The following is a 121,873-nucleotide window of genomic DNA, read 5'->3' on the forward strand; positions in this document are numbered from 1 at the left end:
CGAAAGCAAAGAAATATTGCGTTTAATATGAGAAGTACTGTTCACAGCTTTTCTGTGCCCCTTAAGAAATATTACAGTGCTGATTTACTGGCCTTCTTCGTCTGAGTTGGCCTCAAGGCTGGAGGGTGGAGGGGTAGGGTTGGGGGGTGGGGGCGAGGACCGAGGAGGAGGCTGCAGAGGGAGTGCGGTAAATTGCCTGTTTCCAAAGTTCTCCCTTCGCAGCAGCAAATTTATCAATCTTTTCATCTGACAATACTTTGAAATATATCATTGTCATCCACAGTTGTTTGATAGATTATCTGCAGGCACACAGCCTTTTTCAAGGTCAAGTTGAAGATTCTTGTTTGCTGTTTAACTGGGTTGTTTAAAAACTCAGAACAATGCCTGCCTGTTAAATTTTCACTTGTTCTCATGGGGCATTCCAAAGCAAGTTTTCCTATTGACCGGATGTCGGGATATTTTATCCCTTTGAGCTTCTAAATTCAGCAACCAGGGCTTGGCAACGAAATCAACAGGAGAAGAAATAAAATTTAACCTTAGAATTTGCAGACACCAAGGAGATTGAACCATCTTTCACATCTCCTCAAAGTGTGTACTAATTTTGCTCTGCATGTTGCGGGCTGGTTATAGCCACACATCTATTCAACTTTCTGCCTTTATTCCAGTGGAAGCTGCACATACACTCCCCTAAAGTAGAAGCACAAAGAAATGGCGGCCACTCTGTCAGCACATAACCTGTTGCTCTAAGGACATTTTATAATAAAATCAGCCTCTAAATCATCATGTTTCATGGACATATTTATTTATGCTTTTAATGGAGACAGGCTTCACAGTTTCCACTATATCTGCGATGATTGATTTTTTTTTATTCAGCCAACTTTTATTTACCTTGCAAAAATGTTCTGGACCAATGTGATAAATTACAGATATGCAAATTTCTTTGAATGGTGTTGTAAGTGTGTCTAGCTGGAGCTGAATAACGCCTTGCAAGTCAGTCTGTGCGCGCTCAGGACCCCAGGGAGCTGATCAAAGCACCCATTCTCTTTCATCCCCGGTATTCTCCTCCAAACTATTTCGATACAATATGTTTCCATGATGCACTTAATGTGCTAGGGACATAGAACTCATTACAACCTAGCTAGTTCTGCCGACCTCTTTGTTCTGAGGCAGAAAGTCAAAGAAAAAAGGAAAAGCGCTGCCAGTTGCCAGCTTTCTGAAATGCTAAAGCATGCGTCATTTTTCACCAGGTCTCGTCTTAATATCCTCAGAAGACAAACTATGAAACCGGCCTCAGCCCTTTCTGGCATTAATTACGCTGCTGTCCAGCCGATCTGTTTTTCCTATTATATGCATTTCTCAGCAGGGATTTTTTTTTTTTTTTTTTTGCAAGAGTAATGCAGCTGCAAGTTAAACTATGAATGCATTTTTATCACTGTGGAAAAAATAAGTGAAAAGGCTGCAGAACACACAACTGAAGTTTGTAAAAAGTTTCTGGTAGATAAGATTTAGGGTGGAACTTGGGAGGTTTGCACAACTTCTGTAAAACCTGAAATTGACTAAGAGCCTCACAAGCATTTACAATGTGCCCTCAGTGTTCTGTAGAGTCACTCATTGTGCCATGTGAAATTCCTCTTTGGTACCCAGATAAATCTTGAAGGTGAAACCTTTCGAGGTTTCTCTGAAAATTCTAAAGTGAAATAGTCCATCCTACACCCAACCAGGAGGCTGCTTCCAAGGAATTTCCGTCCAGGATAACAGCCCAGAGAATATAAATTCTATTTCACTTCCTCCGCTTCTTGTAGGGTTGATTGGTTGGTGGAAATGGCTGGCAGCCAGTTCTGGGAAAGCTTCCAGACCTGACTCCGATTAACCCTCTCTGGTGAAACTCTGCTGGAAACCAACTCACCAGCAATTGCCATTAATCTACTTACTAATTAAGCCAATTCATTTCTAAAGGAGAAAAATTCCTTTCTTTAGCCAAACTGATGGGAGGAAATTTGAAAGAAGCGCCAAACTGTGTAACTGTAATTCAGCCAAGGACTGCTAAAACAAGGTGTTGATATATAGCAGCAGATTAAAACAAGTTTCTAGGGCAACACTCCTTTGGAGACGGTGGCATATAGTGCATAGTAGATGAAGCTCGAATAATGCTTCAGGGCGCTATGCCACCCTGTGTCCTCGCGTTGAAAATACCACGTCTCTCTCCAATTAAATCTGGTGCCTTTTACGCACAAACAAATCGCCTCTGTAGCTTTCTTTTGCACCAGAGTACATCAGCTTTATGTGATAGCCACCACAAATATATTTCTTGAGATTTAATAAACGTCTTTATAAATCTGTAAGCCAGAGCTTACGATCTTGAAACTGGGCTGCAGACCGGGCCTGACTTGTAGACAAGGGAACTGAAAGGGCTGGTTTGACCATTACGCACGGATGAAAAGCAAACCGGTCTTTCAGAAAATGGTGCCTGACATTCGGAAAGAAGAGATGCGTGAATTTTCGTCTTGATACTTACCAGGAAACACAACCCCAAAGAGTTTCCACAATTACTAAAGAATTGTTTACAGCGTTTAAGATATGTCTAGGAGCCCCGCGCCTATGTAAGAGTGGACCTCCTTGGAAGACGTTTAAAATCTCCTTCGAGGTTTTCTGGTACGCCTTTATGGATCAGTTGGTGGATGAGTAGACAGCAAATCAGTTTGACTTAGCGTTACAGGGATTTCAGGTAGATTAGAGAGGGAATGACACAGGGTTAGTGCCTCAAGCTTTTAAGTTTTAATCAAAGTTCGTTCCTTCCCACCCTAAGGCGCTGGGGCGACCCGCTGAGCCCAGGGAGTGCCCGGATGGATGCGGCGGCGGCTCAGAGTCTGTGCGCCCCGCTCACCACGCACCAGCCAGCGGTTTCTTGAAGGGTTTGGAAAGGTGCGCACAAAGCGCGCACAGAGAGCGCACTTCGCGTTCTCTTCAAGTGCGATGCGCCAATGAGTATGCGGCATCTGAAGACGGAACAGTTAGGTTAGAAACACCTTGAAGACAGTGTCCCTCGTCAGGGAGGCAGGCCTTACGCCAGGGTGGTAAGGGCCCTCTTTCTGCCCCCCCACCCCCAGACCCCGCTCTGAGCAGCGCAGTGTTCTTTGCCGCTACTCGGGAGCATCCGTGTCGCTCTCTGTGGTGTTCTGGGGCGTCGACTGCTTCTCCTCCTGAGATTCTTCCTCCAGATTTTCTGACCTCACTAAACAGAGGGAGAGATGAAGAGAAGTGTAATTTGCTTTACTTACTGTATGTAAACCACTCCCCACACACTTTCACTCTTTGCCTCACTTTTAGTGGGTTCTCCAAGGCCTGGCCCCGGCTGGGGGCCCTCCTCAGTAAATTGGAGGGGAGGGTGGGACAGGTCATTCTGGCCGTCAGCTCCTCCAAGGCTTTTAACGGAGCATGTGCCGGTGAAGTCTCCCCTGAGATAGTGTTCCTGCTGTCCCAGACTGAAGAAATGGTCTGAGGTGCCTGTGACCAGGGCCAGTAAATGATCTTCCCGGAGTTACCGCCCTAGAATTAGGAGCCGTTGTAAGAGAATAAAACAAGGCAAGGGGGGACTTGTGTTTGGGTTCAAGGCCTAGCTCAGGTTTACATTTCCATTTGTGTTTTCAATCTTTCCTTCTTATGAAATAGAAAATTTTGAGTAAGAAGGAAAGAAAATCAACTTGGGGGGCTGGTTCTAAAGTTGGGGATGGGGAGGTTTTGCCCTCCCCAGCCCTCACCCCAGGCTGGGCTCTCTGCTCCCTAGGGAGGGACATTTACCTGGTGTGTAAATTGTGAGGAAAGCGTTGGGGGTCTGAGACAGGAAAGCCACAACATGGGATGTGATGTTCCAGCTTTGAAGGGGAACAAAGGCCCTGAGCTAATCCCAGTGAAAGCCAGGAGCGTGGAGAAGGCAACAAAGACTTGCAGCCTGCGGTCACCGGTAGGTGTCAATGTGGACACTTACGGCCGGCGGGGCAGTGGGAGAGGGGAGCACAGAGCCGGGCTGTCACTCCAAGGCTTAACATGAACAAAGATAAAAACGTGACAAGCTCAGCTTTCAATGGTTGGGAGGTTCAAAGTGGAGTGCTAGCGAGTGTATCTGGGTCAAGTCTTTTCTGAAGCAGGGCTCCTCTTTCTCTCCTCCCATTATCAGCCAGGGAAGTTCTGAGGCCTTTTTCCTGATAACTTTTCTTACTGATAGAATTCTTCAAAATAATGTCCGATTCTACCCACTGCCTAAGGTGAAGAGATGGAGTTTTCAAGACTTCCAGACCTCAGAAACCCAAGTGGCTGTATAAAGACTTATGAACTTGAACATCCTACCTTAACTTTCAGGATAAAGTTCATGGACTCTTGTATGCATTTCATGAAAAGAAATAACATTTTCTTTTGTGAAACTGTTCATACATGTAGATGAATCGACAGGTAACATAATTTAGAAAGTATTCATCCAACGAAGAAGTTTCATTAGTAAACCATTGAAGGGATAATGGAGACCTGGGAGAATTAAATATGCCTGCGGTTTCAGATTCCCTATTAGAAATCCAGCAGATAAGACATCAACCAGCAAATGAATCTCCTCTAGAATCTGGGAAAGATAATTGGGAATCCTCCACTAATGCAACTGATTAGCAAAGATCATCTTACAGAATGAATAAGTGGAAATGACAACAAATTATGTTTATCCTAAGAACATGGACACATTGTGTTCCTTAAATTCTGGTACTAGAACCAAAACGCAAGCTTAAAAAAATGATCATATAATAAAATTCTGATTTTCCTTAGTTGAAGTAAGTCTCCTAAATAATAATTTTAAAAAAGGATGTAAATATCCTTAAAAGACTAATGACATTTCACAGGTAATGCAATTTAGAAAGAAACACTTCCATGTTTTCTTTTCCAACAATGTGCATTTTTGTAAACTGCTATAAATTGCAATTCAAAAGCACTGCTCTCACCATCCCCAATCATTTTTTATACTGATCAAATGAATGCAGATACTCCCATTTGGGAGGGGCGACATGACATTTCACTTGGCAGTTCTAAACAGGTCACAGACCTTTCACAGACCCTAAGGCAGTGGGAGGGAGTGCTTTACTAAACCGTGTAACCAAATCAAACCAATGGTTACCCCTTTTCAAAACCATTGGAATGGTCTGCACAATGCTATTCACATAGCAGCACAGAAACTGAAAGGATGGTCATCCAATGGAAATTTCTTTCCTTTTGTTTACACTTACAGAGCTCAAAAAGTATACTAGGAGGAAAACAATTACATTTGCTATGATAAAAGTCATAAACACTTAACATGCGTTCTGGCTGGTGTAACTGGCATAGATATGGCCATCCATTGGTATGTATATATATGCACATGTATGTATGTATATGCATGTATATTTATTGGAGATGTCCCTTTGTTTGAAACCTTAGGCACAAAGACACAACATGGCTGCCCTCAAGATGACCTATTGCTTTCAAGTTGCTTGAACACATCAGAATTTCCATTGTTAAGGTTGATTAATTGAAACTGATAAGTTACCATGAATAAAGATTGTTTTTCTGTTTAATGTGGTGGGCCTGATTTGGTAAATGCCTCATTCATGTAGCTTTGCAGTGCAGCATATGGGCAAGAGTCATTCAGTATCACAAACATATACAATTTATTATGCTTGTATGGGCACAACCAAAAGGCCTTCCTATTTTAACGACAAACTTTCAATGAAAAATTCCATTTAAAGAGTCACTAGGAACATGATGTGGGATTTTGTCATTTATTCTTAAGAGTTTACATCTCTGAGTTTCTCTGAGTAGTTTTAAAACTATTGTATTTAAATACAGTTTTTAAAAAGGATGCAAATGTCCAAATTATACCTTAGCACTGGTCATTGGGAATACAGCAGAATTTATGTTAAATGTTAACAGACATACGAAGAGAAAGCACCTTTTCATCTGACGCTGGCTTGTGTGCTATGTAATTGATAAAGTGATCTTAAATGTTTCATTGAGGTGCCATCAACAGAAGTTTCCAAGTTTACAAAGAAAATGTGAAGGGTGTTAGCTTCCTAAAGTCTTTTTTCCCTTTAATAAATCAGAAGACAACATTTAAAAATAATTAGGGACTATCACATGAAAATACAGTGGATTTATTAATTTGCCCACAATTTAATTACTGTTAGCGTCCTTTCCTTGAAAGTTGATGTCACTTTTCAGACTACATTAAAAACTGTCATGAGTATTTACCAATAAAGGTAAGTTTTAAAATTTTTTCTAGTGATGTTGTACAGAAACATTCATTTTTCATTTCAGCTGCTCACATAATCACCCGAAGGATAATAATGACAACAAAAATCTACGAGAGACTTGCTAATGAACTAAAGAAATGACTGTATCAAACCATCAAAGAGAGAGTTACCATATTCAGCCTTTAATGTCTTATCAAATAAATTCTCTGGTCATTCATGTCCATGAAACAGTTCAAGTTCACCCAACATTTCTCAATTAAATTAGATGGGTAATCTCAGTTCAGCTCTTCGGGAGAGTAATAAACCACATTGGTCACAGTTGACCACAGCTAGTATGCGATTCATAAAGGACTGGATGTCCATTGGAAAGCTAATCAGTGCACCGTCACTTGTAAAATTCCCTCCTGCATTTTGAAGCGATAATCTGTATCTAATTTTTAAAGAAAAATTTACTCTCCTTTCACTCTTCTGAGGCCAATTTCTTTTCTGGACCTGAATAGAGATTATTGGTGAACAGTACCAAATAGCTTTGGTATGTGTACAACAAAAACCCACCTCTTTGTAGAACATAACAAATTATGCAATGTTCACAGATGTGCTTTGCATTGTGCCTTTTGTGAGAAAATGAAGGCCCAAGTCAATTCCCACCCTCCTCTTTATGAAAGCCTGGGCTCCCCATGCAATCTGTCCTAATCCTGGGGAAAAAAATCATTATACCTAATATGGAAGCTTCAGATAGTTATCTGAAAAGGGATTTTTTTCGTTTGCACTTTTGGTCTCTGTAATTTGCAGAAATATGGGTTTGAAGTTGCAAGCAAATTTGTTCCTAGAAACAAGCAGGGAAGATTAAAATATTAACTGCTCCTCTAACCCACATCTGATGTTTAGAGGAAATGCTGTGTTCACATGATCTCATGCTTGAATTTATAGGCCACCAAAGAAATAGAGTCATTTTCCAATTACAGTTTGAAAAAATTTACACACTGAAAATATTTTAAATCTTGTTTCTGTATTTTGGCTTTTTATGATTTTTATGGAGGAAGAGGTTAATCCTATTATCATGAGGTAGCCATTGCTGCAGCAACGGTGACAAATGCGGAGGGGCATTCTCAGGTCTACCCTGCTTCATGGGACCTCTGTAAATACAGGTATTACTTTTACTGAATATGCTGGTCTTTGGGAGTCAGTCTTTCAAGCACTGAGGAGATTCTCTGCATCCTCAGTACCTAGCCCAAGGCTTTGTTTGTAGTACATGCTCACAGTTCCTCTATGATCCAGCAATTCCACTCCCTGGCATATATCTGGACAAAATAACAATTCAAAAAGATACATGCACCCAAATGTTCATAGTAGCACTATTCACAATTAGCCAAGACATGGAAGCAACCTCAGTGTCCATCAGCAGACGAGTGGATAAAGAAGACGTGGCACATATATACAATGGGATATTACTCAGCTATAAAAAAAAAGAATGAAATAATGCCATTTTCAGCAACATAGAAGGACCTAGAGACTATCATACTAAGTCAGTCAGACAAAGAAAGACAAATACCTTATGATATCACTTATATGTGGAATCCAAAGTATGAATTTATTTCTAAGACAGAAACAGACTCACAGACATAGAGTGGTTACCAGAGGGGAAAGGAGGTGGAGGAGGGATAAATAGGAGTTTGGGATTAGCAGATACAAACTACTATATATTGGGTTGGCCAAAAATTTTGAGTTTTTCCATAATATCTTATGGAAAAACTCGAACAAACCTTTTGGCCAACACAATATAAAACAGATAAGCAATAAGGTCCTACTGTATAGCGCAGGGAACTGTATTCAATTTCCTGTAATAAACCATAATGGAAAAGAATATACATATATATGTATACACACATATACCTATATATATCTGAATTACTTCGCTATACACAAGAAACTAACAACACTGTAAATCAACAATACTTCAATTAAAAAAATATAGTAGGTGCTCATAAAGTCTAGGGAAGGAATGAATAAATGAATGTATTAACAAAAAGAAGGTGAAACCTAGGAGGTTAAGTAGTGTGGGCCCTTGGCATCCACGGCCTTTCCCGTTGCCTCCCACGTTGACTGGTCTTGGTCACGAGACTTGCTCTTATGGAGCAAATGTGCCATCAGATTCAACAGACCTGTGTGTGCATTGGCACTTGCTCTTTTTTGCTGCTTCTGAGAACCCTGACACCACCATGAAAGCAAGACTAGGTTTGTCTAATCAATATGAGAAATATAAGGTATGATTGCCTCTGTCATCTCAGCAGACACCCAGCCTGATGGCCAGCTAACTGTGGGATATGAGCGAGCCCCAGCAAGAGCAGGCAGAAGACCTATGACCTAGGTGCAGGCATGTATAAAGTCACAGAAGGGTACAAGAGCATGGAATAGCAGGGAATAGCTATTCCAAACAAACAGTTGGTGGTTTGTTATGACTAGATTAGGCAGCTCATGTAGGAGAGAGGCAGGGATTATGCATGGTTTTATAAGCTAAACTGAAGAATTTAGTTCTATCCTAAAAACCACAGACATCTATTGACGGATTAAGCAGAGGAATAACAAAAGCGAATCAAAGAATGAAATCCTTAGTGACTCCAACACTCACTACTCAGAGCTGGTGGCAGAACTGAGTAATCAGGAGAGACTAGAAGGATGCTCTGATAAGTAGGGGAGAACAAGAACAGGTTGGTGTCTTGGAGTAAAGAGGAGAGCATTTCACAAGTTAAGTGAGGCTCGGGGACTTCCCCGGTGGTCCAAGTGGCTAAGACTCCATACTCCCAATGCAGGGGGCCTGGATTCAATCGAATAACAACAAATGGTGGATAAACTGACAACACACTTCAATGACCCTGAGCAGAGGCTCAAAGGCAAAGGCATAGTAACAACACGTGGAGGAAAAAATCACTGCTAACCCTGAACATCATAGCTTGCTAAACTACCCTAAGACAAACAGAATTTACCAAATTACTGAAGTAATGATACTTTTTAGTATGCACATACCCTAAAATGTACACATGCTGCTGCTAAGTCACTTCAGTCCTGTCCGACTCTGTGCGACCCCATAGACGGCAGCCCACCAGGCTCCCCCGTCCCTGGGATTCTCCAGGCAAGAACACTGGAGTGGGCTGCCATTTCCTTCTCCAATGCATGAAAGTGAAAAGTGAAAGTGAAGTCGCTCAGTCGTATCCAATTCTTAGCGACCCCATGGACTGCAGTGCACTAGGCTCCTCCATCCATGGGATTTTCCAGGCAAGACTACTGGAGTGGGGTGCCATTGCCTTCTCCGAAATGTACACGTACACAGGGGGTATTCAGCTTGCAATTTTCTGTTGTCTGAATATTTGAAATATTTCATAGAAAAAAAGTTTCTAAATTAAATAAGCCTATAAGCCTTCCCTCAATGCATTCTTACTAATATGAGAACACAAGTAATGATTACTTTATAATTTTTTGTCACTCTAGTTTACATTTGTGTAGAATGCAATAGTACACAACTTACTTCTTCCTATGACCTATTTTTTTTTTCATGTGATTTTTTCATTCAAGATGAGGAACGTGCATTAAAGATGCTGAACCAGCCAGGAATGGGACAGGCTGAGGACTAGAGTCCTGTGATGCTTCTTTACACTGACTTACAAATATCTGCTTTTAGTTCTCAGTTTATTCCCTCAAACTCCAAACCTGGAGTTCCTCCTGCTGAAAGGAATATTCATATGGTATCTTTTACATGGTATGGACCAACAGAAGCAGAAGATATTAAGAGGAGATGGCAAGAATACACAGAAGAACTGTACATAAAAGAGCTTCACGGCCCAGATAATCACGATGGTGTGATCACTCACCTAGAGCCAGACATCCTGGAATGTGAAGTCAAGTGGGCCTTAGAAAGCATCACTATGAACAAAGCTAGTGGAGGTGATGGAATTCCAGTTGAGCTATTCCAAATCCTGAAAGATGATGCTGTGAAAGTGCTGCACTCAATATGCCAGCACATTTGGAAAACTCAGCAGTGGCCACAGGACTGGAAAAGGTCAGTTTTCATTCCAATCCCAAAGAAAGGCAATGCCAAAGAATGCTCAAACTACCACACAATTGCACTCATCTCACACGCTAGTAAAGTAATGCTCAAAATTCTCCAAGCCAGGCTTCAGCAATATGTGAACCGTGAACTTCCTGATGTTCAAGCTGGTTTTAGAAAAGGCAGAGGAACCAGAAACCAAATTGCCAACATCCGCTGGATCATGGAAAAAGCAAGAGAGTTCCAGAAAAACATCTAGTTCTGCTTTATTGACTATGCCAAAGCCTTTGACTGTGTGGATCACAATAAACTGTGGAAAATTCTGAAAGAGATGGGAATACCAGACCACCTGATCTGCCTCGAGAAATTTGTATGCAGGTCAGAAAGCAACAGTTAGAACTGGAAATGGAACAACAGACTGGTTCCAAATAGGAAAAGGAGTACATCAAGGCTGTATATTGTCACCCTGCTTATTTAACTTATGTGCAGAGTACATCATGAGAAACGCTGGACTGGAAGAAGCACAAGCTGGAATCAAGATTGCCAGGAGAAATAACAATAACCTCAGATATGCAGATGACACCACCCTTATGGCAGAAAGTGAAGAGGAACTAAAAAGCCTCTTGATGAAAGTGAAAGTGGAGAGTGAAAAAGTTGGCTTAAAGCTCAACATTCAGAAAACGAAGATCATGGCATCCGGTCCCATCACTTCATGGGAAATAGATGGGGAAACAGTGGAAACAGTGTCAGACTTTATTTTTCTGGGCTCCAAAATCACTGTAGATGGTGACTGCAGCCATGAAATTAAAAGACACTCCTTGGAAGGAAAGTTATGACCAACCTAGATAGCATATTCAAAAGCAGAGACACTACTTTGCCAACAAAGGTTCGTCTAGTCAAGGCTATGGTTTTTTTCTGTGGTCATGTATGGACATGAGAGTTGGACTGTGAAGAAGGCTGAGCGCCGAAGAATTGATGCTTTTGAACTGTGGTGTTGGAGAAGACTCTTGAGAGTCCCTTGGACTGCAAGGAGATCCAGCCAGTCCATTCTGAAGGCGATCAGGCCTGGGATTTCTTTGGAAGGAATGATGCTAAAGCTGAAACTCCAGTACTTTGGCCACCTCATGTGAAGAGTTGACTCATTGGAAAAGACTCTGATGCTGGGAGGGATTGGGGGCAAGAGGAGAAGGGGATGACAGAGGATGAGATGGCTGGATGGCATCACCGACTTGATGGACATGAGTTTGAATGAACTCCAGGAGTTGGTGATGGACACAGAGGCCTGGCGTGCTGCGATTCACGGGGTTGCAGAGAGTCGGACACAACTGAGCAACTGATCTGATCTGATCTGATCTGATCTTTCACATACAAATGAGAGAGTCATTTCCTAGGCAGGTTGATAAAAAGTCTAGGGATCCCCAAGGACAGAGGGCTCTGGAATTCTCAAGGAGGAAGAAAGGACAAACTTTTTCCTCCACATTCCTTAGGATTATATAACAATAATGTATCCTTCCTGAGGACAGTCTCTGGACTAGACCTTCTGGCTAATCCTGTTATCTTCAGTTCAGTTCAGTTCAGTGGCTCAGTCATGTCTGACTCTTGCGATCCCATGAATCACAGCACGCCATGCCTCCCTGTCCATCACCAACTCCTGGAGTTCATTCAAACTCATGTCCATCGAGTCAGTGATGCCATCCAGACATCTCATCCTCTGTCATCCCCTTCTCTTCCTGCCCCCAATCCCTCCCAGCATCAGAGTCTTTTCCAGTGAGTCAACTCTTCGTATGAGATGGCCAAAGTACTGCAGTTTCAGCTTCAGCATCAGTCCTTCCAATGAACACCCAGGACTGATATCCTTTAGGATGGACTGGTTGGATCTCCTTGCAGTCCAAGGGACTCACAAGAGTCTTCTCCAACACCACAGTTCAAAAGCATCAATTCTTTGGTGCTCAGCTTTCTTCACAGTCCAACTCTCACATCCATACATGACCACAGGAAAAACTATAACCTTGACTAGATGCACCTTTGTTGGCAAAGTAATATCTCTGCTTTTGAACATGCTATCTAGGTTGGTCATAACTTTCCTTCCAAGGAGTAAGCGTCTTTTAATTTCATGGCTGCAATCACCATCTGCGCTGATTTTGGAGCCCCAGAAAATAAAGTCTGACACTGTTTCCACTGTTTCCCCATCTATTTCCCATGAAGTGATGGGACCAGATGCCATGATCTTTGTTTTCTGAATGTTGAGCTTTAAGCCAACTTTTTCACTCTCCTCTTTCACTTTCATCAAGAGGCTCTTTAGTTCCTGTTCACTTTCTGCCTATAAGGGTGGTGTCATCTGCATATCTGAGGTTATTGATATTTCTCCCGGCAATCTTGATTCCAGCTTGTGCTTCTTCCAGCCCAGCGTTTCTCATGATGCACTCTGCATATAAGTTAAATCTTAAAATGTAAATTATGGGAGTAGGTCTGCTGAGGTCTTTACAAACTCCAGACATTCTTTTGATTCATTGTAATGACTAACTGGAGTATATAACTCCATTGCTAACACTAGCAAGGGGGTACTCTTTCTGCCCCCTTCTGATGCCTCTGTCAGAAGCTTTCTATATCTCCTTTATACTTTAATAAAACTTTATTACACAAAAGCTCTGAGCAATCAAGCCTTGTCTGTGGCCTCAGATTGAATTCTTCTCCTCCGGAGGCCAAGAATCCTGGCGTCTTTTCATGGTTCAGCAACAACCTTTCACAAAGATGGCACTCCCAGTTCACTTAAGAGTGTACTTGATATGTCCATGAATTTGTGTGAATCCATACATAATATCTTGCAACATTTTGCCATTTCTCTAACAGAAACATTACTAAATTTAAAATTTAATACCCACTCTACACTACCTAAAACCTTTCTCAATATTTTGTTAACCACCATAAAAGGCTTATATGGTTTATAATGACTCTTAAGTAGCTGGGCAGCAATGAGTCTCTGGGGTTTGGGATGAAATCAGTGGCCACAGGATCCAGAGAGGCAGCTGGAATCCAATTCATGGCCCAATAAATGAATAACACACCAGAAAGTATTCTTGCCTTATGCTTCATGTTTTGGAGACCTCTGAGTACCAGTTTGGGGCATAATTAGGTATATGCTTTGTGGCATTTATTCAGTGAAATTCTGCCTGTGCTTAGTCACTCACTCGTGTCTGACTCTGTGACCCCTTGGACTGTAGCCCACCAGGCACCTCTGTCCATGGGGATTCTCCAGGCAAGAATACTGAAGTGGGTTGCCATGCTATCCTCCAGGGGATCTTCCCAACCCAGGGATCGAGCCCAGTCTCCTGCATTGCAGGCAGATTCTTTACTGTCTGAGGAAATTCTGTCTACATATACTTAAAAGCAGGCTTCCCAGGTGATGCAGTGGTAAAGAATTAGCCTGCCAATACAGGGACACACCAGAGACTTGGGTTTGATCCTTGGGTTGGGAAGATCCCCTGGAGGAGGAAATGGCGATCCACTCTAGTATTCTTGCCTGGACAGTTCCATGGACAGGGGAGCCTGGTGGGCTACAGTCCATACTGTTGCAGAGTTGCATACAACTGAGTGAGCACACATGTTCCCTTGATATCTCCAATTTTCTTGAAGAGATCTCTAGGCTTTCCCATTCTATTGTTTTCCTCTATTTCTTTGCATTGTTCACTTAAGAAGGTTTATCTCTCCTTGCTATTCTTTGAAACTCTGCATTCAGATGGATATATCTTTCCCTTTCTTCTTTGCCTTTTGCTTTCAAAGCATGGATTATCCATTTTAATTTTTCACATGTCCCAATCCCCTATTTGATCAGTCGACAAAGCTTCAGTTAGAAAGAAAACTTTGGATTTTTGTGATTAATTCTCAAATCCAATTAGTCATCTTGACTCTTCCCTATGCCATTGAAAATTCCCTGTATTTGGAAAGGTATGTTAAGAGACACACTGTTGGTCTTCCAGACTTCAATTTGTCATTCAATATCTTAAATCTCATGCCTCAAATAGAAAGTATCAAAAAGAACAAAGGCATAAAGAGCAAAGAAAATTCCCAGGAAAAACGTAGTGAAGAGTCAGCCCAAATCTAAAAGACAAGGATGACATATATAACCTAGAAATAGAACATCTGAATTATAAGTAATTGGTGACAATAAGGGAAGTAGTAGAAAAGTTGGTGGCAGTGACATCATAAACATTAATAGATAGGTTAAAACATTATATTTAGTAAATCAGGTTAGTCCCTTTTTAACATTTTTAATAGACATCAGTTACATGTGAAGTGATGTTACATACCATCAGCTATGTATATTGCTTGTGTAGGAATGTATATATGTAGCAATATTATAAAATATGCATTTGAATATGAATACCTTACTAAATTATATTAATTACAGCTGAAGTCTAGAAAGAATATGTAAAACAATGCTAACACTTATGCCTAAAATGCTTTCCTTTTTATCTTTTAAGTTACTTCTCTTGTGTGATTTTTAAAATTATTTTTGTGTTTAAAACAAAAACGGGGGAAGTGAACTCCACTTTTGGTGCATACCACAATTACTTAAGAATGAAACACTTTTCAGGTCTAAAGTTTCAAAGGATGAAAAGAAATATTTAAAAAACCTATCCAATGTACTACAATTATTCTACCATTCTTTAAAAACCTTTAAGATCATCTTTTCCATGTTTCTTCACTAAAAGTCTCAGAGAATTAACAATACAATGTAATCTAGGTTTAAATTTGGGTTTCTCCTGCGTTTCAGATATTTATGTTTGAGGTTTCTCTTACCGACAAGCCACTTAAAGGGTCACTGTTACTTTGAGGTTTTATCAATGAGATTCGTGTCTTTGGGGCCCATTAGGAACATTTTCGAAGATTACAATGTCAATAGCACCTAATTACTGGACTGTGAGAAAGGTCTTCTTAAGTACATAAAATCCGTGGCCGTGCACAGTACACAATGGACTGCTCAGATCCCAAATTTTATCACAGCTAAGTAGCAAACAAATTAATAATGTTACCTGGGATCTCCTGGGATAATCACTACTGTGTAAAAAAGACTGCTTTGAAATTCTGCCAATAGTATCGTACCTCATTTTTAAAAATTTCTTTATATTCATGAAGATTTCTTTATCTCTTAAATTTTCTTTCTTGCAAGAGCAACTCTCTGCTTCACACTAGAATTTTTTGGAGTAAAGCTTGCAACATAACAAAGAGTAAATTTCAATTTGCTTGGGAAGTATATATGCTCTGATGCGATTTTAAGTTATGTTTTATGTTTTATTTTGCCCTTTTCAAAATGTCTACAGTATGATTTGATACTAATGACAAACAAACATTATTCTTTCTTATGCATGGTGGACATAGAATTAAAAGAGACACCAGTTCTTTTAAATCACTAGCCTACTTCTGAGAACATTATAATTCTCATGTAATGGGTTAAAAAGCAGGTTTGCCAGACTTTATTTTCAGAACCCAAGGTCAGGAGGAAAAGTAGGGATGGGGTTAGCTAGGCAAGTCACCTCATTTAATCCTCATAACAAAGCTAGGAGTTAGAGTCACCACCTCCATTTTACACAGCAGAAGGAGCTGAGATGAAGTCACCCAGGCAGTAAGCGGCCGGAATGAGATGGGAACCAAAGCCTGTCCACCTGCAAAGCCTTTCTGCTACATCACGTTTTCCCTTTGTGTGTTGTTGAAAATGAGACCACACACTGTCATGCATGTGTCTTGGAGTAAGTCAGTATAATTGACTGGTGACAAACCTGGCCCCTGGGGCCACATAGTCTGAGTCTGAACCCAGCCTTTTTTGTAGAAATAATAATCTATTTATTTGCAGTCATAACCTTGGCAGCCTACTAGGCCCCTCTGTATCCAACTGTCTCCTTTATAGACTTGAGAAGGCAAGAGTGCTGACCTTACAGGGTTTTTGTGAGGGTTAGAGCTAAAACCTGAAAAGCATTTAGAATAGTTGGTTGTTGTTTAGTCGCGAAGTCATGTCCAACTCTTCGCTACCCCAGACTATAGCCCACCAGGCTCCTCTGTCCATGGGATTTCCCAGGCAAGAATGCTGGAGTGGGTTGCCATTTCCTTCTCCAGGGGATCTTTCTAATCCAGGAATCAAACCTGTGTCTCCTGCATTGGCAGGTGGATTCTTTACCACTGAGCCACCAGGGAAGCTCATTAGAATAGTACCTACACCCATTAAATGTTAGTTATCCATAATTTTCAGAAGTATCTTACTGTATAAATATACAATATAAAAACCTCTATCTTTAAAGCAACACTGAGGATTCTGGTAACAGGGAGGATAAGTATTCCATAGGGTATTTAAAATATTAATTTTCCATTTACGTAATTTAAAATACGGACCTCAATAACACAGTGACTTTGAAGGGCTCAGTTTGGCTTCTGTCACCAGATAGGTTACAGTCACCCTCATGTTATAGAAAGTAATGATTTGTCTATTGGTTCACATGAGTCATGTAGCTAAACACCTCCTAGACAATGAATTTGTGAATTAGTGCTTGAAAACACTGATAATGTACTGAACTATTTCCGAGGGGCCTGGAGGGGTTTCTCCACCTTCTAAAGCACCTGAGAAGCTTGGAGTGCCTTGTTTTGTGAAGACTGTTTGGCCTTTTGAACAACTAGTGTGCATATTGTTCCATCCCCATAACCATGAAAGACAGCTTTCCAATGAAAAAAAATTCATTTACTTTTCGAATTAGTAAATTCATAATTCAATTTCCTCCTGGCATTTATGTGTTCAGCTGAAGAAGCTGAAGTTGAACGGTTCTATGAAGACCTACAATACTTTTTAGAACCAACACCCAAAAAAGATGTCCTTTTCATTATAGGGGACTGGAATGCAAAAGTAGGAAGTCAAGAAACACCTGGAGTAACAGGCAAATTTGGCCTTGGAATATGGAATGAAGCAGGGCAAAGGCTAATAGAGTTTTGCCAAGTGAACACACTGGTCATAGCAAACACCCTCTTCCAACAACACAAGAGAAGATTCTACACAAGGACATCACCAGATGGTCAACATGGAAAAGAGATTGATTATATTCTTTGCAGCCAAAGATGGAGAAGCTCTATACAGTCAGCAAAAACAAGACAGGGAGCTGACTGTGGCTCAGATCATGAACTCCTTATTGCCAAATTCAGACTGAAATTGAAGAAAGTAGGGAAAACTACTAGACCATTCAGGTATGACCTAAATCAAATCCCTTATGATTATACAGTGGAAGTGAGAAATAGATTTAAGGGACTAGATCTGATAGAGTGCCTGATGAACTCTGGATGGAGGTTTGTGACATTGTACAGGAGACAGGGATCAAGACCACCCTCATGGAAAAGAAATGCAAAAAAGCAAAATGGCTGTCTGGGGAGGCCTTACAAATAGCTGTGAAAAGAGGAGAAGTGAAAAGCAAAGGAGAAAAGGAAAGATATAAGCATCTGAATGCAGAGTTCCAAAGAATAGCAAGAAGAGATAAGAAAGCCTTCCTCAGCGATCAATGCAAAGAAATAGAGGAAAAAAACAGAACGGGAAAGACTAGAGATCTCTTCAAGAAAATCAGAGATACCAAAGGAACATTTCATGCAAAGATGAGCTCGATAAAGGACAGAAATGGTATGGACCTAACAGAAGCAGAAGATATTAAGAAGAAGTGGCAAGAATACACAGAAGAACTGTACAAAAAAGATCTTCATGACCAAGATAATCATGATGGTATGATCACTGACCTAGAGCCAGACATCCTGGAATGTGAAGTCAAGTGGGCCTTAGGAAGCATCACTACAAACAAAGCTAGTGGAGGTGACGGAATTCCAGTTGAGCTATTCCAAATCCTGAAAGATGATGCTGTGAAAGTGCTGCGCTCAATATGCCAGCAAATTTGGAAAACTCAGCAGTGGCCACAGGACTGGAAAAGGTCAGTTTTCATTCCAATCCCAAAGAAAGGCAATGCCAAAGAATGCTCAAACTACCACACAATTGCACTCATCTCACACACTAGTAATGTAATGCTCAAAATTCTCCAAGCCAGGCTTCAGCAATATGTGAACCGTGAACTTCCAGATGTTCAAGCTGGTTTTAGAAAAGGCAGAGGAACCAGAAACCAAATTGCCAACATCTGCTAGATCATGGAAAAAGCAAGAGAGTTCCAGAAAAACATCTATTTCTGCTTTATTGACTATGCCAAAGCCTTTGACTGTGTGGATCACAATAAACTGTGGAAAATTCTGAAAGAGATGGGAATACCAGACCACCTGATCTGCCTCTTGAGAAACCTATATGCAGGTCAGGAAGCAACAGTTAGAACTGGAAATGGAACAACAGACTGGTTCCAAATATGAAAAGGAGTATGCCAAGGCTGTATATTGTCACCCTGCTTATTTAACTTATATGCAGAGTACATCATGAGAAATGCTGGGCTGGAAGAAGCACAAGCGGGAATCAAGATTGCCGGGAGAAATATCAATAACCTCAGATATGCAGATGACACCACCCTTATGGCAGAAAGTGAAGAGGAACTAAAAAGCCTCTTGATGAAAGTCAAAGAGGAGAGTGAAAAAGTTGGCTTAAAGCTCAACATTCAGAAAACGAAGATCATGGCATCTGGTCCCATCACTTCATGGGAAATAGATGGGGAAACAGTGGAAACAGTGTCAGACTTTACTTTCTGGGGCTCCAAAATCAGTGCAGATGGTGATTGCAGCCATGAAATCAAAAGACACTTACCTCTTGGAAGGAAAGTTATGACCAACTTAGATAGCATATTCAAAAGCAGAGACATTACTTTGCCAACAAAGGTTCGTCTAGTCAAGGCTATGGTTTTCCCAGTGGTCATGTATGGATGTGAGTGTTGGACTGTGAAGAAAGCTGAGTGCTGAAGAATTGATGCTTTTGAACTGTGGTGTTGGAGAAGACTCTTGAGAGTCCCTTGGACTGCAAGGAGATCCAACCAGTCCATCCTAAAGGGGATCAGCCCTGGGATTTCTTTGGAAGGAATGATACTAAAGCTGAAACTCCAATACTTTGGCCACCTCATGTGAAGAGCTGACTCATTAGAAAAGACCCTGATGCTGGGAGGGATTGGGGGCAGGAGGAGAAGGGGATGACAGAGGATGAGATGTCTGGATGGCATCACCGACTCGATGGACATGAGTTTGAGTGAACTCCTGGAGTTGGTGATGGACAGGGAGGCCTGGTGTGCTGCAATTCATGGGGTCACAAAGAGTCAGACACAACTGAGCGACTGAACTGAACTGAACTGAAGGCTCTAATTAAAATGTCAGGTAGAACAAAGATTGCAAATTTAACAATTTACATTTTAATGATAAATCATGAAAGTCTCTCTTCCCCAGGCTTCCCTGTCCTTCACCATCTCTTGGAGCTTGCTCAAACTCACGTCCATTGAGTCGGTGATGCCATCCAACCATCTCATCCTCTGTCTTCCCCTTCCCCTACTGCCTTCAATCTTTCCCAGTATCAGGGTCTTTTCCATTGAGTCAGCTCTTTGCATCAGTTGGCCAAAGTATGGTAGCTTCCACTTCAGATCAGTCTTTCCAGTGAATATTCAGGGTTGATTTCCTTTAAGATTGACTGGTTTGATCTCTTTGCAGTCCAAGGGACTCTCAAGAGTCTTCTCCAGCCCCACAGTTTCAAGGCATCAGTTCTTCCATGCTCAGCCTTTGGTGCTCAGTCCATATGATCACATGGACCTAAACCTTGCCTAACTCAATGAAACTATGAACCATGCCAAGTAGGGCCACCCAAGATGGAGGGGTCATGGTGGGGAGTTCTGACAAAACATGGTCCACTGGAGAAGGAAATGGCAAACCACTTCAGCATTCTTGCCTTGAGAACCCCATGAACAGTATGAAAAGGCAAAAAGATATGACACTGAAAGATGACCCCCCTCCCAGGTTGGTAGGTGCCCAATATGCTACTGGAGAAGAGTGGAAAAATAGCTCCAGAAGGAATGAAGAGGCTGAGCCAAAGCGGAAACAATGCCCTTTTGTGGATGTGACTGGTGGTGGAAGTAAAGTCTCATGCGGTAAAGAACAATAGTGCATAGGAACCTGGAAAGTTAGGTTCATGAATCAAAGTAAATCAGAAGTGGTCAAGCAGGAGATGGCAAGAGTGAACATCAACATTTTAGAAGTCAGTGAACTAAAATGGACAGGAATGGGTGAATTTAACTCAAATGACCATTATATCTACTACTGTGGGCAAGAATCCTTTACAAGAAATGGAGTAGTCCCATAGTCAACAAAAGAGCCTGAAATGCAGTACTTGGGTGTAGTTTCAAAAACAGTAGAATGATCTTCAGAGAAGGCAATGGCAACCCACTCCAGTACTCTTGCCTGGAAAATCCCATGGATGGAGGGGCCTGGTAGGCTGCAGTCCATGGGGTCGCTAAGAATTGGATACGACTGAGCGACTTCACTTTCACTTTTCACTTTCATGCATTGGAGAAGGAAATGGCAACCCACTCCAGTGATCTTGCCTGGAGAATCCCAGGGACGGGGAGCCTGGTGGGCTGCCGTCTATGGGGCCACACAGAGTTGGACACGACTGAAGCGACTTAGCAGCAGCAGAATGATCTTGGTTCATTTCCAAGGCAAACCATTCAATATCACAGTAATTCAAGCCTGCTCCAACCACTAATGCTGAAGAAGCTGAAGTTGAACAGTTCTATGAAGACCTACAAGACCTTCTAGAACTAACACACAAAAAAAGATGTCCTTTTCATCATAGGGGACTGGAATGCAAAAGCAGGAAATCAAGAAATACCTGGAGTAACAGGCAAGTTTGGCCTTGGAGTACAAAATGAAGCAGGGCAAAGGCTGACAGAGTTTTGCCAAGAGAATGCACTGGTCATAGAAAACACCCTCTTCCAACAACAGAAGAGATGACCTTACATATGGACATCACCAGATGGTCAATACCAAAATCAGATTGAGTATATTCTTTCTTCCCCATTATGATATTTTAGAAATAACTTACTGTAGGGATTGGAATTTCCAACAGTCTACAGATCTAGCCCTTTATTTAAATGCTGACATCTTTAGGGACTTCTCTGGTGGTCCAGTGGTTAGGACTCTGCGTTTCCACAGCAGGGACCTGGGTCTGATCCCTGGTGAGGGAACTAAGATTTCCAAGCCATATGGTGTGGCAAAAAAAAAAAAAAAGCCGATATCTTTAAAAGGTTGCCATGCTTTAAGCCAGCAGCCACTATAGAATCCAGTCTGGGTGTCGTCATTGTTCAGTCACTCAGTCATGTCCAACTCTGCAACCCCATGGACTGCAGCATGCCAGGCTTCCCTGTCCTTCACCTTTTTCTGGAGTTTGCTCAAACTCATGTCCATTGAGTCAATGATGCCATCCGACCATTTTAACCTCTGTCGCCCCCTACTCCTCCTTCCCTCAATCTTTTCCAGCATCTTTTCCAATGAGTTGGTTCTTTACATCTGGTGGCCAAAGTATTGGAGCTTCAGCTTTAACATCAGTCCTTCCAATGAATATTTAGGGTTGATTTCCTTTAGGATTGACTGATTTGATCTCCTTGCTGTCCAAGGGACTCTCCATAGTCTTCTCCAGCATCACAGTTCGAAAGCATCAATTCTTCAGCACTCAGCCTTCTTTATGGTCCAACTCTCACATCCATACATGACTACTGGAAAACCCATAGCTTTCACTATATGGACCTTTGTCAGCAAAGTGATGTCTCTGCTTTTGAATAAACTGTCTAGGTCTGTCATAGCTTTTCTTCTAAGGAGCAAGTGCCTTTTAATTTCATGGTTGCAGTTACTGTCTGTAGTGATTTTGGAGCTCAAGAAAATAGAAACTGTCACTGTTTTCATTTTTTTTCCCCCTATCTATTTGCCATGAAGTGATGGGACTGGATACCATGATCATAGTTTTTTTAATGTTGAGTTTTAAGCCAGCTTTTTCACTCTCCTCTTTTACCTGCATCAAGATGCTCTTTAGGTTCTCTTCACCTTCTGCTATTAGGGTGGTGTCATATGCATATCTGGGTGTTACTATGATCAAAAATGTCAGTCCAGGAAGCAGAGAGGACTGTGGCTGCCAAAAGATTCCCAGCACCCAGGCAGGCACCTCTGGAAAAGATACTACCTACATCTGTAAACACTACAGAAGTCTCTCCATTGCGTGGAGGCCCAGGAGAGAGGTTCCTTTCTCAATCTTGTTTTCAAAAAGTAGATGATTTTAAAATTAGGGTCTAGGATTTAAACTCATTTCACACACTTCCTCCCTGTATAAATATTCATGATAAAACTTTACTTTTAAAGATTCCAAGAAATGAAAATCAGAAATTACTGAACCTCTTGATTACTATCTATAATTCAAATGAAGAACATTGCATTTTGTTAATACATGTTCATTAGAGAAAAGCAAGCCTCCTAAAGACGTATAGAAACTTGTGAACAAAATGTACCTCCACCTCCCAAACAGTCCAATTTGAGGCCCTGCAAGGACTGATGGGAGATAAAAGAATGCTAGAAATGGTCAGATTTTTCTTCTATTATTAAACTGGAAACTAAGAATTTAACAGGAGCCTCAGGTTTGTTGGCAGTTAAAAAAAAAAAAGAAACAGGATTCCAACCGAGACAGTTTCTAGTTTTGATGTATGACTCTCATTTTCAATGAACAGAGATCAATATTCAGAAATACATATTAACATTCTTTTATTCATCGTATCAATGCATTAGTCTTATAAAGTGGCTGGGAAAAAAGCCATGCATTCACCCAGAAACCAAACATCTCAGTACGACAAAGGAAAGTGCTGCTAATCTGGATTCATTGCCCATCCTGTGTGTGTGCACTGTTTCTCCAACAATAAGGATTCTTACCTTGTGGTGAAAGTGGGAGGGAAATCTGATTGCTGCCTACATCTTCATACTTGATGTCTACCTGTAGGTAAAACGAGACGTTTAATTACTGACGCTGAATAATACTGACTGATTAAATGTTAAATAGGAAAAAAGTAATCTACCTACCGAAGGCGAATGATCAACACTTGTAGCAGATGTCGTCACTGTTGCCAAGTTCGTTTTGGATTGCACAAATAAAGGTTTAACTTTCTGAAAGACACAAAGGGTATGTACCATTGTTATCCGGGGGAAATCAAGATCAACTCAAATGGAGGTAGAATGCTCTTCAGTCCTTAGTTAACTGAGATATGAAAATTATGCTTCTAACTTAATTGCTCAAATATCACTGGGGAAATAATTTCCTTTAAACCCAAGGAATGTCAGACTCTTTGTGACCCTATGGACTGATACCTTCCAGGCTCCTCTGTCCATGGGATTTCCCAGGCAAGAATACTGGAGAGGGTTGCCATTTCCTCCTCCAGGAGATCTTCCTGATCCAGGGATTGAACCTGAGTCTCCTGCAACTCCTGCATTGCAGGTGGATTTTTTCCCCACTGAACCACAAGGAATGGATCCCTTCCTAATTCAGGCTACTTTGTGAGAAAATTCAAGCAAAAATGTTTTCCTCAATGTCTCTTGTGACTCTACTTTCTTTTGATTCTCCCTAAGCCATTTGGGATTCACTCCTCGTAACTAGCCAGGTATCACAAGGTCATCCCCAGCACCACTCAGTTCCTGGAAGCTACACAGTAGTGGTCCTGGTTCCCAGGAACTAAAGAATGAAAACACAAAAGCATCTCTTCTAGGAGTTCAGAAGCAGCAGCACAGAAGCAGAACGGCCACCAACATCATATACTGCACGGTAAATCATGACTTTAAAAATATGCTGGTGAAAATGACCAAAAGCACACCACGCATTATTATAAAAAAGAGGTCTGAGGTCTGTGGGTGCACCTGGGAATTTAAGTGACGTTTTCCCTATTCAAGGCTTCTCTCTTGTTGGTTTGTATGTATGCACACATATTTGCATGCATTTTTCTATCCCTCTACAGCCTGCTCCCACTCCCTTTTTGTTCCCCTCGACAAATAAACCATTTAAACGTTTATATGAGGACTCCCTTGGTGGCCCAGTGGTTAAGACCCTGAGCTCTCAATGCAAGAGGCCTGGGTTTGATCCCTGGTCAGGGAACTAGATCCCATATGTTGCAACTAAAGATCCTGCATGCTGCAACTAAGACCCAGCACAGCCAGATAAATAAATAAAAAGAAATATCTTTAAAATCATAATCTTTGGTTGAGAAGAGAAAAAAACAGAAGGAGAAGAGACTATTGTATATATAGACCAGTTTTGGAACACTTTGGGGGAGTCAATTATTAAAAATCCTTAGCAAGTTTCTCACATGTGTGCATGCTAAGTCGCTTCAGTCACGTATGACTCTTTGTGACCCCATGGACTATAGCCCATTAGGCTCCTCTGTCCATGGGATTCTTGAGGCAAGAATACTGGACTGGGTTGCCATGCCCTCCTCCGGGAGATTTTACCAACCCAGGAATCAAACCCATGTCTCTTATGTCTCCTGTATTGGCAGGCAGGCTTTTTTTTTTTTTTTTTTTTACTACTAGTGCTACTTGCGAAGCACAGCAAGGTTTATTTTGCTATGTAAATTTAGCTAAAAATTAGAAATAATATCATCTTGCCAATGTTCTTAAGTTCTTTGATGTCTTGCAGCAACTTGGATTTTAAAAATCATCCTAAAGTGAAAATTGTGGAAAAAAATTTAAAAAGAAAGTGATTTTGGATTGTAAGCCTTTTGAAGCATGAAACCAAAATTTATATTTCTTGTGAAATATCTTTAAATATCTTTCTCACAAACCTTATTTGTCCCCAAAACACTTAGCATCACAGCAGTTTCTAAATGACATTTATAGTATGTTGTTTATTTTGTCTATGATATCACTTATACATAGAATCTTAAAAAATGATACAAATGAACTTATTTACAAAACAAATATAGACTCAGACATAGAAAACAAACATGATTACTAAAGGCGAGAGGCGGGGAGAGATAAATTAGAAGTTTGGGATTAAACAGATACTCACTAGCACATGTAAAATAAACAATAAAGACCTACTTATATTACAGGGAACAACTATAGTCAATATCTTGTAATAACTTATAATGTAAAAGAACCTGAAAAAGAACAATATATATACACTGTGTATATGTTCAGTTATATATATGTGTGTGTATATACATATATATATACACACGTGTATATACATATACACGTGTGTGTGTGTGCTCAGTCGCAAGTCATGTCCATCTCTTTGCGACCCCATGGACTGTAGCCTGCCAGGCTCCTTTGTCCATGGGATTTGCCAGGCAAGAATACTGAAGTGGGTTGTCATGCCCTCCTCCAGGGCATCTTCCCCACCCAGGGATAGAACTTGAGTCTCCTATGTCTCCTGCATTGACAGGTGGATTCTTTACCACTGAGTCACCTGGGAAGCACCCCACCCCCCCCAACACCACATATGTATATAAATAATAACTGCATCACTTTGCTGTACACCAGAAATTAACACAACATTGTAAATCAACTATACTTCAATTTTTAAAAAGTCTATTTTAGAATTGGGCTTTGTCTATAGGTTACTTCTAGTATGAAAGTGAATGACCTGGTACTAGGAACAGATTCTTTAACCTCCTTTTTCCATTTGGAAGTGACTAGATATTTGGAGAAGGCAATGGCACCCCACTCCAGTACTCTTGCCTGGAAAATCCCATGGATGGAGGAGCCTGGTGCTGCAGTCCCTGGGGTGGCTGCGAGTTGGACATGACTGAGCGGCTTCGCTTTCACTTTTCACTTTCATCATTGGAGAAGGAAATGGCAACCCACTCCAGTGTTCTTGCCTGGAGAATCCCAGGGACGGGGGAGCCTGGTGGGCTGCTGTCTATGGGGTCGCACAGAGTCGGACATGACTAAAGTGACTTAGCAGTAGCAGCAGATATTTGGATCTTCAGCTGTGATTGTTCCTATGTTCCATCCATGCCCACAGTGGTCAGGTTAATAGATTCCTCCCAGGAGGAATAAGTCACCCTCCTCTAAAATTTTCACTTGCCTCCACTGTAGCTCAACCATATCGCATGGGAGCATCTGTTTACACATCTATTTCTCATACTACATTGAGCTCTTTGGGTTCAAACACTGTCTTATGTTATCAGCATCTAGCAGAGTGCCTCCTGTACTATCTCCAGGGCTAAGAGCAGAGATTCTAAAAAAGCTAAGTTCAAAAAGGCATGTTACGGCTGCATCAAAGAGACAAAGTGCATCTACCCCAACATGTACTTACAACATAATTGAAGGATGTGTCAGCCAGCACTGCAAACTGACGAAATAATGTGTGCCTAGTAAACATCTCATTCTTAAGGACATGAAAGCTGAAATAAAACATGCAATGGAATTAAAATGAGCAGAAATCATAGGAAAGAGCAAATTGGTATTATGTTCATGTGATGAGAAACTAGAATTTTCAATATAAGAGCAAAGAAATGCAAGTAAAAAAATTTAAATATTAATATAAACTTATCACTCTTTGGTTTCTAGAATTATATATTTTCAAGCCGTGAAAAGCAAATAAGGAGGAATAGCCTTATTAATACCAGATATTAACATACATCACAAAATAATAGCATAATAATATCCTGGAAAGGAAAAATAAATGGAATAGAATAGGAACACTGAAACAGATTCAGTAATATACTAGAACATAGTATGTGACCAAAGTGGCACCACAACCCACTCCAGAAAGAACTGGAATAAAGACCTAAATATGAGAGGTAAGTCAAGAAGGCTTGTTTATAAAAGTGGGAGAATATCTTAGTGAAGATGGAGAAAGATTTTCTAAGTACATCTAAGGAAAAAATATTGATGGATAAAGATTAAGAATTTCTGTACAATAAAGGGCAACATACACAAAGTTCATAGACTGGGAAAAGGTATTTGTAACATCTAAAATTGATAAGGAATTGAAAATAAGAATACACAAACAAATTTCACAAGCTGAGAAGAAAGCAAAAAGATGAAAAGAGTTCACAAAAGAGGGACATCCTTTAAAGGGAAAACATCAGATCAATACAAGCTTTTGAAAGTCAAATACCACCAGATATTAGAACTCAATCCTTGTATCTCTCCATTTTTCTCCAACACTTATTCTTAGCTAATCTCATTTAATCCCATGACTTTAAATACCATCTATACTAATGCACCCCAAATGCATGCCCCCAGCCTCAACTTTCTTCTGAGTTCCAGACTCATATATTCATCTGCCACTAGACATCTACCCTTAGGTTACTAAGAGGCATCTTGAATTTCAAATATCAAAACTGATTTCCTGACAAAATGCGCTTGCTTGTTGAAGTTGAAGGCAACTTTATTTTTCCTGTTGTAAAAAATCTTTGCAATCAAACGACTTCTTTCTTTCCCCCCTTACTGCCAATCTTTCAATATCTCCTACTTTTAAAACATGCTGCTGCTGCTGCTAAGTCACTTCAATCGTGTCTGACTGTGCGACCCCATAGAGGACTTTCAAAACATATCCCACATTTAATCATTTCTCAACACCTCCATGTCTCCCATCCCAGTCAAATCACCATCATGTTTTGCCTAAAAGAGGCTTATTCTTTCTGGAGCTCCTAACTTTTCTCCCTGCCTTTCCTTTGGTTTCCCTATGGCCTTGTATCAATACAGAAGTCAGAATTATTCTTTCAAGACATCAGACCATTTGGGTCTTTCCTTAGTTCAAGACTCTCCAATGAGGTTTCAGGGTACCAACTCATTATTCTGAATATTGATAAATAAAAAGGATCAAGCATTTATCTTGCCTTATCTCATCTGAAACTATATTTCAGGGTAACCAGTTAAGGGGAATGTTTTTCTTTGATAGCACTTAGCTAAGAAATGCAGAAGGAAAGATAATATTGAAGTATTAACAATTTGCCATCTTAATGAAATCTTGACTCATGGTTTGTGATTATTAATGGATGTTAAGATTATTTGGAGAAAGGTCAATTGGTAAACCTTGAAATTCATGAATCAGGCTGATAACATGATAAATAACAAAGTCAGACACTAAAGTGCCCTATGATGGGATGCGTAAGAATTACCTAGTAGTTCGTGTGAAGTAGTCTTGCCTAAAATGTTGAATCGGAATCTAATCAACTCTCTAGATTTAAGATCAGTTTGTAGGACGTACAGACTGAAGAACATGCTAAAAGGCACCACACACACATGTTTACATGCATGTAAACAATTAGCCAAATCCAGAATGGAGGACATTCTACATAAGAAATGAACACATTTCTCTAGCAAATCAATGGATTGGAAAGAAAGGGGCTTATGTGGGATCATTATAGAAAAAAAAAGATTTAAAGGATGTAACTCCCAAATGCAGTGATCTACTTATTCCGAATCCTGATTTAAACAAACAACTATAAAAGATGCCCTTGAGATAATCAAGAAATTTGAATATGACTTGGTTAATAAGAAATACTAAAGGATTTATATTTCTAGGTTTATTAAGTGTGGTAATGACCTAGTAGGCATGTAAAAGAGACTTTCTTATCAGTTAAAACCAAGAGCTCCTGGGTCGGTGAATGTGTGGAGGTGTGAGGAGAGCAGCATTGCCCAGGAGCAGGAGTTGTGAGAGCCCTCCCACAAACTTTGCCCTGTGTATCTCTTCCAGGTGGCTGTTTCTGAGTTATATCATTTTTAAATAAACTGGTAATATGAAGTCCCAGAGTGGACTTCCCTCAAGGCCGGAATGTTGGAGAAATTTATTCAGGGGACGTGGGTTCGATCCTTGGTCCGGGAAGATTCCACATGCCATGGGGCAACTAACCCTGTGTGCCACGACTACTGAGCCCATGTGCTGCAACTATGGAAGCCCAGGTATCTAGAACCCATGTTCTGCAACAAGAGCAGCTCAAGGCGCACCGCAACTAAGGAGTGGCCCATGCCTGCGTCAACTAGAGAAAGCCCGTGCACAGCAACGGAGACCCAGCGCAGGGGAAAAAACGCAAACGAAAAACGAAGCTTCTAGTGATTTCCCATTGAGCAAAACCTCAAATGTTCTTCTCTGAGCTCTTCTACCACTCGCCCCTGCTCACGTCATTCCAGCCATCTGGTGTCCTCCCTGTTCTTGAACACATGAACCAACGCTCATCCCAGCACTTCTGCACGTGAGGCTTCTTTGGGGGGAGTGGGGGGTCTCTTCTAAGCAACCAGACCTCACACCCCCTCACTCACTCAGATCTCTATATCTGAAGATAACTATTATCATGTGCAAATAAGCAGGAAAACGTTTTAATAGGCCTATGGGGGAAGATGACTGTGTGGGTCTGATTAAACCAGTTATCAAGAGAGTCTGTCCATCCTGTTGATTATTTACATTTAAACACTGAGATCAGGAATAAAACAGAGTTTGGAATTTAGTTTTTATTTGAAGTGACTTTGACTACTCTTCTACTTTAGGTCAGTTATTTTGCATTTCTTATTTGAAGCATGTGATGGCATTTTATATTACTTAATACACAAGAAAAATGCTAGGCTCCCAATTTCCTTAAAAGATGATTAGTCACCTTTTTTACAAATAGACTTTGTATATATCACCACACTATACCTGTTCCTGAGAATTAAGAATTTCTTTTCCCAGTTTTTGTTGATATGTTCTGATTCCTTTTTAATCCTGTAATAAATTTATAGATGGTTATATATATATAGTATGTATTAGCTGCAAATGAACAATTATGAATTATTATTACCAGTACCTTTCTGACTTCTTTTTCTCTTTCTCTAACTTAGACTTTAATACTTGTATTTGCTCTTCCAAAACACGTTTCTCTTCTTCAATCTTTCAATAGAAAATACATCACAAAGTTAATGATATGAATCCTGTTTGTACTGTTTTATCCATAAATCTGAAATGTTATTTCTATTGAATAGCATACCATCAAAAATAATTTGAGAGAACAATGAGTTACATTTACTTGCAAATTCCCATAAATTGGAAGAATGTAAGATCCCATGCCTCCATTTCCTGTAAATGATTCACTTCAAAGCAGCCACTGTGAGACAACATTACAAAGCAACCAAAATTCTTCCTCATCACCCCTCCCCTACTAGTTATCGCGTTTTCTAATCTCTTCATTATAGCGGCAGCTGCCCCAGTTACTGCATTTCCTCTATCAAAACTATCCTCAGGAAAGGATCTGACCAACTCAATCACATTAGAGCCATATGTTATTTCTCAGTATTGTCTATATTTTACAAGGGGATGAAGTTTTGGAAAGGAATGAATCACGGTGGAGTTATAGGCATGTCATGAAGATTTCTTTGGATGTGGCAGGGAGATACCCCAGAATCATACTATAGAGGCAATCAGGTGCTCTGTCTCTTCATTCGATTGATTCTTGGTGTAGCTTTCGAAGTCACTGCTACTTTCTCAGAATAGTCAGCATCCATATGAACAACATTTAGGTTAATAAGAATGGTCACATTAGTCATAACTATACCTTAGCCACTGATAGTTGCATCTTTTCCCCATGCATCACAGCAGGTCCTGCATGTGTAGCCTGGAGAGAAAATAAACTAAGGTAAATACAACATTTCAAATCAAGGCATAAAGATGTGGTTTTTCTGTAGTTTAGAGAAGGGCAAATGAGAAAAATTATGCCAACACTAGTCCCACAGGGGTCTTGACGGCCTCAATTAATTTACAGGACTCAGGGTTTACACACTGCATTTGCAACTGGACGGCTACAACTGATTAAAACCAATGTTCCCACTATTGCTTTTTAAAAATTTGTTTTTTTAATGCATTACTCTGAAATTGTATATGGGTCAAATTGTAACACTATGTATATATTTTTAAATAAGCAGGCAGTTAGACCAGTGAAGTCACAAGCTTTAAAAAAAATTATTTTCCTCAACTATCTTTTGGATTACATCAAACAAATCCCAGTTATAGATATAAAAATGCTGCATTTCAAAATACTTAAGTAAATCACTTGTACTTTTTTGTTTTTTTAGACTGTAATGCATTATTTGCTCATTTATTTACTAATAAACTTTATTTTTAAATTTATTTACTTATTTGGCTATGCCAGATCTTTTGATCTATTGCCTGTCTTGAGGGGGTCAGTTCAGCCAAACAGGGTCTGCAGCCAGGTCTGCTGAATAAAGTGAAAGGAATCCAGCACTGCCCTGAGCAATGAGAAGAGCTTTTAAAGGAGAGGATGGCCAGGCAGGACCCTGAGGCGAGAGGCGCTAGTGCATGGTGAAGGCACAAGGTGACATGTGCCCAGGGGTGATGCCCAACATTCAATGTGAAACGGTATCTGGGTGATACAAACTGTCCCCATCACTCACCTTCAGCAACCTTGTCCATCTAAAAGGTGTCCTGTGAGTGGGTGGTTTTAGTAGCAACTGAAGAATTGGGTTGAGTTCAGAATCTGATTCAACAAAATGTGAACTGGGATGAGACAGAGTGCCATGAAACTCAGGAACTGACTTGTTTCAGTAGGAGGAGGGGCCTAAACACAGCAGTGGCCATGAGAAGATGCCATGGGCATCAGTGGGAACCAGTGGACACCCTTCTGGCTCCCATAAAGCGAAGAATGTAGGCTTGAGCCAACTTTACTTACATTTGAAGGGACAGTGAGAATGTAGCTGACATTAGTTACTACATATAAAAAATGACAAAATTTGTAATTAACAGTCATAAAAGTTATAATTTTTTGAGTGCCTACTATATGCCAGTATGTCACACATATTGCCATTTATTCTACATACTAACATTAATTTCATCATCCCTGTTACTTTAGATATTTAACGTGGAGAAAGCATGCACATTTAAAAAATATGAACAGCAGATAGTATATATGAACATAAACTCTCACTTCCCAGAAGCCAAAGGTTTTGTTTTCAGTTTTTCTCATTGTTATAAATAAGTAGTGGCCTTTATTGCTTTGGGCTCTCCACAAATAAAGATTAAGATTTAGAGCATTTGTTTACTATATAGCACAGGGAACTATATTCACTATCTTGAAATAACCTGCAATGGAAGAATAATCTGAAAAAATACAGCTGAATCATTTTGCCATTCACCTGAAACTAACACAATACTGTAGTGTTATACTTTAATTTTATCAATTTTACTTCACAAATATTATTTTATTTTACAGTTTTACTTTACAAATTTACTTTTAATCAATTATACTTTAATTTTAAAAAGTAAATAAAAATAAAACCATGGAAAAAATTTTAATTAAAAAAAATAATTTAGAGCATTCGAATCACCTGCTGGCTCTCTCTTTCCTCACACGCTCTATTTTTTATTTGCAAATGTTTAGCTCTTACTGTGGTTGCCTTTATTATGATTTCAATATATGAACGTCTATATCATGATCAATGAACCCTCTGCTGATAATTTCTGATTATCCCCTGGCTGACAGGTGAATTCTCAGCAGGACTTAATCCTGAATTTGACCCTAACCCTCTGCTGTTATCTTAGTCACTAAACTCTAACTCCTATTCCATCAGTCCCCACATCCCGCAGAGCTTTCTCGTGGTCCTAGAACTACCGAAATTATTGTTCCCTTGGTTGTCTCCACACCTTCCTGGAGAAAACTACCACCTACCATCACCAGCATAGTGACTCAGTCTCCCCAAGGCCCATGTGGCAGGAAGGAACCAAAAACAAAACCGGAGGCACAGCAACACTAATTTAACAAAACAGTGAGAGTCTTCATTCTCATCAGCCTTCCTTGGCTTCCAATATGTGGGAATCACTCAAGTTATGGGAGGCATGCACTTTGGGGTCTCCCTCCACCTACCTGTTCTCAAAGAGCACAATCCACTTGAAAAGCCTCTCTGACCACGGCATAAGGAGTACACACTGCATACAGTGCCATCGGTTAACAGGGGACTGAAGAAACCATAGGAATAAGAGCCCCAAGCTTTGGAGGGGCTGTATGCAAACGGATCTGCCGCCCACTGCAGGAGACACAGGTTGAATCTCTGGTCCAGGAAGATTCCACATGCCGCAGGGCAATTAGCCCTTGTGCCACAACTACTGAACCCATGAGCTTTAGAACCTGCGCTCACCAAGAGAAGCCACCGCAATGAGAAGCTCAAAACTATCAGGTAGCCCCCACTTCCAGCAACTAGCGAAAGCCCACGCACGGTAGCAAAGACCCAGTGTGGCCAATAGTAAAAATAACTGAATAAATTAATTAATTAAGTGAAATAAAAAGAACCCACAGAAAGGAAAACAAACTGGCAAAGCAAAATAAGTTTCCACTGAGAAGGACATTTATATTTATTTCACTCTATCTGAAGTCATATCAGTAGTTGAAAGTTTATTTTAAAATTTGATTCTGTGTTTAAATTCGTGTACAGTAAAAATTAGTTCCAATTTTCAAGGCTCCCTTTTCCTGACTCTCATATAATGATCAACTCTGTAATAACTAGAGATAAAACCCTGCTAAAGCATATCTTATGTAAAGCAAATAATTATTCAATCTCTCCCAAAGACAATACTCTTAGCATCACAAAGATAGCTTCTCTTTTCATTAAAAAAAAAAAAAAAGTACCGTGTGTAGACTAGAGTGTTTGCTCTCCAGTTCGAGCTGAACTTTCAGCTCTGCTATAGCACGTTATATTGAATCCTGACTCTGTCCACATTAAACTGTCATTTTGTTTTGCCAGCTGCTGGCATTCCACTTTCACTGGAATACATGTGCTGGTCTTTATGTGGTTACTTCATTGACAGGTACAAACACCGGACTGCTAAACAATAGATAGAGGTGAAAGTGAGTGATAATAGAAAGTAGATAACTTAGTAAGTAGGAAAATGTACATTAAATTATTACAAGGAAAACCAAACATTGTGACTAGAAAGAACTCATTAAAAATATTTCTCATATTCTCTTGAATTTACTTCAGGGAGATTCTTTACCATCTGAGTCACCAGGGTTCTTTGTATGTGTGTGCATGTGTATATATATATATATATATATATAATTTATATACATATATATCTCCAGGGGATCTTCCTGACCCAGGAATCAAACCGGGTCTCCCACATTGGAGGCAGATGCTTTAACCTCTGAGCCACAGGGAAGCCCCTTATATATATATAAAACTAAAATCCATAAAATTAAGAAATAAGTTTTATTCATAACAGAAATCATGATTCTTAAATGTTTCCCATATTTAAGGATTTACAACAGGTTAAAAACCAACATTCAATAAATATAATCTAAATCTGGAATCAGTAGCCAAGGTTTCTATTAATAAGAACAGAAACACAATTATATTTATGAGCTGTCATAAGATCAACCATATTCCTTATCATACCCCCTTTCTCCTTTTGTTCTCAAAGAGTCATTACATTCTTTAATTTCTCCCAATTTCCACAAACATCCATCCTCCTAAACTTGGGCCCTTCATTCTGGATTTAATACCTCCTTGAATCTCTCCTTTAAACCATCAAATTATTATCATCAAAACGATGTTTCTAACTCAGGAAGAAAGATGATCTTCTGTCTCTAAAATTTCATTCATCTTGACTTTCATATTATCATTTCTTTCTAGTTATCTTCTAAGCAAGCTACTATTTTTGAACACTAGGAATGTGCCAGTGTGTGGTGGGCAGCGCAGTGGGGGCGGAGGGGCATGGAAGGGAGAATGACACAAGCATAGGAAGAGAAGAGGAAGAGCTTCTGAATAGAAACAGCACATCAAATGTTCAGGGGGTGAGACCCAAGTCTGGGCAGTGTCAGGACTCTGACCAAATGACCTGGTGTTCGAGACTGGCCCCGACCTCCAGGGAGAACTGAGGAGAAACCCACAGCTAAAACCCAGGAAAGTGGAATAAAGCAACAAGATGCAGTGAGGAGTCAGAAGACTGCCCTGGGAGCTCCTGAGTGACATTTCCTGTTACTACCAGGTGATATTATTAATTAATATTATTAATAGTTAATATTATTAATACATGTCAGGACCTAGTGTCTGCCCCATGGTTCAGAGTGTCTACAGAAGAATAAAAATTGATACAAATCTCTTTTTCCCCTGGTTTCCATAGCAATATCTTAGGGCTTTAAGTTAAATTACACTAAGATATCATAAATTTTACAAGTAAAATGTTATCATTGTTCCCCAATGAAAATAAACAAGAAGCAAAGCATAAAACATTTCAAGTGATTTTTTAACAAAAATTTTTTTCATTTGTGCAAGAGACGTTGGAGATTATTTTCACCAAAATATTTTCAGTTCCAAATATACTATAAGTACTTAATTATCATCAAGCTACTTAGAATAATATAACACAAAAGTCAAAGCCACCTTTCGGCTGAACTTTAAATATGATATTTCTCCAATTTTTCCATTTTGGTCTCTGACAGCGGAATCTAAAGATGCATTCACTTTAGTGGCAAATGACAAATGTGATTTTAAAATAAAAACAATTGTAGTGTATGATTTCAGTTATCTCTGCATTTGAAAGTTATTTCTATTTGGGACTTCCCTGGTGCTCCAGTGGTCAGGACTCGGCACTTTCACTGCCATGACCCCCAGGTTCGGTCCCTGGTGGGGGAATTGAGATCCTGCAAGCCTCTTGGCATGGCCAGAAAAAAAAAAAAGGAGTTATTTCTATTAGGAAACAAAGATTCAGTATGATTAGGAAACATAATCAATGGGCTTCCCAGGTGGCTCCAGTGGTAAAGAACCTGCCTGACAAGGCAGGAGACATAAGAGACACCGGTTCAATCCCTGGGTTGGGAAGATTCTCTGGAGGAGGGCATGGCAACCCACTGCATTCTTGCCTGGAGAATCCCATGGACAGAGGAGTCTTGTGGGCTACAGTCTATAGTTTGCAAAGAGTCAGACACGACTAAAGTGACTTAGCATGTAATCTATCAAAATACAGTAAATTCCCTCTGACAGCCTCTGAAGACTGTATGCGTGTTCAGGATGGTCCCAGCTCTGCATTACTCCACCACCTTGCGGAAGGGTGGGGGTACAAATCAACAAGGAGCAAAAATGCCAGCTTTTTCACATAGCTCTGCAGAACTATGAACTGCCTGCTTTATCAAGCCAAGCCCAGAGGAAAAAAATAACAAAATAATGAAACAATGAACAGATTGTATGATTTTCTTCTCTGATGGAGTTTATTTTCCACTTCACATTCAATTCAATCCAGAAAAAGGAATGTATAGGAGAAAAATAGGGAAAGATCTTCCTTTCATCCACCTTACCTAGAATACTCTATACCCATAATAATTCCATATCCCATAATCATAATAATTTTTAAAAATTACTAGCTTGCAAGATGACTATGGTCATACTTATAAAACTATTGCAAAGTACTTCACTGTGCAGTTCTTGAATTGTTTAAAGAATAGTGTTCCAGAGTTTTTATGAAAGTTTTTTTTATGCTGTCCAAATTGTTTTGTATCTAGTGAAGTTTACGGATGGGAACACGACTGACGGTCCCCTGTCCCACTTCCCACACGGAAAGGTCCTGATGCTTTCTGCAGATCCAAGCACACGCCATATGTTCCATCAGCACAGACAGGTGACCCCGTGGAAGCTCAGAAGTCTTCCAGAGAAGCATTTACTGGGCGCAGCCTTAACTCACTAATTACCCTGGAGCAGGGCTGAGGGGGGGAAGCGAGGAACCCAGTTTTAACCTTGTTCTGTGAAACCTCAGTATTTGAAATGTTTTACAGCTATCAAAAAATAAACTTTACACAAAAACACTGTCCAAACACAAATTTCACGTTGTGAAATCTTTCATAAACGGAAATCAGACAGCAATGTTCCTATCACACTTTTCAGACTGGCTAAATACTCCGTTTATCACCGTGTGCGCCACTGAGTGAAGCACGTGTGCTGTTCCCACAGAATGACACAGATTTCAAAAAATAAGTATGATTAATTAGATAAGGTAAATGACTGATGTAAAATGTTCCTGCAGCAAGCCCTCCGTTCGGTCATCTACACATGCTCAAGATGATAAAACCCTTTAGAGACAATTTTTAAGAAGTCCAACTACCTCGGTGTTGACAAAATATTCAAGAGTTCTGAGAAACAGGAAAATGATAGCCAGAGTACATATGTGGAGAATTCATCTACAATGAAGAATATATTGCATGGGGAGGTGATGGAAGGGAACACTCACTATAATAGGATTATCATTAACAAAAGTGTATATGAAAGTAATAACAGTGTGCTAGAAAAATATATTTCACATTAAAAATCAAGTCAATTCCTAGGAAAATGCTAAGTCCAGCTTACGTCATCTCTCCCCTCCCCCAGTCCAATTTTTACTTACTGTTACACATTAACTTCTGAGTCTCTGCAGCTGACAAAATGTACTGTTAAGCTTCAGAAACATCTAGATAACAATCATTACGGTCAGAAGGAAAGCCTGGGACACTTAAGAGAAAATCCTCATGACACTTTCTCAGATATCCTTTCTCCTCATTGTGGTATACTTTTTCTTTTTTTGTCTGCCCTTCATGATACATTTTCTTTGGGGGAGAATGGGCAGTATTTTTGCCCCTTGTAGCTGGGACTTTGGAAGTTCAGTTTTGATCTGTAACCTGGGGACACTGGAGTGTCTAGTCTGCAGTGCTAGGATTGAGTTAGAGCCCTGGGCTTGCTGCAGGAACCAGGCTGCTCTGTCTGGGTTTCTGACCCTGCTCTGCGATTCTCCCACCATCATCTCAGAGCCTCAGACCACAGAGCCCTGGCATGCATCCTGATTTCACGGCAGCTCAGAGGTTTCTGGAACAGGCTCCCTAAGTCTTAGGCTTGAACTAGAGCCCCTCACCCAGTAAGGCTGGGCCCCCACCCAGGTTAGCAGGCAGCACTGCAAACTCAAGCCCAGCACTTGCTTTTGGCCTTTCTGTTTTTTGTTTGTTTGTTTTTCTTGTGTGTGTGGGCTTCCCCCTGTCCTGCCTCCCTCAACCCCCACTGCCCAAAAATACTTCCCAGACCTGGATTCCAAAAAATCTTACTTCTGGAACCTAGTCGCTGGTCAGGCATGCACCATATTCTCTAAGTGTCATTCTCCTCATTGGGAAATTACATTGGTTTCCGGTTGTTGATACTTCCTAACTCTCTGCAGAGTGGAAGTGCTTGTAGAGGAGAGGGTTTTTTCTCAGCTCTCGGGCTTTCCTTCCAGGTGGAGCGACTCCCCACTAAGCGTCACACCTGCCTCCCTCCACCTCTGCTCCACTGCCCTCGTTCCCCTCCGCTGGGTTCAAGGGGTGAGCCTCCTGCTGCTGAGCGATGGAGACAGGTTGATGCCTTTTCCTGCCCCGCTGGAGCCAGAATGACACAGTGAGCAAGATTCTACTCTGTCCTCCTGCCCTGAGTGTTGGAGCAGTAGACTCTGCCCTCTGTGAGAGGAGGAGGAAGAATGTGGGGACACACAGCAACAAGAGTCTGGGAAACCAAAATGTGCTAGTGGACAGACTATCTCCAGGAAATGCTGTACCTTGCAAGTACGTGGCACCAATCAGCATCTAAGCTTCCAAATGGTGTGAAAAAGGAGTTATGCCCAGGTGCACGACTCACAGTGCCCACAGGATAGATCAGTTGCTCAGAGAAATGCAACTATTCCCATAACTAGGGGAGTACCCTGGCAGTCCAGTGGTTAGGATTCTGCACTTTTGCTGCTGAGGATGTGGGTTCAATCCCTGGTTGGGAAACTAAGATCCTGCAAGCCTCTGATAAGATACTGGGCAGTCATGAGTTCGAGATTTTACACCTTGAAAGTGCTTGTAAGGTGGCTTCTCTTACTAATTTAACAGAGATCCACGAAGGCTTGGTGACTAAGCCAAATAAACCACCAAGCTAAGCACAGAGGTGGCGTCCTCCTGGGTAAGGTAGGGGGCCTGGTGAGGACACGCTGGTGTGGAAAGAGCAGCCAGAGCCTCCTGTCCAGACGCCCACAGAGGGGACAAGGAGAATCGACTGTTTGAGACACTGGCCTTGCTGCTGGATCAGAGGAGCAACGCTGAGGTTGCAGCGGTGCTAACAGCGCCCTCTGCAGGTGAGGGTGTCACGGGTTGTGAACCAGTCTCACCGTGGGTGGCTCCTCCTTTAAAGTCTTCTTTGAACTCTTGACCCTCTTGATCTTAGAAGGCGATGAACTGAGGGAGGAAGAACGTGGCCTCAGAGTACTTACACCTGCACTCTTAGTCTGTGAGGGCCACTGGGATGAAGGGATCTCTTTCCCCTTGGTGCTTCTGGGGCTCTGGCACAGAAGAAGAACCATTCTGTTATTAACCATAATGTCATTCTCATTATTCCTGTTTCAGATTCACCTCCCTCTCTTTTGCTCCCTTGCCCTCCTCTCTTGAGCTAGAACCACAGGGTGGAAGTCTTCAGTCCCAAGGGGCCTAGATCTATTTTTGCTCCCAGTGCCACCATCCCTTATCCCCCAAGCCAAAACCCTGACTGATTTAGTCTGCGGGTGGGGCCTGTTTTTCCATCCCTCCCACTGATGCTCAAGTACTGAGACAAACATACCAACAGACCATTGATTTCTGAAAGTTCCTGGGGAGGTGGGATCTTTGTGGGGTGGGATGAGGCGGTAGCTTGAGGAGTGTTTCATATTCCTAAGAAGGCAGTGGGGGCAGGACTGGCAGGTGGAAGCCATGGGACAGGCATCGGAAGGGCCAGGGCACCAAGCCTGGGGGTCAGGACACCAGCGATGCCTCCCACTCTCACTCTGCCCTTACTGCTCTAACCCCCCAGGGCCTCGTCTCCTACTCACATGCCTTGCCTCACTTTTAAGCATTTTCTCCTTCAAACTCAGATGCAAGAAAGTGAAAAGCCTCTGGATGGTGTGTATAGGTTCTTCAACTCAGATGCCCAAATATGAGATGAACAGAATAAAAGGAAAGAAATAAACTTAAATGCCAACCTTGGCAACTATGGCGTCATACTTTCTTCTCATTTCAAGGTCCTCTTTCTGCTTATTAACCTGTGAAATTAAAGACCCGTGTCATTTGTTATCATTGGCAAAGATGAAAAAAGAGAATTTGCGGTAAACCTTCCTTAAGCAATGAAAGAGTAGCATTTTAAACCATTTTGCTGCCCAAACTATTATGGGAATATAAGTCACCATATTGAATATAAATAAATTAGGAGAGAAAATAAATTCGCTCCCAGAAGAAAAAGTACTTTGTAATAGAGCTTATAGGAAAACATGTAATTGTTTGCTTATGTGTTTTTATTAACATTACTGTGTGCCAGGCACTGCACTGTGTTGCTATTCAGCCACACTGTATTAGGTTCTTAGAACAAATAATACAGAGGAGGCTTGCTGGCTACAGTCCAGGGGATTCTCAAAGAGTCAGACACAAATGAAGCAACTTAGCATACACACAAACCCTGCCTTCAAGCATTTAGGTTCTAGCAGAAAATGAGTTTCTAAAATGCTTCAATTAAAAAAAAATTATATATACCAAAAATGTATGCAGTGCAAATATAAGTTAGAAGTAAAATTAATATGACCATCCGACTTGAGAAAGAGAACAACAGCCATAGTGTTAAAGCTCCCTGTGTAACTGTCACGATCCTATAACCAACTCCAAACCAGGAAACCACTATTCTGAATTTTGTGCTTAGAATTCCCTTTTATTTTCTTGACTAATGTTTTGTCAGGTTTATAGACATCACTTCATCCTATTGGTATCCTTAAACAATATACACATTTAGTTTTGCTTACTTTTAAACTTTTTCAAAAAATCATAATTTATGTGTTCTCCCTTAATGTGTTCACTTCATAGTTTCTGAGATTAACCCATGTTGATACTGGAAGCAGTTTATTCATATTTGCTGCTGTATACTATTCAAGAGTACGAGTACAGCATAATGTATTTATCCATTCCCTGTCAATGAACATTTGGGAAATCTCAGGTTTCTTCTTTTCTATATAATATGGCTTTAAATATTCTTGAACCTGTTCCCCTAGGCACGTGTGCTAGGATCTCCTTGGTGATGTTATATGCCTAGGAACAGAACTTTGGGGCATATGTTAAGAGAATGATCAGCTTCAGCAGATAACCCAAATTTGTTTTCCAAAGTTTCTGCAACAACATACATATTCCCCAGCAGTTTATGAGAATTCTTTACATACTTAACAACATTTGGTACTGTTATATTATTCATGAAACCAAGTACATTTTCAGTCAATGTTCATTGGTCACTGGGTTTCTTCTTTGGTGAAGGGCCTGTTAAAAACTTCAGCCCAGATTTCTATTGGGTGGTCTTTTCCTTATTGATTTGAAGGAGTTATTCACATATTCTTGAAAACAGCTTTGTGAATACATAAATGGTGTGAATATTTTTGCAAATTTGTGGCTAGATCTTTAAATTTTCTTTGAGACGTCTTCTGATGAAAAGGGGCCCTTAATTCTCATGGGGTCGATTTTTTTTTAAATTAATCAATTTATTTGGCTGCACCAGGTCTTAATAGGGGCACATGAGATCTTTAGTTGTGGCATGTAGGGTCTAGTTCCCTGATTAGGGGTTGAACTCGGGTCCCTGCATTGGAAGTGTGGAGTCCTAGCCACTGGACCACCAGGGAAGTCCCTGAAACTTTTAATTTTCCATTTACACCTTGTTTATTTTGTGTCTTGTTTAGGCAATAATTTCTACTTTGAGATTACACAATTTTCCTCTAAAATTAAAAGAAAATTTCCCTTTATATTTGAATCCTTAATTCATACAAAATGGATATGCATGGTATGAGGTAGGGAGCCAATTTTATTTTAGGCAACTGTTTAATCAATTGTCAAGCATCTTTAGTGAAAATTCAACCCTATTTGCATTGATCTGCGGTACTGACAGATACTATTTATGCACGTCTGGTTCTGCTACTGGGTTCTCAATTTCCTCCCAAAGCTCTGTCCATGTCCCAGGACCATGACGTCTTAATTACCTTAAATTTATATTAATAACTCACAGAAGTCTCTCCCTACTCCATCATGTCATTATTTCACCTTATTTCTTAGCTATTCTTGACCCTTGTTCTTCCATATTAATTTCATTGTTTAAAATTGTATTTATTATTTATTTTTGGCTATGCTAGGTCTTCATTGCTGCTTGAGGGCTTTCTCTAGTTGCGGCAAGTAGGAGCTAGCTGCAGTGCGTGGGTTTCTCTTGTGGTGGCTTCTCTTGTTGCAGAGTTCCGGCTCTAGGTGCGCAGGCTTCAGCAGTTGCAGCTCCTGGGCTCTCGAGTTGTGGTGCATGGGCCTAGTTGCTACATGGCATGTGGGACCTTCCTGGACCAGAGACTGAACCTATGTCCCCTGCATTGGCAGGTCGGGGAAGTCCCTTCCATACTAATTTTAAAATAGGCCTGTCAATTCCATGAAAAGCCTTATAGTAATTTTGGCTGGAATTTTATTGCATATAGAGATCAGTTTGGCGAAAACTATTGCTAAGATAATCCAACTCTGTAGCTCACCTTTTCTGTTTTCTTTCAATATTTGGAAGAACAAAAGTTTTTAATTTTGATAAAATGCAGCTTACAGTATTTAAAGAAATCTCTGCCAAATTTGATATCACTAAGAGAAGGCAATGGCACCCCACTCCAGTACTCTTGCCTGGAAAATCCCATGGACGGAGGAGCCTGGTAGGCTGCAGTCCATGGGGTCGCTAAGAATCAGACACGACTGAGCAACTTCACTTTCACTTTCCACTTTCATGCATTGGAGAAGGAAATGGCAACCCACTCCAGTGTTCTTGCCTGGAGAATCCCAGGGACGGGGGAGCCTGGTGGGCTGCCGTCTATGGGGTCGCACAGAGTCGGACACGACTGAAGCGACTTAGGAGGACTTAGGAGGAGGAGGAGGAAGATCCCTACTTGGCCTTGTTCTATTAATTTGTGGCTTTAACTATTACATTTATGCTCATGAATCATCTCAAGTAGATTTTTATATGAGATGTGAGGCAAGCATTAAGGTTCATTTTTTGCCTAGAAGTATCCAATTATACCGGCATCACTTGTTGAAAAGATTATCCTTTCCTGCTTGAATTGTCTTGGTACTTTTGTTAGATATCAGTTCATCATATAGGACCCAAAGAGTCTATTTCTTGGCTTTCTATTCTATTCCATCAATCTATATGTTTAGCTATATACTAGTAGTATGTTATCTTGACTAGTGTGTCTTTACAGTAAGTCTTAAAATCAGGTTATGGGAGTTCTTTCTCTAGCTGTGCTCTTTTTCAAAATCATTTTAGCTAACCAAGGTCTGTGAATTTCCATATACATTTTTCGGGAGATTGTTGATTTAAAAAAAAAAAAGGCCTACTGGGATTTTGATTAGGCTTGTATATACAAACCAATTCAGAGATAAGTTAAACAACATGGATCTTCTGAATCATGAACATGGTATGTTTCTCCATCTATTTAAGTCTTTAACTTCAGTATTTCATATGGTTTTGTACATAATTAATAAAATTTATCCATAACTATTTCATATTTTTATGTTATTGTAAATCGAGTTTTTTAAAGTTTCAGTTTTTGATTGTTCTTTGCTAGTATATAGAAACACATTATTTTGATCTTTGCATTCTTGCTAAATTCACTTTATAATTTTAGTAGGTTTTTGTAGATTCCTTAGGACTTCCTATATAAATTATTGTGGTTATCTGGGAATAAAAACAGTTGTACTTTTTCCTTTCCAATCTGTATGCCATTTATTTCTTTTTCTTGAATATTGTACTAGCTAGGACCTAAATAACAATGTCTAATGGAAGTTATAAGAACAGAGTCTTGTCTCATTTCTCACCTTAGACTTAAAACATTGCCTTTCATGAAATATACTAACAGTTATGTTTCATAGGTATTCATGATCAGCTTTAGAAGGTTTCCTTCTATTCCCAGTTTGCTGAGAGCTTTTATCATAAATGTATATTGGACTTTCTCAAATGCTTTATATATATATATTTGCCCTCTGGCTCCAACATTTTCCATTTTTACCATATGCAAAATACATTCATCCTCATTCAAGGCCTCAAAAAATCTCATCCTCTGAGAGCATCTGCTTGAGGTCAAGATCTCATTAAATAAATTAGGTTCAAGTGCAGATGAAGCTCCTTGAGTAACTTTATCTTGATCAGAAGACCCAGCAATTAAAGAGACAAGTTATCTGACCCCACAATCAACATACCATGGTGGGACATAAGATAACCACTAAAGATCCTCCCCTTGGGTCAAGGACTCATCTATTTCCATTGGAAATCTGTGATGGCTCCTAGGCACAGAAAATCAAACATGTATTTTATGAGTAAATGATTGGGTTACCAAAACATGACTTTTCCAGCTTAATGGCCAAACACTGGCATGTTACATATAACAGACAGATTTGAAGCATGTCTCAGAGGGAACTTGGGCAACAAGGAACCGAGTATGAGATCAAGGCCACTGCAGAGATAAGTCAGTGCTGTGCCCTGACATCATAATTCCTTTCTATCTGAAGTCTGGATGGTTTCCTAGAAATAAGGTGCACTGAGATGAAACAGATGGAAAACTAGTTAAGGGTAAGAGTTCAATTATGGTAGTTTTCTGATAGGGACCTTTTTTTGTTAGCTTCAGGATAAATGAAAATTCAATATACAAAATCTACATATAAAAATCAGTAGCATTTCTATTCATGAACAACGAATTATCTGTGAGAGTAAAAAGAAAGGCATCTCATTTATAATATCACCAAAGGCAGTACAATATTTAGGAATAAATGTAACCAAGGGAGTGAAAGCTTACAAGACATTGATGAAAGAAATCAAAGAGCATACAAGTAAAGGGAAAAAAACTTCATGTTCATGGACTATAAGAATTAATGTTGTTAAAATGTCCATACTACTCAAAGCCATCTACATATTCAATATAATCTCTATTAAGATTTCAACGGCACTTTTCACATAAGTATAAAAAACAATCATAAAATTTATATGGAGCCACAAAGTACCCCCCAAATCAAAGCAATCCTAAGAAAGAAGAGCAAATCTAGAGGAATTATACCTCCTGATTTCAAACTATATTATAAAGCTATAGAGTCAAAACAGTATGGTAGTAGGATTAAAAACAGAGACAGAATGGAACAGAATCAAGAATATGGTCAACTAATACTTGATGAGGCAGCCAAGAAATTCCATGGAGAAAAGGCAATCTCTTCAATAAATGGTGCTGGGAAAATTGAATAGTCACATATAAAAGGATAGAACTAGACTTCTATCTTATACCACTCACAAAATTAACCCAGAATGGATGAAGACTTAAATGTAAGACAGGAAAACATAAAACTAGAAGAAAATATAGGGGAAAAGCTTCTTGCCATAGCTCTTGGCAATGGTGTTTTTTAAAATATGACTTCTAAAGCACAAGTGAAAAAATAAGCAATTTGGGACTACATTGAACTAAAAAACTTCTGCGCAGCAAAAGAAACAACCAACAAAATGAAAAGGCAAACTACAGAATGGGAGAAAATATATCAAATCATATATGTGACAAGAAGTTAATATTCACCATATAAAATGATCTCATACAACTCAATAGCAAAAACCCAAATAATCTAATTAAAAAATGCGCAGAAGATCTGGGTAGATATTTTTCCAAAGAAGATATTCAAATAGTCAACAGATACATGAAAAGGTGCTCAGCATCAATCATCAAGAAAATATGAATTGAAACCACAATGAGAGATCATCTCCCTCTTATTAGAATGGTTGTCACCAAAATGACAAGAGATAACAAGTGTTGGCAAGGATGTGGAGAAAAGGGAACTCTTGTGCACTTGTTGGTGGAATGTAAATTACTGCAGCTGCTATGTGAAACAATACAGAGGTGTTTCTCAAAAAAATTAAAAATAGAACTACCATATGATCCAGCATTTCCACTTCTGTATATTTATCCAGAGGAATCAAAACACTATCTTAAAAAGATATATGCAGTCCACGTTCACTGTTATTTACAATAGCCAAGACACAGAAGCAACCTAAGAGTCTGTCAATGGATGAACTGATAAAGAAGATACGGTATATTTACATAACAGAATATTATGCTGCCATAAAAAGAAAGCAATCTTGCCATTTGAGACACTATGGCTGGACCTGGAGGGGATTTTTCTGAGTGAAATAAATCAGAGAGAGAAAGACAAATACTGCATGATCTCACTTATATGTGGAACCTTAAAAAACATAGATAATAACAACAAAAAAAGCCAAACTCATAGAGAGAACAGATTGGTGGTTGCCTGAGGTGGAGGGGAAAATGAGTGAAGGAGCTCAAAAGGTGCAAACTTCCAGTTATAAGATAAATAAGTCCTGGGGATGTAATGTACAGCATGGTGATTCTAGTTAACAATACTATGTTGTATATTTGAAAGTTGTTAAGAGAATAAATTAAGTTCTCATCACAAGAAAAAAAATGGTATAAGTTTATGTGATGATGGATATTAACTAAATAGACTTCTGGTGCTGATGATTTTACAATATATGCATATATCAAATCATTATGCTGTATTCCTGAAACCAATATTATGTTAAATGGCAATTATATCTCTATTGGAACAAAACAAGGATAAATAAAAACCACAGAGCACAGGAATCATAGAAAGATTCAAAACTATTTCATATTCTTCTTCTAAAGCTAATCCAAGGGTACATCATCCATACTTTATTGCTTACCTATACTTACCGATCCTGCCTTTTTACTACAAGCTCCTTGACTTTTAAACTAGGCTCTTAAAAGGTCAGAACATACACTGTATTGAAAACAGTAACAGACCAGGGAGGGTGAAAGTCTTTTAATTTTTGCATAGTGACTCTGGTCAACTCTACCTTCTCCCACTCCTCCATCTGGCCCCCGTTGCAAATCTCCATTTCTGGGGGAGGGGGGTGGGGGAAGCATGGTAGCAACAAAGTTCAGATAGCCACAAAGCCAGTCTCCCTCCAAGTGAATAACAGAATCCCTTGGTGCGGGGGAGGGAGCGTCAAATAGTGACCTTGCTGGGCCCAAAGGTACGCCATGGAAACCCAATCATGAGAAGTGCACTCACTCTACTGAAAAAAATGACCCTGCAGAGACCAGTTCTGAACATGCTGGAGGTTCGTGTGCTGTCCTGAGGTTTGCAGTGCAAGATCTTGCTGCTTGGCAACAAGCATGGTGCTCAACTTCTAAACTTGTAAACAACAAAATAAAACAGTTGGTTCCCCCGTGGGCAACATAATAGCACTGGTTAACCACTTACAGTTCAAATAAAGAGGCAAAATAATTCACAAACTGTTGGGTCTGTTCCTAGCATAGGCATGAACTCACTGATGAAGTAGTTCAGTTTCGTTTCTACTTCTGCTAACAGACTGACAGTTTAACATTTGCTTCTCATTTTCCATTTTAATGACAATGTACACATTTAGTTGGTTGTTTTCAGAAGCAACTCCGGAACTTGGGGTGGGGCGAATGACAGAAGAAGAAGAGGGTGAGACAGAAATTGACCAAGTATATTCAATTCATGAAGATGATTTTTATATACCAGGTATTTAAAAGCAAAGAGTTCACACTTCTATATTTTAAATGGATAAGCAACAAGGACCTACTGTAGAGCACATGGAACTCTGCTCAATGTTATATGGCAGCCTGGATGGAAGGAGGTTTCGGGGGAGAAAGGGTACAGGTATATGTAAGGCTGAGTCCCTTTGCTGTTCTCCTGAAACTATCACAGCATTATTTGTTAATCGGCTATACCCCAAAACAAAATAAAAATTTTAGAAAAACAGCAAAGAGTCCAAACCAACACACTTGTTAACACATGGTTTCTGTAGATTACTAGCCATAATTATTTTTTTCCTTGCCTGCATTCCCAAGTTGGTTTCATAGAAGGCTTTATTGTAATCCCAGAGCATTGTTTTGCATTAATTTCTATGACAAGGCACCCCAAACACATGGTGCTGAGAGCAACAAAACAGAGTTAGGGGAACAGTCATGACTTGGCACAAAGTGTGACAAGCTGTAGAAAAGGGAACGTTTCAATATCTGAAGTGGCGCTGATTTCCTATGAACAACCTTTTCTCTTCTAAACAGTATCATATTCTTTTCAAGCACATTTAGAACGCAAGTCAAGCTGTGTTTTATTTCTGATTATAATAAACACAGTCAGTTTACTGTAACAAAGGCAGAGTAGTGGTGATCAGTCTGAAAGCCAGAGTAAGACACCATAAGCTGGGGGGGGTGGTGAGGTGGGGGAGCCTGGGGGTGGGGGTGGGCAGTCAACTGATAAAATAAAAGACCAGCCGTCTGGAAAGTTCTCTTAAAAGAACATAAAAAGGCAGTGTTTTCTTATGAGACAAACACAGAATGCCAAAATATCTGGCTGGGCTGTTTTTTGTTGTCACTTATGGCAATTTGTAACTAAAAATAGCAAATCCTTCAAAATATTGGGCTCTCATATTTGTTTTTTTAATCCCTAAAATAAAATACAAAAATTCTGTACACTGCTTTAAATTGTAATACTGTTTCCTGTATAAGACTCTTCTACATAGTAAGCATATTTATTATAACACTATTGCAATTGTTTTCTACAAAACAATCATTAAAAATGTTTATAACTATGCATGCATTTAGACTGTTGATAAAAGTGAAATAAAATGTTCACAGCAAACAGTTAAAAATAAAGTTTATAAAACTTTCATGATCAAATTCCTGGATTCAAATTTATTAAGAAATAATGTAAATCCCCTTACCATATCTTGAACTAATGATTTTTCAAGCTCAAGCTCACTTATTAATCTGTCTCTGCCATCAATTAGCTGAAAGAGAAGAATATTACATTCTGATTAAAGATAACAAAACATCTGAGATTCCCCTTTCAAATTTAGTGAAAGATCTTGATTCCAAACGTGAGAAAAATGGATCCCAATATGATCAAAGCAAAAATTAAATGGCCACAGATTACCATGTAATAATAACATACTATTATATAATTATTTCTTAACTATATAAGCAGGCAAAACACAGACAGAGAATGCCAGTTCATTTATTTACAACCTTTCTCACCCTACTCCCCCCGCAAAATGTGACATCAATATATAATAAAGTAAGTCTGTCTATCAAAAAGAACAATTCTGCTTTACCCTTTATATGAACCATTTCTCTTATTTTAGGTTTTGGTGTTGTATTTATATACATATCAAGCCATATTCATATCAATTGAAAACAACCATCAAAGTATATACTGTAGGGCCTTTGGACCAACTTGACTTGCCTCAGTATTTTATATGACAGTGTGTGTGCGCTATATAACACTGACAAAATTCAACCCTTCATTCTGACATCCATTCAATTCAATTACTTCATATATTCACTAATCTAATAAACATGTATGGAACACCTTTGAGATGCCAGACATTTTGTTAGGCTGTGGAGGTACAGAAGTGAAGTAGAACAATTCCCTTCCCTAAAGTACCTACAGTATGCTAGGAGAACAATGTGAAAAAATGACTGTAATATGTAAGAAAAAAGTTAATACATAAACTCTTCAGAGTCAAAAAGCCTAAACATCCACATAACTTGGAAATCCTGTAATTATAAACAGATAAGTTCTCCCTGGTGTTAATGGCACAGAAGGGCTATTTGACAAAGGTCTTGAAGGATCTGTAGAAGTTCAACAAGTTGGAGAAAGAAAAAGGCCAAGAAAATGGTAATAAAGACAGCAAAGTAACCACAGCGAAGCCTGAAGTAATGTAGGAACCAGGGAAGGTTTGGTGTTTGTGGACCCAGGGTGCATACAGACAAGAATATCAGGAAATGAAGGGAGACAGAAATTCAGGGTGATATTACGAGGGGCCTAACCTTGATTAGGAAGGGAGGGCAGACTGGCGTAACGTACAGAATGAGAGTTGGTTCAAAAGAGAGCTCTGCTGCTTACGCTGTGTGGGTAAAGTAATTCTATGCTTCAGGTCTTTTTTCTTGCTTTTATGTAATTCTATGCTTCAAGTCTGTTTTCTCATCTAAAAATTAAGATAATAACACCTACTTAGAAGAGCTCTTCTGGGAAGAATTTGAGACAGCAAATGTGAAAGGGCCTAGTGGCTCCCAGCACATCAAAATCATGTAGAACACTTTGAGACAGTCTGATGTTATGTTGAAGACAACAGGAAAGCAAGCACTGAAGGTTGTAGCATGTAGGTGAGACAGGGTGTTAGATAACCATGGAGGCAGTGTGGAAGCTAGACTTGAAGGAGAAGAGAGTGGAGATAGGAAAATGAAGTAGGAGTCTATACAGATGAGCAAACAATGGGGTCGCAACCAACTCTGTGACAACGCTATTGTAGAGAAAAGGGACAAGAGGTAAATTTTGGGAAGAAAGTCTCTAGACCTAGTGACCAACAGTTTTAAGGTACAAAGCACAGAGTGGATGGAAATTACCTGGCAGTCCAGTGGTTAAGACTTGGCCCTCAGGTTCAAACCCTGGTCAGGAAAGTAGGATCCCTCCCACAAGTCACACAGAGCAGCCAAAAAAAAAAATGAAGAAGAAGAAAGCAGAGAAGGACCCTTGATCTGTCAGTGGGTCCTCTGGGACAGATGTCAATGTCATTCATTTAAGTGGGAAGCACAGCTGAGTCCAGATTTGAGGAGTAAGAAGATCAAGTTTTGACACTGACTTTGATGAACATGTAAGGATTATTTTTTTCCAGCAGACATTTTTGAGGGCTCATATAAAAGTAATAAAGGATAAGATGTAGTTCTTGACCTCAAGGATTGAGGGCAAGATGAATCTCACTGTGAACTTATCAACAGCAGCAGTGTGAAGAAGAGGCCAGTAGATACATAGACAAGTTTACTTTAGTTGACATTTGAAGAGTGAATGGTAATGGCTTCAGGGGTGACCAGAGTCAAGGAACACCACCCAGAATGATGGCTTGGCTGTGTATACAGGCTAGTGAGGGATGCTTAGAGGCATGAGAGAGGGAGAAAGAGAGAGAGTTTGATCGATGAAGAAAGGTCTCAGAAGAGAAGGAAGGAGAAGATGGAGTCAGGCAAGTAAGTGGAAGGATGGGTCAGGGCAAAGAGGAAGGTCCCCTCTTCGGATGAGAAGGAATAGAGGTTAGGCTAAGTGACAAGGTGAGCAAGAGAGTGCAAAGGTGAAAAAGTCCACATGTCTACTGTTTCTCTGTGAATTAGAGAATAGCATAGATGAATGGAACTAGGGAAAGTAGCAATGATGGGAAGAGAGGCACTGGGTGGTTAGAAAGGGTGCTGGTTACAGATATGAATGACTATATATAAAATGGATAGATAACTAGGTCCTACTGAATAGCACGGGAAACTATATTCCATATCCTGCAATAAACCACAATGGAAAAGAATATGAAAAAGAATATATATATGTATAGATGAATCACTTTGCTGTAGAGCAGAAACTAACATAACATTGCAATCCAACTGTACTTGAATAAATTAATAAAATGTGTTTTTGTCAAAGGGTGCTAATTAGATCCAAGTAAAAGGAAGAGTAGGAGGAGGGAGCAGTGAGTTAAAAATCTGAGTTAAAAATCCCATAACCATCGTGCAATGTCACCTAAAGGCAAGGATCTGTTTGTCTCCAATGGCAGGGTTGGGGAAAGTTGGGTCTGGGTACATGAGAGCCTCAGAAGGGGAGGTGGTGGTAGTGTTGAAGATGTGAAAGGCTGAACAGCAGGTTTAGAGAAAGTAAAGGAATGAGAAATGGAAGGAAAGGAAAAGATTTTTTGTTGAGTCATTATACCTTGGTCTGAAAAGAAGTGTCATTAAGTTTCCAACAGGCGTCAATAACTGGCAAACACCAAAGCCACTGGCCCCAAGCCTTCCTGCCTCCTTGGGTCTCTTATCAGTGATCTCTTCTCTCTATTGTATTTTTACCCACTCATTCTTCTTCCCACTGATGTCATTTAAAAATGCTCTAGCTTCATCTTTAAAAAAATTCCTTCCTTAACCCCACATCCCCCTCCAACCACTCTCTGACCTCTCTTTGGCCATCCACAATCAAACTTCTAGAAAGGTGCCCATGCACACTGTCTCCACGTCTGCATTCACTCCATTCCTCAGTTACTACCATGTTTCAGTAAAATGACCTCATTAATTACCAGGGTAACTGGAAAGGACCCTGATGCTGGGAAAGATTTAAGGCAGGAGAAGGGGACGACAGAGAACGAGATGGTTGGATGGCATCACTGACTCAATGGACATGAGTTTGAGCAAACTCTGGGAGTTGGTGATGGACAGGGAGGCCTGGCGTGCTGCAGTTCATGGGGTTGTAAAGAGTTGGACACAACTGAGTGACTGAACGGAACTGAATTACCAGGGTTTTAATTGCCAAAGCTAATTGTCCAATCCTTCGTTTCTAGTCTTTTGCACACCTGGCCTCTGGGAAGTGCTGGAATGGATCCTCTCTTCTTGAGCCTTTTGCTTTGTTGTTGTTGTTCAGTCGCTAAGTTGTGTCCAGCTCTTTGCAACCCCCATGGACTGCAGCAGGCCAGGCTTCCCTGTCCTTCACTATCTCCCAGAGTTTACTTAGTTTGCTCAAACTCATGTCCACCAACTCCAACCGTCTCATCCTCTGCCACCCTCTTCTCCTCCTGCCCTCAATCTTTCCCATCATCAGAGTCTTTTCCAATGAGTTGGCTCTTCACATCAGGTGGCCAAAGTATTGGCGCTTCAACTTCAGCATCAGTCCTTGCAATGAATATTCAGAGTTGATTTCCTTTAGGATTGACTGGTTGGATCTCCTTGCAGCCCAAGGGACTCTCAAGCCTCTTGCTTGGTTTCTGTGAAATCCACTCTCTGCTGCTCTACCACTGTACTCATTTTCGTCTGAGTGTCAGCCGTCCACTTCTCTTCCTTTATCTCTCCCACTTTCAATCTTATCAAAGACCATGGCTTTTATTGCCTAATCATCTCTTGAATTCATCTACCCCCTTCTTCATCCCCGTGTCACTGTTTTCTTCCTGTTTCAGGACTTTCTATTAAGTTATCCCGGTTTATACAAGAAATCTTTTAATTGGTGTCTCTCTGGCCCTGGGTTTTCCTTTCTTCCATTCGTCCTTTCTCTGAAACACGAATCCCATCCTGCCCGAGTGTCCAAGATGCCCCTTTCACTCAGGAGGCAACTCACACTCCCCCCTAAATGCATAACAATCCTCAGCCACGTGCCCTGCTTCTAGCCACCCCTGTTCCCACACATCCTCCCGCCGTAATCAGTCACGTACCCATCCCATACGCATGTTCTGGCTCTTCCCACTACTCTCCCTTTCATCCTTTCCTGGAAAACTCTAACCTTTCTTCTGAGGGCCAGTTTGGTGCCCTTCCTCTGAACTTCCCTGATCTCTTATGATCCAGGCTGGCTGTGCCCCCAACTATCCCTATAGCAACCAACACTGCCCTGTATCCTGACACTGCCACACCTGGGATATAATCTCTGACTGTTGGTCTGTCCCCTCTCAGAAGGAAATTCATCTTGTAGCCACAGCTGAAACAGATTCAGCTGTCATTCGACTACTAAAATTTAAACATAAAAGCTGCTGAATCTTAACAGTGTTTCAGTCCCATTTTCAACTCATTTTTAATTGTATCCAGGGATGAAAGGCTTCCCGGGTAGCTCAGTGGTAAAAGAATCTGCCTGCCAAGCAGGAGGCACAGGAGATGCCAGTTTGATCCTTGGGTTGGGAAGATTTCCTGGAGGAGGAAATGGCAATCCACTCTAGTATTATTGCCTGGAAAACCCCATGGACATAGGAGCTTGGTGGGCTACAGTCCATGGAGTCACAAAGAGTCAGACACGCCTGTAAGCAGAGAGAGAGCTGTACAGGCGAACATCTAGCTTATCCAAAGCCTTCTGAGCTGCTCCTTTACACTCTTCTGGTTTCTGTTTACTCCTTCCTCACACCCCAGACACCCCCCTCTTCCTGTACTCACACAAATCTCACCACGTGGTCTCACTAGATCCCACCTCCTGCTCCAGTCACACCAGAGTTCCGCGGGGGTAACTTACACTTTACGCATTCATAATCTGTATGCAGCCTTCCACCCTCCTGCATGTATGCATGCTAAGTTACTTCAGTCGTGTCCAACTCTTTGCAACCCCAAGGACTGTAGCCTATCAGGCTCCTCTGTCCATGGGATTCTCCAGGCAAGATTACTGGAGTGAGTAGCCATTCTCTTCTCCAGGGAATCTTCCTGACTCAGGGATCAAACCCAGGTCTCCTGCATTGCGGGCAGATTCTTTACCGTGTGAACCACCAGGGAAACCCTAAACACCTGGAATCAGTTCAAGAGAAGGAGTAGGAGATAGGTCTGGAAAAATTTGTGAAGTATTTCTAGAACCTTCCAGGTCAATTTTCAGTTCAGTCACTCAGGCATGTCCAACTCTTAGGGACCTCATGGACTGCAGCATGCCAGGCTTCCCTGTCCATCACCAACTCCCGGAGCACGCTCAAACTCATGTCCATCGAGTCAGTGATGCCATCCAACCATCTCATCCTCTCGTCCCCTTCTCCTCCCGCCTTCAATCTTTCCCAGCACCAGGGTCTTTTCCATTGAGTCAGTTCTTCGCATCATGTGGCCAAAGTATTGGAGTTTTAGCTTCAGCATCAGTCCTTCCAATGAATATTCAGGACTGATTTCCTTTAGGGTTGACTGGTTGGATCTCCTTGCAGTCCAAGGGACTCTCAAGAGTCTTCTCCAACACCACAGTTCAAAAGCATCAATTCTTTGATGCTCACCTATCTTTATTGTCCAACTCTCACATTCATACGAGACTCTTCCCTGGTGGCTCAGATGGTAAAGCATCTGCCTACAATGTGGGAAACCCGGGTTCGATCCCTGGGTTGGGAAGATCCTCTGGAGAAGGAAATGGCAACCCGCTCCAATACTCTTGCCTGGAAAATCCCATGGATGGAGCGTGGTAGGCTACAGTCCATGGGGTCACAAAGAGTCGGACATAACTGAGAGACCTCACTTTCTTTCTTTCTTTCACATTCATACATGACTACTGGAAAAACCACAGCTTTGACTAGATGGACCTTTGTCGGCAAAATAATGTCTCTGCTTTTTAATATGCTGTCTAGGTTGGTCATAGCTTTTCTTTCAAGGAGCAAGCTTCTTTTAATTTCATGGCTGCAGTCACCATCTGCAGTGATTTTGGAGCCCAAGAAAATAAAGCTTCTCAGTTTTCATTGTTTACCATGTACATATGTCTATTACAGCACCATCACACTCCCTATGGTTATCGTCTCTCTCTAGACTTGATCTCTTTCACAACAAGCCCGTGTGTGTGTGTTTGTGTGTATGTGTATGTGTGTATAAAATTTCTGCATCTCAGCAGTGCCTGGCACTAAAAGGCATCTAATGAACATTGCTGAATCAATTGATTTGATGAAGGATATTGGAAACAAACCAGTAAATATTAGCTCTCATTTTGGTCAGCAACTGCTGGTCTGCTTTCCAATTGACAAAGCCTTTTGATGTACATTATCTCATTCTATCCACACAGTAAGTCTGTGAGACTCAGGAAGAAGGAGAATGAGAAACTGGTCCAAGTAACTACAGTTGTCATAAATGGAACAGAGACCCAAGGGTCTAGATTTTTCCTGCTCAAAACCAAATCATATAATATCATATATGAAATGAATTGCCAGTCCAGGTTCAATGCATGATACAGGATGCTTGGGGCTGGTGCACTGGGATGACCCAGAGAGATGGTACGAGGAGGGAGGTGGGAGGGGGGTTCAAGATGGGGAACACGTGTATACCCGTGGCGGGTTCATGTTGATGTATGGCAAAACCAATACAATATTGTAAAGTAATTACCCAATTAAAATAAATAAATTTATAATTAAAAAAAACAAATCATGTCTACATTCAACATCTGTGTGGAGGCCTAGTGTATGTAAAGAAAAAAAAGAAGAGAGACAGGAAAAAAAATATGATCAAACAAACTACAGATTTGCTATATTTGTCTAGAACAAAATTGTCAAATAAAAATATGTGTCATATATATAACTGAATTTTAAACAGCTTTCTTAAAAAGGTAAAAATAGGTGATATTAACTTTAATAATATATTTTATTTATAACAATAGCTATGCAAAATAGCTTAAATATATAATAATCAATATTAAAAATCATTAGCAAAATATTTCACATTCCTTACAGCACCTAAGTCTTTGAAATCCAGTGTGTATTTTTCACTTAGAGCACATCTCAATTTGAAGGCTAAAATTTTCTGGCAGATACTTGATCTGCATTTAGATTTCATAAAATTTACAAATAGAAATGTACATTCACATGCTCAGATTATTCAAAATATACATAAAAGTTTTTCACTAACTGAAACAAATATCAGTATTTTATATTGAAATTTAAAAATTAAAAGTAAACATAATTTAAAATTCATTTTCTCAGTTGCACTATACATAGGCTTTCAATAGCCACACGTGGCTAACGCTGGGCAGTGCAGCTCTAGAGAATGAAGGCAGCATTTAATATAACCAGCCACTCCGTGAGGCTGTTTCTTTCTAATTGATGCCTCAATGGTGAGACTTTTTTAAAATTTCCTTGAACTTTTCCCAGAGAAGAGTAGGCTTGTCTGACTCATCTTTACCAGTGACAGCACAGACTGAGACCCTGGAGAAATATTTACATAAACTGAGATGATGCCCTTGGAGGTTATTAAGTAAAACTAGAAAGCTGAGATTTCATTTTCAGCCTTAAAAGTTGATGCCAAGAAGGTTAAACTGGTCTCTTCTTATACTCTCATTATCTCTGTAAGAATGACACTTCTACCCTCACCATTGAAAACAGGCTCAAGCACCAGAAAATGACTTTATGTTGTGAAAACCTGTGATGGATTCAGTGATCATAGGAAACATCTCCCAACTCTGACCCATCACAGTGTGCATTTCTTTAGAAAATAGTTCTTGGGACTTCCCTGGCAGCCCAGTGATTAAGACTCCACACTGCCAATCCGGGGAGCTCAAATTCGAACCCTGGTAGGGGAACTAAGATATCTCATGCCGTGTGGCCAAAAAATAAAAATCAGTTCTTGGAAGCAATTTTATCTAAAACCGAAGAATAGGACTTCCCTAGTGGTTGAGTGGTTAAGACTCCACCCTTCCCCTGCAGGGGTGTGAGTTTAATCCTTGGTCTGAGGACTAAGATCCTGTATGTGCACAGCACCACCAAAAGTAAATAAGTACATAAATAAAATTTAAAAAAGTTTTTTTAATGAAAAATAAAACTTAAGAATACCAGAAGTGCAAAATCTAGGTTGAAATCTGAATCTTAAGCTTTATGAGCTCTGGCTATGAGGCCAGCATGACTGAGGAACTCAATTTTTAATTTTATCTAACTTTAATTTTCATTTAAAAATCGATACTCGATTCAGTTTGTGGAAAACTTTATTTGGAATAATTTGAGGATGTAAATTCACATTTTTATCTGTAAATTTTATGAACTCTATCTAGAGATACATTCTTATTCTATGAAATCACTCAAAGAATATTTTTAAATGTACCAGTGCTCAGCACTGGGAAAAGATCAGAGACCAGTGCTGTCTTTGGGTTATAGGGCCTTTGGCAGTGCAAACTGACCATCACAGAAGAGGGTTTTGAGAGCTGAGAAAGCTGAAAGCAGGAGCTCCTAACCTGGGTGTGGAGGGCAGGAATTGCCGTGGTTCTGTGACATCGGATGCCCCAGGAAATCTTGATCTTTATGATATCAAAAGCATTCCCTGCTCTAAATACAGATTTTCTGCAAAATACAAACCCAGTTCATTCACATACAGAGTAATGGAAATAAAACAACATCTGGTATGAAAACAGGCTGCCCATTCCTAATATCATTTTTCCACAAGCATATCTTTGGACTCCCTGTGTCATATGATTTTTCAATTCCTTACAGTCAACAAGGTAGACACTCAGTTACGCCAAATAAAAGAAAACATTAGTTCATTTTCAAGATGGAATCCTTTCTCATTACTAGAGAAATCATCCCAAACAACACTAAATACAGGAATCGACTTATCTCGACATCACAAGACAAGGCGGGGGCATAGTGTTATTTCATTAATTATGCTGATATTTCCATTGAAAAGAGTCATTCATCAATGTAAAAAAGTTACAGTACCTTTTGAATAGTTTTATGATCCTTTTCTGCCATCTCTTTCAGACTTATAATTTCATCTTCTGTAAACAAAAGGAGAGAGAGGCCAACCATGAAATTACAAGCTTATGGCCCTGTATTCAATCTGCCTGCTTCAGGGCAGGCTATACACCGCTGGCAGGCATGGTGGACGCAAGTCCTAGCAGGACTATGACCTTCACAACTGCCCTTGACATTCACAGCCTTCTTCCTGCTGTTCAGACGGCTGGTCAGATAGGGATTAAGAACTAAGTTCAAGATCCAAGTGTGGCTGAAGGCTGAAAGCTTTTCATCGAGTCTAGCAAGGGACATTTTTGCTGTTAGTCGCAGCCAATACAAACTGCTTTAGCAGGTGGCACTTTATGGACTGGGTAAGAACTACCAAAACCTGGAGACGCATTATTACACCACATCAGGAGAGAAATGACACTACATTGGCATGGTACAACTTACATCCAAGAAACACTGCCCCATATCTGATTTTATTAATGTTTTGCTACAAACTCTATATTGCCTACTCAAAGGGCAAAACTTATCGATGTTTCACTACAAACTTTATATTGCCTACTCAAGGGCAACCATAAATACAATGATAGCAGTGCCTGTAAATGCTTTAAAGCAATCCAACTTCAATGATTTAAATGCAATGTTTACCAATGTTTATGGTATGTAAGAAGGGGGTATAAGGCCAACAAATGGAAATTTATACTTAAAATCTGTGCCAAAAATTGAAGATAAAGTAGTAAGTAGGAGCATATTTTCCTGAATGGCCAATTCTGTTTCTTCACAAAGCACACTTCAGTATATATGCTGAAATATGAAAATGTTAGAAATTTTAGGTTTTAGATAAAGCACATGAAATTTGTTTAATAGTTATAATATTTCTAAGTGATATTGAGCACTGATGAGCACATTTTTCAAAGGCCAATGCTTGGATTTGAAAACAGCCACCCTGAGTTAAAAAGGCATGGCCAGGGGAGTATGACCAATTTCTGTCCCAAGAAAAGAATGAAAATTAGAAGTGGCTAACAAGCTGATATTTTAAATGTAAATATGGTTTGGTAACAAACACATGTTTGAAAAAGACAAGCGTGGCCATGAATTTTATAAACATGCCCAATGTATAGAGTTTTCTCAAAAACGACTCTAAAATGTTACCTAATACTGAATTTTCTTTTACATTGAGCTGGATTTCTTCTTCGAGTTCTGAAATGACTTGAAGCAGTCTCTCATTTTCCGTTTTGAACTCCAAATTTTCCTTTTCTAGAGTTGTTCTCAGAGGGCTGCTCTCTTTGGTAAAAGAATCCTAAAAGAGGGAGAATTCCATATTTCTAAGCAGGGAGCCAAGGATTTAAATATGCAAGACGAGACAATACAGATACAGAAGAGCTATCATATAATTTTCTGAATTCTATTACACACTTATAATATGAATAGTAAAAAGGGAAGGAGAGTAAAATAGAGCTTGCTGGAAGAAAGGCTGCAGTACCTTCTGTACAAAGACCACAGCACATGGGGACAGTTTATTGACAGGAATAATGCATATCATACTGTTTGTGTGCCCTCATCATTCAGGTCAATTCATCATGGAGGCTGCGTCCGGGGAGGCAGCTGGGGCCCCTCCACCCACACTTCCCTCTGTGTGCGTCTGAAGTGCTGCCGTAACCAGGCAGGCTGGGGAGCCCGCGGACCGGCAGCAGCGCCGGGGAGAGGGGGTGCGGGCGGGGGCGGGGGCGGGGGGCAGAGTGCACGGCTAAGGAGGGGGGCTTGTTGCCTTTGTGGCATTTCCCAGTGTCAGCGCTGCCAGTGTCAAGAGGAGCACACCGCATGTCAAAGTGGTGACGTTTCCAGGCTGGGAGCCGCATGGAGCCCATCAGGCACACGGATATCCACACAGTTGGGTTTTCTGCTTGGTGGAGGAGCCACCCAGAGGCAATTCATATTCTGAACATTAACGTGGCTTTGCATGCCTGTCACACTGGGACTGTGCAGGCGTTGAATGCTATTGAAGACTTCGGTTTAAATCTCTATGCAAACAGTGATTACCTTGTAAGAAGGTTTCAGGATAACTTACAACAAAAGACTTTAAAGTTATAGTTTTGGTAAAGCAAACTCATTTACATTTTTATTATGTGCGTCTTTTGTTTAAATCTTGCCATGTCCATTACGGGAGACGCTTTTTCTTACGCAATAGAAGCTTATTGGGACAGCGACTCTTCTTTTCTTCTTCTCGTCTGTTTTCAAAGCTATTGAAAACATCTGACTATACTTGCTTATGGCTGTCTAGATTTTACTTGCTGCACTTCTTTTTAAAATTAAGATGTAATGAGTTGGAGAAGCTGATGCAGAACTTTGTATTTCATGACGGTAAAATATTAAACTGATTATGCAATCTCAAACTAGTAAAGAACATGCTTGAAAGTCATTGTATTATTACATTAAAAGAGACAGAAGTATTTATATGCCTTTGTTCAAAATCAATATGGACACTAGAAATACTTTTAAACTTTAACTTTCAGATGAATTATAAGCTATTCTTTTAGTAGCAATCCCATGATTGCAAATACATAAGAATAAAATCTTCTCTTAAAAACAAAATCATTCCTCCCAAAAAGTCATTCCTCCCAATATAACTAGTGTCCTTTTGAAAGTACACTTTTATTTAACCTTAGAGATAACTGAAAGTAAATTATCAAAAAAAAAGGTTTCCTCCGTGGTCATTATAATGGTTCAAAAGAAAAATATGTAGCTATTATGTTTTATAGTACATGAATAAACTCTTGAAAAACAACAAGGGACTTTTTAATGAAGTCAGTTATACCAGACTTAATATTTATAATGATGACATTAAATTTTGCACTAAGCCCATTTGTGAATCTTCATGATTTTGATTCACCATTCCACTTAAATTATTTAAGCCCAATTCATTCTTAACTCATGAGACCTAACAAATTTAATAACTAATAACAGTATTTTCTTAATAAGAAAGAATCCCAGTCATTATTTTCTTGTCCCACATGGTTCAACTTGAGAACATCAACCAATGAATTTCTAGACTGAAAAAGCTTTTTAAAAAGCAAACAGCGTTTGCCTTAATTGGCTTAAATGTACATTTCCTAACAGTGGCAGAAAATGAACATCCATTGTGGATTACATGAGCATCCATTATAATAAACTAAACGAGAACTATTTGAATAATCAGATGAAGTGTAAAATTTACAAGAGGTGGCAGCTAGCACCTAAATGGGTTTTCTAAAAATCTCCCAGAAAAGCAGGAAAACAAGGCTACACTTGCAGCTCAAGGGTTTCCTCCCTCCCACAAATCCATGGACAGCCCCAGTTCCTGAGAGGTCAACCTTTAGCTCTGTCCCCACCATCTGTCAGCTGCAGGAACTGCAAGTAATTAACTATTCAGATTCCCACAGCAACGAGGACACTCATTAGCAAAATGAACAAAGGGATAGTTCTGGGCGGCTGCGGTCATCTGTTACACTCTGAGTGGCAGGTTTTGTGGTGGTGTTTCTCCTACCATCTGCCCACACCACTAGCTTGGGCTCACTGAAACCACGAGACTTCTTTAAAACAAGCTGTGTTAATAAACCGAAGTTAAGAAGGATGGAGATCATTAAAAGGTGGTTAACTAGTTAAAGCTATTTAAAGCTACATTATTGCCCAAGACAGCCTGCAGTGCGATCCACGGTCACTCTGGGATTTAAAATTTATAAAGGAACTTGTCAAGTTAGAGTTCTTCTATCATGCAGTGGACGCTAGGACTTCCAAGTGCCGGCTTACATGCTATTTCTCTTGTGAACAGCCACAGGATGTGCAGTATTCCTGTCCGAGGCCTCAGAATCCCAAACAGTAGTGAAAGAACCATTTCTGGAAATGGGTGTTCTCCAGAGCCTCACTACTCCAAACGTGGTCCAAGGACCAGGAGCCTCGGCATCACCTGGGAGCTTTTTGAAAATGCAGAATCGCCGGCCCCAATTCAGACCTGTCTGAATCTATATCTTAACAGGAGCTGCAGGTGACCCATACACACAAAAAGTCAATAAAGGCTGAGAAGCACTGTTTGGGGCACCGCAGGTGCCTTCCCAGCAGTCTCCCTTTTGCCACACTGGCGTCTCAATCCGGCAGGCTCCGCGTACAGTGCTTGGACATCTCAATTTGATGCTGGGGGTGGGGGGTCGGGGTTTCTGCTGCATGCCCATGCTGTGTGACAGTCACAGAGACGAGCAGGTGCTTTCCCAGTGAGTGACAGCCAAGAAAGTGGCCCACTGGGGCAGTGCAGCCCTGCAGAGCTGCCGCTCTTGAATGACGGCTCTGTTTCAAAACTGTCAGCAACAAACAGTCATGTTTATGTGTTGGTGGTGGCAGGGGTGGGTAGGCATGATAGTTGCAGAGCTCATGCATGTTGGGGTAAGAAAGAAAAATGAAGTCTTTTCGAAACAACTCTAACTGCAGTTGAAGCACACAGGCGTGTGCGTGGGTACACAGACACACTACCCTGAGCAGCTAGCTCCTTTAGCAGTTCTTGAGTGGATTTATCAGCATATAGCACGGCAAGCTGAAAACTATAGCAGAGTACCATTAACTCATTGAGGGGGTTCACAGAGCCTGAAAAGACACTCAGCCCTTGAATGTGTTTGTGTGTGTTAGTCGCTCAGGCATGTCTGATGCTTTTTGGCCCCGTGGACTGTGGCCTGCCAGGCTCCTCCATCCATGGTATTTTCCAGGCAAGAATACTGGAGTGGATTACGATTTCCTTCTCCAGGGGATCTTCCCAACCCAGAGACTGAACGTGGGTTTCCTGCATTGCAGGCAGACTCTTTACCATCTGAGACACCAAGTGAAGCCCTCTTGGGGAAAACTCAACATTAAGGGTGTTCTGACCTGGAGAGATGAGGCTTCTGTAACTTGACGAGATTCCTTTTTCTGATTTCCATCTTGTCATAAATATAAGCTAAGCTAGATGTTTACTAAACCTTCCTTTCCTTGTCATTCTTAGATTTTACTCTAAAACAATCTGGAGAGAGATTATGAGACTAGTAACGATGAAGTGATTTATGTGATCAGACTATGAGGAAGAACAAACTAGAGTGTTCCCTTATTGTTTATTCAATTTTCTTATTTCAAGTTGTTTTTGTGAGTTATTTCAACTGCTGCTTTGAGAATTTCTCATTGTTTCTCCAAATTTGGTTTTCCAAATATAATTTCAGCTACTTGCTGTATTGAGCTTTTTATACCGCTAGAGGGAGCAGTCGTATTAGATGAAATTTCAAATTTAGGGCTTCTCTGGTGGCTCAGCAGAGAAGGCAATGGCACCCCACTCCAGTACTCTTGACTGGAAAATCCCATGGACTGGAGCCTACCAGGCTCCTCCGTCCATAGGGTCGCAAGGAGTTGGACAAGACTGAGCGACTTCACTTTCACTTTTCACTTTCATGCATTGGAGAAGGAAATGGCAACCCACTCCAATATTCTTGCCTGGAGAATCCCAGGGACAGAGGAGCCTAGTGGGCTCCCGTCTATGGGGTCGCACAGAGTCGGACACGGTTGAAGCGACTTAGCAGCAGCAGTAGCAGCTGGTGGCTCAGATGGTAAAGAATCCACCTGCAGTGTGGGAGACCCAGTCAGATCCCTGGGTCAGGAAGATCCCTTGGAGAAGGAAATGGCAACCCACTCTAGTATTCTTGCCTGGAAAATCCCATGGATGGAGGAGCCTGGCAGGCTACAGTCTATGGGGTCACAAAGAGTTGGCCATGACTGAATGACTTCACTTCACCTAGAACTTGAGTGGCATGGAGTTCTAGGAAAGCTAGCTCTTAGAAGATTTTTTAAGAGAAATTTCAGATTTTTTTTTTTATAACCTGCTTTTGCAGTGTTCATTTCCATCCTATCGAAAGGTACACTAGCCCTGCTCTGCGTTGCCCTAGCGTGGGTACTGCTGCATGCCCTAGCATGGTGCCCTAGGATTGCACTAGGGTCCTCTGGTGCTGGGGAAAATGTATACACTCAGTTAATCAGGAGTCTCACCTTCCTCAATTCTTAAGTTGTTTACAGCAATACTGATGTGGTGTCCATGGAGACAAATTACAGTGAAACAACCAAGGTCTTCTGCTGGAGAAGACTCTTGAGAGTCCCTTGGATGGCAGAGAGACCAAACCAGTCAATCTTAAAGGAAATCAACCCTGAATATTCAATGGAAGGACTGATGCTGAAGGTGAAGCTCCAATACTTTGGCCATGTGATACAAAATGCTGACTTACTGGAAGAGACCCTGATGCTGGGAAAGACTGAGGGCAGAGGAGAAGGGGGTGATGGAGGATGAGATAGTTGGATGGCATCACTGACTCAATGAACATGAGTCTGAGTAAACTCTGGGAGACGGTGAAGGATAGGCGTGCTGCAGTCCATGGGGTCACAAAGAGTTGGACACGACTGAGCGACTGAACAACCACCACCAAGGTCTTCAGAATGTTACCAGATGCAGAGAATACCTGCTTATACCACAGCAGTGTGGACCCTCCCACTTCTTGTGGTCCTCACCAAGCCCCGCCCACCTCATCTTATTCTTTACCCAGGATGTCCAGGCAGACCAGTTAACAGGCTGAGGACAATCGGAGGTGTAAACACACCAAGAAAGACCTCGTGTTAGAAGCTCAATTACAAAACTGGGATATTTTCCAACAGTGCATTTCATGGAATGTAAACCAGATGGTAGTAAGGACTTGTGTATTTCCCCATCATGATAACTAGAATTTATATGCATGCCTTTCTTCAGAGAACTCACAGTGATTCACGTTCACAACAATTCCCCCTCATAACACTGTTGGCTAGGCAGAGATCACTTTTCATTTCACAAGTGGGAAATAATTGGATCAAAATTATCTTGCTAATCAATGCTGGATATCGTTAGTCAAGGGCAGGAGTAAAAGCCAAAACTATTACAACTTTTCTGTTAAATTTTCTACTAATAATTCTATTAAATTATTTTCTCCAAAAAACTAAGAGTAAATGTAGATACAAGATAAGAAAAGTAAATGCAAAAATTGGATGTGTCTCTTCCTCCAAGGCGATCAGAATATGTAAAAAGATATAATATTCAATTATATTAGATCTATGATAAGAACACTTAATACTAAATTGCTTAGAAGATGCTCTGTTTTTTTTTAGAACATAGAGAATTCTTTTTTTTTTTTTTGTAGAACATAGAGAATTCTAATAGATTAAACAAAGTATTCTTTCCCCAGTTAGTAAACAAAGTCCTTTAGAATGGTGCATGTTCAATTCCTTATCTTTTCTAACTTTGGGGGTTTTAAGTAAGAATACTAGTGTGGGACTTAGATAAACTAAGGACTGCACTTAAATAGCCCAGCAACCTGGAACCTGGAAGTGTTTCTTCCTAGCATTCACATTTGATGTGTTACTTCTCAGAGTTCTCCCATATATATATATACACACACACACATACATATATATATACACACACACACACACACACACGAGTCAATATTTATGTGTGTCTACACAGGGATCACTATATACTTAGTGATGTACACTTAGTGACCAGGGCATCCCTGATAGCTCAGGTAAAGAATCTGCCTGTAATGCAGGAGAACCTGGTTTGATTCCTAGGTCAGGAAGATCCTCTGGAGAAGGGATGGGCTACCCACTCCAGTATTCTTGGGCTTCCTTCGTGGCTTAGCTGGTAAAGAATCTGCCTGCAATGCGGGAGACCTAGGTTCGACCCCTGGGTTGGGAAGATCCCCTGGAGAAGGGCAAGGCTACCCATTCCAGTATTCTGGCCTAGAGAATTCCAGGGACTATATAGTCCAAGGGGTTGCAAAGAGTCACACACGACTGAGCAACTTTCACTTTCATACACAGGGATCACTATACACTTAATTATAATAATTATGTATGTTATATTGATTTATATATATACTGTAATACCATAATCCATTATAATAATATAATGTACATAGAAGAAATATATGTTATATAAGAGTGTATATATTTGGTTGGCCAAAATGTTAATTTGGGTTTTCCATAACATTCTATGGAAAAACCCCAACTTTTTTTGGCCAACCCTATATATATGTGTGTGTGTGTGTGTGTGTGTGTGTGTGTATACGTATATATATATATGTATATTGCAACCTTTAATTCTTACTCTATACAGAGGAGGAAGCTACACCTCCTTATGTGGGACTCTGGATTCAGATGGACCTTGGTTTTCATGCCTCATCAGCATTTACCAGCTGCATGTTATGGGTAAGTCTGTGCTTCCTCATTGGTAAACTGAGCTCTGAGGTAAGGAAGTACCCCTGCCAGCTGACACTCAGCAGGTTGTGATTCTCTGGCTTCTCTGGTCACCTCTTCTACTCAAACAATCTACTTCTTGCTCTTAGAACCTAATATGAAAACCCCTCTATGGCTATTTGAGTTGATTTGAGATTAAAACAAACTTGTGTTCAGGGTCCACAATTTCAAGATCCTTCTCATTCATCTCCTCAACAGGTAGCTAAGCTCTCCTTTCTGCTTTCTCTCTCTCCCCACTTTTGTTCTCTTCAGACCTTGGAGCAATAAAGCAGCTCCTGGCTCCCACTACAACAGGGAGAACAGGGCGAAACTCCTCTGAGAACTTTCCTTCTTGACATTTCTATGGAAGGTCATCCTATTACAAGCTGGTTTCTTGAAAGCCTCTGACTTGAGATTGTTTTGTGTCTTTCAGATTAACTGGACTGAAAAAAAAGGGTGGGACTCTTCTGTATTAAAACAAAAATGTATTTACATGCTTTTCTAGGGTGGGAGATAGGTTATTTTATTTCCCTTACAAATAAAAATTGAGAACAATTATACTGCTCCTATTTATAATTATTATGGGTTTTCTAGACTATGTTATTGAGCAAAAAAAGAGTTGAACTCTTATTTTGTGAAGAAGATACCCAAGATACATCCACTGTAGTCCCTTTATTCCAAACCCAAGCTTTCAGACAGCTGTAACTTCATTTACATATATTAACATAAATTATTCTTTGCTGTGAAACTTACAACTCTTTGAAATCCATATTCTTCATATTGGTCTAGTTCTTCTCTTAATTCCTTAATGACTTCTTCTTTCTCCCTCAGTCTTTTTAACAAAATGTTCATTTTGACAGTCATTGCATCATGCAGGGATGTCTTCTCTTCTTCTACCTCAAAGTATTGCTGGGGGGAGAGAGATACTAGTCAGATACTATGCTAGCACCAGCAGAAAGCATTTCATGTTTTATTTAAGCTCCTGTCTTGTAAAGTTGTTTTATTTTTGCAACTTGCATGCAAGCTTTAGTAAATTATGATATTTATATTGACCAATCACTAAAAGTGTCAATGGCATCACAGCACACTCTTATCCTATAAGAGACAAAGCACAGTGTCTTACACTGACTGTCAGTCTGCCAATAATAAAAATAGTAAGCCTTAGCAGTACATCTACATCATGACTGTGAATGTCCTACTTCGATCTTCTTCTAGAAAGGAAACTAGTAAAAATTTTGACTATGTAAAACAGAAAAGAAATGTACTTCAATGGTGCAACTAATTCCCTCAATGGTTTGGAATGGAGAGGTGGAAAAAAAGTAGAACCATTTCTTGAACCTATTTTAAGTACTGAGGTGCTAGCCTATTCACAGTCAGGACTCTGAAGAATTGTGTCACAAAATCAAAGCAAGGAAAATGCTATAAAATGGATGCTGCTATTTACTTCCAACATATAAAAATCTCATTTTCAACACAGACATGCAAAAGCATTTTGTCCATTTTGGACTCTTTTGGGAATTATAGAAGCATTTTTTATTTTCATTATCTGTTACTAATATATGTGGACACATGGACTTACAATAAACATAGTAAAACTTAATCATATCTGCTAATATACATAATATTGTATTTAAAAGAGTTAAATTTAAAAACTACAATTGTTCTAATATTATATAATGAATACTGGCAGACTGAGAAGAATAATATTATGTCCGGGTAGCATTTAAGAGTCAAGCTAGGGCATCCCTAGTGGCTCAGTGGTAAAGAATCTGCCTGTCAATGCAGGAGACACGGGTTCCATCTCTGGTCTGGGACAGTCCCACATGCTGCGGAGCAACTGAGCTGGGCTCTAGAGTCCAGGAGTCACAACGACTGAGCCCATGTGCTACAACTAATGAAGCCCACACACCCAAGAGCCCATGTTGCACAACAGGAGAAGGCACTGCTGTGAGAAGCCCGCACAGCACAACTAGAGTAGCCCCTGCTCACCAAACTGGAGAAAAGCCTGCACAGCACACCCCAAAATAACTGAAAGTCTATACCACACTAATGAAAAAAATCAGTAAATGAACATGCGGTAGAGTTTGAAAGAGTGAAAATAGAACAACCATATGACAGTATTCGGTTTTTAATTGGGTGATTCTAGAGAACAGTATTGAGTATGTAGGTCTGTTCTTCACATCTACTCTGTTTTATGTCTCCAGCTTAAATGCTCTGCAGAGGTTAAGACACTTACCCCACTGGTGCCCTGAGTGTAAGTTCCTGGGCATCTCAAATTCAACAGGTCCAAATAGAGGTCCCCATCTTCACTCTCCTCCTCTTTGCCTCTCCCATTAACATCAGCCCAAGCCAGAAACCCACTTTCTGTCATTTTAAGCACCTTCTATTCCCTCACTAACTCACCAAATCTGTTCAATGCACTTCTAAGTCACTCCCGAACCTAGCCTCTCCTTCTCTGATCCACCGCCTTGACGTTATCACCAAAATTTGGGTCTGCCAATCTACTGACATCAGGCTTCCCTGGTGGCTCAAATGGTAAAGAATCTGCCTGCAATTCTTTAGGAGACCTGGGTCTGATCACTGGTCAGGAAGATCCCCTGGAGGAGGGCATGGCAACCCACTCCAGTATTCTTGCCTGGAGAATCCCATGGACAGAGGAGCCTGGAAGGCTACACTCCAGGGGGTTGCAAAGAGTTGGACATGACTGAGCGACTTAGCACACCCAATCTGCTGACACCAGGTTGTGGTAAAGGAAGGTTCAGTGTTTATTACTAAGTGCCAAGCAAGGAATCCAGCACAGTTAATGCTCAAAAGCCTGAACTCCCCCAATGGGTTTTGACAGTTTTTTAAAAAATGTATTTATTTGTTTGACAATGCTGTGTACAGTTTGTGGGCTCTTAGTTCCCCAACCTGGGAATGAACCCTGACCCCTAGCAGTGAAAGCAGAGAGCCCTAACCACTGGACTGCCAGGGAATTCCCCAGCAAGGTATTTTTAAAGGCCAGGTGAGGGAGGGGAGCCCCAGGGTGTGCAATCAGCTTGTGCAAAATTCTCAGATTGGTTGATGGTGAGGTAACTGGGAGGTGTCACAGGGGTTAATATTATTATTCCTTAGGATCCAGGAGGCCGGCAGGCTGTGTGCTCATGGTCATTAAGTAGTTAACAGGTCCCATTTGGTGAAGGTTTTAGAATCTGTTTAACAGCTCAGGAAGTGTGCATCAGATACTGCTATCTGGGTGCTGCAGAGATGAGGTGCAGCAGAGGACATGGGGGAGGGGGTCTGTTCCAGAAAGGCCCCATAGGGTCCCGTTCGGTTACATCGGGCTCTGTCTTGTTCACTTGCACTGTTGCACTAGCTCTTAACTCACTTCCTTCTTCTTCTTTTATTTTTTTTTAAATACCTAATTTTTAAAAATTAATTTTTTTTGGAGTGTAGTTGCTTTACAATGTTGTGTTAGTTTCTGCTGTACAGCAAAGTGAATTAGCTATACAAATACATATATCCCCCTTTTGGGGGGGGATTTCCTTCTCATTTAGGTCACTATGGTCTTCCCTTGTGGCTCAGTGGGTAAAAATCCGCCTGCAATGTGGGAGACCTGGGTTCAATCCCTGGGTTGCAAAGAGCCCCTGGAGAAGGGAAAGGCTACCCACTCCAGTATTCTGGCCTGGAGAATCCCACTCACTATAGTCCATGGGGTCGCAAAGAGTCAGACATGACTGAGTGACTTTCACTAAGGTTACCACAGAGCACTGAGATGAATCGGGAGATTGGGATTGGACATATATACACTAGTGATACATGCACAAAATAGATAACTAATGAGAATCTACTGTATAGCACAGGGACTCCCCTGACTCTTCTTTTGTCCTCTCCAACCAATCTGCACCCTGTGACTGAACTGATCTTTCTAAAATGCAGTCCTCCTTGTCCTCACAGGCTTAAGTCTAACTCCCTTAGCACGATGGATAAAATAGCATCCCTGACTTTTGCTGGGCCCTTCCCTCACCAGACTGGGAATTTTATCAGTGCTGATACTCAGCACGCAATTTCTCAGAAGTACTGTGGGACCACAGGTCTCCACGCATTTGGAATTTCTAGGCTGCCTATTAAGCTCTTACTTGTCAATCTCCTGAATGGCATTAGAATAGGTTGGCTTGGGTCTGCAGATGAATCTGCCACTTAGTAGTAGCTTTGTTGCCTTGAACAAGTTTCTTAAGTTCCCTGGGTTTGTTTTATCATCTGTAAAACGGGAAATGTTGAATTTGATTTACCAGTAATTTGTTGAGGATTTTTGCATCTCAATCAGGCAACAATTCACCTGTGTGTGTGTGTGAGTGCGCATGTGCTCAGTTGCTTCAGATGTGTCCCACTCTTTGTGACCCATGGACTATAGTTCCTCTGTCCATGGGATTCTCCAGACAAGAATACTGGAATGGGTTGCCAAGCCCTCCTCCAGGGAATCTCCCAAACCCACGGATCAAACCCAACCACACTGAAGGCAGATTCTTTACCATCTGCGTCACCAGGGCGTGTGATGTGACTGAATTGTAGTGCTTCCTATAGCACGTGTGCACGCGTGCTCAGCTGTGTACGACTCTTTGAGACCCCATGTACTATGGCCCACCAGGCTCCTCCTCTGTCCATGGAATTTTCCAGGCAAGAATACTGGAATGGGTTGCTATTTCCCTCTCCAGGGTATCTTCCTGACCCAGGGATCAAACCCACGTCTCCTGGGTCTCTTGCACTGGCAGGTGAGTTCTTTACCACTGTGCCACCGGGGAGGCCCTAACAAAGATGCTTTTGATGAACTGGCTGAGTCATCTCCTTGATAACATGACAAAAACCGCTGGAAGCTCATTTCAAATCCCACCATGGTACTTCCCTGGTGGTCCAGTGGTGATGAATCTGCCTTGCAATGTAGGAGATATGGGTTCAATCCCTGGTTGGGGAATGAAGGTTCCATATGCCTTGGGGCAACTGAGCCTGCGTGCTACAACTACCAAAGCCCACGTGCTCTGCAGCCCAGGAGCAGCAAATGGAGCCCATGTGCACCACCACTAAAGACTCCAGTGTGCTGCAAAGAAAGATTCTGCAAGCCACAACAAAAACCAGACACAGCCAAATAAATAGAGATTAAAAACAAAATTCCCACCAGGGGGCTTCCCTATGGCTGGGCTTTCCCAGTGGTTCAGTGGTAGGGAGTCCACCTGCCAATGCAGGACACGTGGGTTCAGTCTCTGATCCAGGAATATCCCACGTGTCGAGGGGCAGCTAAGCCCGTGCGCCACAACTACGGAAGCCTGTGTGCCCTGAAGCCTGTGCTCCACACGAGAAACCACCTCAACGAGAGGCCTGGGTATCACAACTAGAGAGCAGCCCCCGCTCGCCCAAACTAAAGTCTGAGCAGCAACAAAGACCCAGTACAACCAAAAACAAAAATAAATAAGAGCATTTAAAAATCCCACCAGAAACTGTGCTGTGATGCTGTACACACTCAGCATCACTGGGGCCAGCCTGCCTTTAGGATGTGCTCAGCCCCTCTGGACTTCAGGGTGGGGGTGGGGGTGGGGTGAAGGGAGGGAGGGCACAGTTCTTTAAAAGAACAGAAAGTTTCACTTTTGGACATTTCAGGGTGGGGGTGGGGGTGGGGTGAAGGGAGGGAGGGCACAGTTCTTTAAAAGAACAGAAAGTTTCACTTTTGGACATTTCATAAAGTAATTGTAAGGCCCAAACACACTGAATTCATTTCTCTTCATCTCCAGGAATGTTTCTGATGTTTTATGAGTACTGAATGAGCTGGGCTTAAGAGGAGGTAAGCAGAAAGCAGTTGTTTTTTTTTTCACCACCCCTTCAAATCTGATATCCTGCCTCATGTTTCAACCTCTTAGAAGAACTCTCAGGAAAGTGCCATGGCTTTTTTTTTAAAACTCTTAGATAGTAATAACCATGTTGAATAAAAGAAAGAAAGTAATGAAGAAAGGAAAGAAGGGCAAGCCCAAAAAACACCCTCAAAGTCCCAAATCCCTATCCAGCCTACTCTTACACATCAAATCTGAACTTTCCCAGCTCTGGCCTCCCTTAGACTTGCAGCCCAAAAGGGAGGAGAGGGGCTGAGCCTGGGTCCCTTTTCTAGTATTCACAGATTTAGTCAAACATCAGCTTAGATATTGCTGTGAGGGTATTTTTCATATGAGATTAATATTTACATTATTAGACTTTGAGTAAAGCAGATTACTCTCCATATGGTGGGTGGGCCTCATCCAATCAGTTGAAGACCCTGGGAGAAAGATGAGATTCCCAGGGAAGACAGAATTCTCAGAGTGTCTTCAGACTCGAACTGTAACATCAGTTCTTCTCCAGCCTGTCAGTCTACTTTTCAGATTTCAGATTTGCCAGCCTCTACAACCACAGGAGTCAATTTCTTAAATCTCCATCTCTTTCTCTTCATACACCCTATTGGTTCTCTATCTCTTAATATAATTTCTCTTAATTAATTTCTCCTAATACAGTATCTACATCTAAACAACATTCATTCACACCAATACCTTCCTCTCCAGCCCAACACCACAGCACTGATGATGGCTTGTCTCCTTTCCATAGTACAGCCCCTTCCTCTGGCAGTAAGAAAGCCTGTGGTGCTCGATGCGCTGACATCCGCTCCATCCTCCCTTCATGACTGCAATGCACCCTGAGAACTTGGCTCTGATGCAGGGAACAGCGAAGGGGAAGGATGCAGGGGTGTGTCTTTGGTATTTTAATTCACAATGGCAAGAAAATTCTATTTTGGACTTTCATTCTTTTGGTCTTACAAGAAAATTTAATATTTTTCCTTTGGCAGTTAAAAGTAAGGAGTTCATATTCAAATCTGGGACATAACTGTTGGTTGTTTTATTATTAGAATAATTTTATGATGTTATTTGACCTCATAGGCACAACCTCTTGACAGATAATATTGGTCAACACAGTTGGATATAATCTGGGGTGAGAAACAGACCAGGAGGTAAATTCTCAGTATGGGGAGCAAAGTGACCTTGGAGTTTAATGTAAATGAGGCACTCTTCTAACCCAATGCTGAGTCTTCCAGGGCACCAGTGGTCTCAGGATGACCAGAGGAGTGGGGGATGGTACTGAGGGGTCTGCATCATGAAGGTGGGAGCAGGGCTTTCCTCCCCCCATCCCCCAAGGCTCAGACACACGCCTAGTTGATCACAGGCTAAGTGGTTAAGTTCAATGTGTTAAGAGAAGAAAAAAAACCCAAGGAATGATGTTTCCTTCCACGTGGAGTGACGCCTCCATTTATCCGATTAAAACCTGAGCAGAAGGAACATGGTCACATCTTGGCAGTCTCCTGCCCCCTGCCTTTCTCTTTGGGGAGCCGATGCTCTGCCCTGGCAGACAGAGACTGCCCCAGCCCAATTCTGCCTGTGAGGGGAGTTAATCTGCCAGATTCTGGGTTTTGGTACCACGTAGTCTGTTTTATTAGTGAAGCAGATGACCTCCGTCTGCTGGCTCCCTGACTTTATTTCACCAGGTCCAGAACCTGAGCGGGGAAGACAAGTATTATTTATCAAGTCCCATAAATACTCCAGAAACAGTTGTCTCTCAGGTTTGCAAATCTAAAGCAGGTCATGAAAGCTGCTTGTGGAGCAGAGAGGAGGAATAAACAAGGAGATTGGGGTTGACATATACACACACATAAAATACATAGATATATAAAATAGATAACTAGTAAGAATCTACTGTATAGCACAGGGAACTCTACTCAGTACTCTGCAATGGCCTGTATGAGGAAAGAATCCAAGAAGGAGTGGATACATGTATATGTATAATATAACAGATTCACTTTGCTGCACAGCAGAAAGTAAAACAACACTCTAAATCATCTATACTCCAGTAAAAATTAATTCACAAAAAAAAGCTGCTTAGAATTCTATGATGATTATTTGATGTCTTCGAGATAAAATATAAGTTCCATGGACTTCCCTGGATGTCCAGTGGCTAAAACTTTGCCTTCCAATGCAGGGTCTGTGGGTTTGATCCCTGGTCGGGGAGCTGAGATCCCACATGCCTCACGGCCAAAAAACCAAAACACAAAACAAAAGCAATATTGTGTCACAAATTCAATAAAGACTTAAAAAAAAATTCCATGGGTTCCCTTTCCTATATCAGCTCTCACCACTTCCTCAGCCCTCTTATACCAAAGGACTAGCGGTTCCCTGGCTGTGCCCTGAACCTTAATTGCCTCTATGATGTCAAGTGGGCCACGTCCCTATCTTTTCCCCATTTTCCCTATGCTTGTCAAAATTTCATCATCCTTTGCTGGGGGCCCAGTGCAACCTGCCCTAAAATGTGCCTCCATGGCATATTGATTATTTTGAATTAAAGTTACTTAAGAAATGTTCAATGCAAGAGGGACACTCTGACCCTCCTTTCTGTCTCCCTGAAAGCAGAAAATCAACCTCGCATAAGAAAGGTGCTCTCCCAGCATCTGGAGGTAGAAGGACACCCTAATCACAAGGGTGCCCACATCCTGCTGCTCACACTCAGGGACGCAAGGGGGTGATCACTCAGGAGAAAGGGGAGAGTTAAGGGGGAAGATGCTTTGTACAGCTTGTGTCATAGTGAGTATGGGATGACCTATTTTGCAACTCTTTTCTTTATAGTCTTTATTTTCTTGTCATTTCATCTAAGCAGTTTTCTCTCTCACTGTCTTTTCAACAAAAGCCTCACTCAGGCCATTGCATTACTGGCGATCCAAGAGGATGTGCCCTGCCCTTGGCAGAAGCCCATCTTGGTTTCATAAATCAAAGTCTGGAAAATTTCATCCCCTCCAAACACCAAAATATTGGTATCTTATTGCATTATGAATTTTTAAAAAATAATCTGAAATAAAAATTATTTAACACCTGGATAGTATTTGCTGCATCAAAATTTGGAATCTAAAGTTAGTGCTCTCATTAGAACGGGATCTTCTATACCTCTGCCATCCTCCAAAAGTGGAAGACAATGACAACACAGCAAGGCTTCTATTGTAAGAATACATACTATCTCTCTTCAGAGACTTTTAATTATAATTTTACTATTTCACCATTTTAACAGACTCATGTTTAACATAATAGCCTTGAAATGGATTTGGGTAATTCTTCCTTGAACCTTCATCCATATTTCAGGAAGTATGGAAGAAGACAAACCTGAAATGCTGTCCCTGAAATAAGCACTGCTACTTGCTATCCATAGGAGCGTTGTAGTCCTGAAAAGTGAACTAAGAGTTGTTTGCAACGATCTCTCCAAAGTTACCAAAACAGATGTGATTATTTGATAAGGAAGATATCATGGGAGAATATTTGAAGTCAACTTATAATGATTTTCATTCCAGGAGATGGCAGCTTAGCCAGAGGGGAGAAGACACGAGATAGTAGGGTCTTATCCAGATATTCGAGTGAGGACACGTGGAAGAGGAGGGTTAGTTCATCCACCTTTCCTTCTGAACGCTGATCACAGTCACACCAAAAAGGAAGGCACTGGGATAAAAACTTAGGTATTAAAATTTACATTTTCCTGCAATCCATTTGAGCCTAACGAGTCTTTTTTGTCTTTCTGCAGAAATATAAAAGCACATGAAGCACTTTGCATAGTGCCTGGGCCATAGTAAATAAGTCACTGAGTGATAGCTGCTTTCACTGTCATTAATTATGTGCCCTGGGAAAAGGAGGACGTGTCCCCAAGCATTGCCACTCACAGTTCAGCTCCATCACCAGCGCCACCTAAGACAAAGGACTGCAGCCCCACCATGTCAGAGTCAAAGAGATCAGGTCTGTGCAGAACGACATGTGTAGGTATGCAGGGCTCCCTCCGCTCCTCTGTGTCCTTCTCCAAAGTCCCCTCAACACTCAGTTCCCTAAGGCTCTCTATCTAGCCCGAATTTTCCTCCAGAAGAAAAAATACCCAATAAGAAAGTAGTGACTTCATCCCTTAGCCCTTTGTATACAACCCCATAACTTATTTATTTTTGCCCAAACTCTTAAAAATGTAATATGCCTCAGTTTATCAGTTTACATGAGGAAAACATCAAAAACCAAGAGAAAAGGCAGAGATATTCAATAAATGATGTTGGAAAAATTGCTTATTTATTTGAAAGCTAGTGGCAGTCTCCCAAGCTTTTATTCCTCCAGTCTCTCTAAAGGGTTTTATTTGCTTCTAAATCCCTCAGTGTCTGAGGGACCTAAAGTAATGTGTTTTCCTATCCGAATCAGAGCTGATACATTTCCAGGACCAAAAGAAGCTAAATAAGGTGCAAGTTTTAACAAAACATTTTCTTTTATCTGAAAATAAGGTACTATAATAGCACACAAGAACTTGTTTTACTAGTTAAATAGATTTTTTTTTTTTTTTTTTAATTCTTGTCCCTAAGGACGGGAGGCTTCTCCAGTCCCCTGGGGCTAGCTCGGCTTCCAGAGCTGGAGGGACGCCCCCACCCGCCTCCATCCTCGGGGACCACACCCTCCAGCCGCTGGCCCAGGGCTTCGAGTTGTGCACACCAGCAGGAGGGTCATTAAATAGATTTAAAACCTTGTTCCACAGCTGAAAAAGCACTTGGACCTGTATCCTGAACTGGTCTCCAGAGGGCAGCAGAGAGTCATTCACATTAACAAAAGTTCCCTCTTAACCACAAGTGTGTGTATCCAGGCTGTTTTTCCAACTCTTCTTTCTTATGACTAAGCCTTAACAAACTGGGTGGCCAGGATTTGGAAAGCTGTCTGAGGTCATGGATCAAAGTGATGCCAACAAGCCAAAGCAAAGATTCAAAGAATCACTTTCATATCTTTAAAATAATTCTTTAATTAGATAAACCAACGAACCACAATTAATACACTGTTGACTAAGCATATTTAACCAGCACATGTTTATGAAACACTGATGCATATAAAGCATCTAATCCTTTCAGGGCTTTCTATTCCTAGACGTACAAAAGGAATATAGAAAAGAGTAATAGTCACTTATTCTGCCATATACTTTTTGAGCATTTGATGCACACTAAAAATTTATTCAGTTCAGTTCAGTCCCTCAGCTGTGTCCGACTCTTTGCGATCCCATGAATCGCAGCACACCAGGCCTCCCTGTCCATCACCAACTCCCAGAGTTCACTCAGACTCACGTCCATTGAGTCAGTGATGCCATCCAGCCATCTCATCCTCTGTCGTCCCCTTCTCCTCCTGCCCCCAATCCCTCCCAGCATCAGAGTCTTTTCCAATGAGTCAACTCTTTGCATGAGGTGGCCAAAGTACTGCAGTTTCAGCTTTAGCATCATTCCTTCCAAAGAAATCCCAGGGCTGATCTCCTTCAGAATGGACTGGTTGGATCTCCTTGCAGTCCAAGGGACTCTCAAGAGTCTTCTCCAACACCACAGTTCAAAAGCATCAATTCTTTGGCACTCAGCTTTCTTCAGAGTCCAACTCTCACACCCATACATGACCACTGGAAAAACCATAGCCTTAACTAAATGGACCTTTGTTGGCAAAGTAATGTCTCTGCTTTTGAATACGCTATCTAGGTTGGTCATAAGTTTTCTTCCAAGGAGTAAGCGTCTTTTAATTTCATGGCTGCAGTCACCATCTGTAGTGATTTTGGAGCCCAGAAGAATAAAGTCTGACACTGTTTCCCCATCTATTTCCCATGAAGTGATGGGACTGGATGCCATGATCTTCGTTTTCTGAATGTTGAGCTTTAAGCCAACTTTTTCACTCTCCACTTTCACTTTCATCAAGAGGCTTTTTAGTTCCTCTTCACTTTCTGCCATAAGGGTGGTGTCATCTGCATATCTGAGGTTATTGATATTTCTCCTGGCAATCTTGGTTCCAGCTTGTGCTTCTTCCAGCCCAGCATTTCTCATGATGTGCTCTGCATATAAGTTAAATAAGCAGGGTGACAGTATACAGCCTTGACGTACTCCTTTTCCTATCTGGAACCAGTTTGTTGTTCCATGTCCAGTTCTAACTGTTGCTTCCTGACCTGCATATAGGTTTCTCAAGAGGCAGGTCAGGTGGTCTGGTATTCCCATCTCTTTCAGAATTTTCCAGTTTATTGTGATCCACACAGTCAAAGGCTTTGGCATAGTCAATAAAGCAGAAATAGATGTTTTTCTGGAACTAAAAGTTTATTAGTGACCCAGAAATTGTTAAAGACACAAAGACTTATAAAAGCACGGTCCTGGAGAAGGAAATGGCAACCCACTCCAGTATTCTTTCCTGGGAATTCCCATGGACAGAGGACCCTGGTGGGCTATAGTCCATGGGGTCACAAAGAGTCCTACACGACTTAGTGACTGAGCATGCACGCATATATACATGTATATATAACTGAATCACTTTTCTGTATACCAGACCGTAACACAACACTGTATAGCAGCTATACTTTAATAAATATAAACAAGTAAATATCTTAAAAAAAATAAAAGCAAGTTTCAAAAAACATCAGGACTTCACTGCTGGTGCTGTGAATAGGAATCCACCTGCCAATGTAGGGGACGTGGATTCCATTTCTCGTCTGGGAAGATTCCACATGTAGAGGGGCAACTAAGCCCGTGTGCCAAAACTACTAAGCTTACAGACCCCAACCACCGACCCTGAGCACCCGAGAGCCCGTGCTCTGGACCAGGAGAAGCCATCACAATGAGAAGCCCGCATACTGAAAGTAGAAAGCAGTCCCCTGCAACTAGAGAAAGCCCAAGTGTATAAGGAAGACGCAGCACAGCCAAAAATAAATAACTAAAATTAAAAAGAAAAAAAAAAACTTAAAAAAAATTATGTTTAAAAAAGCATGTTATTCTGACTTTTACTTTGTAAACAACAACAAATCTGGATACGATAGGTAAAATGCTTCTATGAGCTGACAAAGTAAGGAATAGTTAGGCCAAAATTAAGTGAATGCAGGCATCCAGAGAAGTGTGTGGAACACTGAAGGTGGCCTGGACTCCAGGGCATTGCTAAACCAGGTAAAAATTTAAACTTTGGTTTACATGTCTTTAGAGGACACAGAGAAAAGGCATCCCAAAGGCCCCCTCCAAATGGGGATTCCCAACAACAGGAGACCACCTCATGAAGGCTGAGACGCCAAAGGGCGATCACTTCAGGGTGAGAACGACTTAGGAGCAACCACCTTGGACCCTCTACCGCCTCCCACCCGAGGGAAAGTGAAATCGCCTCCTATCTGGAAACTTGGCTCAAAGTATGGAGGAGGGAAGAAAATCTCTTCTGAGTTTGTTAAGTTGAGGTGGCCCACATTCGTACATCTGGGTGGTCTAAAAATAATGCCTCAAGTTGAAAATTAGGTTAAGGTGGTCACAGACACAGGAGTCTCACAGAAGCAAACAGAAATCTTCTCTGTAGAGACTCACCTCTATTCCAGGCCTAAAAGAGTTTCCATAGAAATATAAGTTTGCAATCAAACACCATGAAACCCGAAAGTAAAGGACATATCATGAGCGACAGCCAGTACTTATCAGACCCTCAAAGATGGAAGACGTGGAATATCGATCACATACGTTCAAATATATGCATAGAAATAGAAGGATGAGCTAAGGTATAGAGCAAGAACCATTAAAAAGTAACCAAACAAGCCAAACACAGGACTTTGTTTCATAAAAAACACAGTAAGTGATATTTTAAAACTTAATCAAGGAACTTCCCTGGCGATCCAGTGGTAAAGAATCCGCCTTCCAGCGCAGCAGACCAGGGTTCAGTGCTTGGCTGGCGAACTAAGATTCCATCTGCCACAGGGCAACTAGAGTCCCTGCAAGTCACAAGGGAAGAGCCTGAGCACCACAATGGAAACCAGAGCAGTGCCCTCCCCCCTCCAAAAAAAAAAAAAAAAACTCAATGAAAACAGACAATAAGGTGATACTAATAAAAACATGCAGTAGGGTTAGTGGGATTAAAATATTTGAGAGCAGTAAGATACATATTAAGACTTTATTCTAACAAAGTTTTAAGTTTAAAGGAAAGACAAATGCCCTAACAAATAATACTTCATTGTATCTGACTCAAAAAGAATACAGAACCCAAATTGTCTCATAATCAGTTAAGGAAATTGAATGGGGACTTCAAAATATGTCAATATATCCATCAAACAACGCCTCTAGGCCCAGGTGGCTTTCCTGGCAGTTTAAAATATTTAAGGAAGAAATAGTTCTAATTTTACACAGATGCTGCCAAGGATGCAGATAATATCCTGCAATTCATTTTGTGAAGCTACCATAATCCTGATACCCAAACCCAATAAGAACAGCATAAAAAAAGAAAAGTATAGCTCACCACACTGATGAACACAGATTTAAAATATCGTAAGCAAAATATGAACACACTAAGTTCAGAAACAAATTTGAGAGACAAACAAAAGGACATTATGATCAAGTTGGGCTTATACAAAGAAAGAAAGGTTGACTTAACATTCAAATAAAAATTAAGTAATTAATTTTACCACACCAAGAGATTAAGAGATTAAAAAAAAATATGGCCCTTCAATAGATTCATAAAACCCCACATTTTACAAAATTAAAATGCATTTGTGATTTTTTTCAAGTCATATAGTAAAATACATAGCCTGAAAGTTCCTATAGCAAGTGTTGTGTGTAATGTTGAAATGCTATATTCATTCCCTGTAAGATCAGATAGAAAATAAGGATGTAAAAATAGAAAAGAAGGATGCTTGCTGTCATCCCTTTTATTTAACATTTTATTAAGTGCTCCAACAGTGCAGTTGGCAGAGATGAATGAATAAATGAAGAAATGGTAGGAGAAAATTGTAGCAGACCAAAATTTGCCATCCCCAAAATGTGTCCCTTTGACATGAGGATTAATTGGGCTAATTATTTTTAAGAAACAGAAAACTCGGAAAGTTTCTCTTGTTACTTTCCCCTTCGCTGCCTAAGGAATTTAGATAAAGGGCCTGTTTCCATATTTTGTAAAAAAATATAGACAAGGTGTGGTGGGGGAAACTTGGCAGGGCCTAGAGATCAGGGTCCTCTCTGTGTCTCATTGTCTCGGCAGGCCCAGCAAACATTTGTTTACCAAACATTTGCTTTTCCATCTTCATTTCCTTCCTCTCCAACCCCCTTTATAAAAAATTATTTATTTTTGCTTGCACTGGGTCTTCAGTGCTGTTCTCGGGCTTTCTCTAGTTGCGGCAAGCGGGACTACTCTTGGTTGCAACACTCAGGTTTCTTATTGTAGTGACTTATTTTGCTGCAGAGCACAGGCTCCAGGGCACTCAGGCTTCAGTACATCAGCACGCAGGCTTAGCAGCTGCAGTGTGCGGCTACAGAGCACGTGGGCTTCAGCAGCTGTGGCTCAGGGGCTTACTTGCTCCATGGCGTGTGGGATCTTCCCAATCCAGGGAACCTGTGTTCCCTGCACTGGCAGGCAGATTCCTATCTACTGTGTCACCTGGGAAGTTCCCACTTCCTCCCCTTTGAAGTCCCAGACTAGAGAATCTGTGTGCCACAACAAAAGATCCTGCATGTTGCAATAAGACCCGATGCAGCCAAATACATAAATAACAATGTTTCTTTATGGAAATATACGGCAATGAAAGACAAGATGATAGTTATAAAGACTAAAAGAATCTCAAGGTCCTCACTAAGATGAAAACATAATAATGGGAAATGATGAATTTCCCCATCATGTAGGAGAGGGATGCTCAGTTTCTGACAGATAGAAGTGTCCCCATCATTAGAGAAGTTATTCCACTGAGGATCCGAGACTGTTCCCTGGCATTTACTACAGACCTGATGAACTTTCTCTTGAGACTCCCTTACCTCCTTCTGCCGAACTGCATGCTCACCAAGCAAACTGGATCACTTTCCCAGGTGTGCTAGATACTCCACTGGAAGTTTCCAGTCTCTGGAGTGTTCTGTCACCATCAAGTGGTCAATTTAAAGTGAGCATGGACAGTCAAGGACCTGATCCCTTTTTGGTGACCTGAAGATCAAGGACTCAGATCTTGAAAGCTAAAAAATGCTGACTGGCAATCCATGATGAGCCCCATACCGGGCACTCCCAGGATACCAAGTTGCTCTCGCCCCTGACAGCCCTCAAAACTCACCTGGTACATCCCTTTGATAGTACCTATGGCATCGGCCAGCTGCTGATTGTAGCATTTTCGTAAGCTCTCTCCATTCTGCAAATGAAAAATAAATACAAAGAGTACCATGATGTATTCCCAAATATAATTATCAGACCTACAAGGGGAGGAGGGTGGGGGGGACTAAGTATCCACCATTCAAATCATCACGTTCTCTTGAAATTTCACTATATAATCATCTCCCTTAGGCTTCCACCTAAAACAACACATTTCATTTTCACTTACACTTAACCAAAGCAATAGAGAGTGTGTATGGATAAAAGAAACACAGTGAATGTGACCATGTTCTCTCATCTTCATATCACAGATTTTTAGTGTCTTAGTTGTTGTAGTTGTTTAGTTGCTAAGTCCTTTCTGACTCCTTTGTGACCCCATGGACTGTAGCCTGCCAGGCTCCTCTGTCCATGGGATTCTCCAGGCAAGAAGACTGGAGTAGGTTACCATTTCCTACTCCAGGGGGATCTTTCTGACCCAGGCATGCAACCCACATCTTCCTGCATCGCCTGAATTGGCAGGCAGATTCTTTACTACTGAGCCACCTGAGAAGCCGACATATATACACTGCTAAGTCACTTCAGTCGAGTCCGACTCTGTGTGACCCCAGAGACGGCAGCCCACCAGGCTCCCCCGTCCCTGGGATTCTCCAGGCAAGAACACTGGAGTGGGTTGCCATTTCCTTCTCCACATATATACACTACTCTGTATAAAACAGATCACTAATGAGAACCTACTGTATAGCACAGGCAGCTCTACTTAAAGTTTTGTGTTGACCTAAATGGGAAGGAAATCTGAAAAAGGGGATATATATGTGTGTGTGTGTGTGTGTCTGTATACACACATAACTGACTCAATTTGCTGCACAGCAGAAACTAACACAGCATTGTTAAGCAACTATACTCCAATAAAAATTTAATTAGAAAATAATTAAATAAAATAGTGAAGTATATTTGGAATCCATATCCTCTTTTGGTCCTGGTCCTTTTTCGATGAACCATGCTCATGAAAAGAAATCTAGGGCCACTAATCCTCAAACTAGAGTCATTTTCTGATTCAGTTCAGTTCAGTTCAGTTCAGTTGCTCAGTCATGTCCGACTCTTTGCAACCCCATGAATCACAGCACACCAAGCCTACCTGTCCATCACCAACTCCCGGAGTTCATTCAAACTCATGTGCATCAAGTCGGTGATGCCATCCAGCCATCTCATCCTTTGTCGTCCCCTTCTCCTCCTGCCCCTAATCCCTCCCAGCATCAGGGTCTTTTTCCAATGAGTCAACTCTTTGCGTGAGGTGGCCAAAGTATTAGAGTTTCAGCCTCAGCATCAGTCCTTCCAATGAACACCAAGGACTGGTCTCCTTTAGGAGGGACTGGTTGGATCTCCTTGCAGTCCAAGGGACTCTCAAGAGTCTTCTCCAACACCACACTTCAAAAGCACCAATTCTTTGGTGCTCAGCTTTCTTCACAGTCCAACTCTCACATCCATACATGACCACTGGAAAAACCATAGCCTTGACTAGATGGACCTTTGTTGGCAGTAATGTCTCTGCTTTTGAATATGTTATCTAGGTTGGTCATAAGTTTTCTTCCAAGGAGTAAGCGTCTTTTAATTTCATGGCTGCAGTCACCATCTGCAGTGATTTTGGAGCCTAAGAAAATAAAGTCTGACACTGTTTCCACTGTTTCCTCATCTATTTCCCATGAAGCGATGGGACCAGATGTCATGATCTTCGTTTTCTGAATGTTGAGCTTCAAGCCAACTTTTTCACTCTCCACTTTCACTTTCATCAAGAGGCTTTTTAGTTCCTCTTCACTTTCTGCCATGAGGGTGGTGTCATCTCCACATCTGAGGTTATTGATATTTCTTCCGGCAATCTTGATTCCAGCTTGTGCTTCTTCCAGCCCAGCGTTTCTCATGATGTGCTCTGCATATAAGTTAAATAAACAGGGTGACAGTATACAGCCTTGACGTACTCCTTTTCCTATCTGGAACCAGTCTGTTGTTCCATGTCCAGTTCTAACTGTTGCTTCCTGACCTGCATATAGGTTTCTCAAGAGGCAGGTCAGGTGGTCTGGTATTCCCATCTCTTTCAGAATTTTCCACAGTTTATTGTGATCCACACAGTCAAAGGCTTTGGCATAGTCAATAAAGCAGAAATAGATTTTCTGATTAATCAAATTATTTAATCCTATCTGTTATGCATAAAATATACTCTTGATTCTGTTACCAATTTTGCTTCCAACATGGAGTGTAAACAATCAGTGGGCTTCAGAATCAGACAGAACTGGATTTCAATGTCACTGTGCAACTTACCATCTTTCTGATTTTAAGCAAGGACTTAACCTGCCTGACTTTAAGCAAGCTTAAATTTTAAGCAAGTTTCCTTATCTGTAAGGTAGGGATAACAGGATTTCCACTTGAGGATTGTTGGGAGACTTAAAGAGGAAATGCATTAAAAGTTACTCTGGAGACTTCCCCAGTGGTCCAGTGGTTAAGACTTCACCTTAAATATAAGGGGTGTGGGTCTGATCCCTGGTCAGAGAGCTAAGATCCCATATGCCTTGGGGCCAACCCCCTCCCCGTCAAGAAACAAAAGCAATATTGCAACAAATTCAATAGAGACTTTTAAAAATGGTCCATATTAAAAAAATACTTAAAAAAAAATTGTGAGGCCAACAACACGTGGGTATTTTGTTTCACAGCAGAAAAGCAACACTAATGTCCATTTTTAATCACAGATAAATATGCTAACATGATCAAAGATTTTGGGGAATTCCTCAGAATAGCAGAGTTTTCATGTCTTTGGCTTCTACAGAGCCATTAAAGCACAAATAAGTTCATATAAAATTTCAGTTAAAGGCTGGAACTCAAGCATGAAACTGTCTGACCTAGAACCTAAACCCCAGTGGTTTCTTAACCAGTGACACTGAGCAGGTGAATTAACCTTTCTGTGCCTTGGTTTCCTCAGCTGTATCTGTATAATACAGATCTCATCTGTATAATAATTGTATGTACTTCATCAGGTTAGTTGTGAGGCTTAAATGAGTTTGTACACAGACTACATATAAACGTTCCTGCACGTGGTAAAGTTGTAGGTGCCACACAGCTTTATGTAACTATCACGTGCTATGCTTAGTCACTCAGTCATGTCCGACTCTTTGTGACCAGGTTGTAGCCCGCCAGGCTCCTCTGTCCATGGGGATTCTCCAGGCAAGAATACTGGAGTGAGTTGCCATTTCCCTCTCCAGGGGATCTTCCCAACCCAGGGATTAAACCCAGGTCTCCCACATTGCAGGCAGATTCTCAACCATCTGAGCCACTAGGGAAGCCCTGTAAGTATCATTAGAGATAACATATGTAAATTAAATTACCCTCATAAGTTGCCAAGCTAAAAACTGTAGTGCCTACACAACTAAACACAAAATTAATCCACAAAATTAATTACTTTTAAAACAGAGGAAATGAGAGAACTTCTACCTGTTGGTAATGTTTTTCAGCGGCCATGATCCTGTCATGTAGAGTAGTGAAGAGTCTGTAAGATTCCTCTTTAAGACGGTCTTCAAACTTCAGTTGCATCAATTGCTTGAGGAACCCAAAATCCACCTGTAGGGATTTAGTAATCTAAAAGTGGAAAAAACATCGGTCATTATAGAGCTTAAGGGCACTCTGTGTAAAGATTCCAACACCTGGCCTGGTTCTGGGCAGGTAACTTGGGCACCTGGTCAGGGGCCTGTCCTGAATCTAAGATTACATCTCCAGAGTCGTGTACATTGGGGAACTCCAGTTAATCTGCAGAACTAACAGATGCTGATGGAGGAAGGGAAAGGAGGCTTCCAGCAGTTTCCTCCCATAGTAGTATTAGTTGCTCAGTCACATCTGACTCTTTGCAACCCTATGGACTGTAACCTGCCAGGCTCCTCTGTCCATGGAATTCTCCAGGCAAGAATACTGGAGTGGGTTGCCATTCCCTCCTCCAGGGGAATCTTCCCGACCCAGGGATCGAAAGACCCAGGTCTCCTACATTGTAGGCAGATTCTTTACCATCTGAGCCACCAGGGAGAATAAGTTATCCCTTGGGACTTCCCTGGCAGTCCAGTGGTTAAGACTTCTCACTCACTCCCACGGCAGGAGCCACTGGTTCTATCCCTGGTCTGGGAAATAAGAACCCCCATGCCACAGAACACAGTAAAAAAAAAAAAAAATGACAATACATTGGGAAGTGTGTGGGAAAAGAGACACCCTCCGAAGTGGGAGTGTAATTGGTATAATTTTTATGCAGGGCAATTTGGCAACATCCTCCAAAATGACTAATGCATGCATCCTCTGACTCAGACGTTTCACTTTTAAGAATTTACACCCTAGATTTACTGGCATGTGAGTATGTACAGAATTATTCATCTTGATAAGAGATCTGAAATGACCAAAATGTCCATCAGGAGGGGATAGCTAAATAAATGATGCCAGTTTGTGGTATGATGTACTTGTAAAATCGATGAAGAAGCTCTTTATGCACCAATGTATATAACTGATTTCCAAGTTATGTTACTAAGTGAGAAAACAGAAGTGAAATACTATTTACAGTAGTATACCACCCTATGTCACTGTTTTGTTGGCTAGGACTTTTAATAATAAGTCTTAATATCTGATGTCTATGAAACATTCTGTTACTTTACAATCAAAAAAAGCACCAAGGCTTTGCTGTATAAAAGAAAGAAACACAACACTGTAAATCAACTACACTTCAATAAAATTTTATTTTTTTTACTTATTTTATTTTTTAAAAAACTTATTTGGCTGCACTGGGTCTTTAGTTGCGGCACGTGGGATCTAGTTCCCTGATCAGGGATTGAACTTGGACCTTCGGCATTGGGAGCTTGGAGTCCCAGCAAGTGGACCACCACAGAAATACCACTTCAATAAAATTTTTAAAAATTAAAAAAAGCTTTTTTTAAGTCCCAAAGGAAATATGATAGAATATTGAGATTTGGGGCTTCCCAGGTGGCATTATTGGTAAAGAACTGGCCTGCCAATGCAGGAGACATTAAGAAATGAGGGTTTGATCCCTGGGTCAGGAAGTTGCCTTGGAGGAGGGCATGGCAACCCACTCTTGTATTCTTGTCTGGAGAAACCCATAAACAGAGGAGTCTGGCAAGCTACAGAGTTGTTCACACAGGGGATCGCACAGAGTGAGACGTGACTGAAGCGACTTAGCATGGACATATGCATCAAGATTTGACAACGGTGTATGGTGGTATAGGGGAGCAAAACTTGCCATCACAAACTGTTTCTTTGGCAAGAGTATTTATTTAGGCTGACTATTTTTAAGGACCCAAAGAGTCAGGAAGAACCCATAAACTTTCCCTTAACTTCCTAAAAGATGGAGGACCTGCTTCAGGAAGGGAGTTAGCATCATAGATACCTGTATTATAACATGAACTAGGTATGCAGACAGAGGATGAGATGGTTGGGTGGCATCACTGATTCAGTGGACATGAACTTGGGCAAACTCTGGGAGACAGTGAAGGACAGGGAAGCCTGGCGTGCTGCAGTCCATGGGGTCAAGAACAGCTGGACACAACTTGGAAACCGACAAACAACCAGTGTGTAGACAGATGGGAACCCAGCAAAGTGAGCTAAAGTTTCTGTGTCCCACTGTCTCTGCAGGCCCGGCGAACATGAGTTGACAGACATTTGCTTTCCCATCTTCATGTGAATTGCCTTCCTCTCCTTGAAGTCCCATACCATTACCCTCAACGCCCTCTTCTGTCTTTACCTGAAGGTGAGACCTTTGGCTATTTAGACAACTTACTCAATTTTCCTCGGTCTCCCCCATGTATATGGTATTTAAGTTTTTGTTGGATTTTCTGTTAATCTGTCTCAGGTCAACTCAATTTTTAGCTTAGCCAGAAGAATTGAGAGGGATAGAGGAAAATTTCTTCCTCCCTGACAATGGGTGACATAGTTATTCATTGTATTATTCTCGACATCTTTCTATATGCCAAAAACATTTTATAAAACTTTTCAAGTATCCTAAACAGAAAATGTTCACAGATGGCAAAAGAATTACAGAGAGAGTATGAAAACATTTCACTAAACAAGTTAACATAAGGACTTCCCTGGTGGCCCTGTGGTTAGGACTCTAGCTTCTACTGTCAGAACCCAGGCTTAGTTTCTCTCTGGTCGGGGAACTAAGATCCTGCAAGCCATGCAGTGCAGGGAGAAAAAAAAAGTTAACATATATGAAATAAATAGGATGCAAATAGAAGTAGTGTGTGTGTGTTAAGTTGCTTCAGTTGTGTCTGACTCTTTGCACCCCTATGGACTGTAGCCCGCCAGGCTCCTTTGTCCATGGGATTCTCCAGGGAAAAGTACTGGAGTGGGTTACCATTTCCTCCTCCAGGGGATCTTCTCAACCCAGGGATCGACCACACATATCTTATGTCTCCTGCGTAGGCAGGCAGGTTCTTTACCACTAGGGCCACCTGGGAAGCCCCAAATAGAAGCAGTGTGTATGCTGTATGCTCAGTCACTTCAGTTGTCTCCGACTCTTTGTGACCTGATGGACTGTAGCCTGCTAAGCTCCTCTGTCCATGGGATTCTTCAGACAAGAACACTGGAGTGGGTAGCCATGCCCTGAAGTAGTTGTTTATACTAATAATTAAAAAAAAAACACACACACAACTGTTATCCACCTCAGTTTATAGAAGATGCTAATATTTTAAAAATGTTAATCATTTCACTTTTGTCAAGGAAAGAAACATGAAGGCAAATAATACAAATTATCTCAGGAGTTTCTAAATAAATTCAGATTTACCTGCACTAGATTTTGTGTAGCTAAGCTCAACTCTTTCAATGGCAGAATCTCACTGGAATCTGTTTGAGTGGCATGGTCTGTGCTGAAAAAGCCAACCTTCAAATCATCTGAAATGGTAAATCTGAAAAATAAAAGAGGGGGGGAGATTAAATGTGCTTTACATAATAGATATTACCTTAAAGATATATTTAGTGATATATATTTGGAGAAGGCAATGGCGACCCACTCCAGTACTCTTGCCTGGAAAATCCCAAGGGCGGAGGAGCCTGGTAGGCTACAGTCCACGGGGTCACTAAGAGTCAGACACGACTGAGCAACTTCACTTTCACTTTTCACTTTCATGCATTGGGGAAGAAAATAGCAACCCACTCCAGTGTTCTTGCCTGGAGAATCCCAGGGACGGGGGAGCCTGGTGGGCTGCCGTCTCTGGGGTCGCACAGAGTCGGACACGACTGAAGCGACTTAGCAGCAGCAGCAGTGATATATATTTACACATATTTTGTGCAAATCATATTTTAAAGATTCAAAGGATTGGTGAAATGAGAAAACCACTTAATTATCTGCTCATGATTTTGGGTTTTCCCTAGGTCTCTGTTGGATTATCAGATTCTCTGAACTATTTCACATTGCTACACTGATCTGACTTCCATTTTCTGAGTCATGACCAATTTATGAGCCTCCTTTTAAAATCTCATCCACTGTTTTATGTATGCTGCTGCTTGAGGTCATTGTAAATCATGTGTGGGCATAACAAGCAAAATTCCTTTTAGGTAGAGGTTCTGAAAATGTGGTCTGAGAACTCCTGGAGTTTCCAGAACACTCAGGTAATCCACAGGTCAAAATTATTTTCATAATATTATTAAGATTGAATTTATCTTTTCTCCTATCATTCTCTCACAAGTGTTCAGTGGAGTTCCAGAGGCTATAGGTTATGTGCCTGGATGACAGATGAATGCAGAAGCAGAGAGGAGAATTCAGCTATTTTCCATTAAGCCAGGCATTGAAAAGATTTGCAAAAATGTAAATGATACTATTCTCATTACAGATTCTGTCTTGAAAAGAGTCCAATTTTCTTTAAAATATATTACTTATACAGAATAGGTTTATCATTATTTTAAATGTTTCTCCTTTAAAATTTCTAATATGGTAACTATGAATAAATAAAACATAAACTAAAGATCTTTGAGGGCCTCAATAATTTTTAAGACTGTAAAGGGATCCCGAAACCAAAAAAAAAAAAAAATTGAGAACTACTTCTCAAGATAATCACACCACTCTATTGTATTTGGCTTTAAACTCAGTTCCCCCCGAAAAAATCAAAGTGGGAAGAAGTATTTTGTAAAATCCTCCTACAGACTTTTAATGATGGACATCTCAAACCGTAACAAGAAGGCCAAGTTTCTGGATGTCCTTTGTTTGTCAGTTTGACCAAACTTACCACAAGCATTGGTTTCTAAAATGTCAGCTAAAAAAAGAGAGCCATGAAAGCCTAAGGAACATTCCCAGGCTTTTCAATGCAGCCTCTATAGAGAGAGTATCCATGTATCTACCCTCCCTTCTCTGCTGACCAGGTGGAGCAGATCGTGATGAGGGGTACCCCATGGCAATCTCCCTCTTTTTACGGCTGGCAGAGCCTCAGACTTATCTCCTACAGAACTCAGGGAAGGGTGAGAAAATTCCCAGTATCAAGGGCAACACTTGTGTGGTCTCAGCCCACTGCAGTGATCCCAATCTTCTGGGCAGGTTTTTTAGGAGTGGGAGTGGGACTCGGTTCTGAGGAGTGTGATAGGACAAAAGGCCTGTCAGGGGCATGTTAAGCTTTTTACACAGGAGCACCTGGGGATAGGTCCCTCTGTGACTCTGGACACTGCCACATGTAGAAATGAGGCCAGGAACTGGCACAGTTGTCTGATGACCACAAGGGGGTCAGCCAGAGGGCAAAGCCAGTGCATAGATGATGCACTTTTAAAAAGATGGACACAGGCACTTCCCTGGCGGTCCAGTGGTTAAAACCCCGGGCTTCCAATGCAAGGGAAGTAGCCTCCGTCTCTGGTTGGGAAACTAATATCCTGCATGCCTAGTGGTGTGACCAAAAACAAAACAAAGCAACATGTTGGGAGACTGGATAAATTGAACAAATATGTAAATGTACTGAAGATGACAGAAGTCAAGTTCTCCAGTCCCAGAAATGAAATTTACAAACATAAAAAAAGAAGTAGAATAGGATATACCCTGAGACAATGTAATGGAACTGGAAGTTTGGGTATGAAGGCATGGTTTTATAATTATGTACATAGATAGTGATAGGTACAAATATGTGCATACGTATGTGTGTACATACTTATGGACATTTGTTTCTAGTTCTGTTCAGCGTGAGAACCTAGAAGCGATGACACCCAGTAGCAATGAACACACCAAAAACACAGATGTTGATTTTTTAAATAGCATTCTGCATTAAAAGGAACCAGGGCTTCTTGGGAAAATGGCTGGTTTCAAAGCTGGGAGAACAAAAACATAAAACGAGCCTGGAACATCTTGTTTTTCCAAAAAGTTGGGAAAGAGTGAAAAAAAAAAATGATAGAGACAGAAACTAGACTGAAGAGATTCCCACTGGTCATATCTGGGACAATTTGAGCATCAAAATAAATTATGAAAGTATCAGATTACAGCCTATTGAATAAAACAGGAATCTAGCAGTCCAAATGAGAATGAGACGCTCTAGTAAACACAGAAGAGAATGGTGAAAATAGAGAATCACCAGTGGGCAGCCACTACAGAGGTGATGGATTAGGGTGGGAGTTATCAATAGCAGCTGGGGTTAAGCTTAGCTAAAAGGCTACAGCTCGTCAGTGGAAGTTTGATTAGGAAAAGGAAATTTTGTTGACAAATTGAACAACACTACTATATAATTCAGCAGTCTCACTTCTGAGTATATATCCAGAGGAAGCAAAATCACTATCCCAAGGAGCTACCTGCACGCTCATGTTCATGCGATGTTATTCACAATAGCCAGGGGTCCACTGACAGATGAATGAATAAGGAAAACGTAGTGGACTTCCCTGGTAGTCCAGTGGACAAGACTCCATGCTCCCAATGCAGGGGGCCAGGGTCCAGTCCCTGGCCAGGGAACTAGATCCCACATGCCACAACTGAAAGATCTCATATGCCTCAACTATAGATCCCTCAGGCCTCAGTGAAGATCGAAGATCCCTCGAGCCTCAGCTAAGTCCTGGTGCAACCAAATAGACAGACAAATAAAAAATAAACATCAAAAAATAGAAAATGTAGTGTGTGCATATGTGTGTACAATGAAAAGTCATGAAAAAAGAAAATGAGTTCCTGTTATTTTCAATAACACAGATGAACCTTGAGGCCATTACATAAGTGAAATAAGGCAGACTGAGAAAGACAACTGTTTGATTGCACTCATATGTGGAATCTAAAAAAGTCAAACTCATAGAAACAGAGAGTACAGAGACCGTTGCCACAGGCTGAGGGTAAAGGAAATGGGATACTAGTCAAAGGGTAAAAACTTTCAGTTATAAGATGAATAAGTACTGGGATATAATGTACAACATGACGATTACAGTTAATAATACTGTATTGTACACTTGAAAGTTGCTAAGAGAGTCAATTTGAAATGTTTTCATACACACAAATGTAACTATGAGAGATGGTGAATGTGTCAACTAACCTTATTGTGATCGTTATTTACAATATAAAAATGTGCCAAACCTTCACATTGTACACCTCAAACTTACAGTGTTCTGCATCAGTTATATCTCAATAAAGTTGGAGGCAGAGGAGGAAGAGGAAATTTTGTAATACTTAGGCCCTACAGGTGGTGCTAATGGTAAAGAGCCTGCCTGCCAATGTTGGAGATGTAAGAGACATGGGTTTGATCTCTGGGTCCGGATGATCCCCTGGAAGAGGGCACGGCAGCCCACTCCAGTACTCTTGCCTGGAGAATGCCATGGACAGAGGAGTGTGGTGGGCTACAGTCCACAGGGTCGCTAAGAGTCTGACACAACTGAAGCAACTTACTATACACGCTCACACTCCCTACACACAAAATAGTAATTTATTACAAAGGGAAGCATGGTGGATTTATGGCAGATCTGGGAGACACCAACCCAGCAAGGTCAAGGTTAAAGCACCAATGAGGGAATAGACTGAATGACACGCACTGGCTCAACTGATGCCCTGAGAATACGCAGCTTCATTTCTGTGGCATTCCTGCCAAGAACGCATGGCCTGAGTCTGGTTACAAGGAAACAGAAGACGGACCCAGGTAGCGTTGGTCATGCTACAGAAGGTCTGTACTTTTTAAAAAAAGTGTCAAGGACATGAACAGTGGGGAGAGGCTGAGGAACTCTTCCTGCTGGACGCGTCTGAGGCGACCGGATAGCTAAAGACAACGCACACTGCTAGATAGGATCCTGGACCAGAAAGGAAAAAAAAAGTCATTGCTGGTACTCTTGGCCCAGCTTGAAAGGAGGCTGCGATAGGGCTGTGCAGTGTGGATCTGCTGATTTGAGAGTGTGTGCTGGTCATGCAGGAAGAAGTATCCATTTTAGGAAAAACACACTTGAATGCTTAGGAAATTCACACTTAATGGGAAACATGTCTGTAACACGCTCTCAGAAGGTTCTAAAAAGACTGATGATAATGAATGTCTGGGTGAGTGTTAGAGTGTGTGTGTGTGTGTGTGTGTGTGTGTGTGTGTGTACAGAGGCAGGGGGTGAGGAGGAAGAAGAGAGAAAACAAACATGGGAAAATGCTGGGAACTGAATCTAGGTGAGGAGTTCTTAGTTCTGTTCTGACAACTTTTCTGTATATTTGAAATTATTTCAAAGTAAACTATTTTTTAAAAGTCATATGCAACCTTCAAGCAAGCTCAGATTCTGCCAATTTCACTCAGTAAGAACTGTCAGTATTTTAGGCGTAAATCTCTAGAAACTCTTGTCAATGGAGCAGGCATGAGCTTAAATCTGCATCACAACCATCCCTCTGTTTACTGTGCTTCTTCTGGAACTTTCCATAACTGGCTCCCAACATCTGTTTTTGTCTTTAGGTAGAGATTCTATTTAAGGTAGTGGTTTGAACCATTTCAAGGAGTTACTCTGTTTTCCTGGGTATCTCCCTTGTATACAGGAGGAATAGATGTTATTAAACTTCTTTTGTTTTTTTTTCTCCAGTTAATCTGTCTTTTATTATGGGGGGAGGGGGGCTCAGCCAAGAATGCAGAAATGGTAGCAGAGATATTCTTCTTCTCCTCCACTCAGCACATGGGACCATCTTTCCCACAGCCGTAGGTCCAAGAAGCTTAGTAAAAATGCAAGAGGTGCCTCTCACTATTATACCTAATAACCCACCCCTGAAATCATTGCTTCCTTTCCCAGAAACTTTATGACCTACTGGCTTGGAGGTCTTAGTTCCCAAAGGGAGATTGCTTCTACTGGGAAGCACAACCATGGTTCTACTGAATTAGACAAGAATGAATTGAACTGGCACCTGGCCACTGTGTAATTCCCTACACCACTAAACCAAAGACAGAGAAAGGGGGCACAGTACTGGTTGAGGTGATTAATTCTGATCATCAAGAAAGCAGGTTGTTGGTACACAGTGGAGTCTAGGAACTCAGGAGATTCTCTGGAGTGACTCTGAGCATTTCCACATTCAATAGTAAAGATTAATGTAAAAATACAACCAACTCCCCCGAAAAGGCAGGGCTTTTGAGGGCTCAGAACCTTCAGGAATGACTATTTGAATTTCCCAGCTACATAAAGAACCTTGGCCTGCCTGTATCTTTCACCAAGTTCACCATGGCCACTCAACAAGTCATGCCCACGGACCAGCTCTGGCCGGCACCCTCTGGCAAGTGTCTCTACCACCAGCCACATCCTCTCCCAAGAGGTCTTAATCTCAGCGTTTGGTGGGAGTGGGGGACCTTTTAAATTCTTAGTTCTGTCCACATTTACTCTTCTGCCCTCGGGGTCACAGCTACATTTGCTATTGTAATGCTGCTTAGAGGTTTTTTTAAACTGAACTAAAAATCCTTGTTAATATTTAATAAGAAACAAGAAATAGGACTTCCCTGGTGGCACAGTGGATATCTGTCTGCCAATGCAGGGGACATGAGTTCGATCCCTGGTCCGAGAAGATTCCACATGTGGCAGACTGACTAAGCTCCTGTGCTACGACTGCTGAGCCTGTGCTTTAGAGTCCAGGAGCCACAGCTACTGGGCCTGTGTGCCTAGACCCCGGGCTCCACAACAAGAGAAGCCATTGCGATGAAAGGCCGATGGATCTCAAAGAATAGCCCCCGCCGACCACAACTAGAGAAAGCAGTGCAAAGCACCCAAGACCCAGCACAGCCAAAAACAAATAAATAACAACATTAAAGAAACAAGAAATATTTGTTCCTTGTTCAAACACTGGTGAGGTTTCTATCTCCTGTTTGAACCCGGAGTGCTGCATCAATAAGATAAATACAAACATGACCTAAACTTAAAACTGTTTTCTTTCTGCAATGCCCCCCACTTAACAGACCTCCATGATTCATCGTTCCAGCTGAGAAATGCAATTCCTCCCCTTCCCTAGCACCAAGCAGCTCCTATTTATTATTCAGCTTCATCTTTCAATAAGCTTGACCATGTATGGTCTTTCCTTCCTTCCCATTTTAAGCTAAAGATCTAGGGTGGATGGTAAGTTATGAATGTGAGCAGGTTTTATGATAAATATACAATGTTACATGTCAGTTATATCTCAAAGCTGGGAAAAGAAGAGAAGTGCAAAAAAAAATCACCCCCAATACACGTATCTTTAGGATATGATTTAGAAACTTAGAATAATGTTTTCAGTTATTCCCTCTGGTGCCATAATATTACAGTAATACAGTCTGATATTTTAAAACCAGTTTGAAGAATTTTATAGATACCTCCTCCACGTGGTAAAAATAAAATTAGTGCCTATTTATTGTGTGAAACAGAAAACCATAGGCTCAAAATGGCATTACTTATTCTAAAGTGCATGATACCAAATCCAGAATTAATACCTGACTTAATTTGGGTTTCAACCTTCCCCAGAAATGTTAACCTTAATTAGCCAGCACCAAGAAGATAATCTGGAGAAGGCAATGGCACCCCACTCCAGTACTCTTGCCGGGAAAATCCCATGGATGGAGGAGCCTGGTAGGCTGCAGTCCATGGGGTCGCAAGGAGTCAAACACGACTGAGCGACTTCACTTTCACTTTTCACTTTGATGCATTGGAGAAGGAAATGGCAACCCACTCCAGTGTTCTTGCCTGGAGAATCCCAGGGACAGGGGAGCCTGTTGGGCTGCCGTCTATGGGGTCGCACAGAGTCGGACACGACTGAAGCGACTTAGCAGCAGCAGCAGCAGCAGCAGCAAGAAGATAATCCGTCGTGCAGGCCCTCTCCACTCTGTACCCAGAGGAAGAAGAGGCAATCTGCATGATAAAACCCCTGCCTTGCCCTTTCCCCTGCAAGGATAAATCCTGGCCTAAAAACAATGCTTTTTTTTCTTCCTGCCTTTTTTCCTTTATGCTAACATCTCCTTTGTCCCACCCTTTCCCTTATAAAAACCTCCCATTTTGTACAGCCCCCTTGGAGCACCCTTATAATTGCTGGACAGGATGCTGTCCAATTCATGAATCACCTAACAAAGCCAATCAGATCTTCAAATCTACTCAGTTGAATTTTGTTTTTTAACAACTGAATGCTTAACTTGTCCCCTGTGCTTAGTCAAGGCATCTGTCTTAATACACACAATCTTTTCTCAGGTTATCTACCTTTCTTTGTTTTGAGGATATGGAAGCTGAGGCTCAAAGATTGTAAGTAATTCATCTAAAAATCACAAGCCTGTAAATTCCCTGGCGGTTCAGCGGTTAGGACTCTACATTCTCATGGCCAAGGGCACTGGTTCGATCCCTGGTTGGGCAACCAAGGTATCACAAGCTACACAGTGCAGCCAAAATGAAAAAATCATAAGCCTGAAGTGAGAGTCTTATCCTCCATCCCTTGTGAGAACAGGTCTATGGTCTACTATCCCTAACTGGTCCTAACCTTCTGAATGACTGATTCAGAAAGTTCTGACTCATTCAGAATCCAAGTGAAACATGAAAGTTCATTCTTCAGCTTCCCCTTAAATTCCAAATGTCTCTAATTTTAGATGACAACCCCTCTGCCTAGAATGGAAACCCACATCACAACAAACTAGCTAAGTGGTTCCTACACAGTCCTTATTTATAGCCTCAGCAATTTGATTTCTGAATAATAGCTTGGTTGTTATGCATAAAATACAGTCTCACAAAAATAGCAATTACAGGTTCTTTTTTTAAATAAATGAGATACAAAATTAACATATTAACTTATTACAGAAAACAGATCCATGAATATTTATTAACAGAAGGCAGTGACACTTCTCACTAAATCCTAGAATAGTCTATCTTAACAAATGCTCATTAATGAATTAGTCAAAGACAGTGGCATTAAGTGCACTAAATTTTCACAATGGTGTATTGCTCAGTTTAAATTTTTTATTTATTTTCAGCCATACTATTAGGTATGTAGGATTTTGGTTCCTCCATCAGGGATCAAACCCGCACCCACTGCACTGGAAGCTCAGTCTTAACCACAGGACCATTAGGGACTTCCCTGCTCAATTTCAAACAAGGAAAAAAAACCAAAACAAAACCAAAGCACTCTTGCTTCCACTTTTTTCCTCTTGAAAGAAGGAAAGTTTGAGGTGTCCCAAGGTTCACAAGTTTGAGGTGTCCCAAGGTTCACACACTTCTTTTCAGTCATTTCCTGGGTGATCTCACCAAGTCTCCCATTTGTAGATGCATCTGTGTGCCAATTACTCCCACACTGGTATATCCAACCTGGCTGGACCTCTCTTCCCTAAATATGATGCTTTAGCATAAGGTGGTTTTGAGTCAATTGTTTTGAGAAACTGCAGACACAGAAGAAACCCTGGAAGCAGAGTAGAAGTTATCTGTTTGTAAGAGAAATTTACATTTATAAAGGAAATCTCCACTTATAAGTGTCTTCCTCTCCTACCAGGAAGATGACTCTAATTCACAAGAGAATCTTACTAATGGAGAAGGCACCCATTCAAATCTGCATAACAAACCTTACGCTTGTTTACTGCTCTTCTTGGTAACCCCCCATAACTGTCTTCCCTCCACTCAACATCTTTTGTCTTTAGCGAAGATGGTATTCAAGGTGGTGGTTTGGGCCATCTTAGAATTTTAGTCATTTTTCCTAGGTAACTCCTACGTACACATGAGATATGCATGTTAATAAACTTTTTAAGTGTCTTAGCCAAGAATTGAGAAGAATACAGGGTAAATTATTGTTATTGCCCTAAGGACTCATACAACCAAAGAGCCTAGATGGATGACTAAGAGTTACTTCCAAGATATTATATCCAAAAGTAAGCTTCTGAGGGACTTCCCTTGTGGTCCAATGGTTAAGATTCTGAGCTCCCAATGCAGGGGGCACAGGTTTGAGCCCTGGTCAGGGAAATAGATCCTGCATGCCACAACTAAGCCCTGGTGCAGCCAAATTAGGGGGGGAAAAAAAAGTAAGCTTATGATATTCCCCACAAAGCTATTCGTCTCAATCTTCTTCATCCCAGCTCATGGCATTTCCATTCTTCCGGTTAGTAGTTCAAAAAATCAGAATCTTACGCGCTCTGTGTCTATCAGTTCTACTTTCAGCATAAATCTAGAATCTGACTAGTCTCACGACCTCCAACCACTGCTACCATCACAGTCATTTTCCACGAGGCTTATTGTCGTAGTCCCCTAACTGGTTTCCCTCTTTCTGCCCGTCCTCACTCAGTTGTGTCTGACTTGGCCACCCCATGGGCTGCAGCACACCCATCCCAGAGCTTGCTCAAACTCATGTCCATCGAGTCGGTGATGCCATCTAACCATCTCATTCTCTGTGTCCCCTTCTCCTCCCACCTTCAATCTTTCCCAGCATCAGGGTCTTTTCCAATGAGTCAGTTCTTTGCATCAGGTGGCCAAAGTACTGGAGTTTCAGCTTCAGCATCAGTCCTTCCAATGAATATTCAGGACTGATTGCCTTTAGGATGGACTGGTTGGATCTCCTTGCAGTCCAAGAGACTCTCAAGAGTCTTCTCCAACACCACAGTTCAAAAGCATCAATTTGATGCTCAGCTTTCTTTATAATCCAACTCTCACATCCATACATGACTACTGGAAAAACCATAGCTTTGACTAGATGGACCTTTGTTGGCAAAGTAATGTCTCTGCTTTTTAATATGCTGTCTAGGTTGGTCATAGCTTTTCTTCCAAGGAGCAAGCATCTTTAAATCTCATGGCTGCAGTCACCATCTGCAGTGATTTTGGAACCCAAGAAAATAAAGTCTCTCACTGTTTCCATTGTTTCCCCTCATTAGAGTCTAATATCAAAACAATAGCCAGAATAATTTGGTTGACAGATAAACCAGATAATGTGATTCCTCTGCTCCATTCCCCTCATATCTTCCCATCTTTGCAGTGTGTTTTATAATTTTATAGATATAGATATGTGCACGCTCAGTTGCTCAGTCGTGTCTGACTCTTCGCGACTTCATGGACTGTAGCCTACCAGGCTCCTCTGTCCATGGAATTTTCCGGGCAAGAATACTGGAGTGGGTTGGCATTTCTTACTCCAGGGAATCTTCCTGACTCATTGGATTCTTTACCAACTGCACCTCCTGGGAAGCCCTATATGTATATATATACCATATACATATATTGGTCTTCATCCATGCTTCTTGCCTCACAGCAGCCCAAACCCTTGGAATTTCGTAAGCGACAAGCACAATGAGAGAATCTTTTATTGTAATGTTTGGTCTGCTGTCCTCATTTTCTGAAATAGGGGAAAAGGTGAACTGGGTGTCTTTGGCTATTCAAGAGAAGCCCCTTTCAACCACACCCGCTTTTATGTTAATGAAGTGACTTTTGAAAAGCCCCTGAGGATGGAGGTGGTTGCCAGGGGAACCAACCAGAAGGAGAGGGATAAAACTTCCAATCGCACCTCCCCCAACCTCACTGCCAGAGAGGGCTGGAGGTTGAATCAATCACAAAAAGTCAATGATTCGGTCAATTTTGCCCGTGTAATAAAGAGTTTATAAAAATCCCTGAATTATAGGGTTTAGAGAACTTCCAGGTTGGTAAACAAGAATGAATTCATGGGGTGTACCCCAAATTCCACAGGGACAGAATCCCCTGTGCCCCAGACCCTTCTAGACCTCACCCTATGTATCTCTTCCTCTGGCTGTTCATTCATGTCCTTTAATAGTCTTCGTAATAAACCAGTAGGCAAGTAAGTAAACTGGTTTCTTGAGTTCTATGAGCCACTGTAGCAAATTAACTGAACTCCAGGAACCTCTGAGCTAGCCCTGCTTGTCAAAAGCACAGGTGACAACCTGGACTTGCAATTAGCCTCTCAAGGAGGACAGGGACAGTCTTGTGGGGCTGAGCCCTTAACCTGTGAATGTGACACTCTCTCCAGGTAAACTGCAGGACACAAGAACAGACCAGGATTACCAGTGGGGAGAGGGAAAAAGGGAGGGGCAAGATAGGGGTAGGGGATTAAGCAGTGTACTACAAACTATCCGGTCCCATCACTTCATGGCAAATAGACAGGGAAACAATGGAAACAGTGAGAGATTTTCTTTTTGGGGGGCTCCAAAATCACTGCAGATGGTGACTGCAGCCATGAAACTAAAAGACACTTGCTCCTTGGAAGAAAAGCTCTGACCAACCTAGACAGCATATTAAAAAGCAAAGACATTACTTTACCACCAAAGATCCCTCTAGTCAAAGCTATGGTTTTTCCAGTAGTCATGTATGGATGTGAGAGTTGGATTATAAAGAAAGCTGAGAATTGAATAATTCATGCTTTTGAACTGTGGTGTTGGAGAAGACTCTTGAGAGTCCCTTTGACTGCAAGGAGATCCAACCAGTCCATCCTAAAGGAGATCAGTCCTGGGTGTTCATTGGAAGGACTGATGTTGAAGCTGAAACTCTAATACTTTGGCCACCTGACGCAAAGAACCGACTCATTGGAAAAGACCCTGATGCTGGGAAAGACTGAAGGAGGGAAGAGAAAGGGACGACAGAGGATAAGATGGTTAGATGGCATCACCAACTCGATGGGCATGAATTTGAGCAAGCTTTGGGAGTTGGTGATGGACAGGGAAGCCTGGTGTGCTGCAATCCATGGGATCACAAAGAGTTGGATACAACTGAGCGACTGGACTGAACTGATGTAAGCTACAAGGATATACTGTACAACATGGGGAATACAGCCAACATTTTATAATAACTATAAACGGTGTATAACCTTTAAAAATTAGGAGTAACTCTATTGTTCACCTGTGACTTACAATACATAATATTGTACAGCAACCATATTTTAAGTAAAATACATAAATAAGCAAACTACAAGACACACCCAATCACTGTCCGCTGAGAATTAGAGAATTGCTTGGGGGTGTTGGAACAACCACATCTGACCACCTCATTCAAGGTCAGTGCTGCAGTCCTTACAGTGATCTAGGTTCCACACCATGAGCACCATCCACCTCTGAGCTCTCCTCCATCACTCTTCTCCAGCCACACCAGCCTCATTGCTGGTCCCGTGACACCTATGCCCACTCTCCTTTACTTCTTGTCCTCTGCCTGGAACACTTGCTCCCTGATAGAGCAGAAAGGTCCCCCTCTCAAGTCTGCAGTTCTTCTTCCCAAAGTCATTTCCAAGAAGTCTTCCTTGAACACAGAATCTAAAATTATAGCCCTGTAAGACTTACCTGGTGGTCCAGAGGTTAAGACTCAGCACTTCCAATGCAGGAGGCTGGGTTCCATCCTTGGTAGATCCCCACACTCCACATGGTATGACCAAAAAAATAGAATTACAACCCTCTTCTCCACTCCACACGTTATTTCTTCTGCTCTGTTTCCTCCTTAGCACTCACCACCACTTAACTGACTTTATTACTGAGTCGGCTTATTTATCGCTGGTTTCCTGCCTAGGATGTAAACTTCAGAAAGGACAGGCTTCTGTCGGTTTGTTGACTGGTGCCTCCCCAGTGCCTGATTCTCTCCTCACCCCAAGACTGCAGCTTCTCTCACGCACACCAGATACCAGAGCACCAACAGCTGGCCTGGGTCCTGCCGATGAAGAGAAACTCACAGGGGCATCCACAGCTCCTTTATTCAGACAACAAGCACTGACTGAGCCCCAGGCACTGCCAGTTTGGCTGCTGAGCACAGCCAGTGCATTTTGCTGGAGAAGCTCCCCACCAGGAACACCAAGGAATCCACGGTAGGAAGTCATCTCTCTTAGTCAACAACTAGAGCAGTTCAACACCGTGCCCACCATCCCCTACCGCCAATATGTGCTTTCACACCACCAATCAACCGGGTTCTGAGTGCATCCCCATCTCTTTTCACAAAGGCACTCACTTAACACAGTTCAGCGGGGGCAGCTGGGCTGGCAGCGCCATCTCACTGCGTCAATCCCCACCACGGGGCTCTGCGCCCTTCATCCTACCCTAGAGAGACGCCAGTTGCAGGGCTGGTGTCTCAGCCAGCCCACCTGGCACCACGAGGGTCCCTGTCTTAGGGCACCTAGAGCAGTTAACCTAGTGAGGGCCATTTACGGGATTTCAAAAGGTTTTTAGAAAGAAAAATACCTCCCTCCCAGTTCCCCCACCCCAAGCATCAGGTCTACATTATCCAAATAAAACTGGGACAGAGGAGGGCAAAGGATTATAAGATGGAAAAACTGTCCAAAAGGGTCAAAAACAAGATAATTATATTGGCAAACACTTGCACGATACTATGTACCCTATTTGTATGTCGATCTTCCAGATTGACTCATTGAATGTTCGCTATGAACTATGAAGGAGGCGCTGTGCACCACCATCTTGGCTGTTTTCCTGAAAAGATAAGGCGGCACAGAGAAGTTGACTAACTCGCCCAAGTCTTGGGCCCTTGGAGTGTCAGGAGGATTTGAACCCAGGCAGTCTGGCCCCAGAGTCCGTGCTTGGTACACGGTAGTATATTTAGATATCAAAACAGCTGCCTGGGGGCTTGGAGCTAGAGAACCCGGGAGCGGTGGAGCGCCGGCAGGGGCACGGGCCCGGGCGCTGCAGGTCGCGCCGGTCACCTGGGACTGAGCCGAAATTGTTCAAGAGTGGACTCGAGATTCCTGATAATCCTCCAGCACTCCTCGGTCTCGGGCGCCGAGTCGCCACAGACCTCCATGGGAGACGCGGAGGTGGCCGCTAGGCCATGCGCCGCCCGCGGAGTCCAGAACCCGGCGTCCGTTGCCATGGCGACTCCCGGGCAACCGGCCTTGCGCCAGAATCCCGGGGCGCTGGCGCGGCTGGAAGCCTGGGGTCAGCCGGGCCGGGAGTCGCCCGACTGTCGTTTCCACTGCCCACCTGGTTCAGGACTTCCTGTCCTGGACGTGTATGGACCAGGCCGCCGCTGACGTGTCCCCAGGAAAGCTGGACTCCTGAAGATAACACGGCGGCAGCCCACCACGCTCCGAACCCTCTGTGCCTTCTCCTGTGCGAAAGCTCAGAGCTCAGCCTCCTGCAAGGCCCATGCACTAAGGGGCGTGGATTCCTGAGCTGTGTTTCTGCGTCAACAACCCTCTGCAGGCTACTTTCAACAGTGCTGCACAGTCTTCGTTTTAGTGACCTTCCGCCCAATGCTAAAGGTCAAACCTCCAGGAGGATGGAAAATAGTGCACCTGGCTAATAAGGACGCCCTTTACATAATGAGCCCTGGGTTCTCAGAGCAATCGCATAATAAGAGGGAAACAGGCAGTTGATGAATTGCCTATACCTACCACTTGCCCATAAACGTAGGCGTTTGTGGACAAAAATTTATTTACAGAAACTAAAAGGGTTAAAATTCATATTTAACGTAAAGTGTCAGAACCAATGCATTGTTTTAAACTATACCGTATTTATTATTTCCTTGGTCTCGTCTTGGGGAATGTGGGATCCATCTTGGTTCCCAAGCAAGGATCCAGACGTGTCCCTTGCACTGGCAATGGGGAAGCTTAACCAGGTAAGGCCCACCAGGTAAGTCACTAAGTTATAAGGTGTTGTGTGGAATTCATTATTACTGTTTCTACAATAATAAGAGAAGTTCCTTAGAGTGAAATTGTTGCTATCCTTTATTTTAAATTATGTACCACCCTGATATGATAGCAAACATATTTCTGATATCATCTACATGTCATTGCCTGGTCTTCAGTTCAGTTCAGTGGCTCGGTCGTGTCTGACTCTTCGTGACCCCATGGACCACAGCACACCAGGCCTCCCTGTCCATTACCAACTCCCAGAGTCTGCTCAAACTCATCTCCACTGAGTCGGTGATGCCATCCAACCATCTCATCCACTGTCATCCCCTTCTCCTCCTGCCTTCAATCTTTCCCAGCATCAGGGTCTTTTCCAATGAGTCAGCTTTTCGCATCAGGTGGCCAAAGTATTGGAGTTTCAGCTTCAGCATCAGTCTTTCCAATGAATATTCAGGACTGATTTCCTTTAGGATGGACTTGTTGGAAATCCTTGCATTCCAAGAGACCCTCAAGAGTCTTCTCCAATACCACACTTCAAAACCATCAATTCTTTGGTGCTCAGCTTTCTTTATAGTCCAACTCTCACATCCATACATGACCACTGGAAAAACCATAGCCTTGACTAAATGGACCTTTGTTGGCAAAGTAGTGTCTCTGCTTTTTAATATGCTGTCCAGGTTGGTCATAACTTTCCTTCCAAGGAGTAAGCGTCTTTTTTTTTTTTTTTTTTTTTTTTTTTTTTTTTTTTTTTTTGCTTTTTTATCTCCAATTTTATTTTATTTTTAAACTTTACATAATTGTATTAGTTTTGCCAAATATCAAAATGAATCCGCCACAGGTATACATGTGTTCCCCATCCCGAACCCTCCTCCCTCCTCCCTCCCCATACCATCCCTCTGGGCCGTCCCAGTGCACCAGCCCCAAGCATCCAGCATCATGCATCGAACCTGGACTGGCAACTCGTTTCCCACATGATACTTTACATGTTTCATTGCCATTCTCCCAAATCTTCCCACCCTCTCCCTCTCCCACAGAATCCATAAGACCGTTCTATACATCAGTGTCTCTTTTGCTGTCTCGTACACCGGGTTATTGTTACCATCTTTCTAAATTCCATATATATGCGTTAGTATACTGTATTTATGTTTTTCCTTCTGGCTTACTTCACTCTGTATAATAGGCTCCAGTTTCATCCACCTCATTAGAACTGATTCAAATGTATTCTTTTTAATGGCTGAGTAATACTCCATTGTGTATATGTACCACAGCTTTCTTATCCATTCATCTGCTGATGGACATCTAGGTTGCTTCCATGTCTTGGCTATTATAAACAGTGCTGCGATGAACATTGGGGTACACGTGTCTCTTTCCCTTCTGGTTTTCTCAGTGTGTATGCCCAGCAGTGGGGTTGCTGGATCATAAGGCAGTTCTATTTCCAGTTTTTTAAGGAATCTCCACACTGTTCTCCATAGTGGCTGTACTAGTTTGCATTCCCACCAACAGTGTAAGAGGGTTCCCTTTTCTCCACATCCTCTCCAGCATTTATTATTTGTAGACTTTTGGATCGCAGCCATTCTGACTGGTGTGAAATGGTACCTCATAGTGGTTTTGATTTGCATTTCTCTGATAATGAGTGATGTTGAGCATCTTTTCATGTGTTTGTTAGCCATCTGTATGTCTTTTTTGGAGAAATGTCTATTTAGTTCTTTGGCCCATTTTTTGATTGGGTCGTTTATTTTTCTGGAGTTGAGCTGTAGGAGTTGCTTGTATATTTTTGAGATTAGTTGTTTGTCGGTTGCTTCATTTGCTATTATTTTCTCCCATTCTGAAGGCTGTCTTTTCACCTTGCTAATAGTTTCCTTTGATGTGCAGAAGCTTTTAAGGTTAATTAGGTCCCATTTGTTTATTTTTGCTTTTATTTCCAATATTCTGGGAGGTGGGTCATAGAGGATCCTGCTGTGATGTATGTCGGAGAGTGTTTTGCCTATGTTCTCCTCTAGGAGTTTTATAGTTTCTGGTCTTACGTTTAGATCTTTAATCCATTTTGAGTTTATTTTTGTGTATGGTGTTAGAAAGTGGTCCAGTTTCATTCTTTTACAAGTGGTTGACCAGATTTCCCAGCACCACTTGTTAAAGAGATTGTCTTTAATCCATTGTATATTCTTGCCTCCTTTGTCGAAGATAAGGTGTCCATATGTGCGTGGATTTATCTCTGGGCTTTCTATTTTATTCCATTGATCAATATTTCTGTCTTTGTGCCAGTACCATACTGTCTTGATAACTGTGGCTTTGTAGTAGAGCCTGAAGTCAGGTAGGTTGATTCCTCCAGTTCCATTCTTCTTTCTCAAGATCGCTTTGGCTATTCGAGGTTTTTTGTATTTCCATACAAATTGTGAAATTATTTGTTCTAGCTCTGTGAAGAATACTGTTGGTAGCTTGATAGGGATTGCGTTGAATCTATAAATTGCTTTGGGTAGTATACTCATTTTCACTATATTGATTCTTCCAATCCATGAACATGGTATATTTCTCCATCTATTAGTGTCCTCTTTGATTTCTTTCACCAGAGTTTTATAGTTTTCTATATATAGGTCTTTAGTTTCTTTAGGTAGATATATTCCTAAGTATTTTATTCTTTCCATTGCAATGGTGAATGGAATTGTTTCCTTAATTTCTCTTTCTGTTTTCTCATTATTAGTGTATAGGAATGCAAGGGATTTCTGTGTGTTGATTTTATATCCTGCAACTTTACTGTAGTCATTGATTATTTCTAGTAATTTTCTGGTGGACTCTTTAGGGTTTTCTATGTAGAGGATCATGTCATCTGCAAATAGTGAGAGTTTTACTTCTTCTTTTCCAATTTGGATTCCTTTTATTTCTTTTTCTGCTCTGATTGCTGTGGCCAAAACTTCCAAAACTATGTTGAATAGTAATGGTGAAAGTGGGCACCCTTGTCTTGTTCCTGACTTTAGAGGAAATGCTTTCAATTTTTCACCATTGAGGATAATGTTTGCTGTGGGTTTGTCATATATAGCTTTTATTATGTTGAGGTATGTTCCTTCTATTCCTGCTTTCTGGAGAGTTTTTATCATAAATGGATGTTGAATTTTGTCAAAGGCTTTCTCTGCATCTATTGAGATAATCATATGGTTTTTATTTTTCAATTTGTTAATGTGGTGTATTACATTGATTGATTTGCGGATATTGAAGAATCCTTGCATCCCTGGGATAAAGCCCACTTGATCATGGTGTATGATCTTTTTAATGTGTTGTTGGATTCTGATTGCTAGAATTTTGTTAAGGATTTTTGCATCTATGTTCATCAGTGATATTGGCCTGTAGTTTTCTTTTTTTGTGGGATCTTTGTCAGGTTTTGGTATTAGGGTGATGGTGGCCTCATAGAATGAGTTTGGAAGTTTACCTTCCTCTGCAATTTTCTGGAAGAGTTTGAGCAGGATAGGTGTTAGCTCTTCTCTAAATTTTTGGTAGAATTCAGCTGTGAAGCCGTCTGGACCGGGGCTTTTGTTTGCTGGAAGATTTTTGATTACAGTTTGAATTTCCATGCTTGTGATGGGTCTGTTAAGATTTTCTATTTCTTCCTGGTCCAGTTTTGGAAAGTTGTACTTTTCTAAGAATTTGTCCATTTCTTCCATGTTGTCCATTTTATTGGCATATAATTGTTGATAGTAGTCTCTTATGATCCTTTGTATTTCTGTGTTGTCTGTTGTGATCTCTCCATTTTCGTTTCTAATTTTGTTGATTTGATTTTTCTCCCTTTGTTTCTTGATGAGTCTGGCTAATGGTTTGTCAATTTTATTTATCCTTTCAAAGAACCAGCTTTTGGTTTTGTTGATTTTTGCTATGGTCTCTTTTGTTTCTTTTGCATTTATTTCTGCTCTAATTTTTAAGATTTCTTTCCTTCTACTAACCCTGGGGTTCTTCATTTCTTCCTTTTCTAGTTGCTTTAGGTGTAGAGTTAGGTTATTTATTTGACTTTTTTCTTGTTTCTTGAGGTGTGCCTGTATTGCTATGAACTTTCCCCTTAAGACTGCTTTTACCGTGTCCCACAGGTTTTGGGTTGTTGTGTTTTCATTTTCATTCGTTTCTATGCAAATTTTGATTTCTTTTTTGATTTCTTCTGTGATTTGTTGGTTATTCAGCAGCGTGTTGTTCAGCCTCCATATGTTGGAATTTTTAATAGTTTTTCTCCTGTAATTGAGATCTAATCTTACTGCATTGTGGTCAGAAAAAATGCTTGGAATGATTTCTATTTTTTTGAATTTACCAAGGCTAGCTTTATGGCCCAGGATGTGATCTATCCTGGAGAAGGTTCCATGTGCGCTTGAGAAAAAGGTGAAATTCATTGTTTTGGGGTGAAATGACCTATATATATCAATTAGGTCTAACTGGTCTATTGTATCGTTTAAAGTTTGTGTTTCCTTGTTAATTTTCTGTTTAGTTGATCTATCCATAGGTGTAAGTGGGGTATTAAAGTCTCCCACTATTATTGTGTTATTGTTAATTTCTCCTTTCATACTTGTTAGCATTTGTCTTACGTACTGTGGTGCTCCCGTGTTGGGTGCATATATATTTATAATTGTTATATCTTCTTCTTGGATTGATCCTTTGATCATTATGTAGTGACCTTCTTTGTCTCTTTTCACAGCCTTTGTTTTAAAGTCTATTTTATCTGATATGAGTATTGCTACTCCTGCTTTCTTTTGGTCCCTATTTGCATGGAAAATCTTTTTCCAGCCCTTCACTTTCAGTCTGTATGTGTCCCCTGTTTTGAGGTGGGTCTCTTGTAGACAACATATGTAGGGGTCTTGTTTTTGTATCCATTCAGCCAGTCTTTGTCTTTTGGTTGGGGCATTCAACCCATTTACATTTAAGGTAATTACTGATAAGTATGTTCCCGTTGCCATTTACTTTATTGTTTTGGGTTCGAGTTTATACACCGTTTTTGTGTTTCTTGTCTAGAGAATATCCTTTAGTATTTGTTGGAGAGCTGGTTTGGTGGTGCAGAATTCTCTCAGCTTTTGCTTGTCTGAAAAGCTTTTGATTTCTCCTTCATACTTGAATGAGATCCTTGCTGGGTACAATAATCTGGGCTGTAGGTTATTTTCTTTCATCATTTTAAGTATGTCTTGCCATTCCCTCCTGGCTTGAAGAGTTTCTATTGAAAGATCAGCTGTTATCCTTATGGGAATTCCCTTGTGTGTTATTTGTTGTTTTTCCCTTGCTGCTTTTAATATTTGTTCTTTGTGTTTGATCTTTGTTAATTTGATTAATATGTGTCTTGGGGTGTTTCTCCTTGGGTTTATCCTGTTTGGTACTCTCTGGGTTTCTTGGACTTGGGTGATTATTTCCTTCCCCACTTTAGGGAAGTTTTCCACTATTATCTCCTCAAGTATTTTCTCATGGTCTTTCTTTTTGTCTTCTTCTTCTGGAACCCCTATGATTCGAATGTTGTAGCGTTTAATATTGTCCTGGAGGTCTCTGAGATTGTCCTCATTTCTTTTAATTCGTTTTTCTTTTATCCTCTCTGATTCATTTATTTCTACCATTCTATCTTCTAATTCACTAATCCTGTCTTCTGCCTCTGTTATTCTACTATTTGTTGCCTCCAGAGTGTTTTTAATTTCACTTATTGCATTATTCATTATATATTGACTCTTTTTTATTTCTTCTAGGTCCTTGTTAAACCTTTCTTGCATCTTCTCAATCCTTGTCTCCAGGCTATTTATCTGTGATTCCATTTTAGTTTCAAGATTTTGGATCAATTTCACTATCATTATTCGGAATTCTTTATCAGGTAAATTCCCTATCTCTTCCTCTTTGGTTTGGTTTGGTGGGCATTTATCCTGTTCCTTTATCTGCTGAGTATTCCTCTGTCTCTTCATCTTGTTTAAATTGCTGAGTTTGGGGTGTCCTTTCTGTATTCTGGCAGTTTGTGGAGTTCTCTTTATTGTGGCGTTTCCTCACTGTGTGTGGGTTTGTACAGGTGGCTTGTCGAGGTTTCCTGCTTAGGGAATCTTGTGTCGGTGTTCTGGTGGGTGGAGCTGTATTTCTTCTCTCTGGAGTGCAATGAAATGTCCAGTAATGAGTTATGAGATGTCTATAGTTTTGGGGTGACTTTGGGCAGCCTGTATCTTGAAGCTCGGGGCTGTGTTCCTTTGTTGCTGGAGAATTTGCTTGGTATGTCTTGCCCTGGAACTTATTGGCCCTTGTGTGGTGCTTGGTTTCAGTGTCGGTATGGAGGCATTTGATGAGCTCCTGTCAATGAATGTTCCTTGGAGTCAGGAGTTCCCTGGAGTCAGGGTTTGGACTTAAGTCTCCTGCTTCTGATTATTGGTCTTATTTTTACAGTAGTTTCAAAACTTCTCCTTCTATACAGCACCATTGATAAAACATCTACATTAAAGATGATAAGTTTCTCTACAGTGAGGGTCACTCAGAGAGGTTCACAGGGTTACATGGAGAAGAGAAGAGGGAGGAGGGAGTTAGAGGTGACCCAAATGAGATGAGGTGAATCAATAGTGGAGAGAGTGGGCTAGCCAGTAGTCACTTCCTTATGTGCACTCCACAACTCGACCACTCAGAGATGTTCACGGGGTTATACAGAGAAGAGAAGAAGGAGGAAGGTAACAGAGGTGGCCAGAAGGATAAAAGGGGGGAATGAAAAGGAGGGAGACAGATCCAGCCAGTAATCAGTTCCCTAAGTGTTCTCCACCGTCTGGAACACACAGAAATTCACAGAGTTGGGTAGAGTAGAGAGGGGTTAGGGAGGAGACACAGGCGACCTGGTGGAGAAAAAGGAGGGTCCAAAGGGAGAGAGAGCAGTCAAGCCAGTAATCTCACTCCCTAGTGAAAAATGGGTCCTGAAGATTGGGTCCTTATAGGTACAAAATTGGTAACAAATACATAAAAGTAAAAATTAAAAATCTAGAGTAGAGTTTGGAATTTCAAAAATACGATGTTAAAGAAAAGAAGAAGGAAAAGAAAGAGAGAAAGAACGAACAAACAAAAACAAACAAGGTCGCGAAAATTATAGAGAAAGTACAGGTACGAAATTGATAACTAATACCAGAAAGCGAAAATTAAAAATCTAGAGTAGAGTTTGGAATTTCAAAAATACGATGTTAAAGAAAAGAAGAAGGAAAAGAAAGAGAGAAAAAACGAACAAACAAAAACAAACAAGGTCGCGAAAATTATAAAGAAAGTACAAGTATAAAATTGATAACTAATACCAGAAAGCAAAAATTAAAAATCTAGAGTAGATTTTGGAATTTCAAAAATACAATGTTAAAAAAAAAAAAGAAGAAGAAAAATAAAGAGAGAAAACAAACAAATACGAACAATGTCACAAAAATTATAAAGAAAGTACAGGTACAAAATCGATATCAAATACCAAAAAGCATAAATTAAAAATCTAGAGTAAAGTTTGGAATTTCAGATATACAATGTTATATAAAAGAAGAAGAGAAAGAAACAGAGAAGAAGAAAAAAAAAAAAAGTCACAGAAATTATATAAAAAAAAACTATAGGTACAAAATTGATAACATATACCAAAAAGCGAAAATTAAAAATCTAGAGTAGAGTTTAGAATTTCAAAAATATAATGTTAAAGAAAAGAAGAAAAAAACAAAAACAAACAAAAAAAAACAAGGTCAAAAAATTATAAAATACATATATATGAAGTTTGCTGAAGAAGAAAAAAATAGGGTCTTTTTTTTTTTGCAAAGTAATAGGATATAAAGGTGAAAATTAAAGGAACAATAGAGGACTTAAAAAATTTTTTTTTTTAATTAAAAAAAAAAGAAAGAATGATCGTAAAAATAATAAAAATATATCTAGGACTTTTTTTTTTTTTTTTTTTTTTGTGGGTGTTGTGGGTTCAGTTCATTTTTGGCTAGTTCCTTGGTCAGATTTATATTTCTCAAGATCTATAGGCCCCTTCCTATGTAGTCCGTAGTAACCACAGGGTTTTGATCTATTGCCTGTAGCTTCCAAGGCGTTTCCCTCTGTTATATCTTCTTCTGTTTGCTAGTCTCTTCAGTATCTGGTTTCCGCCCTGACTCAAAGGGCACGGTGGAGGACACTTTTTTTTTTTTTTTTAGGCTTACTTGTTCAGTCGCGCTGTGGGGAGGGAGGGAGGGATGCTGCAAACAAACAACACTGGCGTGGGCTCGCAGTGCCTCAGCCACCCTGGGTCTGCCCCCGCTCACGGCGCGTGTAGCCTCCCTGTCCACACTGCTCGGACTCTAGGTTGTTCCGCCGGGAACAATCCGAGGCTGGCCCTGGGCTGCATGCACCTCCCAGGTCCAAGCCGCTCAGGTTCAGGCACTCGGGTAGTCCTCAGAGGCGCAGACTCAGTTGGGCCTGCGTTTTGTGCTCTTCCCAGGTCCGAGCGCCAATTTGCTCTTCCCAGGCGAGCGCCAATGCTGCGACTTATCGCCTCCCCGCCACTCGGTTATCTGGATGTAAAACCGGCGCACCTTCTCAGGCAGATGTTGATCGTCCAGACCCCCAAGAAGTTTTAGTTAGCAAAGAAGCCTGCTTACAGTTTTATAGATAATGTCTCTCTGGGGCTGCGATTGCCCCCTTCCGGCTCTGGCTGCCTGTCACCGGAGGGGGAAGGTCTGCAGCCGGCTATCTCTGTTCAGTCTTTTGTTCCGTGCGCGGGCCTGGCGGTCTTAGGTTAGGGCTGGCTTTTCGCGTGGTAGGTATCCCACAGTCTGGTTTGCTAGCCCAAATTATTTCGCTCAGATAGCGCTCAGGGTATTCAGGCCAGATTCTTACTCTCAGCGATGCAGCCCACGCCGCGCCTCCCTGCCCAGCCCCGGTTTGCTAATGGCGGATGCAGGCGTCTGCGCTGCTTCTCTGCTGGGGGAGTTACCGTAGGGCTCGCAATCTGCGAGTTTTAAATTGTTTATTTATTTTTTCTCCCTGTTATGTTGCCCTCTGTGCTTCCAAAGCTCGGCACAGATTCGGCAGTGAGAAGGTTTCCTGATGTTTGGAAACGTTTCTCTTTTTAAGATTCCCTTCCCGGGACGGAACTCCGTCCCTCCCTCTTTTGTCTCTTTTTTTTTGTTTTTAATATTTTTTCCTACCTCCTTTCGAAGAGTTGGGTTGCTTTTCTGGATGCCTGATGTCCTCTGCCGGCATTCAGAAGTTGTTTTGTGGAATTTACTCGACGTTTAAATGCTCTTTTGATGAATTTGTGGGGGAGAAAGTGTTCTCCCCGTCCTACTCCTCCGCCATCTTGGCTCCTCCCCTAAGCGTCTTTTAATTTCATGACTGCAGTCAGCATATGCAGTGATTTTGGAACCCAGAAAAATAAAGTCAGCCACTCTTTCCACTGTTTCCGCATCTATTTGCCATGAAGTGATGGGACTCAATGCCATGGTCTTAGTTTTCTGAATGTTGAGCTTTAAGCCAACTTTTTCACTCTCTTCGTTTACTTTTCATCAAGAGGCTCTTTATTTCTTCTTCACTTTCTGCCATAAGGGTGGTGTTATCTGCATATCTGAGGTTATTGATATTTCTCCCGGCAATCTTGATTCCAGCTTGTGCTTCATCCAGCCCAGAGTTTCTCATGATGTACTCTGCACATAAGTTAAATAAGCAGAGTGACAGTATATAGCCTTGATGTACTCCTTTCCCGATTTGGAACCAGTCTGTTTTTCCATGTCCAGTTCTAACTGTTGCTTCCTGACCTGCATACAGATTTCTCAAGAGGCAGGTCAGGTGGTCTGGTATTCCCATTTCTTTCAGAATTTTCCACAGTTTATTGTGATCCACATAGTCAAAGGCTTTGGCATAGTCAATAAAGCAGAAATAGATGTTTTTCTTGAACTCTCTTCTTTTTCAATGATCCAGCATACATTGGCAATTTGATCTCTGGTTCCTCTGCATTTTCTAAATCCAGTTTGAACATCTGGAAGTCCATGGTTCATGTATTCTTGAAGTCTGGCTTGGAGAATTTTGAGCATTACTTTGCTAGCGTGTAAGATAAGCGCAATTGTGTGGTAGTTTGAGCATTCTTTGGCATTGCCTTTCTTTGGGATTGGAATGAAAACTGACCTTTTCCAGTCCTGTGGTCACTGCTGAGTTTTCCAAATTTGTTGGCATATTGAGTGCAGCACTTTCACAGCATCATCTTTTAGGATTTGAAATAGCCCAATTGGAATTCCATCACCTCCATTAGCTTTGTTCATAGTGATGCTTTCTAAGGCCCACTTGACTTCACATTCCAGGGTGTCTGGCTCTAGGTCAGTGATCATACCATCATTATTATCTGGGTCATGAAGATCTTTTTTGTACAGTTCATCTGTGTATTCTTGCCCCCTCTTCTTAATGTCTTCTGCTTCTGAGGTCCATATCATTTCTGTCCTTTATGTCCTTTATCTTTGCATGAAATGTTCCCTTGGTATATCTAATTTTCTTGAAGAGATCTCTAGTCTCTCCCATTCTATCGTTTTCCTCTATTTCTTTGCACTGATCACTGAGGAAGGCTTTCTTATCTCTCCTTGCTATTCTTTGGAACTCTGCATTCAAATGGGTATATCTTTCCTTTTCTCCTTTGCGTTTGGCTTCTCTTCTTTTCACAGCTATTTGTAAGGCCTCCTCAGACAGCCATTCTACTTTTTTGCATTTCTTTCTCTTGGGGATGGTCTTGGTCCCTGTCTCCTGTACAATGTCACAAACCTCCGTCCAAAGTTCATCAGGCACTTTGTCTATCAGATCTAGTCCCTTAAATCTATTTCTTACTTCCACTGTATAATCGTAAGGGGTTTGATTTAGGTCATACCTGGATGGTATAGTGGTTTTCCCAAATTTATTCAATTTAAGTCTGAATTTGGCAATAAGGAGTTCATGATCTGAGCCAGCGTCAGCTTCTGGTCTTGTTTTTGCTGACTGTATAGAGCTTCTCCATCTTTGGCTGCAAAGAATATAATCAGTCTGATTTCGGTGTTGACCATCTGGTGATGTCCATGTGTAGAGTCTTCTCTTGTGTTGTTGGAAGAGGGTGTTTGCTATGACCAGTGTGTTCACTTGGCAAAACTCTATTAGCCTTTGCCCTACCTCATTCTGTACTCCAAGGCCAAATTTGCCTGTTACTCCAAGTGTTTCTTGACTTCCTACTTTTGCATTCCAGTCCCCTATAATTAAAAGGACATCTTTTTTGGGTGTTAATTCTAAAAGAACTACAAGTAGTTCTTCAAAAAACTGTTCAACTTCAGCTTCTTCAGCATTACTGTTTGGGGCATAGACTTGGATTACCGTGATATTGAATGGTTTGCCTTAGAAATGAACAGAGATCATTCTGTCATTTTTGAGATTGCATCCAAGTACTGCATTTCTGACTGTTTTGTTGACTATGAAGGCTACTCCATTTCTTCTAAGGGATTCTTGCCCACAGTAGTAGATATAATGGTCATCTGAGTTGAATTCACCCATTCCAGTCTATTTTAGTTTGGTGATTTCCTAAAATGTCGACATTCACTCTTGCCATCTCCTGTTTGACCACTTCCAATTTGCCTCGATTCATGGACCTAACATTCCAGGTTCCTATGCAATATTGCTCTTTACAGCATCAGACCTTGCTTCTATCACCAGGCACATCCACAACTGGGTGTTGTTTTTGCTTTGGCTCCGTCTCTTCATTCTTTCTGGAGTTATTTCTCCACTGATCTCCAGTAACATATTGGGCACCTACCGACCTGGGGAGTTCCTCTTTCAGTATGCTATCATTTTGCCTTTTCATACTGTTCATGGGGTTCTCAAGGCAAGAATACTGAAGTGGTTTGCCATTCCCTTCTCCAGGGGACCACATTTTGTCACAACTCTCCATCAAGACCTGTCCATCTTGGGTGGCCCCACACAGTATGGCTTAGTTTCATTGAGTTAGACAAGGCTGTGGTCCATGTGATCAGATTGCCTGGTCTTAGAACTAAATAATTTCAATTTAGAGTGAAGCATATCAAACTGTTATCCACAGGAAAACAAAATATTTTCTTCTATCTCATAATAATTATGTAAAAATAAGTTAGTCTGATATTTGAAGCTCAAAATACAAATAATAAATCACTGTAACATTATCACTACTCTTAAAGACAAAGGTGAAAAGACCCAAATGCCCGACAAAGTTCATAAACAGTGCCAAGATAATCTTCCATGAAGGTTCATTTTCCTTCTGGAAGTTGAAGGAAAGAGAAAAAGAGCTACTTTTACTGTATAGGAGCTTTTTAAAATTTTATTAATTTTAATTTATTCCTTTGGCTGTGCCAGGTCTTATTTGTGCATGGGATCTTTAGTTGCAGTACTCGAAGTCTTAGCTGTACCATGTGAGATCTAGTTCCCAGACCAAGGAATGAACCTAGGCCCCCTGCAATGGGAGCGTGGAGTCTTAGCCACTGCACCACCAGGGAAATCCCTATGGTGGTTTTTCTTTTCAAAGTCTAACTTCTAAGTCTACTTAGGAGAATTTTACTATTAATCAAAAGAGTATTTAAAAAATATATGTAAGTATAATGTGTATGTGTGTATATATATATATATATATATATTATCTTGTCTTAGGTGAATTCTTGTTTTACCTAAATGCAGGTGAATTTTTTAAAATGACTTAAATTCCAAGTTAAAGTAAAAAGCCTAATCTGTTCAGAACCCAGGTCAAGATAGGGAAAAGACTTACAAGCTGTTGGGTATTTTGCTAATGCTGTGCTAAATAAGTGTTTTGAAACTGAGGGAGATCGTCTCAGGATAGATTTCATAGTCATTGGTCAGCTCTGTCCTGTGTTTGTTGACCTAAAGGGGCTTCATAGTTACACTGTTCCCACAAAAACATGTACTGAACAAAACCTTTTTGTTTGAAGCCATGCTATATAGTATATCAAGGAGCTTCCGATTTCAGTGTCTAGGAGACCAAGTTATAATGATGTTGTTTTTGAAACTATTAATTACATAACACTTCTTAGCAGTTACTTACACTGATCTCTCAGGTGTTCTGACTTGTAAAATTGTTCATTTGGCATCACGTTCCCGCCTTCAATACCTGGGGTTGGCACTGTCAGAGTATTTATCATACTAAATGCAGACCTTTTGTATCACATGTTGAATTCATTGATAGCTGCTAGTGGAAAGCTCATGAGCTCTGGGTTAAACATTAAGACAAAAAAGTAGTAGTTCTGAAACTGGCTTTAGTATATGGGACAAATTTTCTGTTTTTGTTTTAACGTCTCTGAGCCTCTCTTTTTTCACCATTATAGACAAGAGAATCAACCTTTCCCAGGGTGATTGGGAATAATCCATAAAGCAAGAAAAGCAGAAAGCATAGAACACACTGCAAAGCCAGTGCTAACCAGGCCCAGGCCTTCAGAGAGTGTGTTCTTTCCTTCTAAACCACACTGAGGAATGTATTCTTTAAAGTTTTCCATTTTTTAAAAAGTTGAATATTTCATTAGCTATAATAATTTTTACTTGCTAAATTAATAGGACTTGGGCTCCAACTGTAAATTTTCAAGTGCTTCTCTGAACCATATATAAATATAATGTGTCTTTATATGAAAAGATCACCTACCAATTATTAAAAGTGTTAACATCTCAGATTAAATAGCATGAGGATTTGATTAAGAGTCAAGTGCTGGCTCTAAACATAGTAATTTATATATTGCAGTTGGATATTATCAGTTCTAGAGCCTAGTAAAAGCCGAGAGGGTTTCAGTGTAGGTTTGTAATTTAAATTCTTTCTAGAGCGTCATCCTATGTAAAGTGCTTATTTTTCTTTTATCATCAGCTGTAATCTATGATTATGTGGTGCAGGCTCTGTTATGTAAACTTGTTTTGTGTCATGCTTCATCCAAAACCAGAGTTCCAGGACATGTGTGTGTGCTCAGTTGCTCAGTCGTGTTCAACTCTTTGTGACCCCATGGACTGCAACCTGCCAGGTTCCTCTGTCCATGAGATTTCCCAGGCAAGAATTCTGGCATGGGTTGCCAATTCCTACTCCAGGGGATGTTCCTGACCCAGGATTGACCTGAGTCTTCTGCATCTCCTGCACTGGCAGATGGATTCTTTATCACTGAGCCACCTAAGAAGCAATGACAATATTATGGTATTAAATCCTTCATGGAAAAACTCCTGAGACTCAATCATGTTAATGTGTTAAATTTTGTTTCAATGAGATAACATGTCCACTCTTGTAAAAGTGCATCAATAAGTGTTTGTTGCCTGGCTAAAGCTGAAAACAAAGATAAGAACCTTGATAGGGAGTTTGGACAGGAGTAACTTTGATATATGGGCTTTAGATCTTACCGCCAAATGTTTTTGACCACTGTACTAAAGGTATCATCTATTTAAAGCTAAGTTTAGATCTTTAAATGGGAGATCAATAAAAATGTGAAGAAAATGGTAGAGTTTAGCCATTTGCAGAAGTGAATCCATCTGAGGTGGGAATTCCCTGGTGGTCCAGTGGTTAGGACTCCAAGCTTCTACTGAAGGGGGCACAGGCTTGATCACTAGTCAGGGAACTAAGATTCACCCAACCTTAGGGCACAGGTCAAAAAAAAAAAAAAAAAGAGTCCATCTGAGAGAAGATTTATGTACCTGGGGATGAAGGGAATTTGGGAAATCTCCAGGTCTGATCATGTGACCAGAATGTATCTTCATGGTTGGGACACAAGATATCTGTAATGTTCATTACAATATAGTGAGGTGATTCAGGAAAGGTAGAAGTCTGAATGGAGAGTAATAAAAAGGCAGTTACCGTATTTCATGCAATATATTGAAAGATGTTAAAAATGTGAATCTTAGAATCAGTGAAATAAGGTATAATAAAAATTTATCAGACCAAAATTTGTTCAGGGGGCTCTGTTTCAGCAGATCATAGAGGGATCTGATCTCATGAGATGTGGAACACTCATGAGATTATTTTTACCCAAGTTAAAGTATTTTATCCAAGTTATGTTTTTTCCATAACTTGAATAAAATACTCACATATTACCATCTATTTCTGTTCTTTTTCCGGTGTCACAAGGCAGCTTGCCAATAACTATTTCTGACTTACAGGTACATAGATTACCAAGAAAACTTGGTCTAGGCAGCAAAACTGTGATTTTGATTGGTGTGAGTATTCCCCTGTAGCCTGACCTAATGAACTGATAAAATAAGGATTTAGATTCAGCTTCTCATGGACTAGACTCAGAGGCAAGGCTTTTCCCACAGCAAACCTGCAAGTCAGGCTTTGCCTGGGCAGTGAGCTCAGCTCATTGACATCCTATAACTGCAACACAGGCACTCGTCATTGTACTTCAGCTTCAAACCCTATCTGGGAAAAGTGGTAGAAAAAAATGTCAAATTTAGCAATTTTGAGAACGAGAGAAGAATGATGGACATAGGTGAATACAGTAGTGTGAAACTCAGGCTGTTAGTCTCCCGATGTATGTTTATTTACCTAGTGCACACTGAGAGGTATTATATTCATATAACATGGGTTATCCTATAGCATATAACCAAGGTGCTGACACATAGCCCAGGGATGGTCCACCCACCATCGCTTAAATCAGGAAGCCCACGTGACAGGAGGGACTACTCCAGGCTCTGTTGTTAACGGCTGTAGACCAACAAGCCATGTTGTGCCAGTTAATACACTAAATGTCAGCAGTGGGTTTTTATTGAATGTTATGGTTTATTGACTATCACGGTAGATGTTGGAAGCAGGCTTGAATTGGTGACTTCAAAGATCTTCAAGATATGTCAGCCAAAATCGTTCCGAAATCCTCCCATGCTTGCAGGAATAGTACACAAGAACCTCAGGAAGGTTGTAACTTAAACCCTGAGGAATCAGGCTTGATCCTCTGATAGCCTTCTGTCTAGCCCTTGCTGCATAGTTTCCTCATCCCCACCAGAAGGGCTTAGAATATTGCTTCTGGAAAGTTACCAAAGAAACCGTCCACACCTAGTCAGAACACCTGAAAGAACAGGAAGGTGGGACTTTGTGAGCCTCTCTGAACCAGGTTGCATAAACTATTTGGGCTCTGCTTACTCATGAGTGCTTTTTATTTCTCTTTCTCTCTCTTTTTTAAATTTGTTTTAGTTTTGTTTTTATATTTTGAGTGTTTGTTTAAATCAATGTCTGAGATGCTTTTGTTGTAAGCTGAAAGCAAGGTTGTGGGGAAATAGCTAACCTTGACTTTCATCAAACTTCTTTCAAGGATACCACATCTATCCAAAGAAACCTAATAATTGCATGTAACCAAAGTTTTCTGGGAGGCCAGAGGAAATTATAAATTCTGCTTTAATATGACTGATTTTGATGTATAAAATCTGTATCTTATTCATCCTTGTATCCCCAGGACAATGCATGCCATCCACATAGTAGGTGTTTACTTAAGTATTTATCAAGTAAATCAATGACTAACTCTGTTTAGTCTGTTTTTGGGACAGACTGGTTCTAAATAAGAAAAGGAGTATGTCAAGGTTGTATATTGTCACCCTGCTTATTTAATTTATATGCAGAGTACACCATAAGAAACACTGGGCTGGATGAAGCACAAGCTGGAATCAAGATTGCTGGGAGAAATATCAATAACCTCAGATATGCAGATGACACCACCCTTATGGCAGAAAGTGAAGAAGAACCAAAAAGTCTCTTGATGAAAGTGAAAAAGGAGAGTGAAAAAATTGGCTTAAAGCTCAACATTCAGAAAACAAATATCATGGCATCTGGTCCCATCACTTCATGGCAAATAGATGGAGAAACATTGGAAAGAGTGGCTGACTTTATTTTGGGGGGCTCCAAAATCAGTGCAGATGGTGACTGCAGTCATGAAATTAAAAGATGCTTACTCCTTGGAAGGAAAGTTATGACCAACCTAGACAGCATATTCAAAAGCAGAGACATTACTTTGCCAACAAAGGTCTGTCTAGTCAAGGCTATGGTTTTTCCAGTAGTCATGTATGGATGTGAGAGTTGGACTGTGAAGAAAGCTGAGCA

The 121,873-nt window shown here is 41.0% G+C and overlaps 1 protein-coding gene across 1 annotated transcript; it reads right to left on the reverse strand.

Moving 5' to 3' along the window:
- Positions 1–2,673: 2,673 nt before the first annotated feature.
- Positions 2,674–104,114, reverse strand: C13H10orf67 (chromosome 13 C10orf67 homolog). Its single transcript, XM_059892868.1, has 17 exons — positions 103,948–104,114; positions 89,734–89,854; positions 86,397–86,540; positions 82,885–82,959; positions 67,540–67,695; positions 59,641–59,788; positions 58,468–58,526; positions 49,051–49,116; positions 40,226–40,285; positions 39,383–39,553; positions 30,798–30,857; positions 30,054–30,136; positions 29,906–29,971; positions 26,579–26,666; positions 23,346–23,433; positions 23,203–23,259; positions 2,674–3,232 (listed from the first exon to the last, which is right to left on the reverse strand). Exons 1-17 carry the CDS (start codon positions 104,112–104,114, stop codon positions 3,141–3,143), a joined length of 1,701 nt encoding a protein of 566 aa, XP_059748851.1. The 3' UTR covers positions 2,674–3,140.
- Positions 104,115–121,873: the final 17,759 nt, after the last annotated feature.

Source organism: Bos taurus, chromosome 13, assembly GCF_002263795.3.
Source record: "Bos taurus isolate L1 Dominette 01449 registration number 42190680 breed Hereford chromosome 13, ARS-UCD2.0, whole genome shotgun sequence".
Classification (NCBI taxonomy): Eukaryota; Metazoa; Chordata; class Mammalia; order Artiodactyla; family Bovidae; genus Bos; species Bos taurus.

Coding starts and splice junctions, on each gene's coding strand:
- C13H10orf67 (XM_059892868.1), bottom strand. CDS start 104,114: ATGGCAACGGACGCCGGGTTCTGGACTCCGCGGGCGGCGCATGGCCTA. Junction 82,960..86,396: donor CTGAAAAACATTACCAACAG/GTAGAAGTTCTC, acceptor TTTCATTTGCAG/AATGGAGAGAGCTTACGAAA. Junction 67,696..82,884: donor CTATCAAAGGGATGTACCAG/GTGAGTTTTGAG, acceptor CTCTCCCCCCAG/CAATACTTTGAGGTAGAAGA.